Source organism: Gopherus flavomarginatus, chromosome 23 (genome assembly GCF_025201925.1).
Source record: "Gopherus flavomarginatus isolate rGopFla2 chromosome 23, rGopFla2.mat.asm, whole genome shotgun sequence".
Taxonomy (NCBI): Eukaryota; Metazoa; Chordata; order Testudines; family Testudinidae; genus Gopherus; species Gopherus flavomarginatus.
The window spans coordinates 18,568,676-18,708,493 of record NC_066639.1 but is presented as its reverse complement, the minus strand read 5'-3'; the positions used below and the strand labels follow the sequence as shown (position 1 = coordinate 18,708,493).

General features: G+C 48.9%; 3 long non-coding RNA genes and 1 pseudogene across 3 annotated transcripts; 3 read left to right on the top strand and 1 right to left on the bottom strand.

The window, feature by feature from the left end:
• The first annotated feature begins 10,073 nt into the window (after nt 1–10,073).
• Nucleotides 10,074–39,132, top strand: LOC127039630 (uncharacterized). Its single transcript, XR_007771230.1, has 3 exons — nt 10,074–10,146; nt 38,290–38,857; nt 38,997–39,132. It is a non-coding gene; the product is annotated as an uncharacterized LOC127039630 (long non-coding RNA).
• A 6,048-nt stretch (nt 39,133–45,180) lies between these two features.
• On the top strand, nt 45,181–47,499 carry LOC127039624 (uncharacterized). Its single transcript, XR_007771225.1, has 3 exons — nt 45,181–45,599; nt 45,965–46,757; nt 47,056–47,499. It is a non-coding gene; the product is annotated as an uncharacterized LOC127039624 (long non-coding RNA).
• An 18,345-nt stretch (nt 47,500–65,844) lies between these two features.
• Nucleotides 65,845–73,966, bottom strand: LOC127039627 (uncharacterized). Its single transcript, XR_007771228.1, has 3 exons — nt 73,747–73,966; nt 71,078–71,146; nt 65,845–65,940 (listed from the first exon to the last, which is right to left on the bottom strand). It is a non-coding gene; the product is annotated as an uncharacterized LOC127039627 (long non-coding RNA).
• Nucleotides 65,862–102,218, top strand: LOC127039607 (zinc finger protein 420-like; annotated as a pseudogene).
• Nucleotides 102,219–139,818: the final 37,600 nt, after the last annotated feature.

The window sequence follows — 139,818 nt, the reverse complement described above, 5'->3', positions numbered from 1 at the left end:
AAAGCGCCATAAAGGAGAGACCTCCGTTCCCTCAGAAGTGGGTGGTCTCGTTGCCCAGCAAGTGTCGGCGGCCCAAGAGGAGTTAGAAAGGGGAGACCTGCACCCTTCGTACAGGGAGCGGTCAACGGCCCGGGGCATTTTAAAGGCTAGGTCCTAAGGAGCTCAAAGCCACAGAGACCTTGTGATGTTCTGAGTGTAAGGTAATATCTCATTGTAAGGTGACAGGGCCAGAATGAGTTAATTAAGGTCCTTTTACCAGTCACTTCAAGGGGGATTAAGCCTGTGCAGAGAAGTGTCGATCCCGAGCCCTCGATACAGGGGTGCGATGTGTGCAGTGTGTGCAGCCTTCGGCTGTGGCTTTTTCTTCCGTTTTCTGCAGTTTCTTTGGTGCTTGTGTCGTCTTGTCCTTTGAGTTGCTAGAAAGAGAGAGGTGAAGCGGGTTAGGTGTGGCCCAGTAGACAGCACGATTACAAGGCAATCTCCCCTTCTGGAAATTACTCCAATTCGTAGTTTTCAGCACTTGTGTGTTGCAGAAGTTAGGCGAGCTTGCACGAGAACTCAGCACCTTCTTCCTAGTCAGCACAAACTGCTTGCGGTTTCCTGCTTAGTGTCTTTTTCCGGGTAAGCTCAAGCCTGCACACACGTTTGCCACCTCGGGCCATTTTGTTTAGTGAGTGCGAGCTGCTTTACGAGCTTCCCACCCAGTGCTTTTTGTCATATCAGTAGAAGAGTTTGTTCCCCTTTCCTTTCCATGTCTCTTCTCCAGTACCTGCCCAGTGCCTCCTGCCTAGTGCTTGAGGTTGGCTTCTGTGGTTTCTGACCCAGCACCCCCTGCCAAATCAGTGAAACTCACCTCTGGGCTTCCCTCCCAACACCACCTACCCTGTCAGCACCAGCCCTCTCAGTGACTTTCCTGCCCAGCCCCTCCTGCACACTCAGCACCAGCCCCCTCAGTGATTTGCCAGCCCAACACCTCCCACTCAGTCATCAAAACCCACCTATGGGCTTTTCCTCCCAGCACCTCCTACCCAGTCAGTGCCAACTCCCTCACTGATTTTCCTGCCCAATACCTTGTACCCAGTCAGCGTGAGCTGCCTCAGGGATTTTCCTGTCCAGCACCTCCTGCCCAATCAGCAAATCTACCTCTGGGCTTTCCCTTCCAAAACGTCCTGCCAAGTCAGAGCCAGCCCCCCCAGTGATTTTCCCAGCCAGCCCCTCCTGCACACTCAGCACCAGCCCCTCAGTGATTTTCCTGCCTAATACCTCCCACCCATTCAGCAAGAGCTACCTCTGGGCTTTTCTTCACAACACCTCTTACCCAGTCAGCGTGAGCTACCTCTGGGCTTTCCCTCCCAAAACGTCCTGCCAAGTCAGCGCCAGCCCCCTCAGTGATTTTCCCAACCAGCCCCTCCTGCACACTCAGCACCAGCCCCCTCAGTGATTTTCCCAACCAGCCCCTCCTGCACACTCAGCACCAGCCCCCTCAGTGATTTTCCCAACCAGCCCCTCCTGCACACTCAGCACCAGCCCCCTCAGTGATTTTCCCAACCAGCCCCTCCTGCACACTCAGCACCAGCCCCCTCAGTGATTTTCCTGCCCAACACGTCCCGCCCAGTCAGCAAAACCCACCTCTGGGCTTTTCTTCGCAACACCTCTTACCCAGTCAGCGTGAGCTACCTCTGGGCTTTCCCTCCCAAAACATCCTGCCAAGTCAGCGCCAGCCCCCTCAGTGATTTTCCCAGCCAGCCCCTCCTGCACACTCAGCACCAGCCCCCTCAGTGATTTTTTCCTGCCCAACACCTCCCACCCAGTCAGCAAGAGCTACCTCTGGGCTTTCCCTCCCAAAACGTCCTGCCAAGTCAGCGCCAGCCCCCTCAGTGATTTTCCCAGCCAGCCCCTCCTGCACACTCAGCACCAGCCGCCTCAGTGATTTTTTCCTCCCAACACCTCCCATCCAGTCAGTGCGACCCATCTTTGGTCTTTCTCTGCCAACACCTCCTACCCAGTCAGTGCCAGCCCCCTCAGTGATTTTTCCCTCCCAGCATCTCCTGTCCAGTCAGCAAAACCCATGTCAGGGCTTTCCCACACAGCACCTCCTGCCTATTCAGCGCCAGCCCCCTCAGTGATTTTGCCATCCAGAGCCTCCTGCCCTGTCAGCTGGACCCTCCTCCAGGCTTGTCCCACCTAGCACCTCCTGCCCTGTCAGCTGGACCCACGTCTGGGCTTTCCTGCCCAACACCTCCCACCCTGTCAGGGAAAGCCCTGAGGTAGGCTACACTCCCAACATGTCGTACCCAGTCAGCGCCAGCCCTCTCAGTGACTTTCCTGCCCAGTGCCTCCTACCCAGTCAATGCAAGGTGCCTCAGTGATTTTCCCGCCCAGCACCTCCTGCCCAATCAGCAAAACCTACCTTTGGGCTTTCCCTCCTAAAATGTCCTGCCAAGTCAGCACCAACCCCCTCAGTGATTTACCCAGCCAGCCCCTCCTGCACACTCAGCACCAGCCCCCTCAGTGATTTACCCAGCCAGCCCCTCCTGCGCACTCAGCACCAGCCCCCTCTGTGATTTTCTGCCCAGTCAGCACCAGCCCCCTCAATGATTTCTCCCTCCCAACATCTCCTGTCCATTCAGCAAAACCCATGTCAGGGCTTTCCCACACAGCACCTCCTGCCCTGTCAGCTTGACTCACCTCTGGGCTTTCCCGCCCAACACCTCCTATACGGTCAGCATCAGCCCCCTCAGTGATTTTCCTGCCCAACACCTCCCACCCAGTCAGCAAGAGCTACCTCTGGGCTTTTCTTCACAACACCTCTTACCCAGTCAGCGTGAGCTACCTCTGGGCTTTCCCTCCCAAAACGTCCTGCCAAGTCAGTGCCAGCCCCCTCAGTGATTTTCCCAACCAGCCCCTCCTGCACACTCAGCACCAGCCCCCTCCATGACTTTTCCTGCCCAACACCACCTGCACACTCAGCACCAGCCACCTCAGTGATTTTCCCAACCAGCCCCTCCTGCACACTCAGCACCAGCCCCTCAGTGATTTTCCTGCCCAACACGTCCCGCCCAGTCAGCAAAACCCACCTCTGGGCTTTTCTTCGCAACACCTCTTACCCAGTCAGCGTGAGCTACCTCTGGGCTTTCCCTCCCAAAACGTCCTGCCAAGTCAGCGCCAGCCCCCTCAGTGATTTTCCCAGCCAGCCCCTCCTGCACACTCAGCACCAGCCCCCTCAATGACTTTTCCTGCCCAACACCACCTGCACACTCAGCACCAGCCACCTCAGTGATTTTTTCCTCCCAACACCTCCCATCCAGTCAGTGCGACCCATCTTTGGTCTTTCTCTGCCAACACCTCCTACCCAGTCAGTGCCAGCCCCCTCAGTGATTTTTCCCTCCCAGCATCTCCTGTCCAGTCAGCAAAACCCATGTCAGGGCTTTCCCACACAGCACCTCCTGCCTATTCAGCACCAGCCCCCTCAGTGATTTTGCCACCCAGAGCCTCCTGCCCTGTCAGCTGGACCCTCCTCCAGGCTTGTCCCACCTAGCACCTCCTGCCCTGTCAGCTGGACCCACGTCTGGGCTTTCCTGCCCAACACCTCCCACCCTGTCAGGGAAAGCCCTGAGGTAGGCTACACTCCCAACATGTCGTACCCAGTCAGTGCCAGCCCCCTCAGTGATTTTTCCCTCCCAACCTCTCCTGTCCAATCAGCAAAACCCATGTCAGGGCTTTCCCACACAGCACCTCCTGCCCTGTCAGCTTGACTCACCTCTGGGCTTTCCCTGCCAACACCTCCTATACGGTCAGCATCAGCCCCCTCAGTGATTTTCCCGCCCAACACTTGCACCCTGCCAGCTGGCCCCACCTCCAGCTCTCTCCTGGCCAGCAGAGATGAAGCGGAGACAGGCTGGATCACTGCCCCCTAGCCGCTTGCTTGCTCAGGTGCCCAGCCCAGCACTCATGAACCTTGTAAAGAATTTCCACACAGCCTGCAGGCACTTCACCCTGTGACTGATCCTTTTATTGCCAGATAACTAGCCTCATGTTTGTGTAGTTCGCCTTTTGGAAAGGGATTGCATTGTTGGGGATATTGCTCAGCTACATTCACCTCTTGGACCAGATCATTTGCCACAGCTTAGGACTAGGGCTGTCAATTAATCTCAGTTAACACAAGCGATTAACGCAAAACAAATGAACTAGATTAATTTCAGTCCCCTCAGTCCTACTTCTTGTTCAGTGAAACGCTAGACAAACAAATTTGTTTACATCGATGAGAGATAATGCTGCCTGCTTCATATTTACAATGTCACTTGAAAGTGAGAGCTGGCGTTCATATGGCGCTCGTTGCAAGGTATTTACATGCCAGATACGCTAAACATTTGCATGCCCTTCCATGCTCTGACTTGTAGGCTCTAAAATTTTACATTGTTTTGTGCAGTTATGTAAAAAAAAAAAATCTACATTTGTAAGTTGCACTTCCACAATAAAGACATTGCACTACAGTACTTGTATGAGGTGAATTGAAAAATACTATTTATCTGTTTACAATGCAACTATTTGTAATCAAAAGTAGTATCAAGTGAGCACTGTACACTTCGCATTCTGTGCTGTAACTGAAATCAATATATTGAGAGCTCATCTCTGAATGTTAGGCCCTAGGGGACTGAGGGGCAGGAAGCCAGGCAGGGGAGTTTTCCTACATGAGTGTACATTGAAGTGCTGTTGTAGGACACACTTCTAATCTAAAAACATGGGCAGGAGCAGATTTTGGCTAAGGAATGTTAGCGGAGAAAGGCTGTACTTGATCCTGAGTGTGTGGGGAGGTTGGGGAGAGAGGGTCAATCCACCGGGTCTGATCCTGCTGCCATTGAAACCAATTGAAGCTTTGCTGCTGAGTCCAGCTGGAGCAGGAATCTGCCCAAAGTTAGCTGCTTTGCCCAGGCCTGGCTCTTTTGTGTGCATATGATCCTCACTGCCATGCTGAGAGCCTTAGATGGCTGTGGGGACTGGACCACCTGGTGTGAACCCTCCAGGACTCTTTGGTCAATGACAGCATGGGCCCAGCCCTTCGCTCTCTGATGGCCTTTAAGCTCCCTGCTGTACCTGTTTCCAGTGAGCCTGCTATTGGCGGCAGACAGCTGGAGAAGCTGACCTCCACACCCCCTACAGTATTCTGTGTGGGGCTTCCAGGTGAGTCCTTAGAACAGCAGGACCTGCCAGAGATCTTTTTTTCTGCAAGAGGATGGGATTTGCCTTGGACGTCCTTAGAGAAATATCCCTTCCCTCAGTCTTCACTGTTCTACACTCTGCTGTTCAGCCAGTCAGCTGTCACCCTGACCCCCAGAGGTGGCTGCATTTCAGTGGTGCTCTTTGCACAGGGTTGGAAGGCATTTGGGGATAAAAGGTGCTATAAAAATACAGGAGGAGTTGCAGCTCGGGGCCCAGTGAGGTAGGCCCAGGGACGCTGCGTGACCTTGGCAGTGCAGTTGCCAGCGTTGTATTGATCACAAACCAGACTTTTGTTGCTGTTTTTGCATGGTCCTTTTTGCAGTTGTTACGTCAGTATTTCCAGCCCAGTGGGCAATCGGTTTACTGGCTGATGTGGAGCCAAGTTGCTCCATCCATCTTAGAACACTGCAGGCTGCAATCTGTCAGGGGCTTTTTGGACAGGCATATGTTTTTCTAGTTATTACTCTTGTCAGAGAAAAACTTAGTTCTCACTTTTTGGTTGCATTTAGCAGAGTCAGATACTTTATTCTCTCTTTACAATTGCATAGAGGGAGGGAGTGCCCTAGGACACAGGGTTTCCCCCTCCTAGGCAGGTCTCCGCAGGTAAACAATTACAGCAGCATTTATACTTTTTGTTACCTAAAATAATAAGCAACAGCTGCATTTTGTTTATACAGAGGCCATCTTGATATCTCATTTTTCTCACTTCTATTTAGACGCCAGTCTACATTCCTCATTATCAACACAAAGTCGTAACAACTTCTCACACAGTTCTTTCCCACTCACCTCACACAATCCTTGCTTCTACAAATCTCGCATTAGTAGGGTTACAAATAGCCTGACTCTGGCTGACAAAGACTGTCATGTATTAAGATCCCCTACAAACTTCTTGCCAGTTCTTTCTCTACTTCCGCAAGGCTTAGTACAGACGGCTGCTTCCCTTTAGCTGGGTTTGGTTTCTCATAAAAGTTTTCCTCCTTGTTCTGGGTGTGGGAGGTGAATTTCCCTATTTTGGGAGTAGCTGTGGGATTACAACCAGGGGAACAGACAATAGTCTCCTGCACAGTGACTCTCTTGGATGCAGGTGCAACAGGCTGCTTAACATGCAAACGTAAGGAACGGCAGTACTTGGTGAGAGCAAGGGTCCATCTAGCCCAGTATCCTGTCTGCCCACAGTGGCTAATGCCAGGTGCTTCAGAGGGAAGGAATAGAACAGGGAATCGAGAACTGACCCATCCTGTGTCACCCATTTCCCACTTCTGGCAAACAAGAGGATAAGGGCACCATCCCTGCCCATCCTGACCAATAGCCATTGACGGACCGATCCTCCATGAATTTCCCTAGTTCTTTTTTGAACAATGTTATAGGCTTGGTTTTCACAGCATTCTCTGGCCAGCAATTCCACATGTCGAGTGTGCATTGTGTGCTTTTTAATTGTAGATACAAAGGTGTAATGGGAAATGAGAGAAGAACCTACTCAACATTGCAGATTGTGATGATAACTTTTTGTTTTTCCCTCTTGTGTTGTGCTTAGTACCTAGGGTAAGAGCCCACCCCTGTTGTGAGATGGAAAGCGCACAAGAGCCTTGAGACAGTGCACATTGTTGATGCCAGGCTATGCCAGTGCCGTGAAGCTGGAAGTGGAGCAACCATCACCATCCGTGAGATAAGTGTCTGGTTTGGGGAGGCTGAGACTTTTTGTTAGCTGGGGCTCAGTCTGTAGGAAAAGGTTCCTGACTTGCTGTGGTTATGAGGGAGACAAGGTCCCCATTATCAGGGTCTGGTCATTTCTCTGTCCACAAGCAGTGTGTCCTACACAGCAGAAGGTTGGATCCAGGGGGATGACTCCAGCTGGTGAGTTTCTTGACTCCCACATTTTTCTCTCTCTTCTCTAATGTGTTGGCCAACACACACTCTGTCTCTCTGTCCTTGCCTCTCCTTGTGCTGTCTCTCTTCACAGGACATGGTCGGGGTGCTCGATGTGCATCCCCACAGGTGCAGTGGGTGCTAAACTGGAGTGGTGACTGTGTTTACTCGATCCCTATTCATCGAGATGGGCTGAGGGAGATGGGATGGGAGACGGAGGCAGGGTTGAGGGCAAGATTTCACACACTTATAGAGCTTTGTGTACTGACGGCTCATGCATGGTTTTTGCACCTGCTTTTCCAGAGGAAGTGCCCAGGAGCTCCAGCCAGAGGAGAAGGTGTCAGAAGTGGGCCTGATCAGCCTGAACGTCCTTCTAAGCAGACATGAACAGTCCTCACCTTTGTGCCTCCTGCATAACTACACTTGCTGACTTTAGCAGCATGTCTGAAGCCTAAGATAAATGCATGGTACAGGCTGAGTGCAGATGGCTGCTTCCCTTTAGGTGGGTTTGGTTTCTCATAAAAGTTTTCCTCGTTGTTCTGGGTGTGGGAGGTGAATTTCCGAATTTGAGGAGTAGCTGTGGGATTAAGACCAGGGGAAGGGACAATAGTCTCCTCTGTGCAGTGACTCTCTTGGATGCAGGTGCAACAGGCTGCATAACATACAAAGATAAGAATGGCAGTACTTGGTGAGACCAAGGGTCCAGCTAGCCCAGTATCCTGTCTTCCTACTGGCTAATACCAGGTGCTTCAGAAGGAATGAGTAGAACAGGGAATCGAGAAGTGATCCATCCTGTGTTGCCCATTCCCAGCATCTGGCAAACAGAGGATAATGTCCTGACTAATAGCCATTGATAGACCAATCCTCTGTGAATTTACTTAGTTTTTTTGAACCCTGTTATAGTCCTGGCTTTCACAGCAAGGAATTCCACAGGTTGAGTGTGTGTTGTGTGATTTTTTTAATTGTATATATAAAGGTGTAATGGAACAGGGAGAAGAAGAACCTACACAACATTGCAGATTCTGATGATAACTTTTGTTTTTCCCTCTTGCGTTTTATTTCCACAGACAAAGAAGTCAAGGATAAGAGCCCACCCCCACTGTGAGATGGAAAGTGCACAAGAGCCATGGGACAGTGAGCAGGTTGATGCCAGGCTATGCAGATGCCATTGAGCTGGGAGTGGAGCAGCCGTCACCATCGAGATAAGTGACTAGTTTGGTGAGGACTCTGGTAATGGCCCACCTGCCTCCAGGGCAGGACTGGTGGTTAGCTGGGCTCAGTGTATAGGAAAAGATTCCTGAGTAGTTGTGGTTATAAGAGAGACAAGGTCCCCATTTTCAAGGGCTGCTTAGTTGTCTAGCCAGGAGCAGTGTGTCCTCTGCAGCAAAAGGGTAAATCAAGCAGTTTGACTGTAGGTGGAGAGTTGCTTACCTTCCCCCATGTTTCTTGCTCGCTCGCTCTCTGTTCTCTAGTTCACCAACACGCACCCTCTCTCTATCCTTACCTTTCCTTCTGCCATCTCCCTTCATAGCACATAGGCGGGCGTGGTAGCTGTGCATCCCCACAGGTTAGGTCTTGGGAGCCCTGGAGTAGTAGGATGGGATGAAAATCATCTTGGGCAGTCGGTGTGAGAGTGCGGCGGTGACTGTTGGTGTTAACTCTGTCTCTGTTCATTGAGTGGGGCTGATGTAGATGGGATGGAAGAGGGAGGCAGGAATGAGGGCAAGATTTCAAGCACCAATAGAGATGTGTAGTGATGGCTCATGCTTGCCTTTTGCAGCAGTTCTCGCCGAGGAATTGTCCAGGAGGCGTTGCCGGAGGAGAAACTGGCAGAGGTGGACCTAAACTGCCTGGACATCCTTCTAAGGAGACATGAACAATCCTCATGTTTCTGATTTCTGCATAACTGGCTGTGAGTAAGCAGTCAGTGCTTTGAACTCCTCATCTGTACTTGCTGTAGTATTCACAGTCTGTATGGTTCCTTGTTGGGTACGAGGCTCTGTGGTGTTAAGGCTGGGGAGGGGCCAGTGTCTGCTGTGCAGAGGGACTATGTCGGGTACCATTGCAAGGGCTGCTTCTTGGTTGTAATGCTAAAGGTGTGATGGGAAGAGTGTTGAGGACACAGCCCCGCCGTGTTGGAGAGGCGAAAAGAAGAGCCAATGTGAAGTTGCCCCCTGAGATGGTAACTTGTTTTTTCCCCTTCTGCTGGGTTTAGTACCAAAGGAAAAGAAGTCACGTGTCAGAGTCTATTGCCGTCATGCAATGGAAAGTGAGTGAGAGCAGCGAGCCTGTGAGCACTGTTCATGCCAGGCAAGAGCGTCCATCTGGGAGCTGAGCAGACGCCACCGTCACTGAGCTAGGTGTCTGTTTTGTTGAGGGTTCTGCTCACGGCCCACCTGGCTCCAGGTAGACACACCCCGTTAGGTAGTGCTGCGTTTGTAAGAAAAGGTTCCTGACTAGCTGTGGTTTTGAGGGAGACAAGGTCCCCATTTTCAGGGGCTGATCATTTCTCTGGCCAGGATCGGTGTGTCCTCCGCAGGAGAAGGTTAGATCCATGAGGATGTCTCCAGGTGGTGAGTTGCTTGCCTTCCTCCTCTGTTTCTCTCTCTGTCTTCTCTACTCTACTCTGTTGGCCAACACACACCCTCTCTCTCTCCCTCCTGTCTTTGTCCCTTCATAGGACATGGCAGGAGTGCTACGTGTGCATCCTCACAGGCTAGGTCTTGGGAGCTATGAACAAGTAGGAGGGGATGAAAATCATGCAACGTAGTGGGCGCTAGAGTGGAGCGGTGACTGTGGATGTTGACTGTCTCTCTTCAAGTGGGCCTGATGTAGATAGGATGAGAGAGGGAGGCAGGGATGAGGACAAGATTACCTGCACCAACTGAATTTTGTGTAGTGATGGCTCTTGCTTCGCTCATTTTCTGTGCTTGCAGAGGAATTGTCCAGGAGCAGCAGCTGAAGGAGAAAGTGGCAGACGTGGACCTGAGGAGCCTGGACATCCTTCCAAGCAGACATGAATGGTCCTCAGACTTCTGCCTCCCGCACAACTGGCTGTGAGTAAGCGGTCAGTGCTTGGAATCCCTCATATGTACTGGCTCCGGTTTTGTTCAGAGGCTCTGAATTTCCTCATTGGACACGGTGCTCTGTGGGATTCAGATGAGGTAAAGGCACAAGTCTGTGCAGAGTGAGTATTTTAGATGTAGGTGCAGTGAGCTGCTTTTTAGTTGTAGTGTTAAAGCTGTAATGGGAGGAGGGTTGAGGGCGGTGCCCTGAGGTGTGGTAGATGTGAGAAGAAGAACCTATGCACGTTGCAGACTGAGATGCTAACTGATTTGTTTTTCCCCCTAGTGCTGGGTTTAGTACCAAGTGGAGAGTCAGAGTCCACTCCGCACATGCCATGGAAAGGAAGCGAGCGCTGGGAGATTCTAAGCATTGTTGATGCCAGGGAAGAGCCATCCAGCTGGGAGTGGAGCAAGGGCCACTGTCAGTGAGATAAGTGTCTTGTTAGGTGAAGGCTCTGCTGTGGTTATGAGGGAGACAAGGTCCCTATTTTCAGGGGCTGCTCAGTCCTCTGGCCGGTATCGGTGTGTCCTCTGCAGCGGAGGGTTGGATCCAGGAGGATGACTCCAGGTGACAAGTTGCTTGACTTCCTCCCGGGTTTCTCATTTTCTTGCTCTCTGTCTCTCTAGTGTGTTGGCCAACGCTCTCCCTTAATCTGTCCTTTCCCTTCCTTGTGCCATCTCCCTTCTTAGGACACAGGCAGGCCTGCGAGGTGTGTCTCCCCACTGGTTAGGTCTTGAAAGCCCTGGAGTAGTAGGAGGGGACGAAAACCATGCGGGGTAGTGGGTGTGAGAGTGGAGCAGTGACTGTCAGTGTTGAATTGGTCTCTGTTCAAGTGGGGCTGATGTAGATGGGGTGGAAGAGGGAGGCAGGATTGAGGGCAACATTTCAAGTACCATTAGAGCTGTGTGTAGGGATGGCTCATGCTTGGCTTTTGCAGCTGCATTTCCAGAGGAATTGTCAAGAAGCTCGAGCCGGAGGAGAAACTGGCAGAAGTGGATCTGAGCAGCTTGGACATCCTTCTAACCAGACATGAACAGTCCTCAGCTTTCTGAATTCTGAATAACTGGCTGTGAGTAAGAGGTCAATGCTTTCAATTCCTTATCTGTACTTGCTGTAGTTTACTTCACAGGTCTTGTGCTTCCTTGTTGGGTACAGGACACTGTGGTATTAAGGCTTGGGAAGGGACCAAGTCTCCTGAGCAAAGTGACTATTTTGGGTGCAGTTAAAATGGATCCCTTCTAGTTGCAGATATAAAGTAGTAATAGGAGATGGTTTGATGGCGGAGCCGTGGGATATGGGAGATGTGAAATGAAGATACTACGTGACATTGCAGATGGAGATGCTAATTTGTTTGTTTTTCTCTCCTCTGCTGGGTTTAGTACCAAGGAGAAAAAAGTCACACGTCAGAGTCTACTGCCCTCATGCAATGGAAAGTGAGTGAGAGCAGCGAGCCTGTGAGCATTGTTCATGCCAGGCAAGAGCCGTTCGTTTGGGATCCAAACAGATGCCACTGTCAGTGAGATAAGTGTCTGTTTTGCTGAGGGTTCTGTTAACAGCCCATCTGACTCCAGGTACAGACACCCTGTTAGCTGGGGCTGGTTTGTCAGAAGAGTTTCCTGACTAGCTGGGGATACAAGGGAGACAAGGTCCCCATTTTCAGGGGCTTGTCATTTCTCTGTTCACAAGCAGTGTGTCCTCCGCAGGAGAAGGTTGGATCCAGGGGGATGACTCCAGATGGTGAGTTACTTGCCTTTCTCCTGTGTTTCTCTCTCTGTCTCTGTCCTTGCCTCTCCTTGTGTCGTCTCCCTTCGTAGCACACGGGCAGGAGTGCTAGGTGTGCATCCGCACAGGCTTGGTCTCGGGAGCTATGAACAAGTAGGAGGGGATGAAAATCATGCAGGATAGTGGGCGCTAGTGTGGAGCAGTGTCTGTGGATGTTGACTCAGTCTCTGTTCATCGAGTCGGGCTGATGTAGATGGGATGGGAGAGGGAGGCAGGGTTGAGGACATTCATAGAGCTCTGTGTAGTGATGGTACTTGCTTGGCTTTATTGGTTTGCAGAGGAATCGTCCAGGAGCCCTCGCTGGAGGAGAATATGCAGAAGTGGATCTGAGCAGCCCGGACATCCTTCTAAGGAGACCTGAATAGTCTTCAGGTTTCTACATAACTGGCTGTGAGTAAGAGGTCAGTGCTTTCAATTCCTTATCTGTACTTGCTGTAGTTTTCTTCACAGGCCGTGTGCTTCCTTGTTTGGTATGAGATGCTGGGATTAAGCTTGGGGAGGGGACAAGAGTCTCCTTAATGAAGTGACTATTTTGGGACATAGTTTACTTAGATTTCTAGAAAGCCTTTGATAAGGTCCCTCACCAAAGCTCTTATGTAAATTAAGTTGTCATGGGATAAGAGGGAAGATCCTTTCATGGACTGAGAACTGGTTAAAAGACAGGGAACAAAAGGTAGGAATAAATGGTAAATTTTCAGAATGGAGAGGGGTAACTAGTGGTGTTCCCGAAGAGTCAGTCCTATGACCAATCATATTGAACTTATTCATAAATGATCTGAAGAAAGGTGAGGTGGCAAAGTTTGCAGATGATAATGAACTGCTCAAGATAGTTAAACCCAAAGAAGACTGTGAAGAACTTCAAAAAGATCTCACAAAACTAAGTGACTGGGCAACAAAATGGCAAATGAAATTTAATGTGCATAAATGTAAAGTAATGCATACTGGAAAAAATAGCCCCAACTATACATACAATATGATGGGGGCTAATATAGCTACAATTAATCAGGAAAAAGATCTTGGAGTCATTGTGGATAGTTTACTGAAGACGTCCACGCAATGTGCAGTGGCAGTCAAAAAAGTAAACAGGATGTTAGGAATCATTTAAAAAAGGGATAGAAAATAAGATGGAGAGTATCTTATTGCTCTTATATAAATCCATGGTATGCCCACATCTTGAATATTGCGTACAGATGTGGTCTCTCCATCTCAAAAAAAGATGTACTGGCATTAGGAAAGGTTCAGAGATGGGCAACTAAGCTGATTAGGGGTTTGGAATGGGTCCCATATGAGGAGAGATGAAAGAGGCTAGGACTTTTCAGCTTGGAAAAGAGGAGATTATCATATCCCCCCTTAGAGAGAGAGAAAATCACCTGTGGTATGAAGCAAGTGAATAAGGAAAAATGTATTTACTTTGTTCCCATAATACAAGAACTAGAAGCCACCAAATGAAATTAATGGGCAGCAGGTTTCAAACAAATAAAAGGAAGTTCTTCTTCACACAGCGCACAGTCAGCTGGTGGAACTCCTTGCCTGAGGAGGTTGTAAAGGCTAGGACTATAGCAGGGTTTAAAAGAGAACTGGATAAATTCATGGAGGTTAAGTCCATAAATGGCTATTAGCCAGGATGGGTAAGGAATGGTGTCCCTAGCCTCTGTTTGTCAGAGGGTGGAGAGGGATGGCAGGAGAGAGATCATTTGATCGTTACCTGTTAGGTTCACTCCCTCTGGGGCACCTGGCATTGGCCACTGTCAGACAGGATACTGGGCTGGATGGACCTTTGCTCTGACCCAGTATGGCCGTTCTTACGCTCTCTTCTCCAGGACTGGCTGTGAGTGAACAATTACGGCCTCTGTTCCTCATCCGTACCACTCTAGTTTTCCTCAGAGGTCATGAGCCTCCTCATTGGGCACAGGGCTCTGTGGGTTTCTGACCAGGGAAAGGGGCAACAGTCTCTTCTGCACAGTGACTCTTTTGGATGCAGGTGGAACGGGCTACTTTCTTCAGACAGTGGCTAATGCCAGGTGCCCCAGGGGGAATGAACAGAATAGGAAATAACCAAGTGATCCATCCCTTGTCGCCCATTCCCAGCTCCTTCCAAACCAAGGATAAGGGCACCACCCCTGCCCAACTTGACTAATAGCGTTGATGGACATATCCTCCATGAACTTCTCTAGTTATTTTTTGAACTCCTATTAACTTCACAACATTCTCTGGCGAGGAGTTCCACAGGTTGAGTGTGCATTGTGTGCTTTTCAATTGTATCTGTAAAGGTGTAATGGGAGATGAGAGAAGAAGAACCTACACAACATTGCAGATTCCGATGATAACCTTTGTTTTTCCCTCTTGGTTGTGCTTTGTAGCAACGGAAAAAGTCATGGGTAAGAGTCTGCCCCAGTTGTGAGATGGAAAGTGCAAAAGAGCCATGAGACAGCGAGCACTGTTGATTCCAGGCTATGCAGATGCTGTCAAGCTGAGAGTGGAGCAGCTGTCACCATCAGTGAGACAAGTGTCTGGTTTGGGGAGGACTCTGGTAATGGCCCACCATCCTCCAGGCTGGGAATTAATGTTAGCTGCGTCTTGGTTTGCAGGGAAAGAGTTCTGACTAGCTGTGATTATGAGGGAAACAAAGTCTCCATTTTCAGGAGCTGGTCATTTCTCTGGCCAGGAGTGGTGTGTCCTCTGCAGCAGGAGGTTGAATCCAGGGGGATAACTCCAGCTGATGAGTTTCTTGCTTTCTGCCCATGTTTCTTTGTCTCTCTCTTTCTCCTGTAATGTGTTGGCCAACACACACACAACCTCTCTCTCTCTCTCTCTCTCTCTCTCTCTGTGCCATCTCTCTTCATAGCACACGGAAAGGCATGCTAGGTGTGCATCCTCCCATGTCTAGGGAGCCATGAAGAAGGAGGAGGGAATGAAAATCATGCACGGCAGTGGGTGCAAGTGTGTGGTGGTTACTGTTGGTGTTAACTCGGTCTCTCTTCATTGAGTGGGGCGGATGTAGCTGGGATGGGCGAGGGAGGCAGGGATGAGGGCAAGATTTTACACATGATTAGAGCTTTGTGAAGTGATGGGTCATGGTTGGCCTATTTCCTGCGCTTGCAGAGGAATCATCCAGGAGCATCAGCCGAAGGAGAAGCTGGCAGAAGTGGACCTGAGCAGACTGGGCATCTTTCTAAGCAGACATGAACGGTCCTCATAGCACACAGGCAGGTGTTCTAGGTGTGCATCCCCACAGGTTTGGTCTCGGGAGCCATGAAGAAGTGGGAGGGGTCGAAAATCATGCAGAGTAGTGGGCGTGAGATTGGAGTAGAGGCTGCTGGTGCTGACTGTCTCTGTTTGAGTGGGGCTGAGGTAGATGGAATGTGAGAGGGAGGCAGAGATTAGGGCGAGATTTCACATACATTCACAGCATTGTGTAATGCTGGCTCATGCATGGCTTTTGCAGCTGCGCTGGCAGAGGAATTGTCCAGTAGCCCTACCTGGAGGAGAGACTCTCAGAAGTGGACATGATCAGCCTGAACATCCTTCTTAGGAGACATGAATAGTCCTCGACTTTCTGCCTCCTGCATAACTGGCTGTGAGTAAGCGTCAGTTCTTTGAATTTCTCATTTGTATTCCCTATAGTATTCTTCAACTCTGTTCTTCCTCTTTGGGTATGAGGCTCTGTGAGATAATGTTGGGGAGGGGCCAGAGTCTGATGTGTAGAGTGATTGTTTCTGGTTTTGTTACAAGGGGTGCTTTTCAGTTGTAATGCTTAAGGCCTAATGTGGGGGAGGTTTGGGGGCGGAGCCCTGCTGTGTTGGAGAGGCGAAAAGAATAGCCTACGCAACATTGTCCACTGAGATGGTAACTTGTTTGTTTTTCCTACTTGTGCTGGGTTTAGTACCAAGGGAAAAGAAGTCACACGCCAGAGTCTAGTGTCCTCGTGCGATGGAAAGTGAGCCGTGAGCATTGTTGATGCAAGGCAGGAGCCGTCCAGCTGGCACTGGAGCAGCTGCTGTCATCAGTGAGATAAGTGTCTGGTTTGGTGAGGGCTCTGCTCACGGCCCACCTGGTTCCAGGTAGGGATGCTCCATTAGCTGGTTCCTGACCAGGTGTGCTTACAAGGTCGAGTAGGTCCCCAGTTTCATTGGCTGATCATTTCTCTGTTCACAAGCAGTGTGTCCTCTGCAGGAGAAAGGTGGATCTAGGGGGATAAATCCAGCTGGTGAGTTTTTTGCCTTCGTCCCGTGTTTCGTGCTCTCTCTCTCTCTCTCTCTCTCTCTCTTCTCTAGTATGTTGGCCAACTCTCACTCTCACTCTCACTCTCTCCCTCTCTCTCTGTGTCCTTGCCTCTCCTTGTGCAATTTCCCTTCATAGCACACAGACAGGAGCGCTACGTGTGCATCCCCACAGGCTCGGTCTTGGCAGCTATGAACAAGTAGGAGGGGACGAAAATCATGCGGGGCAATGGGCGCTAGAGTGGAATAGAAGCTGTTGGCATTGACTCGGTTACTGTTCATCGAGTGGGGCTGATGTAGATGGGATGGGAGAGGGAGGCAGGGATGAGGGCAAGAGCTCTGTGCAATGATGGCTCATGCTTGGCTTTTGCAGCTGCTTTTACAGAGAAATTGTTGTTCAGGAGCCCCAGCCAGAGGAGAAACTGGCAGAGGTGGATCTGAGTGGCTTGGACATCCTTCTAAGGAGACATGAACAGTCCTGGGTTTTCTGCCTCCTGCATAACTACACTTCATGACTTTATCAGCATGGGTAAAGCCTAAGATAAATGCATGGCAGAGGCTGAGTTCATGCGGCTGCTTCCCTTTAGGTGGGTTTGGTTTCTCATCAAAATTTTCCTCCTTGTTCTTGTTGCTGGAGGTGAATTTCAGTATTTTGGGAGCAGCTGTGGGATTACGACCTGGGAAAGAGACGATAGTCTCCTTTGCGCAGTGACTCTATTGCAGGGGTCCCCAATGCGGTGCCTGCGGGTGCCATGGCATCTAACAAGCAGCCGCTGAAATGGTACCCAGAACCAGTGTCGTCAAGATTTTCGGCTGCATTTCGGCAGCGATGCCTTTCAATGATGCTTGTTCTCGGCAGCTGCTTGTCTGGCGACCGTGCTCCTCAGTGGCTAGTCGTCCAGTGCCCGCCACACTAAAATGTTGGGGACCCCTGCTCTATTGGGTGCAGGTGCAACAGGCTGCTTAACATACGAATGTAAGAATGGCTATGCTTGGTCAGACCAAGGGTCCATGAAGCCCAGTATCCTGTCTTCCGACAGTGGCTAATGCCAGGTGCTTCAGAGGGAAGGAATAGAACAGGGCATAGAGAAGTGATCCATCCTGTGTCGCCCAATCCCAGCTTCTGGCACACCCCACCCCTGCCCATCCTGACCAATAGCCCTTGATGGGTCGATTCTCCATGAATTTACCTAGTTCTTTTTTGAACCCTGTTATAGTCTTGGCTTTCACAGCGTTCTCTAGCTAGCAATTCCACAGGTTGAGTGTGCATTGTGTGCTTTTTAATTGTTTCTATAAGGGTGTAAGGGGACAGGGAGAAGAAGAACGTAGACAACATTGCAGATTCCAATAATAACTTCTGTTTTTCCCTCTTGTTTTGTTTGTTTCCACAGACAAAGAAGTCAAGGATAAGAGCCCACGCCCCTTGTGAGATGGAAAGCACACAAGAGCCGTGAGACAGCGAGCATTGTTGATGCCACGCTATGCAGATGCCGTCGAGCTGGGAGTGGAGCAGCCATCACCATCAGTGAGATAAGTGTCTGGTCTGGGGAGGACTCTGGTAATGGCCGATGTGACTCCCTCCCACGTTTTTTTCTCTTTCTCCTCTAATGTGTTGGCCAGCACATTCTGTCTGTCTCTCCCCATCTCCTTGCCTCTCTTTGTGCCGTCTCCCTTCATAGGACACGGGCAGGTATGGTAGGTGTGCAACACCACAGGCTAGGTCTTGTGAGCTATGAACAAGTAGGGGATGGAAATCATGCAGTGCAGTGGGTGCTAAAGTGCAGCACTGACTGTGCGTGTTGGCTGAGCCTCTGCTCTAGTGGGGCTGATGTGGATGGGATCGGCGAGGGAGGTAGGGATGCGGGCAAGATTTCACGCACTAATTGAATTTTGTGCAGTGATGACTCTTGCTTGGCTTATTTGCTGTGCTTGCAGAGGAATCATCCGGGAGCAGCAGCCGGAGGAGAAACAGCCAGATGTGGACTTCAGCGGCCTCGACATCCTTGTAAGCAGAGATTAACAGTCCTCAGCTTTCTACCTTCCGCATAACTGGGTGTGAGTAAGCGGTCAGTGCTTGGAATTCCTCCTCTGTTCTCACTCCAGTTTTGTCAGAGGCTGTGAACTTTTTTGGGTACATGGCTCTGTGGGATTCAGATGAGGGAAAGGCACAAGTCTTCTGTACGGAGTGACTATTTTGGGTATAGGTGCAAGAGCTTCTTTCTGGTTGTGGTCCTGAAGGTGTAACGGAAGAAGGGTTATGGCTAGAGGTCTGAGGTGCGGTAGATATGAGAAGAACCTATACGACGTTGCTGACTGAGATGCTAACTTATTTGTTTTCCCGCCTTGTGCTGGGTTCAGTACCAATGGAAAAGATGTGGAGGGTCAAGAGTCCGCTCCCCTCATTTGATGGAAAGCGAGGGAGAGCAGGGAGACCGCAAGCATTATTGATGCCAGGCAGGAGTCACCCAGCTGGGAGCGGAGCAGCCATCATCATCAGTGAGATAAGTGCCTGTTTGTTGAGGGCTCTGCTCACTGCTCACTTGGCTCCAGGTATAGACAACCTGTCAGCTGGGGCTGGGTTTGTAACAAAATGTTTGTGATTAGCTGAGGGAGGGAGACAAGGTTCCCCGTTTTCAGGGTCTGCCCATTTCTCTGTTCACATGTGGTGTATCCTCTGCAGAAAAGGTTGGATCCAGGAAGATGATTCCAGGTGGTGAGTTGCTTGTCTTCCTCTTTTGTGTTTCTCTCTCTCTCTCTCTCTCCTCTCTAGTGTGTTGGTCGGGTGTCATTGTAAGGGGTGCTTTCTATTCGTAGTCCTAAATCTGTAATGGGTAGAGGGTGGAGCCCTGCCATGCAGGAGAGACGAAAAGAAGAGCCTATGAGATATTGCCAACTGAGATGGTAACTTACTTGTTTTATCCCCTGGTTTTAGTGCCAAGGAAAAAGACGTCACGTGTGAGAGTGTACAGCCCTCGTGATGGAAAGCGAGTGAGAGTGATGAGACTGGGAGCGTTGTTGGTGCCAGGCAGGAGCTGTCCATCTGGGAGCAGAACAGCCGCTACTATCACTGAGATAAGTATCTGTTTTGCTGAGGGTTCCGCTTCTCCAACTAGAGACACTCCGTTAGGTGGGGCTGGGTTTGTAAGAAAAGGTTCCTGACTAGCTGTTGTTATGAGGGAAACAAGGTCCCCATTTTCAGGGGCTGGTCATTGCTCTGGCCAGGAGCACTGTCATCTGCAGTAGACGGTTGGATCCAGGAGGATGACTCCAGGTGGTGAGTTGCTTGCCTTCCTCCCATGCTTCTCCTTTTCTCTCTTTTCTCTACGTGTTGGCCAACATACTCGCTCTCTCTCTCCTTGCCTCTCCTTGTGCTGTCCTCCTTCATAGGACATGGGCAGACATGCTAGGTGTGCATCCCCACGGCCTATATATTAGGAGCCATGAAGAACTAGGAGGGGACAAAAATCATGCAGAGCAGTGGGCTCCAGAGCGGAGCGGTGACTGTTGGTGTTAACTCCATCTCTGTTCATCGAGTGGGTCTGATGTAGATGGGATGGAAGAGGGAGGCAGGGATGAGGGCAAGATTTTCAGCACCAGTAGTTTTGTGTACTGATGGTTCATGCTTGGCTTTTGTCTAGGAGCCCCAGCCAAAGGAAGAGGTGGCAGAAGTGGATCTGAGCTTCCTGGACATCTTTTAAGCATCCTTCTAAGATCTGAACAGGTTTCTGCTTTCTGCCTCCTGCTTAATTGGCTGTGAGTAAGCAATCAATACTTTGAATTGCACATCTGTACTCATTGTAGTTTTCTTCACAGGCTAGAAGCCCAACAATCTAGAAGCCAGAAACTGTCTAACAAGCAACTCGCAAACCAATTAAACCGAAAACAAGCCTAATTTCTGCGTTTTCTTTGCAGGTTTGTCATGTCTGACCAAAGTCTGCTGTGCAGAGTGACTATTTCAGGTGTCGTTGCAAGGGGTGCTTTCTAGTTGTAGTCTTAAAGGCGTAATGGCGGTGTGGGGGGGTGGCTGGGGACAGGGCTCTGGGGTGTGTAGATGCAAGAAGAAGAGATTTTGTGACATTGTGGCCTGAGATGCTGACTTCTTGGTTTTTCCTCTTTGTCCAGCGTTTGGTAAAAATGGAAAAGAAGTCAAACATAAGAGTTTACTCCTCTCGTACGATGAAATGCGAGCGAGGGCAGGGAGACCACAAACCTTCTTGAAATCAGGCGGGAGCCGTACATCTGGGAGTGGAGCAGCCACGACTGTCAGCGAGATAAGTGTTTGGTTTGGTGAGGGCTCTGCTCAAGGCCACCTGGTTCCATGTAGGGACGCCCTGTTAGCTGGGGCTGGGTTTGTAAGAAAAGAATCCTGTCTCGCTGTGGTTATGAGGGAGACAGGGCCGTCCGGGGGAGGGGCGCAAGTGGGGCAATTTGCCCCAGGCCCCACAGGGGCCCCCATGAGAATAAAATATTCTATAGTTTTGCAACTTTCTTTTATGGAAAGGGCCCCCAAAATTGCTTTGCCCGAGGCCCCCTGAATCCTCTGGGTGGCCCTGGAGGGAAATGAGGTCTCCAGTTTTCAGGGGCGGCTCATTTCTCTGGCCAGTACTGGTGTGTCCTCTGCAGCAGAAGGTTAGATACACAAAGATGACTCCAGGTGATAAGTTGCTTGCCTTCCTCCGATGTTTCTTTCTCTTTCTGTCTCTTTTCTCTACTATGTTGGCCAACACATACACACTCTCTCTCTCTGTCCTTGCCTTTCCTTGTGCTGTCTCCCTTCATAGCATGGGCACGCGTGGTGGGTGTGCAACCCCACAGGCTGTCTCTCAGGAGCAATGAAGAAGTAGGAGGGGACGAAAATCGTGCGGGATAGTGGGCGTGAGAGTGGAGTGGAGACTGTTGGTGTTTACTTGGTCTCTGTTCATCGAGTGGGGCCGATGTAGATGGAATGGAAGAGGGAGGCCAGGATGAGGACCAGATTTCAAGCATCATTGGAGCTTTGTGTAGTGATGGCTGATACTTGGTTTTGGTAGCTGCTCTTGTAGAGGAATTGTCCAAGACCCCTACCCTGAGAAGAAGGAGGCAGAAGTGGACCTGAGCAGCTTGGACATCCTTCTAAGCAGACATGAACAGTCCTCAGCTTTCTGCCTCTCGCTTAACTGGCTGTGAGTAAGGGATCAGTGCTTTGAATTCCTCATCTGTACTGGCTGTAGTTTTCTTCACAGGCCGTGTGCTTCCTCCTTGGGTGTGGGGCTCTGTGGCTGGGGAGGGGCCAGAATCTGCTCTGTAGAGTGACTATGTTGGGTGCCATTAAGAGGGCCAATGCAGAGAGGAGAAAAGGGAAAGAGACCTGAACCCTGATTACAGGGCGGTCACCCTTTCTTTAGTAAAATACTTCTCCTTTAAACTCGGTGTGTGTGGGGGGGAGTCCCCAGTGTGAAAAGATCTGGAAATAAACAGGTAAGAGTGGGATCCTGCTGAGTGTCTCCTTTCCAATCAATCCTCCATCTCTCAGCGACACCCTTCCCGACTTACTTTCCTACTCCACCACGAAAATAACAACTTTGTGTCCCCTAACCTTTACCAGAAAAGACTCCTTTTTGTGACACAGTCATGTTAGTAGGGTTAGGTGCATCCACTTGCCGGCTGTGAATACCACCGCATCTACCTACAACACATGAATATCAACACATTTCAGAAAGGATAGCCACATCAATCCCTTCTGACATAGCCCTAGGAATCTCCTCTGTCTATCTCCAAAGGGACACACAGCCTGGAATTTTGACACAACTCAGGGAGCTGTCTGGATCTCTACAGTTGAACACTCATCAGTGTGATGGTGTCTTTCTTGTGCACAAGAAAAGAAAGGGTCAAAGTTGTGGTTGGTTGAGCGGTGTAAATTGGGCAGGGCAATAGGACTTGAGGAAGGATGACGTGGAAGTGAGGGTCTGAAAGGAGCCTTCCCCACCTAATTTTTCATTTCCAGACTGTGTGACATTTGCATGGTTGGGCCATTTCTTGGCTTTTTTGAGAAAACTGGCGAATTTTCCACGGCCTCCACCATCGTCTTACAGCTGCCCCTTTGCCACACCATGTTGCATCTGACCGGGATAGGTCGCAAGTAAGATTTCACATCAAATTTCAAAAAAGCCCAGTAGAACTCATTGTGGGGGAATTTCCTGTCACTAGGAGAAACAGAAGCTCAAGCCTTCTCAAGGGGTGGGGTGTCGCTCAGCCATCGGCACAAAAAGGCTCCCCTAGTTTAAGCGTGAGAGGGATAAGACCTTGCACCCTGGTTACAGGGCAGTCATTTTGCTGGGTGTGTCAAAGTGACCTGTGGTTTAATTTGCGTGGCAGAGGAGACCCAAACCCTCCTTACAGGGTGGTCCTTAAGCTGGGGCGTTCGAATGGGGCAGAGCGAAAAGCGCTGTAAAGGAGAGACCTCCGTTCCCTCAGGAGAGCGTGGTCTCATTGCCCAGCAGGTGCCAGCGGCCCAAGACGAGCTAGAAAGGGGAGACCTGCACTCTTCTCACAAGGAGAGGTCTGTGGCAAAGGGCATTTTAAAGGCTAGGTCCTAAGGAGCTCAAAGCCACAGAGACCTTATGATGATATGAGATATTACATTACACTCATTATAAGGTGACAGGGCCAGAAAGAGTTAATTAACTCAAACTGACCTTGACCCATGGCCGAACTTTAAAGACTGGTTAGGAAGATACGTAAAGGAATAGAGGTTTGAAATGCAGCCGGCATTGTTAGGGATAGAAGGGTAAATGTTAGCTCAGGTCTTGTCTATTGCTATAGCTGTGATTCAGAGATCAAAAAAGAAATATTAACATTTAGGAAGACACTGGAGTGAAATAGTATTATTGTATATATCAGGTCGGCAACCTTTCACAAGTGGTGTGCCGAGTCTTCATTTATTCACTCTAAAATGTATTACTGGCACGCGAAACCTTAAATTAATGTTTTTCAGAAGGTCTCTGTAGTTATATAATATATAGACATAGAAACTAGTGTTGTAAAATAAACAAGGTTTTCAAAATGTTTAAGAAGCTTCATTTAAAATTAAATTAAAATGTTGATCTTATGCCGCCGGCCTGCTCAACCCGCTGCTGGTCTGGGGTTCTGTTCCACTAGGCCGGCAGCGGGCTGTGCGGGGCTGGCGGCCAGGACCCCAGCCCAGCAGTGGGCTGAGCTGCTCAGCACACTGCTGCTGAGGGGTTCCATCCACCAGCTCTTGCCAGCCGGGATCCCGGCTGCCGAACCCGCTCACCCCGCTGCTGGTCTGGGGTCCCAGCCCTGGCCACATACAGCAGGTACCTACCTTCTCCCTGGTTCTGCCCCGTTCTCTTCCTCTCTCTGCACTGAGCTGAAGGTGGGAGTGGACCGAGCACAGGGCTGGGGTGAAGGGTCTGGCCAGGAGCTAGAATGAGGGAGGGGGCTCAGGGTTGGGGCAGGAGGTCTAGGTGTGGGTGCACTTACCTGGGCAGCTCCCATTTGGTGCAGGAGCTCCTGTTTGGTGCTCAGGGTCGGGGTGGGGATGTGCGGGGTGCATGGGATGTGGGGGGGGTACAAGAGTCAGGGCAGAGGACTGGGGGAATGTGAGGGGGGTGTAGGTGTCAAGGCGGGGGGGCTGGGTATGTGTGGGGGTGACAGAGTCAGGGCTGGAGTCGTGGGGGGATGAAGGAGTAAACAGAGGGCTGGGTGTGTATGAAGGAGGTACAGGGTCCAGGGCAGGGGCCTGGGGTATGTATGAGGGAGGTACAGGGCTCAGGGCAGAGGGCTGGGTGACTGCCCCCCTCAAATCCCCAACGGCCCCCGCTCCTTGTCCCCTGACTAACCCCTCTTGGGACCCCTTCCCCTAACTGCCCCCCCCAGGACCCTATCTAAGCATCCCTGTTCTTGTCCCCTGACTGCCTCCCTAGGAGCCTACCCCCTACCTGTCCCCTGACTGCCCCAACCCTTATCCACACCCCCAACCCCTGACAGGACCCCCCTGAACTCATGACCCATACAACCTGCTCCCTGCCTGCCACAATCCCTCTCCACAGCCCTGCCTCCTGACTCATCCAACCCCCCGAGCTCCTTGGCCCCTGAGTGCCCGCCTAGGAGACTACCCCTACATGTTCCCTGACTGCCCCAACCCTTATCCACACCCATACCCCGAGACAGACTCCTGGACTTCCACGCCCCATCCAACCACTCATCACCCGCTGACAGGACCCCCAGAACTCCCAACCCATACAACCGTCCACACCCCTTCCTCCTGACAGCCCCCTCCAAAACTCCTGACTTATCCACCCCCCCAGCTCCTTGTCCCTTGACCACTCCCTCCAGACACTCCCCTCCACCCTAGCTGCCCCCCCGGACCCTCCTTGCTCCCTGTCCCCTGACCCCTGTCCAGCTCCCACCCCCTGACAGACCCCGGAATTCCCATGCCCCATCCACCCCCCTGCTCCCTGTCTGCTGCCGCCAGAGACCTCCCGCCCCTAGCCACCCCCCCTGGATCCCACCCCCTATCCAACCAACCCTGCTCCCTGTCCCGACTGCCTCCAACCCCCCCAGCCCCAGACCGCTTACTATGAGCCTCCAAGCAGAGCCAGCCTATGCTGCCCCGCGGGAGCGCACAGCCCCGCCCCTCAGAATGCTGCACGCATGGCGGCCGGGCTCCGAACGAGTGGGGAGCGTCTTTCCCTCCCCGCAGAACCAAATGCTGCCCCATGGGAGCACGCAGCCCCAGCCCCAGAGCTCTCTCGGAGAGGGGGGAAGGCGAGGTCTCTTTTTGGAGCATTCAGCATCCTCTGCCCCTCCGTGCGCTTCCCACAGCGAGTCGCCCCAGCGGGGTCCGGGGGGGGGGGCACAGGGTCCTGCACCCCCACTGCGCAGTCAGACGTGACTCTCAGCCAGCCAGTAACACAGAGGTTTATTCGATGACAGGAACAGGGTCTAAAACAGAGCTTGTAGGTACCGTGAACCGGACCCCTTGGCCGGGTCCATTCTGGGGGGCAGTGAGCCAGACCCCCACGTCTGCCCTCAGCCAGCTCCAGACTAACAACCCCCTCCAGCCCCTCCTCTCTGCTCAGCCTCTTCCCCGGGCCAGGAGGTCACCTGATCCCTTTCTCTCCAACACCTTCAGCTGGCACCTTTGCGGGGGGGGGGGCCCAGGCCATCAGTTGCTAGGAGACAGAGTGTCAGGCGTTTAGGTGCACTGGCCCTTTGCTCTGCCAGATACTTAAGAACTGCCATGGGGACACTGAGGCACCAACACAGTATTCAGAGCAAACATTAAGAACGTTCCCAGGCTGCCGGAGGTGGCCGACCTCTGACCTAGTGTCTCTTGCTCCATGAGGGAAATAACTACTGACACCCTGTGGCCACGCAGGGTAATGCACCGAGCATTTCCCGCATGGAGCAACAGTGACACTGTGTGGCCACGCTGAGTAATGCACAGAGCATTTCCTGCACGGAGCAACAGTGACACGGGGTGGGCACACAGGGTAATGCACAGAGCATTTCCCTCATGGAGCAACAGTGACACTGTGCATTACCCTGTGTGGCCACATGGTGTCACGGTTGCTCCGTGCAGGAAATGCTCTGTGCATTACTCGGCGTGGCCACACGGAGCATTTCCTGCATGGAGCAACAGTGATACCGTGTGGCCACGCCGAGTAATGCACAGAGCATTTCCCTCAAGGATGGTCACCCAGGGAAATGCAGTTGCTCCATGAAGGAAATGCTTTGTGCAGTAGTCAGAGTGCCCACCCAGTGTCTCCCTTGCTCCAGGAGATAAGTCCTCTGTGCATTCTCCCAAGAGGCCACCCACTGATTCTGCTGCTCCATGAATGAAATAGTTTGTGCATTAACCCCTAGTGGCCCCTCGTTTTCACTGTCCCTTGATGAGGGGAAATGATTTGTGCATTACCTGTATTGGCCACCCAGTTTTAATCTTGCTCCGAGTGGGAAATACTTAGTGACACCAGGTGGCCACTCAAGGTAATGCACCTAGCATCTTCTTCAGTGCATTTCAGCCTGCCCCCCACCGGGACCCATTCAACATCCTTCAACCTGCTCTGGCGTCCCCAGACTTGCCAGCACTCCACTCACCCCACCCCAATCTGCTGCCTGCACGTGGCCCTCCAATTCATCCCATCTGCCATCTGTTCCCCATCTCAGGGCACCCCAACATCCTCCATGATACCCCTTCCTTACACCCCAACCCCAATTGGCTCCAACCTATTTCTCCATTGCTGGGCCTCACTTCCCCACGCCACCCACAGCCAGCCACGTTTCCCTCTCTAATTCCTGTTCCTCTTCCCAGCCACACTGGGGCCTTTCAACCCCCCTCCAACCTGCCCTTACTTGCCAAGGCTTCTGAATCCCACATTCCTGCAGTACAGCTTGGGAACCCTACACCCTTCTACCTCGCAGTGCAGTCCCCACCCCCAGATATCATATGACTAAGCCACTGATTCACGGACCCCAAATTGCTTACTGAACATGTCCATTGATCAGCCCCATGGAGTGCTGTCTCCCTTCCTAAGACATGGGCAGGCGTGCTAGGTGTGCATCCCCACAGGTTAGGTCTCAGGAGCCATGAAGAATTAGGAGGGGACAAAAATTCTGCAGGGTAGTGGATAGTGGAGTGGAGCCGTGACTGTCAGTGTTGACTCAGCCTCTGTTCATTGAGTCTGGCGGATGTAGATGAGACTGGAGAGGGAGACAGGGATGAGGGCAAGATTAAACACAGCAATAGAGCTCTGTGTAGTGATAGCTCTTGCTTGGCTTTATTAACTTGCACAGGAATCATCCAGGAGCCCTCACCGGGGGAAAATATGGCAGAAGTGGACCTGAGCAGCGTGGACATCCTTCTAAGGAGACATGAATAGTCCTCAGCTTTCTGACCGCTGCATAACTGGCAGTAAGTGGTCAGTGCTTTCAATTCCTCTTCTGTACTCACTGTAATTTTCTTCACAGACCACGTGGTTCCTCGTTGGGTATGGGGCTCTGTGGGATTAAGGCTGGGGAGGGGCCAGAGTCTGCTGTGCAGAGTGACTCTGTCAGGTGTCATTGCAAGGGCTGCTTTCTACTTGTAGTGCTAAATCTGTAATAGGAAGATGGTTGAGGGCGGAGCCCAGCTGTGTGGGACAGGTGAAAAGAAGAGCCTAGGAGACATTGCCCACTGAGATGGTAACTTGTTTTATCCCCTGGTTTTAGTGCCAAGGAAAAAGATGCCATGTGTGAGAGTCTACAGCCTTCGTGATGGAAAGCGAGTGAGACTGCGAGCGTGGTTGGTGCCAGGCAGGAGTCGTCCATCTGGGAGCAGAACAGCCGCTACTGTCACTGAGATAAGTGTTTCTTTTGCTGAGGGTTCTGCTCCTCCAGATAGGGACACCTCGTTAGCTGGGGCTGGGTTTGTAAGAAGAGGCTCCTGAGTAGCTGTCATTATGAGGGAGACAAGGCCCCCATTTTCAGGGGCTGGTCAGTTCTCTGGCCAGTAGTGGTGTCATCTGCAGCGGAAGGTTAGATCCCTGCAGATGACTGCAGGTGGTGTGTTTCTTACCTTTCTCCTGTGTTTCTCTCTTCGTTCTCTATGGTGTTGGCCAACACTCACGTTCTTCCTCTCTTTGCCTCTCCTTGTGCTGTCTTCCTTCATAGGACACAGGCAGGCATGCTCAGAGTGTATCCCCACGGCCCATGTATCAGGAGCCATGAAGAAGTAGAAGGGGACAAGAATAATGCAGAGCAGTGGGCACGAGAGTTGAGTGGTGACTGTCAGTGTTAACCTGGTCTCTGTTCATCGAGTGGGGCTGATGTTGATGGGACTGGAGAGGGAGGCAGGGATGAGGGCAAGATTTCACACGCCATTAGAGCTTTGTGTAGTGCTGGCTCTCACTTGGCTTTTTGCAGCTGCTCTTGCACAGGGATTGTCCAGGAGTCCCAGCAGGAGGAGAAACTGGCAGAGGTGGATCTGAGCAGCCTGGACGTTCTTCTAAGCAGATGTGAACAGTCCTCAGCTTTCTCCATTCTGAACACCTGTCTCTGAGTAAGAGATCAGTGCTTTCAATTCCTTATCTGTACTCACTGTAGTATTCTTAACAGGCTGTGTTCTTCCTCATTGGGTATGGGGCTGTGAGAGAGTGCCTCTGGGGAGGGGCCAGAGTCTGGTGTGCAGCGTGATTATTTCTTTGCCTTTACAAGGGGTGCATTTTAGTGGTCATGCTAAATGTGTAATGGGGGAGAGATTTGATGGCGGAGCCCTGCCGTGTGGGAGAGGGGACAAGAATAGCCTATGTGACGTTGCCCACTGAGATCGTAATTTGTTTGTTTTTTCTACTTGTGCTGTGTTTAGTACCAAGGCAGAAAGAATCACGCGTCAGTCTACTGCCCTCATGCGATGGAAAGCGAGCGAGAGCGACTAGACCGTAAGCATTGTTGATGCAAGGCAGGAGCCGTCCAGCTGGCACTGGAGCAGTCTCTGTTGTCAGTGAGATAAGTGTCTGGTTTGATGAGGGCTCTGCTCACGGCCCACCTGGCTCCAGATCGGAACACCCCGTTAGCTGGTTCCTGACCAGGTGTGCTTACAAGGTCGAGAAGGTCCCCAATTTGAGGGGCTGATCATTTCTCTGTTCACAAGCAGTGTGTCCTCTGCAGGAGAAGATTGGATCCAAGGGGATGAATCCAGCTGGTGAGTTTCTTGCCTTCATCCCGTGTTTCTTTTTCTGTCTGTCTCTTTCCTAGTGTGTTGGCCAACGCTCTTTCTCTCTCTCTCTGTCTCTGTCCTTGCCTCTCCTTGTGCTGTCTCCCTTCGTAGGACACGGACAGGAGTGCTAGGTGTGCATCCCCGCAGGCTAGGTCTCGGCAGCTATGAATAAGTAGGAGGGGATGAAAATCATGTGGGGCAGTGGGCGCTAGAGTGGAATGGAGACTGTTGGTGTTGACTCGGTTACTGTTCATCAAGTGGGGCTGATGTAGATTGGATGGGAGAGGGAGGCAGGGATGAGGGCAAGATTACCTGCACCAACTGAATTTTGTGTACGAATGGCTCTTGCTTGGTTTATTTCCTGCGCTTGCAGAGGAATCGTCCAGGAGCAGCAGCTGAAGGAGAAGGTGGCAGACGTGGTGCTGAGGAGCCTGGACATCCTTCTAAGGAGAGATTAACAGTCCTCAGCTTTCTTCCTCCTACATAACTGGCTGTGAGTAAGCTGTCAGTGCTTGGAGTTCTTCATCTGCTCTCACTTCAGTTTTGTTCAGAGGCTGTTAATTTACTCGTTGAACACAGTGCTCTGCGGGATTCAGGCGAGGGAAGGGAAAGGCACAAGTCTCCTGTGCAGAGTGAGTATTTTGGATGTAGGTTCAATGGGCTGCTTTTTAGTTGCAGTGCTAAAGCTATAATGGAAGGAGGGTTGAAGGCGGAGAGCTGAGCTGCGGTAGATGCGAGATAGTAACTGATTTGTTTTCTAATCTTTACTCACTAATTTTCTTCACATTCCGTTTGCTTCCTCGTTGGGTACTGGGCCTATGGGATTAAGGCAGGAGAGGGGACCAGAGTCACAGTTGCCAACTTTCATGGGGTAAATAGTCACTCTGCACAGCAGACTTATGCAAGTCGGGGTGCTTATTTCAGGTGTCATTGCAAGGGATGCTTTCTACTTGTACTCCTAAAGGTGTGATGGGAGGAGCGTTCAGGGCAGAGACCCACCGTGTTTGAGAGGTGAAAAGAAGAGCCTCCCCAACATTGCCCACTGAGATGGTGACATGCTTGTTTTTTCCTCTTCTGCTGGATTTAGTACCAGGGGAAGAGAAATCTTGCATCAGAGACTCCTGCCCTTGTGCAATGGAAAGTGAGTGAGAGCGATGACGACCAAAAGAATTACTGTTGCCAAGGAAAAGCTGTCCTACTGGGAGTGAAACAGTGGCCACTCTCAATGAGATAAGTGTCTGTTTTGGTGATTGCTCTGCTCTCAGCCCACCTTGCTCCTAGTAGGGACGCTCCGTTTGCTGGGGCTGTGTTTGTAAGAAAGTGTTTCTGAGTAGCTGTGGTTATGAGGCAGACAAGGACCCCATTTTCAAGGGTTGCTCCGTTCTCTGGCCAGTCGCGCTGTGTCCTCTGCAGCAGAAGGTTAGATCCAGTGGGATGACTCCAGGTGACGAGTTGCTTGCCTTCCTCCCATGTTTCTCATTTTTTCTCTCTCTCTCTCTACTGTGTTGGCCAACACTCTTTCTTAGTCTGTCCTTTCCTTGTGCCGTCTCTATTCTTAGGACACAGGCAGGCCTGCAAGGTGTGCATCCCCACAGGTTAGGTCTTGGGAGCCCTGGAGTAGTAGGAGGGGACCAAAACCATGTGAGGAAGTGGAGCAGTGACTGTCAGTGTTAACTCAGTCGTATTTTGCGTGGGGCCGATGTAGATGAGATGGAAGAGGGAGGCAGGGATGAGGGCAAGATGTCAAACACCAATAGAGCTTTGTGTAGTGACAATTTCTACTTGGGTGTTGCAGCTTCTGTTGCAGAGGAATCATTCGGGAGCCCTGGCCAAAGGAGAAACTGCTGGATGTGGATCTGAGCAGCCAGGACATCCTTCTAAAGAGACGTGAACAGTCCTTAGCTTTCTGCCTCCCACATAACTGGCTGTGAGTAAGAGGTCAGTGCTTTGAATTCCTCATCTGCACTCACTGTAATTTTCTTCACAGGCCGTGTGCTTCCTCATTGAAAACGATGCTTTGTGGGATTCAGATGAGGGAAAGGCACAAGTCTCCTGTGCAGAGTGAGTATTTTGGATGTAGGTGCAACAGGTTGCTTTTTAGTTGTAGTGCTAAAGCTGTAATGGGAGAAGGGTTGAGGGCGGAGCCCTGAGGTGCGGTAGATGCAAGAAGAACCTATGCACACTGCAGACATGCTAACCAGTTTGGTTTTCCTCCTGTTGCTGGTTTTAGTACCAAAGGAAAAGAAGTGGAGGGTCAGAATCAGCTCCTGTCCTGCGATAGAAAGCAAGTGAAAGCTGGGAGACTGGCATAAACAATGCTTGCAATCAAGAGCCATCCAGCTGGGAGTGGAGCAACTGTCACCATCAGTGAGATAAGTGTCTCGTTAAGTGAGGGCTCTGCTCACTGCCCACTTGGCTCCAGGTACAAATGCCCCATTAGCTGGGGCTGGGTTTGTAACAAAGTGTTCGTGACTAGCTGTGCTTATGAGGGAGACAAGGTCCCCATTTTCAGAGTCTGCTAATTTCTCTGTCTACAAGCTCTGTGTCCTCTGCAGAAAAGGTTGGATCCAGGAGAATGATTCCAGGTGGCGAGTTGCTTGCCTTCCTCTCATGTTTCCCCCTCTCTCTCCTCTGGTGTGTTGGCCAACACTCTCTCTGTCAATCTGTCCTTGCCTCTTGTTGTGCTGTCTCTGTTCATGGCACACGGGCAGGTGTGACTAGGTGTGCACCCCACAGGCTCTGTCTTGGGAGCCATGAAGAAGTAGGAGGGGATGAAACTCGCATGTGTGGCAGTGGGCACAAGACTGGATCGGTGACAGTCGGTGTTGACTCCGTCTCTGTTCATTGAGTGGGGCCCATGTAGATGAGATGGGAAGGGAGGCAGAGATTAGTGGCAAGATTTGACGCACCTTCAGAGCTTTGTGTAATGCTGGGTCATGCATGGCTTTTGCAGCTGCACTGGCAGAGGAATTGTCCTGGAGCCCTACCTGGAGGAGAGACTCTCAGAAGTGGACCTGATCAGCCTGAACATCCTTCTTAGCAGACATGAACAGTCCTTAGTTTTCTCCCTCCCGCATACTTGACTGTGAGTAAGAGGTCAGTGCTTTCAATTCATCATCTATCCTCGCTGTATTATTCTTCACATGCTGTCTCCTTACTCGTTGGGTATGGGTCTTTGTGGGATTAAGGCTGGGGAAGGGACCAGAGTCACAGTAGCCAACTTCCCCTGGGTAAATGAGGACCCCGACTTTCACAATAAGCCAAAAATCAAGCTAATCCCATTTCAAAACAAGCCAATACCTAAGAACGCAACACTCAGTGACTAGATCTCCCCTGGCGTGCAGTCGGGGACTGCAGTGGGCCCACTGTGCACTCCTCTCTTGCCATTTTTGCACCTCTGTGCTCCCGATTGCCGGGAGCCAATCAAAAACAAATCAAGAAGCTACAATGAGCAAGAACTTACAAGCCAACAAGCAACTCACAAGTCAATTAAGCCAACCCCCCGCCCCAATTTCTGTATTTCATTTCCAGCCTTTGTGACATTTGCATGGTTGGGCCATTTCTTGGCTTTTTTAAGAAAAGGGGCGAATTTTCCACGGCCTTCGCCACCCCCTTACAGCCGCCCCTTCGCCACACCATGTTCCATCTGACCGGGATAGGTCGCAAGTAAGGGTTCACTTCAAATCTCAAAAAATCCAAGTAGAAATCATTGTGGGGGAATTTCCTGTGACTAAGAGAAACGGAAGCTCAATCCTTAAACGGGGGTCGCTCAGCCACACGCACAGAAAGGCTCCCCTAGCTTAAGCGTGCGAGGGATAAGACCTTACACCTTGGTTACAGGGCTGTCATTTTGCTGGGTGTGTCTGTCACAGAGTGTAGGGGAGTGCGGCCCTGCACCCGTCTTCCTGGGGTGACTCAGTGACTCTCAGCCAGCCAGTAAAACGGAAAGTTTATTGGACAACAGGAATGCAGGTTACAGCAGAGCTTGTAGGCACCGCCAGGACCCCTCAATCAAGTCCTTCTGGGGCTCAGGAAGCTTAGTCCCCTGAATTCCAACCACCCAGCCCCAAACCGAAACTAAACTCAACTCCCTCCAGCCGGCCCCTTCCTTTGTCCAGATTCCCCGGCAAAGGTGCTGACACACCTCCCTGCTCCCTGGCTCAGGTTACAGGCTTAGGTCTTGGTCCCTCACCTAAAGTAATCCCCAGCTCTTCCATCCCCACACAGACAGTCCCTACTCCATCACAGTGTCAAAGTGGCTTGTGGCTTAATTTGCTTGGCAAAGGAGACCCAAACCCTCCTTACAGGGAGGTCCTGAAGCCAGGGGTTTCCCAATGGGGCACAGCGAAAAGCGCTGTAAAGGAGAGACCTCCGTTCCCTCAGAAGTGGGTGGTCTTGTTGCCCAGCAAGTGCCAACGGCCCAAGAGGAGTTAGAAAGGGGAGACCTGCACCTTTGTCACAGGGAGAGGTCAACGGCCCGGGGCATTTTAAAGGCTAGGTCCTAAGGAGCTCAAAGCCACATAAACCTTGGGATGTTCTGAGTGTAATGTAATACCTCATTGTAAGGTGACAGGGCCAGAATGAGTTAATTAACTCACAAACTGACCTGACCCATGGCCGAACTTTAAAAACTGGTTAGGAAGATCTGTAAATGAATGGAGGTTTGAAATGCAGCCTGCATTGTTAGAGATCAAAGGGTAAATGTTACCTCAGGTCTTGTCATGTAACCAGACAAGTCTTGTCTATTGCTATAGCTTTGGTTCGAAGATGAAAAAAGGAATATTAACATTTAGGAAGACACTGGAGTGAAATAGTGTTGTTGTCTATATCGGGGATTAGCAACTTTGCACAAGCGGTGTGCCAAGTCTTCATTTATTCGCTCTAATTTAAGGTTTCGCGTGCTGGTAATGCATTTTAATGTTTTTTAGAAGGTCTCTCTCTTTCTATATATTATATAACTAATCTAGTGTTGTGTTGTATTGTATTGTAAAATAAACAAGGTTTTCAAAATGTTTAAGAAGCTTCATTTAAAATGAAATTAAAATGTTGATCTTACGGCGCCAGCCCGCTCAGCCTGCTGCTGGTCTGCGGTTCTGTTCACTTAGGCTGGCGGCAGGCTGTAAGGGGCCACTGGCCGGGACCCCAGATGAGCAGTGGTCTGTGTCAGGCCGGCTGCTGGGACCCTAGACTCGCAGTGGGCTGAGGGGGGCTGGTGGCCAGGACCCCAGACCAGCGGCTCAGCCCATTGTTGCTCAGGGGTTCCATCCACCGGCTCCTGCCAGCTGGGATCCTGGTTGCCGGACCCACTAAGCCTGCTGCCGGTCTGGGGTCCCAGCCCTGCGCACATAAAGTGGAAACCTACCTTCTCCCTGGTTCTGGCCCATTCTCTTCCTCTGTCTGCACTGAGCTGAGGGCTGGGAGTGAATGGTCTGGCCAGGAGCTAGAATGAGGGACGGGGCTCAGGGTTGGGGCAGGAGGTTTTGGGTGTGTGGGGTACTTACTTGGGCAGCTCCCATATGATGCGAGGGGTGCAGGTGGGAATGTGGGGGGGGGGCAGGAGCTCCCATTTGGTGCTCAGGGTGGGGGTTGGGAGGTGCCAGAGTCAGGGCTGGGGTCGTGGTTGGGTGCAGTAGTCAACAGAGGGCTGGGTGTGTGTGAGGTAGGTACAGAACCCAGGGCAGGGGCCTGGGGGTGTGTAGGGGGGCAGGGCTCAGGGCAGAGAGGGCTGGGTGATTGCCCCCCTCAGAATCCCCAACCCCCCACTCCTTGTCCCCTGACTACCCCCTCCTGGGACACCTGCCCCTAACTGCTCCCTATCCCCTATCTAAGCGTCCCTGCTTCTTGTCCCCTGACTGCCCCCCTAGGAGTCTACCCCCTACCTGTCCCCTGACTGACCCAACCCCTATCCACACCCCCACCCCGAGACTGACCCCCAGACTCCCACACCCCATCCAACCACTCCCCAGCCCCTGACAGGACCCACAGAACTCCCAACCCAGACATCCCTCCCCCTGCCTGCCGCAACCCCCTCCACACTCCTGCCTCCTGACAGCTCCCCCCAAAAAACGCCTGACTCATCCAACCCGCCGAGCTCCTTGTCCCCTGACCACCCCCTCCAGAGACCCCTCCACCCTAACTGCCCCCCCCCAGGACCCTCCTTGCTCCCTGTCCGCTGACTTCCCTGACCCCTATCCAGCCCCCACCCCCTGACAGACCCCGGAACTCCCATGCCCCATCCACCCCCCTGCTCCCTGTATGTCGCCTGCAGAGACCCCTGCCCCTAGCCAGCCCCCCCGGGATACCACCCCCTATCCAACCAACCCTGTCCCCTGACTGCCCCCACCCCTTATCCAACCTGCCCGGCCCCAGACCCTTTACCATGAGTCTCCAAGCAGAGCCAGCCTATGCTGCCTCGTGGGAGCGCACAGCCCTGCCCCTCAGAATGCTGCACGCGTGGCGGCCGGGCTCCGGACAGCGGGGAGCGTCTTTCCCTCCCCACAGAGCCAAACGCTGCCCCGCGGGAGCACGCAGCCCCAGCCCCAGAGCTATGCATGTGGCGGCAGGGATCCAGGCAGGGATCCAGGGATCCAGGAGGGGCTGGCGGCTTGCTGCGCTCGGCCCGGTGCTGCAGCCCGGGAGTGCGGACCCTGCGCTTGCTGTGCTGGCAGGTTTTTTAATGCCACCCTGGAGTCCTGGCAGGCAGCCGCGTGCCATTAAAGATCAGCTGGCGTGACGTCTTTGGCACGTGGCTGCGGGAGGTGGCCGACCCCTGACCTAGTGTCTCTGTTGCTCCATGAGGGAAATAACTAGTGACACCCTGTGGCCACGCGGGGTAATGCACCGAGCATTTCCTGCATGGAGCAACAGTGACACCGTGTGGCCACGCGGGGTAATGCACCGAGCATTTCCTGCATGGAGCAACAGTGACACCCTGTGGCCATGCGGGGTAATGCCCAGAGCATTTCCTGCATGGAACAACAGTGACACCCTGTGGCCACACAGGGTAATGCACCGAGCTTTTCCTGCATGGAGCAACAGTGACACCGTGTGGCCACGCGGGGTAATGCCCAGAGCATTTCCCGCACGGAGCAACAGTGACACCCTGTGGCCACGCGGGGTAGTGCACCGAGCATTTCTTGCACGGAGCAAGAGTGACAATGGGTGACCGTGTGGGGTAATGCACAGAGCATTTTGTGCATGGAACAACAGTGACACCATGTGGCCATGCAGGGTAATGCACAGTTGCGCCACGAAGGAAATGCTTTGTGCAGTAGCCAGAATGCCCACCCAGTGTGCGTCTTGCTCCATGAGGGAAATGCTCTGTGCATTTCCCCCAAGAGGCCACGCACTGACACTGCTGCTCCATGAGGGAAATGCTCTGTGCATTAACCCCAGTGGCCCCTCATTGTCACTGTCCCTTGATGAGGGAAATGGTTTGTGCATTATCTGGATTGGCCACCTGGTTTCACTCTTGCTCCTGGAGGAAAATACTTAGTGACACCAGGTGGCCATTCAAGGTATGCGCACACAGCATCTTCTTCAGTGCATTCCAGCCTCCCCCCACCAGGACCCATTTAACCTCCTCCAACCTGCTCCTGCATCCCCAGACTTGCCAGCACTCCGATTGCCCCACCCCAATCTGCCCCTGCACGTGGCCCTCCAATCTTCCCCATCTCAGGGCACCCCACCATCCCCCATGACACCCAATCCCTACACCCCAACCGGCTCCAATCTATTTCTCCATTGCTGGACCCCACTTCCCCAGCACCGCATTTCCCCATGCCACCCACAGCCAGCCAGGTTTCCCTCTCTAATTCCTGTTACCCTTCCCAGCCACACTGGGGCCTTTACACCCCCCTCCACCCTGCCCTTACTCTCCAAGGCCCATGAATCCCACATTCCCTCAGTACAGCTTGGGAACCCTACACCCCTCTACCATACAGTGCAGCCCTCACCCCCAGATATCATACAGCTAAGCCACTGATGCACGAACCCCAAATTGCCTACTGAATGTATCCACTGATCATCCCTATGGACTGACTCTCTTTTCCTTTCCTTGTCCTGTCTCCCTTCCTAGGACATGGGCAGGTGTGCTAGGTGTGCAGCCCCAAGAGCTGTGTATCAGGAGCCATGAAGAAGTAGGAGGGGACAAAAATCCTGCAGGGTAGTGGATAGTGGAGTAGAGCATGTGATGGGGCAAGGCCAGATGGCTACAGTAAAGTACTGAGAAACAGGTATGTTAGCCCCAGGCTAAACAAATCCCTAGGACCCTGGTAACCAAATGACAGTTGCTCTAGGTTAATCAAGGCACCTGGGGCCAATTAAGCTCTTTCTAGAAGGCAGTAGAGAGAGCTACTTTAATAAGAACACCTGCAGCCAATCAAGGCAGGCTAATCAGGGCACCTGGGTTTAAAAAGGAGCTCACTCCAGTCAGGCAGGGAGGAGCCAGAGGAGAAGGAGCATGTGTGAGGAGCTGGGAGCAAGAAGGCAAGGAGCTGAGAGTGAGAGAGTGTACAGCTGGAGGATTGAGGAGGACAAGCGTTATCAGACACCAGGAGGAAAGTCCTGTGGTGAGGATATAGAAGGTGTTTGGAGGAGGCCATGGGGAAGTAGCCCAGGGAGTTGTAGCTGTCATGCACCTGGTACAGGAGGACTATAGACGGCTGCGATCCACAGCGCCCTGGGCTGGAACCTGGAGTAGAGGGTGGGCCCGAGTTCCCCCCAAACCTCCCCAACTCCTGATCAGACACAGGAAGAGCTGACCCAGGCTGTGGGTTCCACAAGAGGGGAAGATCAGTGAGGTGAACAATCCGCCAATAAGCACAGGACCCACTAAGGTAGAGGAGGAACTTTGTCACAAGCAGTTACTGTCGGTGTTGACTCAGTCTCTGTTCATCGAGTGGGGCAGATGTACACGGGACTGCAGAGGGAGGCAGGGATGAGGGCAAGATTAAACACAGCAATAGAGCTCTGTGTAGTGATAGTTCTTGCTTGGCTTTATTAGTTTGCAGAGGAATCATCCAGGAGCCCTCACCGGGCGAGAATATGGCAGAAGTGGACCTGAGAAGCCTGGACATTCTTTTAAGGAGATATGAATAGTTCTCAGCTTTCTGCCTCCCGCTTAAATGGCTCTGAGTAAGCGGTCAGTGCCTTCAATTCCTTATCTGTACTTGCTGTAGTTTTCTTCACAGACCATGTGGTTCCTTGTTGGGCACGGGGCTCTGTGGGATTAAGGCTGGGGAGGGGCCAGAGTGTGCTATGCAGAGCGACTATGTCGAGTGTAGTTGCAAGGTGTGCTTTCTACTTTTAGTCCTAAAGGTGTAATGGGAAGAGGGTTGAGGTCAGAGCCCTGCTGTGCAGGAGAGGTGAAAAGAAGAGCCTACGAGACATTGCCGACTGAGCTGATAACTTACTTGTTTTATCCCCTGGTTTTAGTGCCAAGGAAAGAGATGTCACGTGTGAGAGTCTACAGCCCTCGTGATGGAAAACGAGTGAGAGTGACGAGACTGCAAGCGTTGTTGGTGCCAGGCAGCAGCTGTCCATCTGGGAGCAGAACAGCCGCTACTGTCACTGAGATAAGTGTTTCTTTTGCTGAGGGTTCTGCTCCTCCAGGTAGGGACACCTCGTTAGCTGGGGCTGGGTTTGTAAGAAAAGGTTCCTGACTAGCTGTTGTTATGAGGGAGACAAGGTCCCCATTTTCAGGGGCTGGTGAGTTCTCTGACCAGTAGCAGTGTGTCCTCTGCAGTGGAAGGTTAGATCTGGGAGGATGACTGCAGGTGGAAAGTCGCTTGCCATCTTCCCATGTTTCTCTCTTTCTTCTCTACTGTGTTGGCCAACATTCTCTCTCTCTCTCTCTCTGTCCCTGCCTCTCCTTGTGCTGTCTTCCTTTGTAGGACACAGGCAGGCGTGCTCGGAGTGCATCCCCATGGCCTACGTATCAGGAGCCATGAAGAAGTAGGAGAGGATGAAAATAATGCAGAGCAATGGGCACGAGAGCGGAGCGGTGACTGTTGGTGTTAACTCGGTCTCTGTTCATCAAGTGGGGCTGATGTAGATGGAATGGAAGAGGGAGGCAGGCTGAGGGCAAGATTGCAAGCACCAGTAGAGCTGTGTGTACTGATGGCTCTTGCTTTCTTTTGCAGCTGCGCTTGCAGAGGAATTGTCCAGGAGCCCTCGCTGGAGGAGAAACTGGCAGAGGTGGATCTGAGCAGCTTGGACATCCTTCTAAGGAGACGTGAACAGTCCTGAGCTTTCTGCCTTCTGCATAACTGGCTGTGAGTAAGAAGTCAGTGCTTGGAGTTCCTCATCTGTTCTCACTGTAGTTTTCTTCCCAGGCCATGTGCTTCCTCGTTGGGTATGGGGCACAGTGGTATTAAGGCTGGGGAAGGGACAGGTGTCTCCTGAGCAAAGTAACTATTTTGGGTGCCATTACAATGGGTCCTTTCTAATTGCAGGTGTAAAGTAGTAATGGGAGATGGGTTGAGGGCGGAGCTGTGGGATACGGGAGCTGTGAAATGGAGACTTCACGACAGAGCAGATGGAGATGCTAATTTTATTTGTTTTTCTTCCTTCTGCTGGGTTTAGTACCAAGGAAAAAGAAGTCACGCATCAGAGTCTATTGCCGTCACGTGGTGAACAGTGAGTGAGAAGAGCAAGTCTTTGAGCATTGTTCATGCCAGGCAAGAGCCCTCCATCTGGGAGCTGAGCAGACACCACTGTCACTGAGAAGTGTCTGTTTTGCTGAGGGTTCTGTTCACGGCCCATCTGACTCCAGGTGGAGACACCTCATCAGCGGGGGCTGGGTTGGTAAGAAAAGGTTCGTGACTAGCTGTGGATACGAGGGAGACAAGGTCTCCATTTTCAGGGTCTGGTCACTTTTCCATCCACAAGCAGTGTGTCCTCCACAAGAGAAGGTTGGATCCAGGGGGATGCCTTGAGCTGGCAAGTTCCTTGCCCTCCTCCTGCATTTCTCTCTCCCCCCCTTTTTCTGTACTGTGTTGGCCAACACACACTGTCTTTCTTTGTCTCTATCCTTGTCTCTCCTTGTACTTTCTCCCTTTATAGGACACAGGCCAGTGTGCTCTGTGTGGATCCCCGCAGGCTAGGTCTCAGGAGCCAGGAAGAAGTCGGAGGGGATGAAAATCATGTGGGGTAGTGGGTGTGAGAGTGGAGCCAGGTATTGGAAAATATTGAGAACGTATAGTGGTTTTGACAGTGATGGCTCTTCCATAGATTGTTTGCTGTTTTTGCGGAGACCCACTCCAGGCGAGTGGAGCAGCCCCAGACAGAGGACGACCATTTGGAGGAACCGGACCTGCACAATCTGCACATTTCACTTGGCAGTTGAGCTGAGGAGTGCTCTCGTGATATTTGAGGAGCAGATGTGTGTGTTTGTGAAATCCCTCTCTATCCAGTATCTGCTGTGATAGACCCAGACCAGCTGGGAACAGCAGAATAGTATAAGGGAGATATACTGGCCACTGGATAAGCAGTTTTCTGTTCCCTGAGTGAGCAGAGCAGGGGCTGCTCCAGGCTAATGAGAACACCTGACTCTAATTAAGCTGCTAAGAATCAGGTGAGGCTCTTAAACACCTGACTCTAATTAAGGCCCCTCTGATGCTATAGAAGGTCTCACTCCAGTCAGGCCAGAGGAGAGGGAGTGTATGCAAGTAACTGGGAGCAAGAGGTGTGCAAGGAGCTGAGAGTGAGTACATGTACGGCTGGAGGACTGAGAAGTACAAGCGTTATCAGACATCGGGAGAAAGGGCCGGTGGTGAGGACAAAGAAGGTGATGGGAGGAGGCCATGGGGAAGTAGCCCAGGGAGTTGTAGCTGTCGTGCATCCATGCTAGGAGGCACTCTAGACAGCTGCAGTCCACAGGGCCCTGGGCTGGAACTCGGAATAGGGGGCGGGCCCGGGTTCCCCGCAAACCTCCCAACTCCTGATTAAACACAGGAGGAATTGACCTGGGCTGTATCTTCTGCCGGCGGGGAAGGTCTCTGGGCTGTTTCCCGACCCACAGGGTGAATCTGTGAGGTGAGCAAATCCACCAATAAGCACAGGACCCACCAAGGTAGAGGAGGAACTTTGCCACACTGTGTAGTGAGTTGCCTCCTTGAGAGCAGAGAGATGCTTCTTATTTCCATGGGCAGGGACTTGGGGAAGGTCCAGCTCTGGCTGTGGCTGGTAATTGCCTGGGATTGTCCCTTTCCTGGTGGGCTGTAGTTCCTTAGGAGTGATGAGCATTTTAGGCCCTGGATAGGCTGGAGAGGAATAAAAAAGGAGGCTCCAGTGAGCAGCAGCCAATGATCTGTGTGTGTGTCCATTTTTCTTCCATGCCCCAGTGCTGGCCTAGCCTACAAGCACTTAGGGAGGGCTGCAAAGACTCTCTTGTTGATGGAGAGAATTCCTTAGTATGGGGAGGGCCTCTGAGGAAAGGCCTTTACAGCTAACTGGGGACAAAAAACTTGGGGGAATCCTTTGTACCGTCTCAAGGAGTTGTCAGGTGCTATGGAGTTTTCCTGAAGTATGGTAACTCTTTGTGGAGAGCCAGGAAGGTGATGACATGTCTTTCTGTAGTTTCTCTCTCTCTAATCTCATATGTAGGCCAACATGCATCCCCTCTCTCTCCTTGTACTGTCTCCTGGCATAGAACATGAGCAATGGTGCATGCTCAAAGGCTTGATATGGAGAGTCTGCATCCCACTGGGGAATTGGGAGGAGGAAGAGAAGCATGATGGGTACTAGATGCTCGATTGGTAGTGGACTCCCTTGGATGCAGGTGCAACGGGCTACTTTCTTTAGACAGTGGCTAATGCCAGGTGCCCCAGAGGGAATGAACAGAACAGGGAATAACCAAGTGATCAATTCCCTGTCTCCCATTCCCAGCTTCTGACAAACAGAGGATAATGACCCCATCCCTGCCCACTTTGACTAATAGCCATTGATGGACCTCTCCTCAGTGAATTTACATACTTCCTTTTTGAACCCCATTGTAGTCTTGGCCTTCACAACGTTCTTTTCGGAAGGAGTTCCACAGGTTGAGTGTGTGTTGTGTGCTTTTTAATTGTAGCTATAAAGGTGTAATGGGAGATGAGAAGAATAACCTACACAACATTGCAGGTTGTGATGATAACTTTTGTGTTTCCCTCTTGTGTTGTGCTTAGTACCAAGGGGAAAGAAGTCAAGGGTAAGAGCCCACCCCCATTGTGAGATGGAAAGGACTCAAGCTGTGAAACAAACAGTGAGTGGTGTTGATGCCAGGCTATGCAGATGCCATTGAGCTGGGAGTGGAGCAGCCATCACCATCAGTGAGATAAGTGTCTGGTTTGGTGAGGACTCTGGTAGCGGCCCAGCTGCCTCCAGGCCGGGACTGGTCGTTAGCTGTGGCTCAGTTTGTAGGAAAAGATTCCTGATTAGCTATGGTTATGTGGGAGACACGGTCCCCACTTTCAGGGGCTGATCATATCTCCGTCCACATGATGTGTCCTCTGCAGCAGAAGGTTGGATCCAGGGTGATGACTGCAGCTGGTAAGTTTCTTGACTCCCTTCCACGTTTTTCTCTCTCTCCTCTAATGCGTTGGCCAACACAAACTCTGTCTGTGTCTCTGTCTTTCTCTCCTTGTGCTGTTTCCCTTCATAGGACACAGGCAGCTGTGCTAGGTGTGCATCCCCACAGGCTAGGTCTCGGGAGCTAGGAACAAGTAGGAGGGGACTGAAATCGTGCAGGGTAGTGAGCACTAGAGTGCAGCAGTGACTGTGGGTGTTGACTCGGGCTGATGTGGATGGGATGAGAGAGGGAGGTAGGAATGAGGGCAAGATTTCACGCACCAATTGAATTTTGTGTAGTGATGGCTTTTGCTCCGGTTACTTGTTGCATTTGCAGAGGAATCATTCAGGAGCAGCATCTGGAGGAGAAATTGGCAGAAGTGGGCCTGAGCCACCTGGACATCCTCCTAAGCAGAGATTAACAGTCCCCAGCTTTCTGCCTTCCGCATAACTGGGTGTGAGTAAGCGATCAGTGCTTGGAATTCCTCATCTGTTCTCACTTCAGTTTTGGTCAGAGGCTGTGAACTTCATTGGGTATGTGGCTCTGTGGGATTCATATGAGGGAAAGGCACAAGTCTTCTGTACAGAGTGATTATTTTGGCAGTAGGTGCAAGAGGCTTCTTTGTAGTTGTGCTCCTGAAGGTGTAACAGAAGAAGCATGAAGGGCAGAGGTCTGGGGTGCAGTAGATGGGAGAACAACCTATGCGACATTGCTGACTGAGATGCTAACTTGTTTGTTTTCCCCTTTTGTGCTGGGTTCATTACCAAAGGAAAAGAAGTGGAAGGTCAGAGTCCCCTCCCTCAAGCGATGGAAAGGGAGGGAGAGCAGGGATATTCCGAGCATGCTAGGCAAGAGCCATCCAGCTGGGAGCAGAGCAACTGTCACCATCAGTGAGGTAAGTGTCACGTTAGGTGAGGGCTCTGCTCACTGCCCATGCTGAGCAATAGCCATTTATGGGCCTGTCCTCCATGAATTTACCTCGTTCTTTTTTTAATCCTGTTATAGTCTTGGCTTTCACAGCATTCTCTGGGCAGGAATTCCACAGGTTGAGTGTGCATTGTGTGCTTTTTAATTGTATCTAAAATGGTGTAATGGGAGATGAGAGACGAAGATGAAAGAAAACATTGAGAATCCGATGATGACTTTGGTTTTCCCTCTTGTGTTGTGCTTTGGGAAAGGGGAAAGAAGTCAAGGGTAAGAGCCCACCCCTGTTGTGAGATGGAAAGCGTCCAAAAGCCATGAGAAAATGAGCATTATTGATGCCAGGCTATGCAGATCCTGTCGAGCTGGGAATGGAGCAGCCATCACCATCAGTCAGATAAGTGTCTGGTTTGGTGAGGACTCTGGTAACAGCCCACCTGCCTACAGGCTGGGACTACTGGTTAGGTGAGGCTTGCTTTGTAGGAAAAGATTCCTGACTAGATGTGGTTATGAGGTAGACAAGGTCCCCATTTTCAGGGGCTGGTCATTTCTCTGTCCACAAGCAGTATGTCTTCTGCAGCAGATAGTTGGATCCAGGGGATTACTCCAGCTGGTGAATTTCTTGTCTCTCTTTCTCTTTCTCTCCCTCTCCCTCGCTTCTTTAGTGTGTTTGGCCAACACTCTTTCTCTCCCTGTCTCTGTCCTTGCCTCTCTTTGTGCTGTCTCCCTTCATGGTGCACGGGCAGGAGTGCTAGGTCCCACAGACTAGGTCTTGGCAGATATGTGCAAGTAGGAGGGGACGAAAATCGTTCCGGGCAGTGGGAGCTAGCGTAGAGTGGAGACGGTCAATGTTTATTCAGTCACTGTTCATCAAGTGGGGCGGATGTAGATGGGATGGGAGAGAGAGACAAGGATGAGGCCAAGATTCCAAGCACCAATAGGGCTGTGTGTAGTCACAGCTCATGCTTGGCTTTTGCAGCTGCTCGTGCAGAGGAATTGTCCAGGAGCCCTCGCTGGAGGAGGAAGAGGCTGATGTGGACCTGAGCAACTTGGACATCCTTCTAAGGAGACATAAACTGTCCTCAGCTTCCTGCCCCCACTTAACTGGCTGTGAGTAAGAGGTCAGTGCTTTGAAATCCTCATCTGTACTTGCTGTAGTATTGTTCACAGGCCATGTGCTTTGTCTTCGGGTACGGGACTCTGGTATTAAGGCTGAGGAGGGGTCAGTGTCTGCTGTGCAGAGTGACTATGTTGGGTGCCGTTGCAAGGGGTGATTTTGGTTGTAATACCAAAGGTGTAACGAGAAGAGGGTTGAGGGCCGAGCCCTGCCATGCGCGAGAGGTGAAGGGAAGAGCCTAGAAGACATCATTGAGTAAGGTGGTAACTGATGTGTTTTCCTCCCTTGTGCTGGGTTTAGTACCAAGGGAAAATAAGTCACGCGCCAGAATCTGCTGCCCTCATGCGATGGAAAACAATGAGACCGTGAGTATTATCAATGCCACGCAAAAGCCGTCCAACTGGGAGCGGAACAGCTGCCACTCTCAATGAGATAAGTGTCTGTTTTGGTGATTGCTCTGCTCCCAGCCCTCCCTGCTCCTGGTAGGGACGCCACATTAGCTGGGGCTGGGTTTGTAAGAAAATGTTTTTGTGTCCTTCATAACTACAACTAGTCAAAGTCCCCATTTTCAGGGGCTGCTCAGTTCTCTGGCCACGAGTGGCGAGTTCTCTGCAGCAGAAGGTGGGATCCAGGAGGATGACTGCAGGTGGGGAGTTGCTTGCCTTCCACCCGTGTTTTTCACACTCTCTCTCTCTCTCTCTCTGTTCTCTAGTGTGTTGGCCAACATAGACCCTCTGTCTGTCTGTCTCTCTCACCTTTCCTTGTGCCATCAGCCTTCTGAGGACATGGGTGGGGTGCTCAGTGTGCATCCCCACAGGCTAGGTCTTGGGAGCCATGGAGAAGGAAGAGCAGAGAAAACTCATGAGGGGCAGTGGGTGCTGAAGTGGAGCAGTGACTGTTTACTCATCTCTGTTCATTGAGTTAGCCTCAGGTAGATGACAAGGGACAGGAAGGAAGGGATGAGGGCAAGATTTCATGCACGAATAGAACTTGTACTGATGGCTTATGCATGGGTTTTGCAGGTGCACTTGCAGAGGAAGTGTCCAGGAGCCCCAGGCCAGGAAGAAGCTGGCAGAAGTGGACTTGATCAGCCTGAGCATCCTTCTAAGCAGACATGAACAGTCCTCTCCTTTTTGAATCCTGCTTAACTTGCTGTGGGTAAGCGATCAATGCTTTGAATTCCACATCTGTGCTTGCTGTGGTTTTCTTCACAGGCTAGAAGCCCAACAATCTGCAAGCCAAAAACTGTCCAACAGGAAACTCAGAAAGCAATTAAGCCAAAAACAAGCCCAATTTCTGCAGTTTCTTTGCAGGTTTGTCATGTCTGACCAAAGTCTGCTGTGCAGAGTGACTATTTCAGGTGTTGTTGCAAGAGGTGCTTTCTACTTGTAGTCCTAAAGGTGTGATGGGAGGGTGTTTCAGGGCAGAGCACCACTGTGTGGGAGAGGCAGAAAGAAGAGCCTCCCCAGCATTGCCCACTGAGATGGTAACTTGTTTGTTTTTTCCCCTTCGGCTGGATTTAGTACCAGAGGAAAAGAAATCCTGAACGAGAGTCCACTGCCGTCATGCAATGGAAATTGAGCGAGAGTGATGGGACCGCAGGAAATTATTGCTACCATGAAAAAGCCATTCAACTGGGAGTGAAACAACCGCCACTCTCAATGAGATAAGTGTCTGCTTTGGTGATTGCTCTGTTTTTGAGTAGCTGTAGTTATGAGGGAGACAAGGTCCCCATTTTCAGGGACTGCTCAGTTCTCTGGCCAGTAGCAGTGTGTCCTCTGCAGCAGATGGTTGGATCCAGGAGGATGACTGCAGGTGGTGAGTTGCTTGCCTTCCACCTGTGTTTTTCACTCTGTCTCTCTCTGTTCTCTAGTAAGTTGGCCAACACACATCCTCTCTCTATCCTTACCTTTCCTTCTGCCATCTCCCTTCTTAGGACACAGGCAGGGGTGCTAGGTGTGCATCCCCACAGGTTAGGTCTTGGGAGCCCTGGAGGAGTAGGAGGGGAAGGGGCAGTGGGTGCTGAAGTGGAGCAGTGACTGTTGGTGTTAACTCGTTCTCTGTTCGAGTGGCGCCAATGTAGATGGGATGGAAGAGGGAGGCAGGATTGAGGGCAAGATTGCACACACCAATAGGGCTTTGTGTCATGATGGCTCATGCTTGGCTTTTGCAGGTGTTCCTGCAGAGGAATTGTCCAGGATCCCCAGCCGGAGGAGAGACTGCCAGAAATGGATCTGAGCAGCCTGGACTTCCTTCTAAGTATACATGAACAGTCCTCAGCTTTCTGAATTCTGAATAACTGGCTGAGAGTCAGAGGTCAGTGCTTTCAATTCTTTATCTATTCTCGCTGTAGTTCTCTTTACAGGCCCTGTGCTTCCTCGCTGGGTACTGGGCAATGTGATATTAAGGCTGGGGAAGCGGCAAGAGTCTCCTGAGCAAATTGACTATTTTGGGTGCAGTTACAATGGGTCCCTTCTAGTTGCAGGTGTAAAGTGCCAATGGGAGATGGGTTGAGGGCAGAACTGTGGGATATGGGAGCTGTGAAATGAAAAGACTATGTGACCTTGCAGAAGGAGATGGTAACTTGTTTTTTCCCCCCTTCTGCTGGGTTTAGTACCAAGAAAAAAGAAGACACATGTCAGTCTAGTGCCCTCATGTGATGGACAGTGATGAAGAGGGATGGGACCTTGAGAATTATTCGATGGCACAAAAAAGCCGTCCATCTGGGAGTGGAACAGACACCACTGTCTCTGAGATAAGTGTTCGTTTTGCTGAGGGTTCTTCTCAAGGCGCACCTGGCTCCAGATAGAGACGCCCTGTTAGCTGGGCCTGGGTTTGTATTAAAAAAAAAAAAAATTCCTGAACAGCTGTGGTTACAAGGGAGACAAGGTCCCCCTTTTCGGGGCTGGTCATTTCTCTGTTCAAAAGCAGCGTGTCCTCTGCAGCAGAAGGTTGGATCCAGGGAGATGGCTCCAGCTGGTGAGTTTCTTGCCTTGCTCCCATGTTTCTCTTGCTGTCTGTCTCTTCTCTAGTGTGTTGGCCAACACTCTTTCTCTCTCTCTCTCTCTCTCTCTCTCTCTCTCTCTCTCTCTCTCTCTCTGTTCTTGCCTCTCCTTGTGCCTTCTCCCTTCATAGGACACGGGCAGCTGTGCTAGGTGTGCATCCCCACAGGCTAGGTCTCGAGAGCTATGAACAAGTAGGAGGGGACGAAAATCATGCAGGATAGTAGGTGCGAGAGTGGAGGCAGGTACTGGATGATGTCGTGTACCTAGACTGTTTTTGGCAGTGATGGCTCTTCCATAGGTGGTTAGCTGTTCTTGCGGGTGGCTGCTCCACAGGCCAGTGGAGCAGCCCCAGACAGAGTAGGAGCATCTGGAGGAAGCAGACATACCCAATCTAGTTGTTTTGCTTTGCAGTGGAGCCAAGGAGTCATCTTGTAATGTTGGAGGAGCAGGTGTGTGTTTTTGTGAAATGATATTTCTCTATCCAGTATCTGCAGAGAGAGGTGCCTCGTGGAGGGCAGAGAGATGCTTCTCCTATCCCTGGGATGGGTCCTGGGGAAGGTCCAGCTCTGCCTGTGGCTGGTAGTGGTCTGGGATTGTCCCTTTCCTGGAGGGCTGTAGCTTCTTAGGAGTGATGAGCATTTTAGGCCCTGGTTGGGCTGGAGAGGAATAGAGAAGGGGGCCCCAATGAGCGGCAGCCAGTGATGTGTGTGTGTCCATTTTTCTTCCATGCCCCAGTGCTGGGCTAGCTTACAAGTGTTCTCTCTTTATCTTTTCAGTTCCTACTGAGATTGGTCTCTGCCACAGGTTGGCCAGTCTCTCATTAGACCAAAGAAGTAGTGGCCACCCAGAGCCCATCGCTAGGGATGGAAGCCGGACAGTAAACTGCAGAGTAAGAGCAAATGGAAATTTTCTGAAGTTCAGTACTGAGGGAGGGCTGCAAACACTCTTCTCAGTAGAGAGAATTTGTGAGTATGGGGAAGGCCCCTGAGGAAAGGCCTCTGCCTCTCACGGGGACACAATAAGCTCAGGGGAATCCTTTGTGCCCTGTCAAGGGGTTGTCAGGTGCTATGGAGTCTTCCTGAAATGCAGTAACCCTTTGTGGAGAGCCAGGAAGGTGACTACAGGTGCTGAGTTTGCCTCCTTCCTGTGTGTGTATCTTTGCTCTCATATGTTGGCCAACATGCTCTGTGTGTGTCTGCCTCTCCTTGTGCTGTCTCCTTGCATAGAACATGGGCAATGGTTCATGCTCGCTGGCTTGGTCTGGAGAGTCTGTATCCCACTGGCGCATTGGGAGGAGGAAGAGAAACATGATGTGTTTTAGATCCTCCATTGGTAGTGGTGTGGGGTGACTGTGGGAGTTGACTCTGACTCTGTTCATCAAGTGGGGCATACAGTGGATGGGAGAGGGAGGGTGGCATCTCAGACACCAATAGAACTTGGGGCAGTGATGGCTCCTGCTTGGGTTACATGTTGTTGTCTTGGCAGAGGGATCGTCTTGGCAGCGGGATCGTCCAGGAGCCGCAGCTAGAGGAGAAACTGGAAGAAATGAACCTGAGCTGCCTGGACATCCTTGTAAGCAGAGATGAACAGTCCTCAGCTTTCTGCCTTCCACATAACTGGCTGTGAGTAAGTGGTCAGTGCTTGGAATTCCTCATCTGTTCTCGCTCCAGTTTTGTGCAGAGGCTCTGAACATCCTCGTTGAAATTGGTGCTTTGTGGGATTAAAGCTGGGGAATGGATCAGAGTCTCAGTTGCCAACTTTCACTAGGTAAATAAGCATCCCGACTTTCATAATAAGCCAAAAATCAAGCTAATCCCATTTCAAAACAATTCCAAAGCAAGCCAATCCCTTGGAACCCCAACACTCTGTGCGACTAAATCTCCCATTGCAAGTCATCAGAGACTGTGGTGGGCCCCCTGTACACCCCTCACTCTCTCCCCTCTTTCCCCTGCGTGCCCCCAATTGCTGGGAGCCGACCAAAAAAAAAAAGCAGTCAGAAACTAGAGCGAACAACCTACAAGCCAAAAACTAGCCAACAAGCAACTTGCAAGCCAATTAGGCCAAAAACATGACCAATTTCTGCATATTTTTCTGCAGGTTTGGCATTTCTGACCAGAGCCTGCTATGCAGAGTGAGTATTTCAGGTGTCATTGCCAGGGTCATTTTCTACTTTTAGTCCTAAAGATGTAATGGAAATATGGTTGAGGGCGGAGGCCTACCGTGTCGGGGAGGTGAAAAGAAGAGCATACAAGACATTGCCTCCTGAGAGGGTAGGGTATTTTTTTCCCCTTGTGGTGGGTTTAGTTGCAAAGGAAAAAGTCACGCGTCAGTCCACCGTCCTCATGTGATGGAAGGGGAGCAAGAGCGCTGAGACCGCGAGGATTGTTGATGCCGCGCAAAAACAGTCCATCTGGGAGTGGAACAGCCGTCACTGTCAGTGAGATAAGTGTCTGGTTTGGTGGTTCCTCTGCTCACTGCCCACCTCGCTCCTGGTAGAGGTGCCCTGTTAGCTAGGGCTGAGTTTGTAAGAAAAGGTTCCTGACTAGTGGTTATGAGGGAGACAAGGTCCCCATTTTCAGAAGCTGCTCAGTTCTCTAGCCAGGGGCGGCGTGTCCTCTGCAGGAGAAGTTTGGATCCAGGAGGATGACTCCAAGTTGCTTGCTTCCTCCCACGTTTTTCTGTCTCTCTGCTCTAATGTGTTGGCCAACACAAACTCTGTGTCTCTCTCTCTCTCCTTGCCTCACCTGGTGCGGTCTCCCTTCGTAGCACACAGGCAGGTGTGGTAGGTATGCATCCCCACAGGCTAGGTCTTGGGAGCTATGAACAAGTAAGGGACCGAAATGACGCAGGGCAGTGGGTGCTAGAGTGCAGTGGTGGCTGTGGGTGTTGACTGAGTCTCTGCTCTAATGGGGCTGATGTGGATGAGATGGGAGAGGGAGGCAAGTGTAGAACCAATGTGAATGAAATTGTTTTTAGTTAGTCACTGTACCATTGTAACTTCTGTTCACCATTTCATTACACTTGCCATTTTGTCAACATTGTAACTTCTGTGCAATATTGTAACTCAAAACCCATTTTAAAATGCTGACTCCATTTTGTAGAAGGCTTGTGCTGCAGCCTCCATTTTTGCAAGCCATACTGTAATTTTATTAGTCTAGTTGAGAAGTGTGAATGAGGTATGCATGGGTGATAGAATCAACCTCCAGCACCAGCCCGTCCTGATGAGATAAAGTTCAAATACCAACGACTGAAGAACTAGACAACAGCCCTAACTCAAGCAAGAAGCATCCACCCTAAAAAGAAACAACAGAAGGAAGATCAAAGCCAGGTCCTAGGCTGACAGTCACACCTGCAATTGACGGGTGATCAAGCAAACCCAGAGGTGGCGTGACACAGCGAGACCTAGGAATTTTGAATCCAAACTAAACTCCTATAAAAAGGGAAGGGTGAGATGAGAGACTTTGGGTAACGTTCTGCTACCAACGTCAAGGAGCATCGGTGCGTGCCCGACAGAGACCTGGCTCCTCCTCGTGCTCAGCTTTCCTGGCCAGTTAGCTGCCACGAGCTCCGATCTCAAGCTGCGAACTCAAACTGCAATCGGGACTGGTAACTATCCAGCAGCTGCAGAACATTTTGGTGTGTGTGTGTGTGTGAGTGTATGTGTATAAGCATTAGGGTATTTGCTAATAGTTACGGATTAATAATAAATGTGGCATCTTTGTCTTAACCCCTAAAACGATCCTGTGTAAGTTTGTGGGACAACACAAGGATGAGGGAAAGATTTCACACACCAATTGAATTTTGTGTAGTGATGGCTCTTGTTTGGCTTATTTGCTGCTCTTGCAGCAGAATCGTCCAGGAGCAGCAGCTGGGGGAGAAATTGGCAGATGTGGACATGAGCAGCCTGAACATCCTTCTAAGCAGACATGAACTGTCCTCAGCTTTCTGCCTCCTGCTTAACTGGCTGTGAGTAAGCCGTCAGTGCTTGGAATTCCTCATCTGTACTTGCTGTAGTTCTCTTGACAGGCTGTGTGCTTCCTCATTGGGTACGGGACTCTGTGAGATTAGGGCTGAAACTCCTCACCAGAGAATGTTGCGAAGGCCAAGACTAAAATTGGGCGAGCAGGGATAGTCTCTCTAGCCCCTTCAGCTTTTCAGGCTGCTTAGTGTCACGGAGTGTGGGGGAGTCCAGCCCTGCACCCCTCTTCCTGGGACCCACAGTGACTCTCGGCCAGCCAGTAAAACAGAAGGTTTATTGGACAACAGGAACACAAGTTACAGCAGGGCTTGCAGGCACAGTCAGGACTCCTCCACCGAGTCCTTCTGGGCTTTCAGGGTGCTTGGATCCTAGCTAGGATACCCTGAATTCCGCCCATCCAGCCCCAAGCCCAAACTCAAACTGTTTCCCTCTTGCCACTCCCTTCATTTGTCCCCTTCCCGGGCAAAGGTGTTGACCTTTCCTCTCCCTTACCTAGCTCAGGTTACAGGCCCTGGCATCGTCCATCCCCTAACGTCCTCCCCTGCTCTCCCACTCCCCACACACAGTCCCTACTGCATCACACTTAGCCTCTCCCCTGACACATAGGACTGAGGGAAACAGTACCCAAGGGGGAGTCTCTCTGCTCTGGTTGGGCAGGGTTTCCTTCCTCTGGTCCTTTACAGAACAGTAAAACTTCTCCAAACTCTACTTGGCTCTACTTCCCTCACCCCTGCTTCAGTCAGAAAGGGAATTTTATTGGTCTTTGGGGCCTTAATTGGGTCTAGGTTCTCCAATTACCCTGTAGTACCCTTTCCCTAGTCCACAGGGAATAAAGCCTCGATCATACTAGGGCTTTCATATCTCCCATCTACAACCCTCCTTCTGCTCTCTGGCCGTGCTGTATCACAGCACCCAGTGTCACTCTTGCTCCATGAGTGAAATGTTTTGTGATTACCCCACGTGGCCACACGGTGTCACTGTTGCTCAATGCAGGGAATGCTCTGTGCATTACGCTGTCTGGCCACACATTGTCACTGTTGCTCTGTGAGGCCATGTCTACACTACAGCATAAAATTTGAAATTATTAAAACCGGTTTTATAAAACTGTTTTTATAAAATCGATTTTACGCGTCCACACTAGGGCACATTAATTCGGTGGTGTGCGTCCATGGTCCTAGGCTACCATCGATTTCCGGAGCGGTGCACGCTGGGTAGCTCAGTAGAAGAATGAGACCAATAACTTCGATTTCCGTCCACACTAACCCTAAAATCGATATAGTAATATCGATTTTAGGGTTACTCCTCTCGTTGGGGAGGAGTACAGAAATCGATTTTAAGAGCCCTTAAAATCGATTTAAAGTGCCTTGTAATGTGGAGGGGTACAGCGTTAAATCGATTTAACGCTGTCTAAATCGATTTAATGCTGTAGTGTGGAGCAGGCCTGAGATGCTCTGTGTATTACCCTGTGTGGCCACACGGTGTCACTGTTGCTCCATTAGGGAAATGGTTTCTGCATTTTAGCAACTGGCTGCTAAGTCTCGCTGCTGTTTCTTAAGAGATTGCACTGAGGTTACTGCCAGTGGCAACAGAGCGTTGGGTATGTCTACATTAGGGGATTATTCTGATTTTACAGAAATCGGTTTTTGGAAACAGATTGTAGAGAGCCGAGTGCACGCATCCTCACTAGGAATATTAATTCGGCGGTGTCGGTCCATGTACCGAGGCTAGCGTCGTCTTCAGGAGCGTTGCACTGTGGGTAGCTGTCCCATAGCTATCCTATAGTTCCCCCAGTCTCCCCCACCCATTGGAATTTTGGGTTGAGATCTCAGTGCCTGATGGAGCCCAAATTTGTCGTGGGTGGTTATGGGTAAATGCTGTCAGTCAATCCTCCCTCTGTGAAAAAAACAGCAGACAATCATTTCATGCCCTTTTCCTTGGATTGCCTGGGCAGATGCCATAGCTTGGCAACCATGGAGCCCATTGTGACAATGCGTTTCTGGCAGGACCCAAGTGAGTATGTCAATTCAGGACAAATTGCTTAAAACAAGGCTGTTACAGCCCAAGGCTGGGATTTTTCCATCTCTACGGCAAACCAAACCAGCCAGACAAAGAGGACTTTGGTCTCACCCCACTGGCTAAGAACAAGTCACACAAGCAGTTCCTTTAGACACGCCGGTTTCCCAGTATCACCACCACTGCCACTTGTCCTGGGGATGAATGGTTATGAAAACTGATACCCTAATAAAAGAAAAAGGGTTCTCTCAGTCCCAAAGAATCCAGCCCCAGACCCAGGTCAATATGCAAATCAGATCTTACCCACAAATCACGCTGTTGCCAATCCTTTAGAATCTAAAAGTTTATTCATAAAAGGAAAAGGATATAGATGAGAGTTAGAATTGCTTAAATGGAATCAAATACATACAGTAATGGAAAAGTTCTTAGTTCAGGCTTGTAACAGTGATGGAGTAAACTGCAGGCTCAAAGCAGTCTCTGGAGTACATCCCCCACTGGGATGGATTGTTCAGAGCTTCAGTTTGTAGCCAAGTGCCTCCAAAGGTAAGAAGCAGGATTGAAGACAAAATGGAGATGAGGCAGCAGCCTTTTATAGTCTTTTCCAGGTGTAAGAATGCTTCTTTGTTCTTACTGTGGAAAATTATTGCAAAATGGAGTCTGGAGTCACATGGGCAAGTTTCTGCATACTTTGCTGAGTTACAAGGCATATCTGCCTTCTCTCAAGGGGTCAGTTGTGTAGCTGATGGTCCTTAATGGGCCATCAAGTAGGCTAGGCAGAGGTAACTCCAACTTGTCTGGGATGTTACCCAGAAGCACAGCACAGATTTGAAATACAGATAGTATAGAGCCAATACTCATAATTCAACTACCAAATAATGCATACGTCTGGACAGCATAATCATAACCAACAACCCATAACCTGGTCTTAGACACCTTATATGACTCCTTTCACATAAGATTTGGTGCCACTACAGGACTTTGGTTGCAACTGTGTTCTATATGGTCCCAGCTTATATTGATAATGTCACACTTGTTCTGTCATGGGTAAGAGCCCACCCCTGCTGTAGATGGGAAGTGCACAAGACCTGTGAGACAGCGAACATTGTTGATTCCAGGCTATGCAGATGCCTTCAAGCTAGGAGTGGAGCCGACGTCACCATCAGTGAGATAAGTGTCTGGTTTGGGGAGCACTCTGGTAACGGCCCACCTGCCTCCAGGCTGCACTTGTCATTAGCTGGGGCTCGGTTTGTAGGAAAAGATTCCTGAGTAGCTGTGGTTGTGAGGGAGACAAGGTCCCCATTTTCAGGGGCTGGTCATTTCGCTGTCCACAAGCAGTGTGTCCTTTGCAGCAGAACGATGGATCCAGGGGGATGACTCCAGCTGGTAAGTTTTTTGACTTCATCTCATGTTTCTCTCTCTCTCCTCTAATGTGTTGGCCAATACACACTCTGTTTGTGTCGCGCGCGCACGCTCTCTCTCTCTCTCTCTCTCTCTCTCTCTCTCTCTCTCTCTCTCTCTCCTTGTGCTGTCTCCCATTGTAGGACATGGGCAGATGTGGTAGGTGTGCATCCCCACAGGCTAGGTCTTGTGAACTAGGCACAAGTAGGGGACCAAAATCATGAAGGGTAGTGGGTGCAAGAGTGGAGTGGATACTATTGATGTTGACTGTCTCTGTTTGAGTGAGGCTCATATAGATGCAATGTGAAAGGGAGGCAGAGATTAGGTCCAGATTTCATGCACCTTCAGAGCTACCTGTAATGCAGGCTCATTCGTGGCTTTTGCAGCTGCACTGGCAGAGGAATTGTCCAGGAGGCCCCCTGGATGAGACACTCTCAGAAGTAGACCGATCAGCCTGAACATCCTTCTAAGCAGACATGAATAGTCCTCAGCTTTCCGCCTCCCACATAACTGGCTTTGACTAAGCTGTCAGTTCTTTGAATTCCTCACTTGTATTCCCTGTAGTATTCTTCACAGGCCGTATGTTTCCTCGTTGTGGCTTTGTTGATGCTGGCTTTGGGCAGGACAATTCTGTGTGTGCCAATTCAGGACAAATTGATTAAATCAGGCCAGTTACAGCCCAATGCTGGGGTTCCTATGTACTCCAAGGCAAACCAGACCATTCAACCAGAGAAGACTTCGGTTTTACCCCGCTGGCTAACCGTAAGGCACACCAGCAATTCCCTTAGACACTCCAGTTTCCCAGTATCACCACGAGTGCATCGCATTCTGGGGACGAATGGTTATGAAAACCAACACCCCAGTAAAAGAAAAAAGGTTGTCCCGATCCCAAAAGACCAAGCCCTAGACACAGGTCAATATACAAATCAGATCTTAACCACAAATCACACAGTTGCCAATCCTTCAGAATCTAAAGGTTTACTCATAAAAGGAACGAGAGCTAAAATTTGGTTAAATGGAATCAATTACATACACTGATGACAAAGTTGTTGGTTCAGGCTTGTAGCACCGATGCAATAAATCAAGTCTCTGGAGTACATCCACAGCTGGGATGGGTCGTTCAGTCATTTGTTCAGAGTTTCAGTTAGTAGCAAAGTCATTCCAGAGGTAAGAAGCAGGATTGAAGACCAGATGGAGAGGCTGCAGAAATGTTTTATAGTCTCTTGTCGTGTGTCCTTTCTTTCTTTGTTCCAAAGACAAGCATTCCAGCACATGACATGAAAACACCTCAGAGTTCTGTCCATAGGCAGGTCCCTGCCTTGCTGAGTCACGGGGTGTATCTGCCTCTTCTCAATGATCAGTTGTGTAGCTGAGGCTCTATACTGTTAGTATTTCAGTGTTTAAATACAAAAATGATGCACACATACAGCTGCTGTAGTCGTACCCAGCAAATCACAACCTTTCTATAGACACCTCACGCGATACAGTAAGGAGCCAGACTCTGTGGTGAAGAGTGACTACGTAGGGTGCCGTTACAAGGGGTGCTTTCTGGTTATATGGCTAAAGGTGTCATGGGAAGAGGGTTGAGGGCAGAGCACCGCTGTGTGGAAGAAGCAAAGAGAGAGACCTATGAGATGTTTCTGACTGACATGGGCACCGGGTGTGAGAGTAGAGCAGTGACTGTCAGTGTTAACTCGGTCTCTGTTTATCGAGTGGGACCGATGTAGATTGGATGGAAGAAGGAGGCAGGATGAGGAGAAGACTTCAAGCACCAATAGAGCTTTGTGTAAGGATGGGTCATTTTTTGGCTTTTGAAGCTGCTCTTGCAGAGGAATTGGCCATGAGCCCCAGCCCGAGGAGAAGCTGGCAGAGGTGGGCCTGAGCAGCTTAACTGGGTGTGTGTAAAGAGTCAGTGTTCGGAACTGCTCATCTGTACTTGCTGTAGTTTTTGTCACAGGCTGTTTGCTTCCTCGTTGGGTATGGGGGTCTGTGAGATTAAGGCTGGGGAAGGGACCAGAGTTACATTTGCAATCTTTCACTGGATAAATAAGCTCTCTGACTTTCACAATAAGCCAAAACCAAGCTAATCCCATTTCAAAACATGGCTAAAATAAACTAATCCATAAGAACCCCAGCACTCTGTATGACTAATCCCTCCCTGGTGTGCAGTCTGGGACTGTGGTGGGCCTGCTGTATACCCCTGACTCTCTTTCTGTCTTTGCCCCTGCTTGCCTTGTGCCTTTAGCTGCTGGTGAGCAGGGGTTGGGTGCAGCGGGAAAGTAATTTTTAAAAAGAAGCAGCAAACTGCAAGGTAAACAAGCAAGAAGCCAGCAGCTAAAGACTAGCCAACAGGCAATTCTCAGCCAATTAAGCCAACACCAAGCCCAGTTTCTCTGTTTTTCCCATGGGTTTGGTGTGTCTGATGCTTTGTGCATTACTCTGACAGGTCACCATGCATGCCACAGTTGCCCTGAGGAAAATGCTTTGTTATCACCGTCCCTTCATAAGATAAATGGTGTGTGCACAGTGTTACTGTCCCTTCATAAGGGAAAAGGCCTTGTTTATTACTTGGAGTGCCCACCTAGTGTCACTGTTGCTCTATGAGGAAAATGCCTTCTGCATTCCCCCATCCAGTATCACTGTTGCTCCATTAAGGAAATGCTTAGCTGTTGTGCCCACTCTTTTCCCCGTGCGGTCCCTGGGGGGAACCCCCTTCAGTGAGACAGCCTTTCTCATGGGTCCACTCTCTCTTGGGAGTTCAGCCCCTCCATCTCCTGGAACTGCACCACTCTTAGCCTTAGCACACCTTACTCTTGCTATGGGCCCCCTCAGGGCGTCCACTTGCTCTGGACCCCCGGGGCCTCTACTCCCAAATGGAATAATGCAACCCTGTTCTGTAGACCGGAGTGACACTCAGCCAGCATAAAACAGGAGAGTTTGTTGAGCTTTTGAACCCAGCATAGGAAACTCTCTGGTCTCAGGCCTGGCCTCCCTCAGCACAGCACATCCAAGTCTCCCCTGCATCCAGGTGGGCTCTGTCTGCTCTCTCTCTCTCTCCAGTCCTGAACCCCCCTGCTTTCCAGCTGGGCATCTGATATCATGGGCCCCAAGCCCTGCCTCTATCCATTGTCTTCTCTCCTCTCCTCCAGCCCGGTCTAACTGGAACTGGCTGTTAGGTCACCGGGGTCCTCTCTCCACAGCCCATTGTCCTCCCACTGGCTACAACTGGTTGGGACTCCTGAGCTGGGCCTCTGGGTTGCCAGTCACTGGGGTATCGATTCTTCAGGTCATCAGTTGGGGCCCCAAGTTCCCTCACTGGTCCTCTGTAACAATAAACTCCCTCTCACCTCACCTCGTTAATCCAGTAACACCCAGGGAAACTGAGTCCTATGCCCTCTGCATGCAAACCATTGGAAAAAACAAGGAACCAAACAAGAAAATCCCCCACTTTGTCACACACTTATTGCTCAATGGAGCCATCTGCTGTGGCAACGGAGACAAGTGCTGCAGGAAGTGGGGCTATTCCAATGAGATTCTGTCCCACATGCTGTGTTGATGTCAGCACCACGCCAGAGCCTGCCGGTAATGCCACAGCACCATCCAGAACTGGGTGGTGAAAGCTATCCTGCTGTCCTTGGGGAAGCTCACCATCGACCCTGCCATCCTCGGAACGGACAGCCAAGTGCAACCCAACATTGTGACGGATACGGAAAAGAAGATCCTCATGGGGGAGGTCACGGTGCCATTCGACACTGTCAGTACCAGGTCAAGTAATTGAGAACACCGGTCAGGGAAATAACCCACTTCCTTCTTTCCTTGACAAACCAAGGGACTCACCCCACCCATGTGCTCAGTATTGGTATAGTGCAAGGGTCAGCAACCTATGGCATGTGAGCAGATTTTTAATGGCACACTGCTGCTTGCCGGAGTCCCAAGGACGTGCAGCCAGTAAGGGGCAGAGCCTGCGCCCTCCAAGAGAGGAGCCACCTCAGCGGCCTTGCTGTGGGTTCCTGTGTCCCCTCACCCCGCGAGGAGCCCTGCCCCGGGCGCGTGGAGGGGCCTGCTCACCTGGGCCACCTTGGTGTAGTTGGCCATGGAGGATTGGCAGCGTTCCAGGAGAGCAGGTTTGCTGCTGGACCCGGACCTGACTCCCCGTGGCAGGAAGCGGCAGCATGGATGGTGGAGGCAGAAGAGGCTGGCAGCAGCAGCAGTGCCAGCTGCTGAGGGTCCCTGGGAGGAGGCGCCAAGCTGCAGCCATGGCTCGGCACCTTGTGTTGTGAGCTGGGAGGAGCAGAGAGCTCAGTGGCCTGATGACGCTGAACACGTAGCAGCTGTGGGCGAGTGGGCATTGGTGGTGGCCAGAGAGCCCTGGGTGAGGAGCTCGCATACTGCGGGGTCATGCACTGCGAGGGGCAACTCCTCCAGACATAGTGAGAAGGGACTCTGTCACCAGAGGCACTAGTTGTGCTTGTGCAGTGTGCTATGCGACCTCGACTGGGTGAGCTGGCTGGCAGCCACAGGAGTGGGGGAGTCTTTCCCTATGCCCCCCCCGCACGCCCACCCAGCCCTCTGCCCAGAGCCCTGACAGCCCCCCACGTATACAACCCTCTGCCCTGAGCCTTGCACACACACCAGGCCTGTGCCCGGAGTCCTGTGCCCTGCATACATCCCCAGGCTCTGTCCTGAGCCCCCCTCAGACACACACAGTCCTCTGCTTGACTTTCACCCCCACCCATGACCCCAGCCCTGACTCTGGCACCCCCCACATCTCCCGCCCCTCCCACACCCACTGCACCCTCCACATCCTCACTCACACCCTCAGCACCAACTAGGAGCTTCTGCACACACCCCTACACACATTCCCACCTGTTCCCCTCACACCACAGGGAAGCTGCGCTGGTAAATGCCCTACACCCACGGTCAGTGGGGTCAGACAGCTGGCAGGTGGCGGAGGGGGAGCAACCCACCCCCTTCTTTTAACCACTAGAAACTAGACACCTTTAGGATACATGCATGCCTAAAGTTAGAAATGTAGGGGAGTTAAAAACAAACGAACAGAACCCGGGAGCGAAAACAAGGAGGCTGGGAAACTAGGGCTCTATCAGTTCTTCGAAGGAACTGCCCTAACACAGCCCATCTGGTACTATGCCAGGAATGCAGCTTCTCTCTTATCTCACTTTTTTGCAGTGCTTGTGAGACATGCTGCTGCTTCTCAGTGTTTTCCAATTAGGAATTACCCACCAACCTCTCTTAGCCTGACTTTGGTCAGGTTGGCATACTTGGTTTTGTCGGCAATATGTTTATTCAGGCCTAACATATCTATCTTAGGAACCTTGTAATGGATACTTATAATCCCTGATAACCTACACCTGCACCCCGCTATACAGTGCCTTCCTTCTTAATGTTTAAAATTATACCTTACAGAAGTTAACTTTAATTGAAGTACTTTCTACACTCTCATTGGTTATTTAACATTTTTATGGAAGTAGCCAAAATGTAGATATGGTAAAAGCCAGCCCCCACTTAGGGTTGCTATTGTAAGTGACTGCGAAAAGGGTTGCAGTAGCACTGCTGTCATCTGCCACCTCTCCCCAGACGTGCTCTGGGTGCTAGCTCAGTGACTTAGTGGGAAGAACAAGAGAAAGGATTGTACTTCACAAGGGGTCTAAACTGTTTCAAAGTTGAAAAGCTAGGGGAGGAGGTGGCTGCTCCTAGGGATGATTGTGATGGGGCCTATTAAGGTACTAATGGGGGGGAGCAGATGAGCCTGAGCATTAGTGGCCAGGCATGATAAGGGTAACTAATCATCCCCTGAGGCCCCCCCAGCCCAAGACTGGTAACCCCCTAAACAGCAGCTATTGAAAAGGTCAATAGCTTTTCTATCGTTGCCCCATCCGGGGCACGGTTGCTAGCCAGACATCGGGGCAACACCAAGCCATGCTCAGCTTCTCTTCCCCAAGCGGGGCAGCTGATGGGAGTGGCAGGGTTGGGCTCTGCAGCGGTGCTGGGAGCAGACCCTGGCCTGTGTGTATCTCTCCCCTCTCCAATTGATGCACTGATGGCTGAGGGCTCACCCCTCCCGAAGGACAATGACCAGTGGTAGCTGTAGGTGCCAGTGCCCTGTGTGTGTCTCTCCCCTCTCCAATTGATGCACTGACTGCTGGGGCCCTACCCCCCCCCAAGGACAATGACCAGTGGTAGCTGCAGGTGCCAGTGCCCTGTGTGTATCTCTCCCCTCTCCAATTGATGCACTGACGGCTGGGGCCCTACCCCCCCCCAAGGACAATGACCAGTGGTAGCTGTAGGTGCCACTGCCCTGTGTGTATCTCTCCCCTCTCCAATTGATGCACTGATGGCTGGGGCCCTACCCCCCCCCAGGACAATGACCAGTGGTAGCTGTAGGTGCCAGTGCCCTGTGTGTGTCTCTCCCCTCTCCAATTGATGCACTGACTGCTGGGGCCCTACCCCCCCCCAAGGACAATGACCAGTGGTAGCTGCAGGTGCCAGTGCCCTGTGTGTATCTCTCCCCTCTCCAATTGATGCACTGATGGCTGGGGCCCTACCCCCCCCCAGGACAATGACCAGTGGTAGCTGTAGGTGCCACTGCCCTGTGTGTGTCTCTCCCCTCTCCAATTGATGCACTGATGGCTGGGGCCCTACCCCCCCCCAGGACAATGACCAGTGGTAGCTGTAGGTGCCAGTGCCCTGTGTGTGTCTCTCCCCTCTCCAATTGATGCACTGACTGCTGGGGCCCTACCCCCCCCCAGGACAATGACCAGTGGTAGCTGCAGGTGCCAGTGCCCTGTGTGTATCTCTCCCCTCTCCAATTGATGCACTGACGGCTGGGGCCCTACCCCCCCCAAGGACAATGACCAGTGGTAGCTGTAGGTGCCAGTGCCCTGTGTGTGTCTCTCCCCTCTCCAATTGATGCACTGATGGCTGGGGCCCTACCCCCCCCCCCAAGGACAATGACCAGTGGTAGCTGTAGGTGCCAGTGCCCTGTGTGTGTCTCTCCCCTCTCCAATTGATGCACTGATGGCTGGGGCCCTACCCCCCCCCCAAGGACAATGACCAGTGGTAGCTGTAGGTGCCAGTGCCCTGTGTGTGTCTCTCCCCTCTCCAATTGATGCACTGATGGCTGGGGCCCTACCCCCCCCCCCAAGGACAATGACCAGTGGTAGCTGCAGGTGCCAGTGCCCTGTGTGTGTCTCTCCCCTCTCCAATTGATGCACTGATGGCTGGGGCCCTACCCCCCCCCCCAAGGACAATGACCAGTGGTAGCTGTAGGTGCCAGTGCCCTGTGTGTGTGTCTCCCCTCTCCAATTGATGCACTGACGGCTGGGGCCCTGCCCCCCCCCAGGACAATGACCAGTGGTAGCTGTAGGTGCCAGTGCCCTGTGTGTGTCTCTCCCCTCTCCAATTGATGCACTGATGGCTGGGGCCCTACCCCCCCCCCAAGGACAATGACCAGTGGTAGCTGTAGGTGCCAGTGCCCTGTGTGTATCTCTCCCCTCTCCAATTGATGCACTGATGGCTGGGGCCCTACCCCCCCCCAGGACAATGACCAGTGGTAGCTGTAGGTGCCAGTGCCCTGTGTGTGTCTCTCCCCTCTCCAATTGATGCACTGACTGCTGGGGCCCTACCCCCCCCCAGGACAATGACCAGTGGTAGCTGTAGGTGCCCGTGCCCTGTGTGTGTGTCTCCCCTCTCCAATTGATGCACTGATGGCTGAGGGCTCACCCCTCCCGAAGGACAATGACCAGTGGTAGCCGCAGGTGCCAGTGCCCTGTGTGTGTCTCTCCCCTCTCCAATTGATGCACTGACGGCTGGGGCCCTGCCCCCCCCCAGGACAATGACCAGTGGTAGGTGCAGGTGCCAGTGCCCTGTGTGTAGCCCCAGCCGCACACACGGGGGGGGGGGGGTGGGGGGGGTCGTCTCCTTTGTCTCGCCCCGCCATGGCCGCAGTGACCCCGCTCGGCAGTGGGGGGGGGGGGGTGTCTCTCTCTCTCACCCCCCCCCCCGGGGAGTTGCAGGCCCAGGGGCAGCAGCTTCAGCCAGTGCTACTGCGCATGCGCCCTTCGTGGTCCGCGCGCCTGCGCAGTCCCAGCCCAGGCAGCCGCCGCCGAAACTCGTTTCGTGGGTCTGAGCCGGTGAGGCCGCGTCCGCGGGGCGGGGGGCGGGGCTGGGGGTCAGGCTGGGCCCGAGCGGGCGGGCTCTGATCCTGGCCCACCTCGGGCCGGAAGTGACGTGTCCCAGCGCCGGGAGGAGGGGTCACCTCCCCGCTCGCTGATTGGTGGAGAGACCCCCGGGGCAGCCGCGCGCGCGGGGCCAGAGCTCGGGGTGGGGGAGGGGCAGAGGGTGTGAAATGGGGGGTCAGGTGGGGGGCTGGGGGAGGGGGCAGAGCGTGTGAAATGGGGGGTCAGGTGGGGGGCTGGACAATCGGCTGGGGGAGGGGCAGAGGGTGTGAAATGGGGGGTCAGGTGGGGGGCTGGACAATCGGCTGGGGGAGGGGGCAGAGCGTGTGAAATGGGGGGTCAGGTGGGGGGCTGGATAATCGGCTGGGGGAGGGGCAGAGGGTGTGAAGGGGAGGTCAGGTGGGGGGCTGGGGAAGGGGCAGAGGGTGTGAAATGGGGGGGTCAGGCGGGGGGCTGGAAAATCAGCCGGGGCTGGGGGAGGGGCAGACTGGTTCAGCGCCAGTTTCGTACCTGGGTAGATTTTGGTATGTGTCTGGAATGGGCACCATGGACCCACATTCATGTTCCTCACCACGTGGTGTCTGTCTAGGTTTTGGCTCGGGTTTGTTGAGTCTGTGCTGCAGGCAACCTAAAATAAGGACATTAATGCCAGTTGCAATTCCTTAGCTAATCACTCACTCCTTTAATCCAAAAGTTTCCCCCGGGGGTTGTTTCAGGCTCATTCCCTTCATTCATTAATTGGGTAGTAACTTGTTGGGCTTTGTCCATATCATTAGTAATTTGTATAAAGTGGGTCTCCTTATGCGCCAGTAACGATTTTAGCTGTAACTGTAGTGAGGGAATGTAGGCAAGAAAGGTGGGTCACAGGGGGTTACTCCCCTGACCCCCCCAGTGTCTCCCCCCCCAAAAATTTCCCCACCTGTTGCTGTCCCGGTCTATCAGGGTAAGCAGCTGGTGCACCCGGACACTTTGTTTACTTAGCTTTATCTCTGTGATGGCCCAGGAGCCAAAGTTCGCTGACCCTTGAATTATAGGGTTGGCTTATGAATGGGTCATAAAAATGTTCCATTTGTACTTACCCAACTTGCGGTGGGTTGGCTTATAAACAAACTGGCTTATGATCGAGTATATATAGTAAATCAGGAACTCTTCCCAATCTTAAGGATTGTAGTGCATTGGTGATTGTACTCACGACATATTCCCCATATGCAGAGCATATAATCTCTTTTCCTAAATGTTGATCTCTGTGCTGATCATTGTTTAAAGCGATTAACTGTTTCATTTTCTGTTGAGTGTTATTAAACAGTTCGGTTATGTCATGCATATTATAAACAGCAAATCACTCTTCCTGTTTTGCTTTGAAAGGTAGCTATAATGAGTACCTCATATCATCCTTCAGCCTCATATTCAAGTTTGTATACGGTTAAACTTCCACCCATTATCAAATTATTACAACTGGCTTTGTCTCTCCAAGTTCCATAAGGTGTCCCGTGTTTCAGGGAAGTTGAATTAGTTATTGAGGAGGTAAAGGTTTTACGACTGAAGGACATAAATCCACACCATGTGGAGGTGAAGCATAGGAGTTTATTTCACACAGCGCTGGCAGAGTGTCACCTTGCTTATTAGGCTCCGAGACACTGTCAATCAATTGATTACAATAGAATATATGGATTTTCCATGGGCGGGAGAAAGTGACAGGGTAGGCAGTTCCACACCCCGGGATAGGTCTGGCCGCAAGACAAGATAGCACAGTAGCCAATGGTTAACAGGTTACATAATGTCTCCACCCATGGTCTTAAGTTAGCAAGTTAACATGTAATTAATACTTGTATATTTTATCTTAACATTTTATCAATGTTGATTTCTGATTTGGGGTACATAGGAATGGAGTAGCTCCTCTGATTGTCCAGCAGATACATTCCTAGGAGTTAAAACAAAGAAACAGTGAAAGTATATGGCAATAGAGATTGTCTCCTGTGTGTCTAAAGGCAGGCATTGGTCCCTGGGAAAGGGAGGTGGGAGGATGCCATATCTTATAATGACATGCGCCAAGCTTTCATAAACTCACGGTTGGATCTGTGGGAAGAACGTCTTCCTATAGAAGAAACTAACAACTGAAACAGGGCTTCTTTGTTCAATCTGCAACTTTGAGTAAGACACAATTATTTAGTTCTCGGCTCTAACACCTGGCAATTTGCTGACAAGGCTTATTTTGGCAAAGCAAGGTTATCTTTTGTTTATTCTGCTTCTCTTAGCTGATCACTATTTGCTAGGCCTCTGATCCCTTGACCATACTCTGAAGTTTGGGTCTGGAAAAGAGCTGACACAATCCACATACCAGGTTTTTATATAAAATGCACATGGATTTTAACCCTTCAGTCCCTCCCCTGGATCCTAGGGTTCCCTAACCCGCCAGGTCACATATACCAATTTTAATGTACACAGCCTACTGTGGAGTCACCGGTAAAGCACCAGTACCATCAGGAATATCAGGATAGACTCCCCACATTACTTGACAAAATAGCACCCAGATCCATCCCCAGGGGACTTTATCACCTGAGATGGCATCGCCCATAATCATCGTTTTAATCTCCACTGCCTGGTTCTTTCCTTTCGAGTGCTTCACATGGGCCTGGTCCACGGTTTTCCCTATCTGAATGTACCTCAGATGGCCTTCCCCAGTATGCCTCTGGGCCTCGGACACCAACTCCTCGATCTTCGCCTGCAGGGCCTGTAGCCCCTCCTCGAGATACTTACTGCTGTAGTGCCATTCCGGATCCCATGTTAGGTTACCCCTCATTGATGCAGTACGGTGGAGCTGCATCCCATCAACAGTCACGGTTGACCGTCGGGGGACCGTCATGCACATGGATGTGTAAGCAGAGTCAGGATAAGCTCTACCCTGACATCTGGTGGAAAGAATTTCAGAGAGTGTATTTGCATAGGCACGCCTACCCTATCCCAGACTGCTGAGCTGTGGGACTGCTTGGTGACAAATGACTCACCCTCTTGGGTGGTACTTGCTAGACAAGGGACATTGGTTCCAAAACCCAGTGAATTGAGAGAGGCTGGGGACAGGTATCTGTGCCTGGTGGTGCAGTCTCCTTGTGGAGCCAGGAGCATCAGTTCCACCCCCTCCTCTCTCCACTGTGGAATGTCAGAGTTGATTTTTTTTATTCCTTGAAGAATCTAAATACAAGTTACTGAGCTGAACTCACTTTGGGCTAATGGTGCGCTAGCACTGGGGCTCCCCTACTAGGAGCTGAGATCACTAAGAGTTGAAATCACTAAAGAGCTGAAATTACTGAGCTGAGAGCACTGAGTACTGTGCTAACTAGTGGGGGAGCCTGAAGATATACTCATGGAACAGAGCAGCTGGCGGAGTGGAGCAGTTGTGGGGACGGCTGGAGCGGATCACGGGACAGTTGGTGGCAGCAGAGTGGCTGGCAGAGCGGCGTGGCTGTGGGACGGGCGGAGTGGCCTGCAGAGCCGAGCAGTTTGCAGGGAGAAGTGGAGCAGCTCATGGAGCAGAGCAGCTGGTGGAGCGGAGCAGTTTCTGAGGATGGCTGGAGGAGCAGAGTGGAGCGGCTGGTAAAGCGGAGCAGTTCGTGGAGAAGGCGGAAGCAGAACCCACGGAGAGGCAGGGCAGTTGGCCCTGGACCACGTAAGGTGCCCCTTTCTACTCAGGCTGGGGTGAGGGTCCTCTACAGATAGACTCTCGAACTCTGGGGTGGCATTGACCAGAGACTTTTGGGTTGTTGGACTTTGGGGTGATTGGACTTAAAACCCTAAGGGGAAAAAGGACAGTGCCAAACGTACTTGGAGGTGGGTTTTTGTTTATGGTTTGTGTTATAATCCTGTTTGTGGTGTTTCTCCAATGGGATGCCACATTGATTCCTTCCTTTATTAAAAAGATTTTGCTACACTCAGACTCCGTGCTTGCGAGAGGGGAAGTATTGCCTCCTAGAGGCGCCCAGGGGGTGTGGTATGTGAGTGTCCCAGGTCACTGGGTGGGGGCTTGAGCCAGTTATGCATTGTGTTACTGAAACGGAACCCCTGGATACGGAACCCGGCCCTTGTTGCTGCCAACTCAGAGGGGCAGAAGGGTTACAGATGGATGTCTCGAGGGGCAGGGCTTTCCATTTAGCTTGATGGAGTGGTTCTGGGCAGTAGCTGGGGACGGGATGTAGGGTCCCACCACTTCCATAAGGGCTGGGTGGACCCGGCCATTGAGGAGATCGGTTACAAATCCCCGTGTGGTGAGAGCCAAAGTTTGTCCTGCTCTCCAACAACTCTCCTGTAGTGCCTTTATTTTTGTCCCATTTATTAGCAGACTGGTGACTTCTTGGCCCAGGTATTTTGTTATATCTGATGAGGTGGGTAAAGAGTTTGAGAGATCCTTTAAGCTGTCTAGGATAAATCAACTGGCCTTAATAGTATCCAGTCCTCCCTGGACATTAGAGATTATAGAATCTGCCACCCTTGATTCCAGCTGGTCCTTCCTTTCAGCTTGGTGTGCTATGCTATAGGTGTTGCAAACAGAATTACCTGCACCAAACCATCCTGCAAGGGTATCTAGTAATCCCTTCCTCTATCTAGTTAAGCACTCACCAATTTGGTTTGTTAGGCTAGTAATGTTTCTACTCATTTGAGGCCTGACCTTTGCATATTGTCTGTTCACTACCTCTAAAGGAATACGCACCTTGACCCTGTATGTGTGTAATACCACCGAGGTGAGGACCGGTAGTGCTGGTCCTGTCATTATAATCCTGGTTCTGGAACGGATTTGTTCAGGGCATGACACACAATTGGGTGGTTCCACTCTGTCTCTGATAACCCGGTTAATTGTTACCAGTTGTGGACATTCTAATTTGGGCCATCTTTTAACAAATGTCTGTCTAGGAAGGAGTATGGCAGAAAGAGATCTAGGGGTCATAGTAGACCACAAGCTTAATATGAGTCAACAGTGTGATACTGTTGCAAAAAAAGCAAACGTGATTCTGGGATGCATTAACAGGTGTGTTGTAAACAAGACACGAGAAGTCATTCTTCCGCTTTACTCTGCGCTGGTTAGGCCTCAACTGGAGTATTGTGTCCAGTTCTGGGCACCGCATTTCAAGAAAGCTGTGGAGAAATTGGAGAGGGTCCAGAGAAGAGCAACAAGAATGATTAAAGGTCTTGAGAACATGACCTATGAAGGAAGGCTGAAAGAATTGGGTTTGTTTAGTTTGGAAAAGAGAAGACTGAGAGGGGACATGATAGCAGTTTTCAGGTATCTAAAAGGGTGTCATCAGGAGGAGGGAGAAAACTTGTTCACCTTAGCCTCCAATGATAGAACAAGAAGCAATGGGCTTAAACTGCAGCAAGGGAGATTTAGGTTGGACGTTAGGAAAAAGTTCCTAACTGTCAGGGTAGTTAAACACTGGAATAGATAGCCTAGGGAAGGTGTGGAATCTCCATCTCTGGAGATATTTAAGAGTAGGTTAGATAAGTGTCTATTAGGGATGGTCTAGACAGTATTTGGTCCTGCCATGAGGGCAGGGGACTGGACTTGATGACCTCTCAAGGTCCCTTCCAGTCCTAGCGTCTGTGAGTCTATGAGTCTATAAATATGTGCCATGCCTTTGGGGTTATGTGCATCCGTGCTTTACATGGTAAGCTCCATCCTGAATCAGCAAGCCTAACCTCCACAGGTACCATGTCGGTATAATTGGCGCATGATCTTTCCTGAGTGTTTGGTTTCTTTTTCCCAAAATTCCACACAAATTCTAGTATCGAGGTCTGTGCGTTCCCTCCCAAGCCATCGTGGCAATATGCCATGTAGTTGTGCTCAAATGAGGGATAGCCCAAGACCTTGTAGTACCCTTCTGTCATAAACAGATAGGTAAGAGTTAATAGAACAGAAGTACTTCATCTCTCTTTTGCCTGTAAAGGGTTAAGTTCAGTGAGCCTGGCTGTCACCTGACCAGAGGACCAATCAGGGGACAGGATACTTTCAAATCTTGAGGGAGGGAAGTTTTTGTGTGTGCTGTTAGTTTTTGGTGGTGGTTCACTCTGGGGGCTCAGAGGGACCAGACGTGCAACCAGATTTCTCTCCAATCTCTCCATTACAGGCTCTTATAAGTTCAGAATAGTGAGTACTAGGTAGATAAGGCGAGTTAGGCTTATGATTGTTTTCTTTATTTGCAAATGTGTATTTGGCTGGAAGGATTTTAATTTGTACTTGTATACTTAGGCTGGGAGGGTATTCCCGGTGTCTATAGCTGAAAGACCCTGTAACATATTCCATCTTAAATTTACAAAGATAATTTTTACTGTTTTTCTTTCTTTAATTGAAAGCTTTTTTTAATTTAAGAACCTGATTGTTTTTTTATTCTGGTGAGATCCCAGGGGACTGGGTCTGGAATCACCAGGGAATTGGTGGGGAGAAAGGAGGGAAGGGGAGAGAAAGGTTAATTTCTCTCTGTGTTAGGATTACTCTCTCTCTCAGGGAGAATCTGGGAGGGGAAGAGAGAAGGAGGGGGAAAGGTGAATTTTCCTCTCTGTTTTAAGATTCAAGGAGTTTGAATCACAGTGATCTTCCAGGGTAACCCACGGAGGGAAGCCTGGGAGAGGCAACGGTGAGGGAAAGGGTTTACTTTCCATGTGTTAAGATCCAGAGGGTCTGGGTCTTGGGGGTCCCCGGGCAAGGTTTTGGGGGGACCAGAGTGTACCAGGCACTGGAATTCCTGGTTGGTGGCAGCGCTACAAGTACTAAGGTGGTAATTGAGCTTAGAGGAATTCATGCTGGTACCCCATCTCTTTGGATGCTAAGGTTCAGAGTGGGGAATTATACCATGACACCTTCACTAGTAGTACGCAGCTGTTCCCCCTTTAAAGGTAATTCGGACACTGGCTGCATTAAGTATAGACACTGTTGGTCTCGGGGCCACAGCATCATCAAGGAGCCTCGCCCTGTTCCAAGGGGTAGCTCATACACTTCCATGATTCCTTCCAAAAACTCGGTAATCTCTGGTACCTGACACCAGCGGATAACAGGGCAGTCAGTTGTTATCAAAATTGTAATGTTACTAGCCTCCTTGTTGTTGCGAGCATCAGTGTGTGATTTTATTTGGACCGTCTTGGACCTACTGTGTGCTCATGTCCTAACCACAGTGCCACCTTTACTTCCGATCGGATTTGTTTGTTGGCCACTGCATGTGTTTTGGACAAGCTAAAGTGTTTCCTTAGTGCGGCAATTAAAGCAAAGCAAACCTGGAGGAGGGGGGTTAGTGACCCATTCCCAGTCCCCCTTTTCACATGGCACATGACTTGCATCCTTCCTCATGCACCATAGGGACAGCAGGAGCCACAGCAGAAGCCTCCCCGTGGTCGCTCTGGTTATCCTGGTCACCCTTCAGTCCTTCCTCCTTCTCCTCTTCTTGTTCACCCGTGGAAGCATTGTTAGTATTGACAGATGCTGATTTAAACAATTTTAACTGATTTTGGTGACGTCAAAATATTTTAAATTTTCCTTTAATCTTTGCACATGTATTAGTAGTTAGAAGGACCTTTATAGGGCCTTGCCATCTTGACCTTAGAAATTCCTTTAACCCCTGGATAAATGCGACACATTACTAAATTCCCAACTTTAAATGCAGGTTTGTCTAGACTGCTATTATTATTCAGCTTGGTTTGTTTTTTTTCCCTACTGGGTTGTATAAATTCTTTAACTGTATGTCCAATGGCTTAATGTAGTTTTGCAGCCTGTCTGCAAAAAGCCCAGATCCCCCTGCAGGGAGGGTCACAGTGCTAGGCATTCTCCTTGCTCTTCCTGTCATTAGCTCAAAGGGTGTCAGCTGGGTCAGCCTATTTGGGCTTTCCTTGATTTGATACGACATAGCAGGAAGCATAGGAGCCAATCCTTCTCCTGTATCCAGTACTGCTTTTGTTAAGGCTGTTTTTATCGTTTTATCGTTTTTTATTATTTTTGAGCTTTCAGGGTGGTATGGTATATGGAATTTTTGCTTTATTCCCTAGTGCTTACATGCCTCTTTTATTACTCACCTGTAAAGTGAGTTCCTTGGTCAGAGTCTGTTGACAGTGGCAAACCTCATGCGGGTATTAGCTCGAATCCTAGCAAAAGAAATATTGTTGTGGCAGTACAGTTCTTGCTTGGCAATGCCTCTACCCATTGGGTAAAGGTGTCAATAATTACCAAAATGTAAGTGTACCCTCTGCTTTGTGGCAAGGGTCCAGTAAAATCAGTTTGCAAATTTTGTCAGGGTCCCTCTGGTCGTGGTTGGTGATTCAGAGGCACTTTTTTTTAACTCACATTTACTAGTGCCTATGTTACACATATTTTGAGAAATTGTAAAGCATTTTTTTTTATGGCTGGCCACCACCAGTATTTCAGGGCTGCCTTCATTTGTCTCTACCTCAGAGGGGCTGGAGAGTGGATGTAGTTTTGCAGCCATGGCGCAGTAGAGTCTGTATGCACTCCGGGGCTACCAGCTCCTCCCCCCAGCCCATACCAGAGGTGATTTTTATACACACAGCCTTGTTTTTTTAACTTTCTTTTCTGGGCTTATGGTTGCATATAGCTTTTTTAAATTTACTTCCTTTTTTTTGGCACTCTAGCTGCACAAAGCTTAATAGGACTTGCTTGTGCAATTTTTTTGGAATGTTTATTTCCCCAGTAATTTTTTTGTTTGTTTTTTACTTGAGATTTAATTGTGTGCTTTTATTTTTACTACTGCTAGTTCTGATGTTAGTTTGGCAGCTTCTGTTAGGCCTTGAATTGCTTTCATATTATTAATTTGCTTGTCAGTTGTTATAAAACACCTGCGTGACCATGCGTCCATGTAGTCACGCACTACTCCAAATGCATATCTGCTGTCTGTGTATACAGTGAGCTTCTTGCTTTCCCCCACTCTCAAACGTTCAGTGAGGGCTGTTAGCGTTGCTTCTTGAGATGACTTTGATCCTTCCATCTGACCTGAAGCTATCACTTTCCCATCACTGAGTACCACTGGCCATCCTGTATGTGGCACTCCAATTTTATACTCTCTTGATTTATTTACATACAAAACTATATTTGGATTTTTCATAGCTTTTTTAAAATTCTTCCCAACCTTTCCTCTTCTCTATAAGATATGCGTGTACCTCTCCCTGTATGTTCAGACATTTGGCTACATTTATTTTTTTGTTTTTTGCTATGGAGAAGTTAGGGTTTTGCAAGCACAATGTTGATTCCCACTAACTCCTCTGCTCTGGGCATCTGTTAAGGAGATCAATAAGTGTATGGGGTGTATGGAGCACTAATTTCCCTGTGACAGTGTATGATTCATAAGCTTTCACAGCTCAGGGAGCTGCTATGAACTCCAGTAATCGCTGGGATACAGGGGGTCTTAAGGTAGGTAGGTAGGTATGCTCCCTGAAGCTGGGTTAGCACAGCTGAGTACTGGGTCCGGCTGTGGCTGCAGTAAAGGTGGAACGGCTTTCCCATATTGGTTCAGCCCAGGCTGGGGGCGGAGGCTAAAGCCTGTTTTATTTTTATAAATGCCTCCGCGTGTTGTGTGCCTTATATTACTAAGTCATTTGCAGGCTTTTCCCCTCTAGTGAGGTTTTGAAATGGTTCCATCATCTCTTGAGTGCTCCGGTATATAGGTTCTACAGAAATTAAGGAGTCCCAGGACCTTCCAGACCTCTTTAACTGTCCGTGGTTTCTTTAACCCTAAAATTGTCTGCTTTCTGTCTACTGTGAGTGCCTTTTCTCCCTTGGAGATGTTATGCCCTAGGTATAAAACCTTCTGCAATTGCAATTGAGCTTTCTTCAGGCTTAATTTAAGTCCTGCCATGCAAATATACATAAACAGTCTGTTTAAGGTTTTTAAAGGGTCCTTTTTATTTGAACTGGCAATTAGCAAATTATTTACATACTATAAAGTATCAGAAGGGTAGCCGTGTTAGTCTGGATCTGCAAGACAAACCCAAGAAAGAAACCAACAGGACTCCACTGGCCATCACATACAGTCCTCAGCTAAAACCCCTCCAACGCATCATCAGGGATCTACAACCCATCCTGGACAATGATCCCACACTTTCACAGGCCTTGGGTGGCAGGCCAGTCCTCACCCACAGACAACCTGAAGCATATTCTCACCAGTAACTGCACACCGCACCATAGTAACTCTAGCTCGGGAACCAGTGCAACAAACCTCGATGCCAACTGTGCCCACATATCTACACTGGCGACACCATCACGGGACCTAACCAGATCAGCCACACCATCACCGGTTCATTCACCTGCACGTCCACCAATGTAATATACGCCATCATATGCCAGCAATGCCCCTCTGCTATATACATCGGCCAAACTGGACAGTCTCTACGGAAAAGGATAAATGGACACAAATCAGATACTAGGAATGGCAATATACAATAACCTGTAGGAGAACACTTCAACCTCCCTGGCCACACTATAGCAGACCTTAAGGTGGCCATCCTGCAGCAAAAAAACTTCAGGACCAGACTTCAAAGAGAAACTGCTGAGCTTCAGTTCATCTGCAAATTTGACACCATCAGCTCAGGATTAAACAAAGACTGCAAATGGCTTGCCAACTACAAAACCAGTTTCTCCTCCCTTGGTTTTCACACCTCAACTGCTAGAACAGGGCCTCATCCTCCCTGATTGAACTAACCTCGTTATCTCTAGCTTGCTTGCATATATATACCTGCCTCTGGAAATTTCCACTGCATCGGACGAAGTGGGTATTCACCCACGAAAGCTCATGCTCCAAAACGTCTGTTAGTCTATAAGGTGTGTCGTGGAAAATGACCACCACCGTGTTGAGTTGATCAGACAGCCTGAGGCTCCTTTATTGATTAATCAGAGAATACATGCATATGCATGGAGAGACGACCAGTCCCCTAGCAAGGGGCAAGTCGCTCTACCTTACAGCAGTGATACCTGGGTTTATAAAGCTGAAAACCGCAAATTATCATATGAACTCATACATCCGATGATACCTTATTTGGTTAATACAATGACATTTTTTAACCATCTGCTAAAAACAATTGCTATTAATATATCGGAAAATGAGCTAATTTGCAAGCCTGCTCTTTTTACTTCCCCATACACAGGTTTTGTAATTATCAGGTCATCGACACCTGGTTTTTCCCCTACTTGCGGTTTAAGCTGTTGCACGTTGCCTGAGCCTTTGAGGAACTTGTGTCCAAAAATACATGTTGTTTGTACCTTTGGTCAAGTTGTCATGCGATATACTTTAAGCACAAGTGGAAAATGAACTATAGTAACCTAAAAGCTGTTATACATTCTGGCAGTAATAGACTGGTTGCTTCCTCTTTTAGCAGCATTTATAGTTGGTATATAATAAATCAAAGAATTAGCCTCAGGGGTGTTAGTAATTGATCACTTTTTTATTTGCTATATGTTAGTATTGATTGAGGCCTATGGCCTTGATTTAATTCTTAGCAGCATCAAGACCTGGCTCTGGGGCCTGGGGTTATTTTTCTTTATCAGGTGCCACAGGATTCTTTGCTGCTTTTACATACTGTAGTATCACAGTATCCCCTTCCAAAGGCACTCGTGCTATTACTTTTGCCATTGCCCTGTGGAAGATGGAGGGAGAATTATGGAACCCCTGAGGTGCTCGGGTCCAAGTGTACTGCTGGTCTCCTACTGTAAATGCAAATTTCTCCTAACTCTCCTTCGCAAGGGGCATACTCCAAAATCCATTAGCTACCTCCAGGACTGAGAATATTGAGTGTCCTGGGGTTAGCAAATTAAGAATAGTGGCAGGGCTTGCCACAATAGGATGTGCCTTTGGAGTCACCCAGTTAAGGTGGGTGTAGTCTATAGTTAACCTCCAGGTCCCGTCTGGCTTCCTGATGGGCCAAGTTGGGGAGTTAGTTGTGGAAATGGTTTTTTTAATCACCCCTCTAGATTCTAAATTTGTGACTATATATTTAACTGCCTCTAAGGCTTTGGATTTAATAGGATCCTGCCTGCTAGCTTTGTGAGTTGGTCCTTCTACAGATATAGGCTTCATGTTTACTAGCCCACACTCTTGTTTATCTGTTGGCCACACTTCAGGGTGAAGGGAACACGGGGTTTCTACTGGACTCCCTCCCCCTCCCGGTATTATTACCCTATTACTGGCAATCATGGCTATATTTTGAGATGATTTTTCCTGTTTGGACCCTTTGGCCCATTCAATGCAGCTAGCTCTGGGGTTGGTTACTCCCGCGAGCTCCTTAAGGAGATCTATGCTGCACACTGTGTCTCCCTGCTTGGGGCAAACCCAGATTTGACTGACTGTGACCATATCTTCAAATTCTATTTCTACTGCCTGGCTAAGGTTGCTTTTAATTTTCCCCCTTCCACCCCTTCAATCCATATGGTTCCACAGGTCAGGGGAAGATCTTGGCTGATTATTGATACCAAGGCTCTCATGTCTATTAACATGTTGCACTGTCGGCCTCCCACTTGTGCGTTTAGAAACAGCCTGGGGTCGCCTTCAGTTCCAGCCACAGAGGCCGCTGATACCTCTTTGCTAGCCAGGAGTTTGAGCAACTCCTGGATTTGTTTATCCTTTCCTTGTTCTTGGGCACTAGTTGTATCACTTTTATCTTGCTCGTTTGGCCACTGCCCTTCTTTACTCCCTCCGGGGTGGAAGCAGACTTCCTGTCAGTGGCTGCTCCTTCTACAATTACTGCATGTTTTTATTTTTTACAGTCATGTGCCAGATGTCCAGGCTTACTGCAAGCAAAGCAGGTAGTGGTTCTGACTGCATGAATTGCTACAATTTCCTCGGAGGGGGTGGTTGCTGCTACCTTCCTCTTTTTTTCTGTTTTCTATTTCTGTGGCCCATCTCATTACTGCTGAGTACGTCTCTCCTACCAAGATGCCAAATGCCAGGACTGCTTGGTGATCTGCTGACAGCCCTTCCTTTAGGATTTGAAGGAATACATCATGGTCTCAGGATGCTATATTCTCCAGACCTGGATAAGCTCAGAATGCATTCCATTTCTTTTCAGCATAGGACATGGCGGACTCCCCCGTCTGCTGAACCACAGACTGCAGAGCCCCCCAGTTAGTGGTCTGGGCTCCTAGAACAACACATAGTGCATTCCTGAATTCTGTTACAGTGCCTGTGTCTGGGTTTGGGATTCCTGCCAGTTCTTTGGCCTGCTCCCCTCCCGCTGAGTTGGGATTATGATCTTCAGCCCAGCATCCCATCTTCCATTTATTATCTATGTTCTTCCATGCATCCCTGGGACACTTGCACTTGACTAGGATGCGAATGTCCTTCCTGTGGAGGCCACGTATTTCAGTCAGGCCATCCAGCTTGTCCCAGAACTCAAGTATTCTTGTTATCACGCTTGAGTTTGGGTAAATCAGACAGTAGAGCCTCTTTTTCCTGGGGGGTGAAGGGGTGGTTAATTTTAGTTGTCTCTGTCTTGAGTCCCCTTACTGGTTCACCTGCCAGATTAACATTTATGAACCTCCGTAGCTGTGTTTTGATTGGAGCTGTAAGGGAAAATCTACGGAAAGAGCTTTGGTCAAGCTAGTAGGCCTAAAATATTAGCTAAGCTTCCTTCTCTGTGTAAAGGGCATAGAAAGGCAAAGTAGAGTGGAAAGTCCCCAGATACACTGATTTGCAATAACCAAGCTTGTGAAACATAACCACAGTGGAAGCGTTAGAAAAGTCAAACCACAAACTAGACTAGGAATAACAAGAACAGGAAAGGCCAAATATGGAAAATTGATTGTTCAGTTTGCTTTTGACCTGTATCATATTTTGCAATATATTCTAAATAAGGTAATTTACGTGCAACGTATGTGTAATTGTTTGTGGTTTTAACTTTAAACGGCTTGTGTGAGTTTTAGCTTGGGGGGACAGTATTCCAATAGCTGTCGCCCCCTGCGTGCTTGTAACCAATATAGGAGCCTCAGGCTGAGCTGATTCAAAATCAGTCGTGTGGTCGTTTTCTACAACAGAGCCATACGCTGTACTTGTTCCTCTGGGGCAATTAATCCTTTTGGTGCTCCTTTATGATCTTTGTGGGTGCTCAAATTTGGCCTGTCATGTGAAGAAATGTATGGAGAAGTTCTGATTCCTCCCCTTTGCTTTGTGCTGCTGAGTTTTCCCACAGGTAGTTAATCGGTGAAGCAATTGGCTGACAAATGCCAGGAGTGTGCGCTTCCCCTCCCAATCTGGAGGTGTGTCCTAGACATGGTGAATGTGATTCTTTTGCTTGGGGATTTTTTCCAATTTCTTGACAATTACATATTTTAGAGCACAGGCTCTTATGTTCAGAGCCTGATTTTTAAATCTTGTAATTACATTTCTTTTATTAAAGATTCTTAACATTAAAAAAAAAAACCTATTAGTACTTTGTTGGTTTTGTCACTTTTCTGATTATTCCACCAAGTAACCAGATCTGCCTCTGGTCCAGCTGCAGAGTAGTCTTTTAGCTGCTGCCTGCTGAGTTTTGACATGTTTATATTCCAAGCGCTCTCGAGGACTGATTATCACCTCTCATTTTGACGCCATGGGTTTTTAGTCACTCCAGCTGCTGACTTTGAGGAGAATTTACGTCTTCCCCCTCCAAATGCCGTAGTCTCAGTCTCCACAGCCTGTCAGCCTTGATGAGGAGTTATTTTCCCCCCTATATTATGTTATGGTCTCAATCACAATAGCACTGACAGTTTTATGAGGACGTCACCCCCCTTTTTAAATACTGTGTGGTCTTAAGTTACACACACTTGCCGGCCTTATTTATTGGAGACTTTGTGCTATTCGAAAGCATGTATGTCACATGCCTGGGGGGGCAGTCGCCTAGGACTTGCAGTGTTACGTGCAATGAGGAAATGGACCACCAGTTTGCATTGCATACTCAGCCAATCTTGGGCTTAACTCACGGCCAATCACTTGCTGGTGGCTTATCTAAGTGCCCCGTAACACACCCTTTAGTTGTTAAAACAGTACATGACCCTCTTGCACAAGTCTTCCCTCCCAAATGGTACCCTTATTTAACTCCTCTGCTTGGACTATGCTTGTCTAGGTTCCTTCACAGAAATTAAAAAAAAACGGAAACAAGATGTATCTGAAAGGAGATGAGAGACTTCTATCCCTGGCTTAATGAGGTGGTAAAGTAAACATATTCACCTGTTTTGGATTTCAGTCTCAGATCCTCAATCAGCTCACAAACTTGAATCTCAGACGAGCTCCCAAACTGGAGGACATAAATCCACATTGTGTAGAGATTAAGCATAGGAGTTTATTACACAAAGTGCTGGTGGAGTGTCACCTGGCTTATTAGGCTCAGAAACACTGTCAATCAGTTGATTACAATAGAATATACAGATTTTCCATGGATGGGGAAAGTGATGGGGTAGGCAGGTCCGCACCTTGGGATAGGTTTTGCAGCAAGACAAGATAGCACATTATGTAACCTGTTAACCATTGACTAATGTCTCCACCCATGGTCTTAAGTTAGCAAGTTAACATTTAGTTAATACTTAAAATGTTATTAGGATAAAATATATATCAATGTTGAATTCTGATTTGGGGTACATAGGAATGGAGTAGCTCCTCTGATTGTCCAGCAGATACATTCCTAGGGGTTGAAACAGTGAAAGTATATGGCAATAAAGATTATCTCCCTTGTGTTTTAAGGCAGGCATTGGTCCCTGGGAAAGGGAGGTGGGAGGAGGCCATATCTTATACTGACATGTTCCAACCTTTCCTAAACTCAAGGTTGGATGTGGGGGAAGAACTCCCTACAAAAGAAACTAACACAATAGGAACAAATATCAGAGCGGTAGCCGTGTTAGTCTGTATCTGTAAAAGCAACAAAGAGTCCTGTGGCACCTTATAGACTAACAGACATATTGGAGCATGAGCTTTCGTGAATGAATACCCACTTTGTCGGATGCATCCATCCGACAAAGTGGGTATTCACCCACGAAAGCTCATGCTCCAATATGTCTGTTAGTCTATAAGGTGCCACAGGATTCTTTGCTACAATAGGAACAGGGATTCTTTGAATAATTATGTTTCATTCACTGCTTCAAATTAAACAGTTATTGCTTCAACATCTTGCATTTCTACCAATTAAGCATATCTTAGCAAAGGCAAGGTTATCTTGTTTATTCTGCTTTTTCTTAGCTAATCACTATTTGCTAGGCCTCTGACCTCTTGACCAAACTCTGGACTTTGGGCCTGTACACAATCCATATGCCACTTGCATTTTAACCCTTCCTACATCATATCCCACCAAAGGTGAGCTGGAACTGCCCACACAGGGAAAGGACCTTCTGTATACATGAGAACTCTATCTACTACCTGTAAATGCTGCTCATGTCTTCTGTACAAAGGCAGAAGTCACTGCTGTTAGTGACCCATCTTTTTCTGTCTTGGAAAGCTGTAGGATTACTCTCACTATATCCCTATCCAGTTTCTGCATATCTTTTAAATCTGGCATATGTCAGCCTGTACAAATTTAGTTGTGGCTATAGGGCATTTGGGACTAGGGGTAGTAACAGAATATTTCTGATATTTTCCTTTCCAGAATTCCCCTAATTGGGCTCCTTCTTGGGCTAATTTATCAGCCTTCTCATTTTCTATAGCACTTTAGTCCTGCGTCCTTTAGGATCTGCAGGAGCTCATCAAGTCTTTCTAAATGCTCCCTTTTCGTCTGTGTAGCTAAACACAGGCCATCTACGTATTGAAATAGAGCATTTGGTTTAGGAAATTGTGATAATACCTACCTCATTTGCACATGGATAAAGCTGGAGAATTTTTATACCCCTGAGGTAAACGTGTCCAGGAATATTGGACTCCCTGGAAACTAAATGCAAAGCGGTACTGTGAAATGTGGGCCAATGGCAATGTCCAAAAGCTGTTACTGATGTCTAGGACAGTAAACCACACAGCCTCTGGATAAAAGGACTTGAATAGATTTGGCATTTTGGCCACTGTAGGGGCACAAGTGCGTGTGATCTGATTCAGGCGTCTGTAATTTATTGTGAGATGCCAAGAACCATCTGGTTTCTTCCAGGCCAAATAGCGGATACTGTCTCTGGGCTGAAATCTCTCCTCCTTCCACAACAATAGTGACTGCCATGCATCCACAATCATGTTTGTGTTTAGCAAAGGCATCCGCATGCTTGCAAAGTAATGCCTGTAACTCAGGTCGCTCTGCATGCTTAGCCACTATTTTGTTCAAATCATACCCCTCAGGTTCAGAGTCCTTCACTGGAGATACCATGCCACACACAGGTATGACTACTGGTGAGTCATCCTTTATCTGTTCTAGGGTAAGACACAACAATTGGTTACCCAGATCACGAACACATGCCTGTTTGTATAGGAAATCATTTCTTAACAGACAGTTCTTTGAGTCTGCTAATTTCATCAGTGCAAAGGTATGAACCTTTCCTAGGTGACTTATCTGTATTTCAAGGGGTATAGAAAGTGTGGTAACAACCTGATTACTTGCAAAAGTTTCAAGTGTCTTTGTACACCCTGATGACAGAGAAGAGGATCTAGGATCCTTGACATGGATAATGGTAATTGCTGCCTCAGTATCTATAATAAAGTTCCTGTGGATGCCCCCTACCACTGCAGACACTGTGGGTCTGCCGCTTGCGTCCCTGCCTAACGGGGTTATGACTATGCTCGGGATTGATTGACATCATGCAGCATATGCAGACAAATAATATGTGAGTTCTTCCCCTATGTCTTTGGAGGCAGCCAACTCTGGAGGAGGAGAGGCTGTCTACCTGAGAGAAGGAAATGGGTCAACAGAGGCCACTGGATGGTTCAAGGGTGCTGGGCCTGGCCTTCCTCATCCGCTCATTGACCCGAGCTCAGAGTTCCCGGATATCCCGCCACTGAGCTTGAAGGGTCTGCTGCGCTGTCTTAAACATCCTTACAACTGAGTCTTCAGTTTTGTGGGGAGGCAGTGAGTTGGGTCTCTGCAGACATGAATTGTTCTGTGCGGTTGTCATAAACAGATTTTTAAGGGTTAATGTCTCTTGTACCTGTAAAGGGTTACAAGCAGGGAACGGGACACCTGACCAGAAGACCAATCAGAAGAGAAGATACTTTTAAATTTGGGTGGAGGGAAGCTTTTGTGTGTGTTCTTTGTCCGTTGCGTGTTCTTCTCTCAGAGGGTCTGAGAGAGACCAGACATTACTACAGGCTCTCTAAGTTTCTTTCCAAATAGTAAGTAAAAACAGGCGGTTTAGGCTTTTTGATTGTTTTACTCTGTTTGCAATTGTGGATCTGGCTGGTTAACTTTTATATGTGTAGTTGCTGGGAATATTTTGATTTGTATTGGTACTGGGGGGAAAGTCTCTTTCTCATGTCTGTAAGCTATAGGACCCTGTAATATTTACATTTTGAAGTTACAGAGATAATTCTTTACTTTTTCCTTTCTTTTATTAAAAGATTTCTTTTTAGAGAACCTGATTGATTTTTTTTTCTTGTTTCCCTTGCTTAATTCCAGGGGATTGAGATAACTCACCAGGACGGGTGGGGGAGACAGGAGGGGGGAGAGACAGAATCTCTGTCTGTTTTCCTTGAATCTGTTGGCCTCTTTGTGGAAGGGAAGGGAGATGCTTCTCTATATGGTGATTTAAGAGGTTGGATCAGTATCTCTCAGGATAGCCCAGGGAGGGAAATTCTGGGAGGGGGAAAGGTGGAGGAATGGTTTATTTCTCCTTGTTTTAAGAACCCAAGGGATCTGGGTTCTTGGGGTCCCCAGGGAAGGTTGGGGAGGTTAGAGTGCCCCAAAACACTATATTTTTGGGTGGTGGCAGTGCTATCAGATCTAAGCTGGCAATTAAGCTTAGAGGATTCAGGTGCTAGTATCTCATTTTCTGAACTCTAAGGTTCAGATCTGAGAGGGAATGCTATGACAGCGGTAATCTGAAAAGAAACGAACATGGTCCCCGGCCCCTACATAGGATCAAAATGCATAACCCTGTCGAGGGGCCTGCCCACTCGAAGATCCAGGGTTATTATATGGGTTAGGGTCATTTTGCCAACACTGGTACCTAGGGAATTTAGGAACCCCTTGACCTAACCCTAATTGAAATTGAGGTCTCTCAATTCTCACAGTGGGATTAGTTCGTGATTCCTGAAGTATTGTAACAGGAGCTCCACACCAACCTATTTTAGAGCCTCCCTGCGCATATGCCTTGGCTGGTAAAGCTAATGCTGTCTTAAAAGAAGTATCATCAATTATATGCATGTCAACCATTTCCCGTAAATGGGGAAGAGTTATTAGCCAGCAAACTAATGTATGGTGGCTCATGTGTTTCCTCTTTCATATGACTGTGTCATGCTGCACTTAACTGCAGGCAAAACTGATGTGGAGACTCATTAGATCTTTGCTTTAAGTTAGACAGAATTGCTACTCCAGTTTGCCCTGGATGCCGATTATGTTCTAATAGGGCTCTTGTTTCATTAAAAGTTTTTTCTCCTACCCTGTACTCAGGTGGCAAAGTACTCCACAATGCTCGATTCACTATGAGTTGTAAGATTTTAACCCAATCTTGCCTTGGTAAATCAAATGCTTTTGCTGTTTTTTGCACATGTTGTGCATGCATTGCAGCTGATGAATCGTCCATCATTCCTATTTGCTTAGTTACCAGATCTAGGGTCTTAATATCTATAACAACTGCCACAGGACAATCAGAATTAGAATCTGAGGATCCTCCTTCTGGATCAGGTTCTGGACTTCTATCTGAGCTTGAATCTATAATTTCTGTGTTTTGACTTCTGCCCGAAGTCACATTTTCGTCATCTGAGCTATCAGAACTTTCCACTGGAGATAATTCTGGATATGCAGAACAATTTTCCATAAAACCTCTATGTCTTACACTCAGGGCAACTCTGTGCTGATGCAGGACATCTCTTAGTCTGCTAAGGTCTGGTGTAGTAGGGTATTCTACCGGTACACCAGGTGATACCAACATATACCAAGGGAGTGTAGAGGTTCCACCAGGTCAGCGGCGGCTCGAGGAACCAGCTCAGCAGGCGTGTGCCTGGAGCGGCAAGCCGCGGGGGGTGGCCTGCTGGTTGCTGTGAGGGTGGCAGGCCGGTGGCTTTCGGCGGCATGCCTGCGGGAGGTCCACCGGTCCTGCTGTTTTGGCGGCAATTTGACGGTGGGGACACTGAAGGCGTGGCACTGGCAGACTTCCGCAAGCATGCCACCGAATCGGTGTGACCAGTGGACCGCCCCCAGGCATGCCACCGAAAGCCTCCTGACTGCCAAGCTTGGGGCGGCGAAAGGCATAGAGCGGCCCCTGCATGGGGTCTAGGCAATGTTGATTACCCAAATGCCAATAAATGTCCACCCAAAAGGGGCTGGATATGCCACTCTATATGGTGCTAATTTAATATTGGGTGGAGGAGCAGGAATCCTATTCCTTGGTGGTTGTAACTGAACCTTCTAGTCCCTGAACAATGGCAGTCTCTAAAGGCACTGCCTCTTCACTAACAGAAGAGAGGATATTTCCTCCCCTTTTGCTTTGCTCAACTTCTCCTTTACATCACTAGCTGCCTTTTCTATGGCACTCAGCTCCACCTCCTGTGGTGCTACCCTGGGACTTCCTTTTCCTATATGCAGACTGCCAGTATCTCCTGCACTGCTAAATTCCTCTTCTGATTCCCCGTGGCTCTTTGGACTCAGTCTCCAACTCCGCTCCTAAAGGTACTGTATCAGCCTGAGCTAACTCTCTTACCCTCCTTGGCCCGGCAGGTTTTTCTACCTCTGTCAGTTCCACCTGCCAATAGGGATGGGAATCGATTCTTTATCCTCCTCTGACACATCTTCTCTCTTCTCTAATTCTTTCCAACAGCTGACCACGTTCTGATCTATAGCCCTCTAGCGATTTTAAGCTGGCATCCAAAGTTTGCTGGGCTTCCCTGAGTAACCCTTCTTTTGTATTCAATTTCTTTCCCAGCGAATTACAAGCCACGAGCAGGCACTCAACAGCTATTCCCTTTACCGGTTTAGCTCTGTTTCTACATCAAATAAGTCACTTACAAAACCCTGTGGGTTACCATGCTCAGGAATCATCTTGCTATTTCTCAGCTGTTCTAAACCTCCTCCATGTTCCTGAATACATTTTCTGGCAAAGTTTTCTAAAGCCAGACTGCAGGCAACTCCAACGGACTCTGCTCTTTCCCTTACTCCACTTTTAACACAAAATATAGAACTCATTTCAATTCTGTAACTTCACTAGCTTATTCAATAAACTAGAATGAATACTCTGTTGATTTACTCTGAAACTGAAGCCGTCCCTTCACAGACACAACAGGAAATAATATCCCTAACCATTTTTTACACTTGGTTAAATAAGTCCCAAGTAAATAATAGAGGGATGGGGGTACATTCCTTCTCTTTCCTCAATGGCCCGTAGCTAATCAAGAGGTCTTTTCCCTTTGTCGGGACCTGCCAAATACTAGGAAATACTGAGGCAGATGGATCAAAGGTGCAGCCTGGGAAAGTTAAGGGGACTGAGATAAGGTATCTTGAACTGTTCAAGTTCTGAACTATTGCGGCCTTTTGGCAGCAATTAATTCCTCGATTTGTCAATTCCTCTGCCACCACTAGTGTGGGTCATCTGATCCAATGCTACTGCTCATATCTTACCGGTACCTTTTGTTATAACTTCAACCTTTACAAAACCCCTTAGATACATGTATAACTTTAAATAATATTACTTTAACAATAACATTATTACTTTATAATATTATTTTTGACTTAGAAGTTTAATTTTAAGGTTTTTAAATATAATACTGCAAGATAAAAACCACAACACAAAACTGAAAATACTGGGACTGCTGCCAGGCTGCAGTCACAGGAAATTAGGTTTCTGTTTTCCTAAGAAAGAGTGGGTGAGACACACAATTTGTAAGTCTCTGTAATTTTAACTGTTTACTTATGCCTCGGATGAGATTTCTAGGGGTCTAAGGATGCCTGGAATTCCTGAAAATTCCTGTCATATGCTCATCTAGTCTCCTGGTTAATTGAAGATGAAGAGATCTAGAATAGAGGATGAATGAAGCTATTTTATATGACACCAGTGCTGGAAATCCTTCCTCTTGTTCCCAAATTTCATTCCTTCCCCACAGAAATATTAGGGTACACTTACCCCATATACTAGTATGTATGTGCGTATTGATGATGGGTATGTATGGACTCGTGGTGTACTTATTAGATCTGTGGGTCCAACTTTGAAAAATCCCCTTTGCCATCCTTCACTGTCTATTGGTTTAGGTAAAAGGTCTCTAGACATCTAGATTGGTCATCTTTTCCTAGGAATGTAAAGGGTCACAATATACATATGTTGACTTTGCCTTAGCTTAACAGACAGAGTTTTAGCCTGTAGGTCTCTTGCATTACAGCCAAACTTATTTTTAATATAAATCTATAAACCTATTACAATACATCAAATACTTATAAGAAAAGATATAAGTTTAACTATGCAAACAAGCAGATTAATCCTTAGGGCTGCACGCTGAGACGCGTGTTAATCCAGAGTCACTGCAAGACAGAACAGGGAGTGACTCAAAATTAACATGGGAGGTAGATAAGATCAGGGTGTGTCCTTGTCGGGAGGGGGTTTCAGTTGTTGCTAAAGAAGGGAAAGTTACTCAATTTCTCTCCGTCTCTGCCTCAGGATTTTGGGGTTGAGCTTTCTGGTTCAGACACTGCTGCCCCGATTGTGGTCTGGGAACCCAGGCTGAGCAGCTGCTGCTCCCCCAGCAGGATCACAGCTGGGGAGTGACCGTGAGTAAAGCTTCCTTTGTGCCCAGCCAAGGTGAGGATTTCCTCCAGCTGTAATTAGCCCCATAGGACAACCCAAGGCTTTGTCCACAGCAATGTCTGAATCAAAGACTCCAGGCGATTGATAGAGAACTCAGGGAACTGGGGATGGGCATGAGAGTAACTCTGCACAAACAGCCCCTCCTCACCCCACATCTCTCCCCCGTTAGCAATTGCAGGAGCCGATCCAGCCATAGGAGAGCGAACCCCCACGATTCTGTCAGCCAGAGGGGGAGAGACGGGAAGGGGAGACGTAAGGAGAAAAAGGAGACAGAGAGACTGAAAAGGGCAGTGGGAGAAATAATCAGGGAGAGAGATTCCCAGATCTCTGACCAGCCCCCCCGCACTTATTGCAGCATCTTTCTGTTGGTATCCAGGAAGTCGGTGGGCAGATCCCGCCCACTGCTAAAGGACCTCCCCTGAGCCTAAGGGGAGGATCCACAGGACCATGATATCAAATAACTGGGCAGATTCACTTTCCTGTGAGCAAGCTGAGTGCAGGAAGAGGAAAAGCCAGTTCCTGACTCTCCCTGTTCCCCCTGCTGTGGGAGTGCGCTGCCCTGGGGACAGTGTCAGGGGGAATCTCCCAGGGTCACTCCTTTTTGTTCTGCGCTTCTCTCCCATCCGGTTCCCAGACCTTGTTACTGGGAGGGTTTCAAAATGTCTCGGTGGTTTAGTGCTCATGGAAGGGGCCGGTCAGTGCTGTAATAAAGTGGCCAAACATTTCCCCCGCATAGAGTCGTAGAACTGTGGGGCTGAAATGAACCGTGAGAGGGCAGCTAGTCCGGCCCCCGGCACTCAGGTGTTTGTCTTACCTGTCCTTAAAAACCTCCAGTGATGGGGATTCCACCGCCTCTCTTGCTAATGTAGTCCGGTGCTTCATCCGGTTTTTCACAATTGACTCAGATTCAGTTTGTGATCCACTGTAGCCCCCAATCATTTTCAGTAGTACTGCCCCCTGGCCAGCTAGTCCCCACTTTGTAGTGGTGCATTTGGTTTTCCTTTCCTAAGTCTAGTACTTTGCACTTGTCTTTATTGAATTTCATCTTGTTCATTCAGCCCATTTCTCCTGTGTGTAAATGTTACCTTGATTTCTAATCTTGTCCTCCAGTGTGCTTGCAGCCCCTCGCAGCTGCTGTTATCTGCATATTTAGACAGCATGCTCTCCAGTCCGTTATCCAAGTAATGAGTGAAAATATTGACTATATCAGATCCAGGACTGGCCCCTGGGCACCCCATTGTATACATCCTCTCATTGGACAGTGAACCGCTAACGATTACTGTCTGAGTACAGCCTTCAACAACATTTTCACCCATTTTACAGCACTTTCATGTGCGCCACATTTCCCTAGTTCACTGTGAGAATGTCATGGGGGCCTGTGTCAAAAGCTGGACTAAAATCAAGATATGTCCTTTCTACAGTGTCCCCTGGATCCGTAAGTCCAATAGCCCTGTGAAAGCAGGAAATTAGACTGATTTGGCATGATTTGTTTTTGGAAATCCAGACTGGCTCTAATTTATCACCTTCCTGTCCTCTAGGTGCTTACAAATTGATTGTATAATAATTTGTTCATTCCAGGTATCTAAATAAAACTTTACTTTATTCCTCAGTCCTCTTTATTCCCCCTTTAAAAGATGGGTACGTTTGCCCTTCTCCAGTCTTCACCATTCTCCAGGCATTCTCAAAGATAATTGCTAATGGTTTCCAGATTGCTTCAGCTAATTCTTTGAGCACCTTAAAATGAATTTCATGGCTGACAATAATGTATCTACCTATTTTTAACCTGTTCTTTCCCTATTGTGGTTTCTGTTTCTTCCTCCTCTTACTTAATAATAATTAAGACCCTACCTGAACTGCGGGATGATCTTCAAATAATTGCAGTTGATTTGCAAAGAAGGCTTGGAAAATCACAGAAAATTAATAATGGGCCTTTACTAATTGCTGTAATTTGGAAAAGCCACAGCAGACCTATTTGTTTAAGAAAAATCTGCTGGAATAATACAAACACTCAACTATTACATGACGCCTGTGATTTGTTTTGCTAACCAGACAATTTGGTTCAGCTACAGGGCCATAACACGGGTGGGGTGACTGAGGCAGCCACCAAGGGCACAAAGTAGGGCTGGGGAGTAGAAAAATGGGGCAGAAAAATGAGGGTGGAAATTTGCATCACAGACCATGAAATTGGGTCTTCGGCTGCCCGACTCTGAAGGCGGAGTGACGAGCGGCAGCTGCCGGCTGGGTGTCTCGCTCTAAAGGCAGCACCACCACAGAACAGAAGTTAAGATGGCAATACTAAACCACTCCTACTTCTCTCCTTCAGAGCTGGGCACCAGCCAGCATTCACCGCTCTCCTGCCACCCAGCTCCAGGCAGCACTGCTGCCAGCATCACCTCAGGAGTAAAGGTGGCAATACAGCGACCTCGCGGTAGGCTTGTATCCCCCTTTTGGTCTGGGCCCCCAGTGTGAGAAACGCTGTGGAGAATTCACACTTTTTTATGAGTTACTCACTACATCAATAGCAAATTTTGCAGGTGTATAACTCATCTGTGAAGTTCACTATTTATGCCATGACCAACCCTTGAAAATGGTATGATTCCCCCTCCTCCCTGTGATTTAAGCAGTACCCTACTTATTGCCTTCTGTGTCCCTTGCTAGTGGTAACTTCTTTTGTGAGTTAATCTTTCTGATTTTGTCCCCACATTCTGACGGTACTCAATGGGGGGAGGGTGACAATACCAGAAAATGTGGAAATGGCAGAAGTGCTAAATGCCTTTTGTTTTGGTTTTCACCAAAAAGTTTAGTAGCAATTGGACATCTAACTTAATGAATGCCAATGAAAATGAGGTAGGGTCAGAGGCTAGAATAGAGAAAGAACAAGTTAAAAATTACTTAGGTTAGATGTCGTCAAGTCACCAGGGCCTGATGAAATGCAGCCTTGAATGCTGAAGGAGCTGACTGAGGAGATCTCTGAGCCATTAGCGATTATCTTCAAAAAGTCAAGGAAGATAGGAGAGATTCCAGAGGACTGGAAAAGGGCAAATATAGTGCCCATCTGTACAAAGGGGAGTAAGGATGACTTGGGAAATTACAGACTAATCAGTTTATTTTAATTCCCTGGAAAAATAATGGAACAAATAATTATCATCTTCTAAGTGTTGCTAATTGATTGCTTAAAGTGATAAGTAACAGTCAGCATGGATTTGTCAAGAAAGAATCGTTTCAAACCACCCTAATGTTTTTTTTCCTGTCAGGATAACAAGCTTGTGGATAGAGGGGAAGCAGTAGACATGGGGTATCGTGACTTCAGTAAGGCTTTTAATACTGTCTTGCATGACCTTCTCAGAGAAATACACTTGAGATGGAACTGCCAGTAGGTGGGTGCATAACTGGTTGGAAAACTGTTCCCAGAGAGTAGTTCCGAGTGTTTCACAGGCAAGCTGGAAGGGCATATTGTGTTGGGTCCCACTGGAATCAGTTCTGGGTCTGGTTCTGTTCAATATCTTCATCAATAATTTAAATAATGGCATAAAGAGTACACTTAAAAAGTTCGTGGACGATACCAAGTTGGGAGGAGTTGCAAGTGCTTTGGAAGTAATTCTGCTATCCTCTGTGCTGATTAGGCCTCAGCTGGAGTATTATGTCCCGTTCTGGATGCCACATTTCAGAAAAGATTTGGAGAAAGTTCGGAGAAGAGCAACAAAAATGATGAAAAGTCTAGCAAACATGACCTGTGGGGGAAGATTGAAAAACCTGGGTTTGTTTAGTCTGGAGAAGAGAAGACTGAGAGGGAACATGACACCAGTTTTCAAGTACATAAAAGGTTGTTACAATGAGGAGAGAGAAAAATCGTTCATATTAATCTCTGAGGCTAGGACAAGAGGCAATGGGCTTAAATTGCAGCAATAGTGGTTTGGGTTGGACATCAGGAAAAACTTCCTAACTGTCGGGGTGGTTAAGCACTGGAATAAATTGTCTGGGGACGTTGTGAAATATCTATCATTGGAGATTTTAAAGAGCAGATTGGATAAGACACCTGCCAGGGATGGTCTAGATAATATTTAGTCCTGCCATGAGTGCAGGGGACTGGACTAGATGACTTTGTGAGGTCCCTTCCAGTCTTATGATTCGACATTTGTGCTGTTCTTTTGTACTCATCCATAGCAATTTGTCCATGATTCAAATTTTTGTAGGATTCCTTTTTATTGCCTGGTCATTAAAGAGCGCCTGTTGGCAGCTTCCTATTCTTTCTGTCTTTCCTTCGCATTGTGATAATTTGCTGTTGCTCCTTTAGTAGTGGTCTGAGAAACTGCCAGCTCTCCTGAGCTGTATTCTCCTTAGAATTTTATTCCCATGGGGCTCTGTGACGGGTTTGGACCCTTTGGGGTGTCGCCTGATGTGCCGAGGTGCCACTGAGGCAGCCTGTTCTGCTAGTCTGGGTCCCCTCTTTCTGGCTGGGCTAGGCTTGCAAGCCTCTTTCAGCCAAGCACATGGGCAGGGCCACGCCCAGCTGCACAGAGAGACAAATCCACTCTGGAAAGATTCAGCCTTAGGGGCTTGCCCCAACACTCTGGTGCCCGCTCCCTTTAAGGGGGACAGACCCAAAGATTTTATGAAAATCATCCCCTCCCTCATTGTGGAGGGAGATATGCACAACTTCTGCCCCCAGTTAGAAATTACATAATAAATGTATTCCTTGTTTATAATATAACTCAGTTTAACTACAAAAGGTGAATTTTAAGTGAATATAAGAGATAACAGACAGAACAAAGCAGATTACTAACCAAATAAAGCAAAATACATAAGCTAAGCTCAATCTACTTAAAAAACAGGTTACATAATAAAAAAATAAATTTGTTAGTCTGTAACATGCCACAAGTACTCCTTGTTCTTTTTGCTGATACAGACTAACATGGCTACCACTCTGAAACAGGTTACATAATGTAATTCCTTACCCTGAATGTTATTTTAGGCAGGTTGCAAAATTTCCGTGGTTCAGAGTTGCAGTTATATTTCTTTTCAGACTGGACCACTGTCTCAGTCTAGACTCCTCGCCTCCCTTACCTTCAGATGGCTTTAGCAGTCTTTCTTCTTGGGCAGACACGTTTGCCTTCCTCCCCACCCTTAAATAAGATTTACATAAAGCGGGAATCTTCTGTTTCCCATACTTGACACACACACACCCTTTCCTTCCAGTGGAAAGTTACGAAAAGTCCCAGGTGTCAGGGACTCACAGGTCGTGCCAATTCTTGGCCCCATGCAGTCCTTGGGGGAACCCTCTCCAGTGATACAGCCCTTCTCGCGGTTTCACTCTCTCGGGAGTTAAGCCTCTTCACCTCCTGGAACTGCACTTCTCTGAGCCTTAGCACACCCATCTCTCGCCATCGGCCCCCTCAGGGAGTCCACTTGCTCTGGACCCCTGGGCATCTAATCCCAGAGGGAATGATGCAACCTGTTCTCTAGACCAGAGTGACTCTCAGCCAGTGTAAAACACGCGGGTTTATTGAGCATCTGAACACAGCATAGGAAAGTCTCAGGGCCCTCAGGCCTGGCCTCCCTCAGCACAGCATCTCCCAGTCTTCCCTGCATCCAGGTGGGCTCTGCCTGCTCTCTCTCTCTCCAGCCCAGAGCCCTCCTGCCTCCCAGCTTGGCATCTGATATCACCAGCCTTTCTGAAGTCTATTGTCCTCCTTTTCCTGCTCTACCACCTTCCCTTCTCTTAGAATCACAAAATCATCATTTCATGAACACTTTCGCCCATATTGCTTTCCACCTTCTGCGTGCTAACTAACTCCCGCCTGTTAGTCAGAATAAACCCTATGATGTGGAAAAATGATCCACGCATTGTGTTTGGAATCAGATTAGCCTGAGGCACCGTTATTGATTATGAGCATGCAAGGGGCCTAACCTTTTGCAATTTGACTTTTCTAATGCTTCTATTGTGGTTATATATGTCGTAAGCTTGGCTATTGCAAATTGTTCTGTTTGGGGACTTTCCACTTCACCTTCTCCTGCCCCCTGTACACAGAATGCCATTGTTTGGTTTTGGGGACTTTTCATTTGGTTCTTCATATACAAAACAAGCTTGGCCAATGCTTCGGGCCTACTAGCTTGACCAACGTTGAGGCCTACCAGATTTTCCTTCACACCTAAAATGTCTGGTGCCTGGTTAAAATCCCCCTGGTTATTACTTCCATCTTCTGAAGCAAACAGGTGTCCCCAACACATTCCAAGAACTCATTGGACACTTGTGTCTGTTTGAATTCCTTTTCTAACAGGTGTCTCGGTAGTTAAAGTCACATGTCCCCCCTCCACCCCATTACTAATTGTGTTTTGAGTATTTCTGTTGTTTGCATGACAGAGTTGAGAACATCCATCTGCGAGGAAAGAGCCGGGGGGAATTGTGATGTGATGGGATTGTCCTGTTCTGACACTTCCCCTTCTTGCCCTGACAGGCTGCAGTGTCACGTCCCACCCTTCCAGGGAGCAGGGAAGGGAAATGGCTGCCGTGGAGCCAGCTCAGGTAGGTATTATTGGGGAGTTGCTGGTGGGCTCCTGTTGGCGGGAGAAGGGCAGTAAATACATAGGAGGTGGGTGCTTCTGCGATTGGTGGGGAGGGGGCTGGAAATACCCAGGGTGGAGAAAGGAGGGATACAGAATGTGACAAGCCTGGTGGGATTAGTTTACGGTGGGGCCTAGATTCTAGCAACAGACCCATGGGGTTTGTGGGTGGAAATTCCCTGGTTTGTCAGCCCCCCTGGACTGGGCTGGGGAAACGTACCAGCCTCCAATACTGGAGTCTGAATCTACTAGCCAGAGGGGAACCGCCAGTGAGGCCCGGGGAAGACACCCCATCCCATCCAAGTGCTGGCACTGGGGATTGTGTTGGGATTGCTGCCAGGGGGCTGTCCCTGGACCCTGCTGGGGGCTCCATCTCCTGTATCAACTTCTGGCTGATAGGTGAGTGTTGAATGTGAAGACTCCTGCCATCGCTGTCTGCTAGAAGGGGCGAGGGACTCTCTCTCTTTCTCCCCCCCCCCCCCACGATGCCTCCTGGCTGCTCTGATGGGGAGGGGGTGGGATCCTGCCTGCCTCTCAGAGCTTCCATGTGATTGGCCCTCTCCCCTGTGAACAGTGGGGTTGTCACTGGGGAACAGATGCAGACTGGGGGGCTCTTGCTCTTTCAGGGGCCGGTGACTTTTGAGGAGGTGGCTGTGTATTTCACCAGTGAAGAGTGGGCTCTGCTGGACCCTGCTCAGAGAGCCCTCTACAGAGACGTCATGCAGGAGAACTGTGAGAATGTGACTTCACTGGGTAAGGATTCCTGTCCTCTCGGTTCTTAGAAGGGGAAACGAAGAGTTAAGGTTCACAGTGCACCCTCAACTTTGCCCTGTTTCAGCGACACCCCAACAGGCTAGTGACACACAGACCAGTGCTCTGCCCTCCCCGCTACAGAACACTTTGGGAGCGGAGCACAGGTGCAGTAGCACGAACGCTAACACTGTCTCTTTGCTAAGGCAAAACTTGGGGTTAGGGTTAGGCTGAGGCTGACAAACCTTGTGGCAAGAACACACCCTTGTTTACCTTTATTGACCCTTCCTACACCACTCCACACTGAAATGAGGAATACCTCTTGTGATGGGTTGGATCACAGACACCCCATGAGAGCTGCCAACTGATTTGCCAAAGCTACTTTTGCCCCTGCTTTCCCTGCCAGCTTAGGACTCCAGCACCCTTTCTTGCTGAGCCAGACATGCCAGTCTGCTCCAACACAGACCTGGGGCCTGATCCATGTGCCCCCAAAGTTGCAGGTTTAATTGAAAGCAAGTTACAGAAGTGTTCCTGTCTTTAATACTGAGAAGCCCAACTCCCAGCGGGTTTCAAACCCTAAATAAATCCATTTTACCCTGTGTAAAGCTTAAACTCATAGATTGGTCACCCTCTGCAACACGGATAGAGAGAGGTGTACAGCTGTTTGCCCCCTCAAGTATTAATACATACTTTGGGTTAAGTAATGAGTAAAAGGTGGTTTTATTAAATGCAGTAAGTAGGATTTAAGTGCTTCCGGGTAGTAACCGACAGAACAAAGTGAATTACCAAGCAAAATAAAATAACACACGCAAATCTATGTCTAAGAAATTGAATACAGATAAAAACATCACCCTGTAAGCTTCCTGTTACAGCTGTTTGGTGCTGCAAGCCTGGGAGGGAGAGGGAGAGAAGCAGAGTAGGGTGTCGTGCTCAGGGGAGGAGGCGGAGCAGAAGTGAGCTGGGGCAGGGAGCGGTTCCCCTGCGTCCCGTGCCCCCCCCTTGCTACAGGCGGCCCTCCCCGCACTTTCCTGCCCCAGCTCCCTCCACCTGAATGCCAGTGACGACCGAGGCAGCCAAAGATCCGGCCACCGCAGTTGCCGCTGTAGGACCCGAAATGCCACCGCCGAAATGCTAGCGGCCTAGGCAACTGCCTAGGTCACCTAATGGGTTGCCCTGGCCCTGAGTACAGGAGTGGCGCGAGGGTTTCTGGCGCCCTAGGTGCAGGGCCGGCTCTATCCATTTCGCTGCCCCTCCCGTGGCTCCGGTGGACCTCCCGCAGGCCTCCCTGGGGAGGGTCCGCTGCTCCCGCACGTCTGGTGGACCTGCCGCAGGCGTGCCTGCGGAGGCTCCACCGGAGCTGCCTGCCGCCCTCCTGGCAAAATATTGCCCCTGAAATCCTGGTGCCCTAGGTCGCCTAAATGAAAGCGCCGGCCATGCCTGAGTTTACAGCCAATATTCATAACTTTGAATAAAAAAATGATATGTGCATACAAATAGGATTAATCGATTCAGTAGATCATAACCTTTACATAGATATGATACATGGTATATGTAGCATAAAACATATTCCGGTTATGTCATATATACATTCATATATGGTGAGGGGCAGTCAGGGGTGGAGGGTCCTGGGTGGTCAGGGGACAGGGAGCAGGGGGTGGTGGATGGGGCATGAGTCCTGGAGGGTGCCATCAGGGAACGGGGGTGTTGGATGTGGTAAGAATCCCGGTGTGTGTGTGTGTGTGTGTGGGGAGGGGGGCGAGAAGCAGGAAGGATCAGGAGCCTGGCCCTCCATACAATTTTGGAAACCCGATGTGGTCCTCAGACCAAATACTTTGCCCGCCCCTGCCTTATCCTCTCCTGCTTAGGGTTAGGGTAGGGAGAAGTAGTAACTGGCTTGTTGTGCAGCATGGGATGTTCAGGTTGGATCTTAGGAAAATCTTTCCAACTGTGCATATAGATAAGTACAGGAATACGTTACCAAGAGAGGTTGTGGAATCCTGGTCACTGGAGGTTTTTTAAGAAGAGGTTAGACAGATGGTCTGTGTATACTTGGTCCTGCCTCAGGGCTGGAGGATGGACTAGCTGACATCTTGAGGTCCTTTTACCCTATATGTTTCTGTGATTTTATGATTCATGATCCTAGTCCTTCACTTTGACGTTGTCTCCCTCTGGAGAATGGGGGCTTTATTTAGTAGTTTTTTAAATAAAAAATATGTATGGGTCAGCTTCCCTCTCAGTTTGCTTTGTTAGTCACTGGGTGTGAAGGAGTGAAACACGATCAACAACTGTCCACTTATGAATGTGTAATGACTGGGTCCAAGGGAAGCAGAATGTGAGAACACAATTGTATTGCACTTTGGGATGTCTGTGCTGCCTCTGGGAGAGACCCTCCCCGCATGGGTCCCCAGACTGGCCTTGGTGAGCTGTATATAACTGCGTATATGTTGCAGATTGGGCTGGAGCTCAGTCTGTTAAGCCTGAGCTGCAGTGTCTACACCATTAGTATGTGTACCCCTGGGGTATGCAGAGGTCTTCCAGAGTTAGGGTTACCAAACGAGAAGAAGAAAATATTGGGACATATGTAGGGGGGGCCACTGGCAGAGGGGGAAAAAAGTAGTACTGTGAAATATTGGGACAAATTGTGTCCCGACCAAACATTGGTCAGGATGCGGGACAAACACCACAATATCGGGATAGTCCCAATTTTATCAGGAATTCTGGTCACCCTATCCAGAGTTGCTACCAAAAAATCACTAGCCAAGTCAGTAGAGAATAAAATTTCATACAATGACTTGTTTATACTGATCTATATAATATACACTAAAATGTAAGTACAATATTTATATTCCAATTATTTATTTTATAATGATATGGTTAAAAATGAGTAAGTCAGCAATTCATGGTGTGTGGTGACACTTTTGTATTTTTATGTCTGATTTTATAAGCAAGTAATTTTCAAATGAGGTGTAACTCGGAGGTACGCAAGACAAATCAGGCTCCTGAAAGGGGTACAGTAGTGTGGAAAGCCACTGACCTACACAGCTGTTTTTAACATGCTAGCACCTACAGTGGAGTACCCAGTACGGAGACATATCTCAAAGAATTATTGTTGATGCACAAATTGAGTAAGTTCTTCTTTTGCGTGTTACCTGATCTCACTGGTCGTGTTTCCCCTGAGCAGGGTTTCCAGTTTCCAAACTCGATGTCATCTCCCAGCTGGAACAAGGGGAAGAGCTGTGGGCCCCAGATCTCCAGGGCTCAGAGGAAAGAGAGATCCTGAGAGGCAGCTGCATGGGTGAGGGATCATTAAACCTACTCAGCTGTTGAAGGAAACAGCTGGGGTTCCCAGCAAAGACCTTGTGAGGTGTCTCAGTTCAGGGTGGTCCTCAGCAGGTGTCTTATCCTCAGAGCAGATACTGTTCATGGCTTCCTACCCATCCTAACTCCTGGCATTAGCTCCGTCCCCAAACTCCCTTCTCCCTGAGTGTTTGGGTGGGAACTGGATGCAGAAATGATTCTCTCCTCTCTCCCCTTTGGGGAAGAGTTCGGGGAAATTCAATCTCTGGTTTTTCTCCATCTCCAGCTATTCTCTTGGTTTGTTCCCCCCTTTTCCCTTCTGGTTTCTGAGGTTTTTATTTCTCTGTCCCAGCAGGTGAGGGGATGGTGAGAGAGACTGTGGAGCAGATGCCTCAGCAGGAAGAGGAGCAAGTGGAAGCACGTGGGGTGTTGTTGCAAAGATGCAAAGGGAGTGTGTCCAGGAGTTGTGAGCAGGGAAAAGGCTCTCAGGGGCAGCACAGGCCAGAAAAGCGGCAGGGATACCAGCCAGTGCGGAAAGTTGGAATATCTGTAAATTATCGGGAAACTCACAAAGGCCTCAAGGAAGCCACGGCCCACCAGAGAATCCTGACGGGAGAGAGAAATAACACGGGCTTTGAGTGTGGGAAAAAGTTCAAGAGGCGCTTACACCATCAGAGAATCTACGCTGGAGTGAGACCCCATGAGTGCTGCGAGTGTGGGAAAACCTTTGCTCAGAGCTCAACCCTTATTACACATCAGAGGAGCCACACAGGAGAGAGACCCTACGAATGCCATGAGTGCAAGAAAACCTTCGCTCAGAGGTCACATCTTATTCGCCATCAGAGGAGCCACACAGGGGAGAAACCCTATAAATGCCGTGAGTGTGGGAGAAGCTTTGCTCGGAGCACAACCCTTACTACACATCAGAGGACCCACACAGGAGAGAAACCCTATAAATGCCATGAGTGCGGGAAAACCTTTGCTCAGCTCTCAGTCCTTATTACACATGAGAGAATCCACACAGGGGAGAAACCCTATAAATGCCATGAGTGCGGGAAAACCTTTGCTCAGCTCTCAGTCCTTATTACACATGAGAGAATCCACACAGGGGAGAAACCCTATAAATGTCATGAGTGCGGGAAAACCTATGCTCACTCCTCACACCTTGTTACACATCAGAGAATCCACACAGGGGAGAAACCCTACGAATGCTGTGAGTGTGGGAAAACCTTCGCTCGGACCTCACACCTTACTGCACATCAGAGGAGCCATAGAGGAGAGAAGCCCTATAAATGCCCTGAGTGCGGGAAAACCTTTGCTCAGCGGTCAGGCCTTATTATTCATCAGAGGAATCACACAGGAGAGAAACCCTATGAATGCCGTGAGTGCGGGAAAACCTTCCCTTATAGCTCACATCTTACTGTACATCAGAGGAGCCACACTGGAGAGAAACCCTATAAATGCCCTGAGTGCGGGAAAACCTTTGCTCGGCTCTCAGGCCTTATTACTCATCAGAGGAATCACACAGGAGAGAAACCCTATGAATGCCGTGAGTGCGGGAAAACCTTCCCTTGGAGCTCACATCTTACTGTACATCAGAGGAGCCACACTGGAGAGAAACCCTATAAATGCCGTGAGTGTGGGAAAACCTTTGCTCAGCTCTCAGGCCTTATTACTCATCAGAGGAATCACACAGGAGAGAAACCCTATGAATGCCTTGAGTGCGGGAAAACCTTCTTTTGGAGCTCACATCTTACTATACATCAGAGGAGCCACAATGGAGAGAAACCCTATAAATGCCCTGAGTGCGGGAAAACCTTTGCTTGGCTCTCAGGCCTTATTACTCATCAGAGGAATCACACAGGAGAGAAACCCTATGAATGCCGTGAGTGCGGGAAAACCTTCCCTTGGAGCTCACATCTTACTATACATCAGAGGAGCCACACTGGAGAGAAACCCTATAAATGCCGTGAGTGTGGGAAAACCTTTGCTCGGGGCTCAACCCTTATTACACATGAGAGAATCCACACAGGGGAGAAACCCTATAAATGTCATGAGTGTGGGAGAAGCTTTGCTCGAAGCACAACCCTTACTATACATCAGAGGACCCACACAGGAGAGAAACCCTATAAATGCCATGAGTGCGGGAAAACCTTTGCTCAGCTCTCAGGCCTTATTAAACATGAGAGAATCCACACAGGGGAGAAACCCTATAAATGCCATGAGTGCGGGAAAACCTTTGCTCAGCTCTCAGTCCTTATTACACATGAGAGAATCCACACAGGGGAGAAACCCTATAAATGCCATGAGTGCGGGAAAACCTTTGCTCACCTCTCAGGCCTTATTACACATGAGAGAATCCACACGGGGGAGAAACCCTATAAATGCCATGAGTGCGGGAAAACCTTTGCTCAGCTCTCAGTCCTTATTACACATGAGAGAATCCACACAGGGGAGAAACCCTATAAATGTCATGAGTGCGGGAAAACCTATGCTTACTCCTCACACCTTGTTACACATCAGAGAATCCACACAGGGGAGAAACCCTACGAATGCTGTGAGTGTGGGAAAACCTTCGCTCGGACCTCACACCTTACTGCACATCAGAGGAGCCATAGAGGAGAGAAGCCCTATAAATGCCCTGAGTGCGGGAAAACCTTTGCTCAGCGGTCAGGCCTTATTATTCATCAGAGGAATCACACAGGAGAGAAACCCTATGAATGCCGTGAGTGCGGGAAAACCTTCCCTTATAGCTCACATCTTACTGTACATCAGAGGAGCCACACTGGAGAGAAACCCTATAAATGCCCTGAGTGCGGGAAAACCTTTGCTCGGCTCTCAGGCCTTATTACTCATCAGAGGAATCACACAGGAGAGAAACCCTATGAATGCCGTGAGTGCGGGAAAACCTTCACTTGGAGCTCACACCTTACTAGACATCAGAGGAGCCACACTGGAGAGAAACCCTATAAATGCCGTGAGTGTGGAAAAACCTTTGCTCAGAGCTCATACCTTACTATACATCAGAGGAGCCACACTGGAGAGAAACCTTATGAATGCCGTGAGTGTGGAAAAACCTTTGCTCGGGGCTCAACCCTTATTAGACATCAGAGGAACCACACTGGAGAGAAAACCCTATAAATGCTGTGTGTGGGGGAAATTCTTCCATCACAACTCTTCTCTTATTTATCACCAGAGAAACTGCAAGGGAGAGAAACACCATGAAAATCTTGTCTGGGTCTCAAAAGATTTTTTTTCCTTTTGCAAATTCCCAAGTAGTGAACTTTAAGGCAGCATTTATGGTGTCTCTGCTCCTTCACGTGAGTTGCCGGCTTTTCCCTTTTGCAGCTCATCCGTCCTTGGAGTGAAGCCCACAGTGTTTTTCATCAACTCCTTTGTTCTGCGTCATGGAAGTGTGCGTCCCTCCAGGAATGTCCGTCAGCCCCAGGTGGGGGAACCAGGAGTGACCTTTACTAGGTACATGGAGGTTAAATCTACCTGGGCCTTGACCTCACTAGAGTTTTCCATGGAGTTAGCTAGATTGAATTAGGGATCCTGATATAAAAACACAACTGTTATTTTTCAGTGAAGAAAATAGCCTATATAGCGGCCAGGGTAACGTAGCAAATTTCCTCACCACTGGACACAGCCTCCATCACTTTTCCTAGTCTAACCAAATTTGGAGCATCACGTTTATACTTTTCCTCCCACTGCAAAGTGATTGTTAGTCACCAGTACACATTGCCTCATTCCCAGTTCTTCCCACGGTGCACTGGGTTCTGCTGAAAAGCAGTTGGGTTTTGTACCATTTTTCTCAATGTACATATAACAGAGGAGAAGCAGGGATAGAGGGTGTGACAAAGTGAGGATTTTCCCTTGTTATGTTGTATATGAGTCTTACTGTTGAGCCTATGTGAGTTTTACTTGTTTTGCATGAATACAATGTGTGCCTCAGTTTCCCTGTGTGCTGCCTTTATGTGGTGGTAATAGGGGTATGTGACTTTGGCTGAGACCTCTGGGGCAGATGAGGCTGCTCCAGCTGCCTGCACCTGTGGTATGACCGGTTTGTGACGTTGCACTCCATATGCTTTATGGAAATATGCTTTTGAATATGACATAACTGGAATATGCTTGACGTTAAATACCCCTTGTATGGTGTCATTAGAAAGCTTGTAATCTACTGAGTGTGTTCATCCTATGTGTTTGCATGTATTATCTCTATGTCTGGAGCTAGGAGAATAAGGTATAAACTTGTATCACTGATGTAAACGTATTAAGTGGAGGCCTTTAAGGGTGCTCCAGAAAGAATCAGTCGTAAATGGCCTTAGTTACTTGAACGCCTTTCTGTGTAGGTGTGGGCCAGCCCATGGAGAATGGCGATGAGGGGTCTTACAGTGATATGTGACCATGCCACCTGGTACTGAAATCCATCTTAAACCTGGTGCTTTTCCATTTAGCAGGAGGGGTGGGGACTCAGAGAGACAAAAGATTCCCGCCTCGTGCCAATGCTATAGAAGAGGGTGGAGAAGCACAAAGGGGGCCAGTCATGAGAAATCCCCTGTTTACCACTGAGATGTCTGCTGGAGCTAACACACCTGGGAAAGCATCAGGGCCAGACTAGAAAGGAGTCTAATCTGTGACAGAAGCTTATTGGAACATTCCTGAGGGTGAGCTATTACTTGTCATCAGTTTCTTGCGTGTTTTGCTTTATTTTCCTGGGTGACTTACTTTGTTCCATCTGTTCTTACTTGAAACCAGTTAAACAAAAATGATGTTAAGTAGGAAAAGTGGGATTTATTAATGAACCCAAAGTAAGTGATTAATACCTGGGGAAGCAAACAGCTATGCATCTCTCTCTATCAGTGTTACAGAGGATGGTCAATTTATGAATTTACTCCATATAAGCTTTATACAGAGTGAAATGGATTTATTTGGGGGTTTGGATCCCATTGGGAACTGGGTGTCTGGGTGCTGGAGACAAGGAAGCTGCTGAGCTGTTTTCACTTAAAGCCTGCAGCTTTGGGGCGTGTGGTTCAGAGCCCGGGTCTGTGTTGCAGCAGGCTAGCTCAACAAGACAGGATTCTGGAAGTCCCAAACTGGCAGGGAAAATGGGCTCAGAGGTCATTTCAGTACATCAGGTGACAGTCCCAAGGCGGTGTCTGTGACTGAACCCATCATATGGTGCCTTTGTAACTTGAGACCCAGGAATGGGATGCAACCGGGTGACTCTTTGCCCTGCAAGAGAGACAAAGACAAGGAGGAGGAGCAATGGGGTTGTCTGAGTTTGGGTCCCTGGAAGCTGGCAGCCTGCTTGGGTGGACTGGAAGAGGGGGAGTCCAGGGCATCTGGCCCACAACTCCCCAAGATGGACTTGGCTGAAAGTCACTGTTTTCTGTGCTGACGAGTTCTGTTCTACTCTGCGTTCCTGTTGAATAATAAAACTTCTGTTCTCCTGGCTGGCTGAGAGTCACTGCTGACTGTGGAGCTGGGGTGCAGGGCCCTCTGGCTTCCCCAGGATTCTGCCTGGGCAGACTCGCTGTGGTAAGCGCACGGTGGGGCAGGGGATGCTGAACGCTTTGAGGTCAGACCCAGGAAAGTTGAAGCTGTGTAAGCTTCTTGCCCTGGTGACAGTCTGCTCAGAGAGAGGAGGCTCCCCCAGAGTCCTGACTGGTTTCATATGGAGTAGTTCCAAAGCATCGTCTGCTGACTATGACTGAGGGGGGGGGAAGAAGTTTTTTTGTTTTCAATCTCTGTGACACCTGAAGAAGTGCTGTGTCAGAGGAATTCCCACCTTCCGAGTTACGCCAGCAGTGTTTCCTCTTTTAGAGCTGTGTGGAATTGATCTTCTCTACTTTCTACAGTTCCACCACTGAGTGTGTCCTATGATTCAGGGTTCTCAGCCCTCTGTTTGCGGATCACAATTTGTTTCCTTTGCTCCTAAAACAGTAATTTAGGGCGTGAGATGAAAGTATCACAGACCTGGATAGGGAATTTGAATGGATCTCAAAAACAGTGAGATCATTTGGCGTTTACATCCCAGTTTCCAACTGTTGGCAAAGCCTGTTGCAGGACTTTTCCTACTGAGATGGAATTGTTTGCAGATGAGGAGGTTGTCTGGTTTGTTTTTTGTTTTTTTCCATTATGATGATGCTAGAACTTTTGTAAATAATATGACTCAAAACTAATGAGCGAAGGAGGTCTGAACGGCTCACAGGAGAATGCAATGGCAGAAACTCTTGTCCTGATTCTGAGTCATGTAGCCTATAGGAGTAACCAGCTTGCTTGCATAGATATATTTTTTCATATAAGTTTAATATGAATCTATAAACCTATTACACTAAACCAAATACTTCAGGTCTCTTGCGTTACGGCCAAGATTACTTTAAGGCCATATCCTTCCTGTATGTTAAACTAAGGAAAGTTAACACATTTATATTATGACCATTTACCCAGAAGAGTAAAGTTAACCTATATCTTGTTACCTAAGTAAATAAGTATCCACGACTATGTCTCTAACCTTCTACCTAGACCAATAGATAATGAAGAATGGCATAGGGGGGTTTTCAGTGCGGTACCCACAGACTTAACAGGGACACCACAAGGAAACTTATGGTGTATACATGTCATCAATACGCACAAACCTATTAGGCTACACTTACTCCGTAGGCTAACGTTTGTGGGTGAGGAATAAAATGTGGGTCTAGGAGGAAGGATTTCCTGCACTTGTACCCTATAAAAGAGGTCACCCACATTGCTAGAGCACTTCACTGCATCATTTTCACTTACTCTATCTTACTCTCACTCACTCACTCTATCTGTTCTGTCTACGATGGCTGGCTACTATTATTATTAGTAGGCTGTACTTGTTGTTCTTAAAGTTTGTTTCAAGGGAACTAGGCTAAGCTTGGTTTCCCTAAGCTATTCTTCTTAGGTTTTAAGTTTGAGTTAGTCAATAAACCCTAATAAAACTAAGTTAGCTCTTAGCATTAGTTTTTCTAAGGTCTGCATCAAAAATTGAGAAACTTGAAACTGCAAGGCTGGCCTGTGTCTCTTACCCCCAGGTTTTCAAGAAAGGGTGTAAGTATGTTAACCAAAGCTTTGTTGCATATAATACTATATTATCATATGTATCTTTTGAATAGCATTAATGCAATTGTATCTTTGTAACTCCGGGTATTTTACCATTGACTTACTATTTCATTGATTTTAATAAAAAGTCTTTAAGGATATATCTGTCTCAGTGTGAGCTTCCTGTCGTACCCCCGAGGGTCCTTTGTAAATTCTGTGAAGCCTAATTCGAAACAAAAACTTGTATTAATTAAAATATTAATAGTATTGGTTTTAGGCTTGCAAATTTGTTTGATTAGAAGATAAAATATATACATTAAATTAATGTTATTAGCACACCCTAAGTCAGGCTACAGTCATCATATTTAACCTGCTCTGGAATTTCTAGTTATTTGAAGCTGGATGTATCTTGTGTGATATCGGTTTTTCCTCTTGAGGGACATTTGGTCACATAATCAGATATTAATTTTATTTGCCAGACAGTAGCTCAGGTTTACTGGGGACTTTACTATTTGGAGAAAATTACTATTTACTATTACTAATTTCTTATTTTATTTTATGCCTTTTCTCTGCTTCCTCCATGATGACATAGAGAAACTTCAAGTGCAGTTTGGTCAACAGGAGAGACTACTCCAAGCTATTGGACATGCTACCAGCTGTTTTTAAATCGCCAGTCTGAAATGGTGAACTAGACCACACCCAAAGTAGTGCAACTAACTGAGATGACGGCACACAATCGCACTGCTGCTCAGTTGTTTTAGGTCAATATTGTCTCTGATGATCTGGGGAGAGAATTTGAAGAATTGGGCAAAAGGTCCATGGATTTGTTTCCCAAGGCAGTTGTGAAAGGGGCTTTTGTGACAGACTAACACCCATGTTCACACCTTGCGCCAGGGGTTCTCAACCTTTTTTTTTCTGAGGCCCCACCCCCTGCTATAAAAACTCCAAGGCCCAGCTGGGGTAGGGGGGCAGCTGCTGGGTCGTGGAGGCGCATTGAGGCTCTGGGCTTCTGCCCTCCGGGAGGCGCAGGGCCCTGCAAACCCCCTGAAACCCGCTCACAGACCCCCGGGGATCATGCTGCCCTACAAGGTATGACGCTGGCAGTGCAGGTTATATCAGAGTGTATTCAGGCCAATTGATGTGTTTATTAGTATTGATCGAAGTGACTGTTAACTGTACAAGTGTATTGGGTGTTTAAACCTCCTGAAAAATAGTGGAATGTTGTTTGCATTGTTGTCACTTATCTGTAGCCTGTTACAGTGTAATAGCAAACAGTTACATTGTTTATACCCCTGCCACTAAATAACCCATCCAATGCAATGGAGGTTTGTGGAATGAAAATGAAGAAAATGTTAATTTCAAAACAAGGGGTTGTAAGAAGCTGGATTCCTGGGGTGGGTTTGCAGGGGAACTGGGCGGTGGCTTAAAGTGGTGTCAGGCTCAGAGGTTAGAGTCAGAGTGAGGATTGGGCTATGGTTTTGGTTAAGGGGTTTAGGGTTGAGGAACAGGTTTTAGGGTAAGGCTTGCAGTTGGGTTCTGGGTAGGGGGTGGGGTTGGGGCTTAGATTTTGAGGGGAGGGTTTGGCCAGCAGCAGCATAGAAGTGTGGGTGGCAATGGGGTGCCAACCAATAGTGATTGATAAGTAGGGGGTTTTAGGTCACTTTAGTGTCAATAGCACCCTAGGGAGGGAGTAGGGTCATATTTGTTACAGGGAGCTAAAGTGCTCGGGAAGGAGGTGGCAAGTTGACCCATCAGTGTTAAGCGAAGATTTTTGTTATGTTTATTTTTAATAAAAGTCAGTGACAGGTCATGGGCATTAAAAAAAAAATTGATGGAAGCCCTGACCCGTCCCTGACCATTACTGAAAATAACTAACAAAATGGGGAAGCAGGGAGCATCTACCAACTGCTCCTGCGGTTCCTGGGTCACCCCCCCCCCCATCACCCGGGGCTGCAGCTCCAGATTCCTCTGTGGCTGCTGGGAGCTGCAGAGTCTGTCCATGATGGCTGGGAGGTGTGGGATCCCTCTGCTGCCCATGGTGGCTGGTAGCTTCTGAGTTCCTAAAAACATCAGAAAGGCCCTGCTGGGTCAGAACAAAGGTCCATCTAGTCCAGTATCCTGTCTTCTAGCAGTGGCCAGTGCCAGGTGCCCCAGAGGGAATGAACAGAACAGGGAATCATCAAATGATCCATTCTCTGTTGCTTGTTCCCAACCTGTGACAAACAGAGGCCAGGGACACCATCCCTGCCCATTCAAGATAATAGCCATTGATGTATCTATCCTTCATGAACATTAGTTCTTTTTTTAACTCTGATCTAGTCTTGGCCTTCACAACATTCATCCACCACATGTGGCAGCTGGGAGCTCTGGTGTCTGCCCATGGCAGCTGGGAGCTACAGAGTCCATCTGCCGTGGCATGAGGCTGTGGCTTCTCCAGCTGCCCATGGTGATTGGGAACTCCAGGGTTTGCCTGCAGTGTCTGGGAGCTCCCTCTGGTCCCTGCAGCATCTGAGGGCTGCCTGTGGCAGCTGGGAGCTCTGGGGTCCCCTGCCACTTGTGGTGCCTGGAAGCTTTGGGGTCCACCCATGGTGACAGGGAGCTCTGGGGACTGCTTGCAGCAGCTGGGAGCTGCGGGGTTCATCCAGGGTGGGCAGATGTGGCAGTGCCCTATTTGTATCCCCTCACTATTGTTTCAGTGACCCCTGATGGCCAGCTAAGAGCATCCAATCTTCCCACCCTCCAATTTAACCCTGACTCCACCTGCAAACCCAACAGAGCCTGGGGATCCCGGGGGGGGGGAGTGCCACATCGACCAGGGTCCACCACCCAGCGCAGGTGGAGGGGCTAAGGCTCAGCACAGCATCCCAGACTGACATGCTCTGGCCTGGGCTCCTGGGTCCTGCTGCCCAAGGGCTGTGCTGGACCCCACACCAGGGAGGCTCTTATGGGCTGTGAGTGGTCAAAGGGCAGTAGGGAGCTGAGGAGGTACCACAGCCCCGGGGTCCCAAGCAGCAGGAGGACAAGCGGAGGAAGCTCTGCGGCTGCCTGCACTGTGACATCAGCTAGTGCAGCAGACGCTTTACCCTGCCCGACCCTGGCTTCTGGCCTCTGACATGGCCATGGGCCAGGGCCTTGGAGGGGAGGTGGCGGGGCTGGCACTTCACTGACGAGGAGCAGCGGGTGGAGCCACAGGAAGGGCAGAGTCTCATGGCAAGGGGGGTTGCAGCTGCCACAATTTTCTGTCTTATCCCCCACCGCCAGAAAGGGCTCCCACTGCTGGCCATGGGGCATTGCTGTGTTTTTCTGAGGAACCCTCTGTGCATTACCTTGACTGGCCACTGGGTATCATTGCTGCTCCATGGAAGAGACAGTCCATGTATTAATTACCCCGACTAGGCAGTGGTGTCGCGGCTGCTCCTTAGTAAACAGTCTGTGCATTACTCTGAATGTCCACTAGGTGTCCCTGCTACTCCAGGGCAGATGCAGTCTCTGATTTACCCTGAGTGGCCACCCGGTTTCACTGCTGCTCTGGGAACACCACCCGTGCATTACTCTGATTGGCCTCTAGATAAATGTGTGGTAAAGGCTGAGTACAGACTCCTGCTCCCTCTAGCTGGAGCTTGGTTTCTAATAAAAGGTTTTCTGCTCATTCTGGGTGCAGGGGGAGAATTTCCCCATCTTGGGAGTTTCTGATCTCCCAGGGCAGGGAGAAGCACGTCCTCCTGAGCAGAGGCCTGGAATCAGGAAGGTGACTACAGGTGTTAAGTTTGTTCTTCCTTTGTGACTTCTCTCTAAAGTGTTGGTCATCATGCTCTCTCATTGCCTGGTGGGCTACAGTAGGGGTTCTCAAACTGGGGGTCACCAGGTTATTACTTGGGGGGTTGTGAGCTGTCAGCCTGCACTTCAAATGCCTCTTTGCCTCCAGCGTTTATAATGGAGTTAAATATATTTCAAAAGTGTTTTTAATTTATTAAGGGTGGGGGTTACACTCAGAGCTTTGCTATGTGCAAGGGGTCACCAGGACAAAAGTTTGAGAACTGCTGGTCTACAGCCTCCCTTCATAGACATATTCACCTGCATGTGTCCAGTGGTGATTGAGACATAGATGTCTATAGCTCTCTGTGCAGATCTATTGTGTGTGTGTTGGGAGCAGGGGGGACTAGGACTTAAAGCTGTTGTTACTTCTCATGTCTGCTTCTAGTTCCATGTGCCTTGGTGCAGCAGGAAAATTGTAGTCTTTTACTTTTGTTTGCAGAATGTGATGCCCTATGTGCTACTTGGTGCAGCTGGAGGTGTGACTTGTCACTGATGTATTTATGTATTTTTAAAGACCCACTGGGGTGTTGAAAATGTATTACCCAGAATGCCTCCCTTCCACTATCCCACCCTTACTGTGGTACATTAGTCACCAGTAGGGAAAATTACCCTAATAAATATTTGAGTTACACTTAATTCTGTCTACAAGTTAACTAGTGGAAGTGGCTGCAAACATTCACAAATATGGGTAACAGTACATGCATGTCCTTTGTGTTTTCAGGATCAGGGCCAACCTCTTTATGGATTCAGTTGCAGAAAGGACACAGGTTTGTTCCAGAGCCAGACTTTATATATTGGAGCTTTTTGAAAGTTCCTTGAGTACATATCTGTAGCCTTGAGAGTGTGTGCAGTGACATGCACTACCCAGGGGGCATCATTATGTTAGCAGAATGAGGGCACGTTAGCTGTTCTGAAGGGCTTTTCAGGATGAGATTTAAAGGGAGGAGGATGTAATCCTTAGCCTTCTACAGATGGGGAAACAAGCATGGTTGAGGCTGAACAGTCACACCACCGAACAATACAGAAAATTTTAACTACATATAAGGCTGAGTTCTTTAGTATCTACGTCATGCATATCACATGGGCAACCTACTCTAAGGAGTAAGGATGTATTCTGTTAGAGTTGCTAGAATGCACAGTCCACCACTGCACATTTTTATAAAAAAAAAACACAACTACCAACCTAACTCCAATGCACCTTTGTGTAACAGTGCCCCTTAGTCTCTGTAATAATGTATAGAAAGATGCATTTCTCCATTTGTTCTGGTCACAGCAGGTTTTTTTTACATCACAAACTACTAAACGTGTGAGAGGAGGGGGCAGGCTACTCCCCTTTCCCTTCACTCTGAACCACATGTGCCATGCTGGAGGGGAGATATCCCAGGATCTTTGCAGGTGCCCTTTTGCCCCAGGTCTGTATTGAGATGTCACAGCAGAGGCCAGGCACTAAGCAGGTGCTTGGATTGAGGAGAAAAAGGTGTATAGGGGTGCCCTGTGAGAGAGGTAGGGTGTCTTTGCCTACAACTCTTATTCACCTTTGGAGGTGGTGAGGGAGAGGGAGGGTCTTGTGCTTTCTCCCACCGTGGAGGGAGTAGCCAGAACCTTGGAGCTGCCAGTGCAGGGTGAGAAGCACAAGCTGGGACCTGCCCTCAGTGTGTGCAGCAGCGAGTTACAGAGGGAGCATCAGTGAGCGGTGCTGCCAGGGGAGCAGCCAAACTTGCAGTGAGGGGGAGGGGTGACCCCTGCCAGGATTGGGTACAGTAGGTTATGGGGGCACCCTCAGCCATTCCCCCCCCTCAACTTTGCTTCCCCTCCCTGGTTTATGTGCCTTAGTTTCCTCGTCTGAAACCTCTTCAGCTCTTGGTCCCCCATCCCCAAGCCCTCACCCCCCCACTCACCTAGATCAAGCCCCCAACCCTTCTCATTCATGCAACCTCCCCAGCCCATTCCCCTCATGGACCCCTCAGCCCCCTTTCTCCTCCCTCCCCCATGGGACCTTCAGCCCCCTTTCTCCTCCCGCCAACCCCCCCAGCCCAGTCCCCCCATGGGCCCCTCAGCCCCCCTTTCTCCTCCCTCCGCCATGGGACCTTCAGCCCCCTTTCTCCTCCCGCCAACCTCCCCCCAGCCCATTCCCCCCATGGACCCCTCAGCCCCCCTTTTTCCTCCCTCCGCCATGGGACCTTCAGCCCCCTTTCTCCTCCCTCCAACCCCCTCATGGGCCCTCAGCCCCCCTTCCACAACCCTCCAACCCCCCCAAGTCCAGTCCATTTCCCCCATGGGTCCCTTAGCCCCTCTTTCTCCTCCAACCCCCCAGCAAAGCCTCCCAATGGACCCCTCAGCTCCCCTTTCCCACCCCATTCCCTGCATGGGCCCCTCAGCCTGCCCCACCCTTCCCCTATCAGTGCCCGTCCCCCCCAGCCTGTCCCCCATCCATGGGGCCTCTGACTCCTCCTTTTTTCTCCCTCCAACACCCCCTAAGCCGCCTCAACCTGCACCACTATACCTACCCTTCCCCCATCCATGCCTCCTCTTGTAGGACTCCTCAGTCCCCTTCCTCCCCAATGTCCCCAGCCCACCTCAACCTTCCCCAACCCTTACCCCCACCTCCCTCAGTTCATCCCTCCACTTGTGGGACCCCTCAGCCCCTATCTCTCTCCAACACCTTCCCAACCCATCCTGACCTGCACCTCTATCCCTACCCTCCCTTCACCCATGCCTCCACCCATAGGCATTGCTCAGCTCCCTCTTCCTCCCACTTTTGGGCCCCTCAGCCCTTTTTGCTCCTCCTTCCCAACAGCCCGAGCCCAACCTGCACCCCAGTCCAGCCCTCCATCTGTGGGCCCCCCGGTGCCCCTTTGTCTTCCCTCCAACAGTCCCCAATACGAACCCCCATCCCTACCCTTCCTCCCAGTCCCTCCCTCCACCCATGGGGCCCCTCAGCTTGTCTCTCTCCTTTCTCCCCAATATGTGTCCCCAGTTCACTATAACCATCTCCCTCAACGCTGGGACACCTATCATCTCCTTCAGTGCATTCCAGCCTGCTCTCCACTTTCGCTTGGCCCTCCCCATCCATCCCATCTACGTCTCCATCTCAGGGTACCTCAACATCCTCCAGGAGGCTTCATCCCTACACCCCAACCCCAATTGGCTCCAACCTATTTCTCCATTCCTAGGCCCCACTTTCCCAGCACCGCACTCCCCCATGCCACCCACAGCCTGCCAGGTTTACCTTTCCAATTCCTGTTTCTTTTCCGAGCCACACTTTGGCCCTCCAACCCCCCTCCACCCTGTCCTTAGTCTCTGAGGCTTCTGAATCCCACATTCCCTCAGTACAGCTTGGGAACCCTACACCCCTGTATCCTGCAGTGCTGCCTTCACCCACATATATCCCAGACAGTCATTCATTTGACTAAGCCATGGATGCATGGACCTCAAACTGCCTACTGAGCTTGTCCATCGATCAGCCCCATGGACTGACTCTCTCCCCTTTCCTCTCCTTGTGTTGTCGCCCTTCATAGGACACGGGCAGGCGAACTAGGTGTGCATCCCCAGAGGCTTGGTCTCATGAGCCATGGAGAAGTAGGAGGGGATGAAAATCCTGCAGGGTAGTGGATAGTAGAGTGGAGCGGTTGACTCAGTCTCTGTTCATCGAGTGGGGCTGATGTAGATAGAATGGGACAGGGAGTCAGGGATGAGGGTACAGTTAAATGTGCCAATAGAGCTCTGTGTAGTGATAGTTCTTGCTTGGCTTTATTAGTTTGCAGAGGAATCATCCAGGAGCCCTAGCTGGAGGAGAAGGTGGTAGAAGTAGATCTGAGCAGCCTGGACATCCTTCTAAAGAGACATGAATAGTCATCATGTTGCTGTCTTCTGCGTATCTGGCTGTGAATAAGAGGTCAGTGCTTTGAATTCCTCATCTGGATTTGCTGTAGTATTCTTCAGATTGTGTTCTTCCTCGTTGGTTATGGGACTCCCTGGTATTAAGGCTGGGGAGGGGCCAGAGTCTTCCATAGGTTATTTACTGTTCTTGTGGAGGCCTGCAGCAGGCCAGTGGAGCAGCTGCAGACAGAGGAGGAGCATCTGGAGTTAAGGGAGCTGCACAATCTAGACCTTTCCCTTGGCAGTGGAGCTTATGAGCCTTCTCGTGATGTTGGAGGAGCAGTTGTGTGTGTTTGTTAAATAGTTCTCTAACCAGTATCTGCATAGTGAGGTGCCTCCTTGAGAGCAGAGAGTTGCGTCTCACATCCTTGGGAATGGTCCTGGGGAAGGTAGGACTCTGCCTGTGGTTGGCAATGGTCTGGGATTGTCCCTTTCCTGGAGGGCTGTAGCTCCTTAGGAATGACAAGCATTTTAGGCCCTCGGAGGGCTGGAGAGGAATAAAGAAGGGGGCTCCAGTGAGCAGCAGGCAGTGACACCTGTGTGTGTGCGTCTGTCTTCCATGCACCTGATGGCCTAGTTGACAAGTGTTCTCTCTTTCTCTTTTCAGTTCCTACTGAGATCGATCAGATGAGAGATTGGCCAACCTGTGGCAGAGACCAAAGAAGGAGCAGCAACCCTGAGCCCATCCCTAGGGATGGAAGCCAGACAGTGATCTGCAGGGTCGTTACCTGGAATGGACATTTCCTGGTGTAAAGTATTGAGGGAGAGCTGCAAAGAGTCAGGGTAGAGAATATGTTAGTATTGGGTGGGCCCCTGAGGAAAGGCCTCAACACATAACTGTGGCATGATAAGCTTGGGGGAATCCTTTGTGCCCTCTCAAGGAGTTGTCGGGTGCTATGGAGTGTTCCTGAAGTGCTGGAACTCTTTGTGGAGAGCCAGGAAGGTGACTACAGGTGCTAAGTTTGTTTTTCTTCCTGTGTGTGTGTAGCTCTTCTCTCATATGTTGGCCAACATGCACACGCTCTCTCTCTCTCCCCTTGTACTGTCTCCTTACATAGAACATGGGCAATGGTGCATGCTCACAGGCTTGGTCTGGAGAGCCTGCATCCCTCTGGGGTACTGGGAGGGGGAGCCTGGACATCCTCGTAAGCAGAGATGAACAGTCCTCAGCTTTCTGCCTCCTCCATGATTGCCTGTGAGTGACACTTCAGTACTGGGCAAACTGATTGAAACTATCATAAAGAACAAAATTGTCAGAGACATAGATGAACATAATTTGTTGGTTAAAAGTCAACATTGCTTTTGTAAAGGGAAATAATGTGTCACCAGTTGACTAGAATTCTTTGAGGGAGTCAACAAGCATGTGGACAAAGGGGATCCAGTGTATGTAGTGTGCTTAGATTTTCCGATATCTTTGACAAGTTCCCTCACCAAAGGCTCTTAAGCAAAGTCAGCTGTCATGGGATAAGAGGGCAGGTCCTCTCATGGACCGGAAACAAAGGGTAGGAATAAATGGTCACTTTTCAGAATGTAGAGAGGTAAATAGTGGTGTCTCCTAGGGGTCTGTACTGGGACCAGTCCTATTCAACATATTCATAAATGATCTGGAAAAAGGGGTAAACAGTGAGGTGGCAAAATGTGCAGATGATATCAAACTACTTAAGATAGTTAAGTCCCAAGCAGACAGTGAGGAGCTACAAGAAGATCTCACAAAATCAGGTGACTGGGCAACAAAATGAAAGATGAAATTAAATGTTGATAAATACAAAGTAAGGTACATTGGAAAACATAAGCCCAACTATACCTATACAAAAGTGCGATCTAAATTAGCTGTTACCACTCAAGAAAGATCTTGGATTCATTGTGGATAGTTCTCTGAAAATATCCACTCAATGCACAGTGCCAGTTAAAAAAGCAAACAGTCTGTTGGGGATAATAAAGAAAGGGACAGATAGTAAGACAGAAAGTATCATATTGCCTCTCTATAAATCCATGGTACTGTCACATCTTGAATACTACCTGCAGATGTGATTGCCCCATCTCAAAAAAAAGATACATTGGAATTGGAAAAGGTTCAGTAAAGGACAACTGAAATGATTTTGGGTATGGAACAGCTTCCATACGAGGAGAGATTAATAAGACTGGGGCTTCCCAGCTTGGAAAAGAGAGGATATTATTGAGCTCTATAAAATCATGACTGCTGTGGTGAAAGTAAATAAGGAAGTGTTATTTACTCCTTTTCATAACACACAAACTAGGAGTCATCAAAATAAATTAATAGGCAGCAGGTTTAAAACACATAAAAGGAAATATGTTTTTCACCCAATGTACGGTCAACCTGTGGAACTCCTTGCCAGAGGATGTTGTGAAAGTCAAGACTATAACAGGGTTCAAAAAAGAACTAGATAAGGTCATGGAGGATAGGTCCATCAATGGCTATTAGCCAGGATGGGCAGGGATGGTGTCTCTAGCCTCTTTTTGCCAGAAGCTGGGAATGAGCAACAGAGAATGGATCATATGACGATACCCTGTTCCACCAAAGCCTCTGACACAGTGTGAGCAATTTGTCTATTGAGGAAAGGAATGGGTTAATTTGAAAATCAGCTTGGCCCAGAGATAAAGAGCAAGTTGTTTTTCATTCAAGGTCAAGAATCAGTGCAGACCATTCCAAGTACAAAGAAAAACTACTTTTGGCCCCAGCTGGCTGTGAAAAAATATAAACAGAGGCAAGCCAAACACAATACAAGTTACAGAACTGAGATTACATTTGCAAAGCTTAACTGTCCAGTGAGATCCAAAAGTGTGCCTTTGCGACCCTGGAGCCGGTGTGTGTTGGTGATGCTGAAGAAGCCACAGGCAGCCAACTTGGACTGGAATCTCTGAAAGAGATGCCGCAGGAGATTCCAGGGTGTAAAAGAATGGCTTCCCAAGAGCGGAAGCATGTTGGAAATTCTGGACAAGCTGTATACAGGATAATCTCCCTTCCACCTCTCCCCCTTCTTTGAACATTATACACAGATGCGGCCAGTCTGAATGTATGTGTGTGAGTATGAAAGTGGCTTAGGGCTTGGGTCATTAATGTTTTTCCTGAGTGATGTGGGAAAGTTCCCAATAGTCTCTGTTGTTGTTTTATTATTTTATTAATGAAGCTTTAAAATTCAGTTATATGGTATGTTTTCTTTATCTTCCCTCAACGATCCTGTAGTGTCAGCCTGATCACCTGACACGAGGGATAGATTGGTAACAGAAATTTGTCATAGTTTAGTGGGCAATTGAGAAGGGGGGAGCCGTGCAGAATTTACACCATCTATTTGTTTTGCCCTCATTATTTTTATGTTTGCTTTGCTTGGTACTGTTGTTGTTAGATGTTGAGGATTGTATGATTAAAGGCATGCCTACAGTCAGCTGCAGTAAGTCTGAGAACTGGAGAGGGGTTTAGCATTCCTCTCTCCAAACCCGTTGACCGGGAAGGGTGGCAGGTGGATCTACCCCTACCTTTAGCAGGACTGGGCAGTAGAGAAGTTGGGGAAAAGGGAAGAGATATGTATTTGATAACTAGATTTAAGCAATTAAGAGCATAGATCATGAACCAGGCAGCAACTCAAACCTATGCCCAGGGCAAGTTGCAAGCCCTGAGACAGGATTTCCAGGCAGAAAAGGAAGCACTGCCTAAGCAAGTACCGGTCCTTCAGGGACTTGTCAAAACCAATTGTGCTCAGCATACGCTGTAACAGCAGTGTGTTTGCCACAAGAGGAAACTGAATTGTTAAATGCCAATGGGCCATGTGTTTTTGCACAGGTGGCAAACCTCATGGGGGAGGACTCGGGTAGCCTTGTGAGTAAGAATATTTAAGAGGAGAGACCAGAAAGGGTGGGGCCTAGTTGAGAAGCCTACCCTTCTAGGTAAATTGGTAGTGAAACAAAGCTGGTGCCCATGGAAGGGACAGTTCAACGAGAAAAGCTGGATTGGGCCTAGGTGGGCAGATGACAGATAGATTGGAAAGTGGGCTGGAAAATTTTGAGGACATAGTGGAAGGAAGGAGTAAGTAAGTATAAGCGTGGGGATTTTAAATACCCAGGACAATACTTGAAATGGTGATTTGAGTTGATAAAAGTGTTAGGAGACAAGCAAGTGATTTAAGGAAAGAGTGAGAAGTTAACTCCGGGTGTGGCTACACTTGAAACTTCAAAGCGCTGCTGTGGCAGCGCTTTGAAGTGTGAGTGTGGTCGCAGCGCCAGTGCTGGGAGAGAGCTCTCCCAGCGCTGCATGTACTCCACATCCTCATGGGGTTTAGCTTGCAGCACTGTTTACACTGGCTCTTTACAGCACTGTATCTTGCAGCGCTCAGGGGGGTGTTTTTTTCACACCCCTGAGTGAGAAAGTTGCAGCGCTGTAAAGCACTAGTGTAGCCAAGGCCTCAGTAGTTGCTACTGGGAACAGCAGTTGAACTTTGTAAAAATGCTAGAGACGAAAGTTTTTGGTGTCTTTGCAATGTTTGTAAATAAATCCAGGCAAAGAAATTATTTGATTGCTATTATTTGGCTATGAACAATTTAGTCAAATTAGCTAAAGAAATGTATACAGTGCTATGTAATTAAAAATCTATTAGGTTCTAAGGGGCACTATAAGAAGTGTTTTTTCTTTTGGATCACTGTGTGTTTGAAAGCAGGAGTTAGAAGTAAAAAGCCATCAAAATTTTGATAAAGTTTATTATGTCCCTTTTAAAGTAAGAAGCTTTAAGCTGGGGATAGCTTTGGATCCAGGAGCGAGCCAGAAAGCATCCGTATTAATGCAAATTATCTAACTGATAAGGTAGGAGCCACTGAAACCTGGGATGCCTATGAAACAAATACAAGAAAATATGGGGTAATTGCTCTGTTTTGTCTGAAATCAACAAGGGTATTTGTATATTTTAAGCAATGACTGACTACTGTAGAACTGATAAATGAAACTGTTTTTAATTGTTCACTTTATTAATGTAACTTCTGTTCACCATTCACTATACTTGCCTACACTGTAACTTCTGTTCCATATTGTAATTCAAACTCCATTTTAAAACACTCACTCCATTTTTCCTCCAACCTTCATTTCTGCAAACCCTGCTGTAATGTTATTAGTTTAGTTTACATGTGTGAATGAGGTATGCATGGGTGATAGAATCAACCTCCAGCCCCAGCCTGTCCTAATGAGATAAAGTTCAAATACCAACGGCTGAAGACCTAGACAACAGCCCTAAACAAAGTAAAAAGCATCCACCCTAAAAAGAAAAGAACAACAGAACAACAGAGGGAAGATCAAAGCCAGGTCCCAGGCTGACAGTCACGCCTGCAATTGACGGGTGATCAAGCAAACCCAGAGGCGGCGTGACACAGCAAGACCTAGGAACTTTGAATCCAAACTAAACTCCTATAAAAAAAGAAAGGGTAAAATGAGAGACTTTGGGTAAAGTTCTGCTATCAACATCAAGGAGCATCGGTGCGCGCCCGACAGAGACCCGGCTCCTCCTCGTGCTCAGCTTTCCTGGCCAGTTAGCTGCCACGAGCTCTGATCCCAAGCTGCAAACTCAAACTGCAATCAGGACTGGTAACTATCCAGCAGCTGCAGAACATTTTGGTGTGTGTGTGTGTGTGTGAGTGTATGTGTGTAAGCATTAAGGTATTTGCTAATAGTTACGGATTAATAATGAATGTGGCATCTTCGTCTTGACCCCTAAAACAATCCTGTGTAAGTTTGTGGGACAACACTACCCAGAAGGAGTAGACTTCTGTTCTTTTGCTTTTCAGATAATCAGAGAAAACTGATGCCAGCTGAACAGCATTCAACATACCATGCATTTACTAACACAATAGAAATTATGTTTTGTGTTCTATGTCCTGTCTTGTGGTGTTTGTCTCGTGGCCAGAACTGTTGTGTTTAATATTTTCATTGAATAGTCTAGTTTAAAATCAAACAGAAGGGTTAAATTAAAATGCAAATACTTGTTTTATTCAACTTGAAATACAAAGTGTTTGGATAAATCAGGAAAATATGATCTACTAAAATCTAATACATTTGCTTAAGTAAGAAAAAGAAACTTCATTGGCAGATCTTTTAATTGAAAAAAATGTTGTTTAATTTATAAACCAACAGTCTTTGGAAGCAAGGATATGAAAAGTTAATCCACTCCCCATATTGCACATGGGATCCTTCCGGCTACCTCAGATTTCTAGCCAGAGGGCTGGGGAGGGTGGGAAGCTATTGGACTAGAGGTTAAATTGAATGAACTCCTCAAAAGTGGGTGTGCTTATCCTGTCTTGTTGCTCCAAAGCTCTGTAATAAGGTTATTTTACTGGCAGGGTATATGTGGCATACATTGAATAATAAGACTAATATACTGTATAATAGCAATGTGTATGTGTTCATGGTTGGGAAAAAGGTGTATGAGTGAAGAGTGGAAGTTTCCTTTGTAGGCTAAATGATGCCAAGAAGGGAAGAAGGAAAAAGAACAGAACGAATTAACTGGAAAATAAAATAGCTAGCATGCTTAGTCCAAATGTAAGACACTGGCCCCACTCAAGGACACTGCTCACAGCTAAGGCTTGGCTGACAACCAAGAAAAGGGGGGGCTTGAATGAGCCCAAGCAGCTATGAGATCTGCAAAATACTGCTGGGCATTAATGAAATGTGTTAAGTTTCTTTTATAACAGGTAAAGAAGTGCTATCCAAAGACTCTAGCAGCCCTGCCACTACTTGGAACCGGGAGACTGGATCTATGTAAAGGTCCACCAATGAAAGACTCCCCTGGCTCCACGCTGGAATGGCCCTTTCCAAGTCCTGTTAATCACCAATACTGCCCTGAAGTGCCAAGGACTGACTGCCTGGACCCACGCTTCTCACTGCAAAAAGACCCCTCCACCTTGGGAGGATTCTCTTACTGATGAGTAGCCTATTTGTCCTTCTAGCTCTGCTGTGCCTTCTGGACAGCAAGGAAAAAGGACAACCTCTCCTTTGTCCAGTGACAGATCTACTGTGCCTTTGGATTTTTCTAGAAGAAGCAAAACCATTACAGGCTGATGTGCTAGTAACCTCTGTCCTGTAGGATGCTGAGCCACGCTTGCTTCAGGAAAGGAGGAGGAACACTCGCTCCACTGAAATTGCCAACGTCCAGGAATTCCTTACTAGAAAGGACATTAAGAACTGACCCTGGTCAAGAAACAAAGAATTATACACTGGCAGGAAGAAATTTGTGGGACCCATGCTTGGGAATGTGGTATTGATTGGATGTTGGGGTTTATTCTACAGGCTGCACCCTGTGTTTGGATAAGTCCTTTAGCATGTGTTGCTCTCCCTAATTGGATTTTAAATGACAAGTAGCAAAGGCACCTTGTTGCCACTGCCTTTGCCATCTCCTCCATCACACTATTACCCCTGTAATACATCCAAATACAGACTGTGCTATATATCTGATAAATCCAATGGCCAAGGCCTTCACACTTAAGTGATTTATTTAAAGATCGTTTATATGGGATATCCTGGAATTGAAAAAAAAATTTTTTTCAAACAAACAATTGAGTGGAAAAAGAATGGGTCAGTGGAAATAGAAATATATGATATCACTACAAATGAACCTCAAGAATCTGTAATTGAAATTGATGGGTTCATAGTGAAGTAGATATGATGGCTGTTCCTGGAGTTTGCAATGTGTTAGCAATAAGATCCTCTTTTATGTATTTGGTCACCCAATTGGTGAATAATCAAACAAATACCCAAAGAGTTTGTTCTGCTACAGGAAATTTCAGCTGTATAGAAATTATTTCATTCCTGATAATGTAACCTGTACCTTATCGCAATACACTCCCTCCTATGCTATTAATGTTAGTGCCTCTTAAAAGTACCTGAGATTAGTTAAATAACAGATATGGTATAGTACTACACCAAAGAGAAATTTATTAGGATATTGATGGACTGTGATTAATACAACACTAGGGACTGTTAAGTTTACATTGCCCTTATCTAGTTTCCAGATCACCTGTACATACTGAAATTGCTCACAAATGCCTGCCATTAGATTAGCACAACAGAGGGCCTGGGTTATTTCCTCTGGAAGAAGAGGGACTTGACTGTTTCCCTATGGGATGGAGCCAATAGTGCAGCAGCAGTTTGGAATATTTTTAAGAACCAAGAACATGATGATAAATTGGGCCAGCTAGAGAAGCCACTGCCCTTATTATTGAGGCTCAGCTAACCCAAGTACAGGCTGGATGGAGTTGGGTATGTCTACACTGTGGGATTATTCTGATTTTACAGAAACTGGTTTTTTAAAACAGATTGTATAAAGTCGAGTGGTCGTGGCCACACTAAGCACATTAATTTGGTGGCCTGTGTCCATGTACCAAGGATAGCTTCGATTTCCGGAGTGTTGCACTGTGGGTAGCTATCTCATAGTTCCCGCAGTCTCCCCTGCCCATTGGAATTCTGGGTTGAGATCCCAATGCAGAAACAGTGTCGCAGGTGATTTTGGGTAAATGTTGTCACTCAATCCTTCCTCTATGAAAGCAACAGCAGAAAATCATTTTGTGCCCTTTTTCCCGGATTGTCCTGGCAGATGCCATAGCATGGCAACCGTGGAGCCTGTTTAGCCTTTTGTCAGTGTCACTGTATGTGTACTGGATGCCGCTGACAGACGCGGTACTGCAGTGGTACACAGCAGCATTCATTTGCCTTTGCAAGGGAGCAGAGATAGTTTCCAGCTGTAGCACCATCTGCAATTTGAAATTGGCGATGAGATGATGGTTATCAGTCATTTTGTACCATCTGCTTCTGTCATGGTGTAGTAAGAGGAGGCCCTAAGATATAAACCTTGGTATCAGAGGCCCGGTATGAGGCCTGAGGCCTGAACTAAAGTAATGGTCAAGACTTTGCTAACATAAAGCAAAGTTAAGCTGTGAGCCAGAGGCAGGCCCTGCTCACTGCAGCTGGCAAGAAAAGGGTTGATATTGCATTAACATATATCCACATAGTGTATTGAAGTATAAACATGGTACCAGGACACTCGAATGCTGTACATTCCACACAGATAACGAGGAACAGATTGACCCATCCCAATGACAGGGGCAAAAGCGTAATATGATGGATAGAGCTGTTTTGTTCGAACCAACATGTACAAGGTGAGAGGTGGCACCTTACTGCATAGAGGGGTTGTACCTGGCTATGTGGAGGGGTTGCACCTCAGTACATCAGGAGTGATGTGTAACTTGTTTGTACCTGTATATAAGAATGCATCCCTGGGGTGGTGTCTTTGTCCAGCTGAGGGGGCAGTGGAAAGTCCCGCCATTGACTGAGCTGAGTCCATTGCCAGGGGGCACATATTTGTAGTATGCCCTGAGTTAGACTAAGAAATCTACAGGGAACTATCATTGTGCTTTGTTTGACAATAAATCTGGCTGACGTGCCTTTGTACCTTACTTGACTCTGTGGTCATTGGGTGTTCTCTTTGGGTCTGCTGTGTAAGCTATCTTCAAAGAGCTGGGACAGCACACAGAGGGAACACACACACGCAGCTGAGTGATATCAACGTGGAACAGAGCAGAGCACCACACGGGTAGCATCTGAAAACACATGGGTGCTCTTGGCTGGCCTCGCTGAGGTCGGCCAGGGATACATGGACAAAAATTGGAATGATTCCCCAGGTCATTCCCTTCTTTATGTTTTGTCTAAAAGTAGAGTCAGTACTGCCTAGAATATGGGGCAAGTGTACTAGAGAACCAGAGAGCATAGCTGCTCCGGGTCAGAGCCCCAGAGATCCTGCAGAAATGATGAGCTGCATGCCATTCTAGGGGGTGCTCCTGCAACAACCCCACCGATTGCTTCCCTTGTCCCCCAGCCCTCCTGGGCTATGGTGGCAGTGTCCCCCCATTTGTGTGATGCAGTAATAAAGAATGCAGGAATAAGAAACACTGACCTTTTTAGTGAGAGAAAATGAGGGGGAGGCAGCCTCCAGCTGCTGTGATAGTCCAGGCAGGACATTAAAGGGTGAGGGGGGGAAGAGGTGCGCAGAGAGGAGCACTAACCCTAATCCAACATGGCAATACTGATTTCAGCACTAATCCCCTCATCGGGGTGGAGTACAGAAATTGGTTTTAAGAGCCCTCTATATCGATATAAAGGGCTTCGTTGTGTGGATGGGTGCAGGGTTAATTTGGTTTAAAGCTGCTAAATTTGGTATAAACGTGTGGTGTAGACCAGGCCTAAAGGCATTTCTGCCCTTAGTTCTATGACCCAGAAGTTACTGACAGAGATGGAATTGAATATCACTGAGGCTGGGAAGGCATTGCAGTGGAGTCTAGCATGTTCAGAAAATCAAGATTCCCCGAATGACTAGCTGATGGCATTTAGAGTGATCTTGAGCATCAAGCTTGGCCCACTGCCCTTACAGACACATCAGGAGTACCATCTGATCTGTGGCCATGGAAACATACTCAGAGATTTCTGGGTGGAAATATGGACATTCACAGTGCTCCTTCCAAGCATATAGACCGGTTAGGGGTGTGTGGGCTTCCACATACTGAATCCTGCTGGGTCCAGAGGGAGGATGCATCTGGGATTGGGTGAGTCACTGAGATATCTGGGAAGTTAGACCACCTGCTATGCCTAATCAATTTTTAGTTAGTGCCCCTAGAATAACACCTGATATTTGAATAGGAATAGGTAGTCAATGGACATTTTGGCTGTTAGAACATCTACAGTTTCAGTGTATACATAAACTGAAGCCAGGGGAAGTTGTCACTCTTCATGGTAATGTTTTGCTGGGAGAGTAGAGGACAAGGAACTACCCTGACAGGACACCTACTTTTTCAAGCTAATGATAGCTGTGTGTATGTTAAAGCCACGACATTGCAAGATATACATGTTAATCTCACCACTGTTGCAGGCAATCATATTATTTACTGGCCTGCAGATAGAATGTTGCAGGTAGCTCTTAGGTTTCAGGTATTTTTAAATTGGACTAGAGTAGTGCCCAATTGGTTTCAAAATCTACTTTCATTGTTACCAGAGGTTCAAAGAATCTCAGAATTACAAGACCAAATTTATATCAAGCTGAAAATGATGCCTTTCATACAGCTTGCAGAGTGTCTACTTTATGTACTAAGTATGATGTATTGTGCTTTGTGACTAAAACTGTACAACTCCATCATATTATTCTTATGGGAATGTTATTGCTTGTATTGTTATTAGTTACTTTAGGATTATGTTGTTGTTGTTGTAAAAGACGTGATAATAATAATACCTTTCATGTTCACGCATTGTCATTACTTCCAATTAAAACACGTAAGGTTGAAGCATCTGACCTATAATCTGAAATCCATGGCTTAATGCCAATAGAGGTTGGAAAATATTTGTTGTACTAGAAGTACAAACGGGGTGTGGAAGTAGAGAAAGAACTGACAGGGATTTGTAGGGGATCTTAATGCAAGACAGTCTCTGTTAGCAAGAGTCAGGCTAGCTGTAACCCTAATAATGTGAGATTTGTAGAATCGAGGATTGCGTGAGGCGAGTGGGAAAGAACTGTGTGAGAAATTGTTGTGACCTTGTGTTGATATAAGGAATATAGACTGGTGTCTAAATAGAAGTGAGAAAAATAAGATATCAGGATGGCCTATGTATAAACAAAATGCAACTGTTGCTTATTATTGTATGTAACAAGAAGTATAAATGCTGCTGTAATTGTTTACCTGTAGAGACACCTGCCTAGGACGGGGAAACCCTGTCTCCTAGGGCACTCCCTCCCTCTTTGCACTTGCTTGAGAAAAGATAAAGTATTTGATTTTGCTGCATCCAAGCGAAAAGTGAGAACTGAGTTTTTCTGTGGCACACAGATCAAGCATCTAACACAGATTTCTTTTAACAACTATATGCTATTCTTCTTTTATATTACTCTACTCTAACTAGATTCAACAGAAGTACTTCCAGGCATTGCTAAGCAAAAGCTGGCCTGTGAGCCAGTGGCAGGTCCCACTCACAGAAGTTGGCAAGAAGAGGGCTGCTAGAAGCAGGTGCATCCACACTTAAGTGGTAATAAGAGGAACTTGTGCCAAGATAGCATCAGAACACTCCAGAGAGATAAGAAGAAACAGACAGGTGCATCTTAAAGACTGGGTCAAAAGAATATCATGATGGATAGATCTGTTTGAAACAACATGTTCTTCTTCGAGTGATTGCTCATATCCATTCCAGTTAGGTGTGTGCGCCGCGCGTGCACATTCGTCGGAAAACTTTTACCCTAGCAACTCAGTGGGCCTGCAGGTCGCCCCCTAGAGCGGCGCCATCATGGCGCTTGATATATACCCCTGCCGGCCCGCCCGCTCCTCAGTTCCTTCTTACCGCCCGTGTCGGTCGTTGGAACAGTGGAGCGCGGCTTAGCTGACCTCCACTTCCCTAGCTACTCGTAGTTCTCGTATATAGTTATGCAGTTATAATCCTTTTATATATATATTTGTATAGTTATACGTTTTTTCTTTGCTAACATAGTTAGTTTAGTAATTGTTAGCGGGGTTCAGGAAGTAGCCCCTTCCATGAACCCGGTGCCGGAGCCCACGCACGGCTCACCGGGTTTTAAAATGGGCTCGGCCTGCCAGAAGCCGATGCCGAAGGGAGATCCACACGACTCCTGTTTGAAGTGCCTCAGGGAATCACACTTGACAGCTAAGTGCCCCATTTGCAAGGCTTTTAAGCCGAGAACAAAAAGGAGCGGGACTTTCACTTACCCCTCCACCTTTGGCGCCGAGCGATGATCAAGCGGCTGGCAGAAGCGCCTCCTCGGCACCGGACCCCGCCGGTACTGCCAAGGCCTTTCGGCACCGGCCGTCGCCGGCACCGAAGTCGACTCGGCACCGCTCCCTTCCTCCGAGGTCGAGAGAGCCTACAATTCCTGCTGGTGCCTGACGGGTCCCCGGCACGCGCCGTGGTTGAGCCCCCTGGTCCTGCTGCTTCCGTGCCACCTGCATCGCAGCCAGAGAGCTTGTCTAAGTCGGATTGCCCGGCACCGACACCTGCAGAGGCACCGATGACATCGGCACCGTCGATTCCAGTCCCCCAGGGCCATTGAATCCGGTGCCTGACAGCTCCCCGGCACGCGCCGTGGTAGAGCTTACTGCTCCTGCTGCTTCTGTGCCAACTGCACCGCAGCCCGAGAGCTCGTCTAAGTCGGATCGCCCGGCACCGACACGTGCTGCGGCACCGACGACGTCGGCACCGTCGATCCCGGTCCCACAAGGGCTGTAGAATCCGGTGCCTGACGGCTCCCCGGCACGCGCCGTGGTTGAGCTACTGCTCCTGCTGCTTCCGTGCCAACGGCACCGCAGCCAGAGAGCTCGTCTAAGTCGGATTGCCCAGCACCGACACCTCTGAGGCACTGACAACGTCGGCACCGTCGATTCCAGTCCCACAAGGGCCGTAGAATCTGGTGCCTGACGGCTCCCTGGCGCGTGCTGTGGTTGAGCTTATTGCTCCTGCTGCTTCCGTGCCGACGGCACCGCAGCCAGACAGCTCATCTAACTCGGATCACTCGGTACCGTCGATCCCGGTCCCACGAGGGCCGTCGAATCCGGTGCCTGACAGCTCCCCAGTATGCACTGTGGTTGAGCCTGCTGTTCCCTCCACGCTGGAGACATTACCAACGGCGAGGGATCTCATTGCCACGACAGAGTCGATGCTGCCTGACCCCGGCACCGCCGGTGCGGGTAATACAGTCTCTTCATGTGACCGTCCTCTGTCAGCACAGCAGAGCGGCACCGTTCATGATCACGGTCCCGCAGACACTCCAGATCCTGTCGGCACGCCCGACACCACTTGCAGTCCCGGTGCTGTTTTCCTCATCGGTACTGGTCGCACTCGCTGCACCGGTCGGCATCCTGTTCGCCGACCCGCTATCGGCACCATTCCGACTCCCAGCAACGCGACAGGTACCTTGACTCCTGTAGCCTCTCCCTGAGCCTCGAGATCTCGGTCGACCTCCAGGCACCATTCTGGTTGCGGGTCTGGATCTCGTTCCAGGTACCGGTATGCCTCCCGGTGCCGGTTCCCGGTGCCGAGTTGGGCAAGGTCCGATAGAGTCAGAAACTCTGCCTGTGCCTTCTTTTAGTACCTCCATGGCCATCCGGACACGCATCCGTGTCATCCCACATGTGCAGATCTTATGCTCAGGACCACGATTCTGATACGATGGCCAGCGGGCGCCAGCCCCGAAACCGAAAGAGGCTTGGCGAATGAACCTGTTTGGCCGCCAGGTGTACTCTGCAGAGGCCCTGCAGCTCTGGGTAGCAAAGCAACAAGCCTTGCTTAGCTGCGATAATTATAGCACCTGGGTGAAGGTAGTTTAGTCTATGGAGTTTCTCCCTCAAAACTCCTGCCAAGAGTTCGCTGCCGTCTTGGAGGACGGGGGAAAAAAGGTACCCAGAGCGTCCCTCCATGCCTCGTTGGACGCAGCAGACTCTGCAGCCAGGACTCTGGCCTTTGGTGTCGCCATGAGGTGCATCTCATGGCTTCAGGTTTCAAACCTCCGGCCGGAGCTGCAGTATGCCATTCAAGATTTACCCTTTGTTGGTAAAGGCCTTTCGCGGCAAAGACAGCCCCAGGCTGCCAAGCCTGATGGACAATAGGGTCCTAATGCGCTCTCTCAGCATGCATATGCCAGCGACCAAACGCAGGCCTTTCTGTCCCCAGCCGCCATACTCTGTGCCTAGCCAGAGACAGGACTTTGGCAAACGGCGAGGCCAAGGCGGTCGCAGACGAACGTCAGGACCCCTAAAGAGCCAAGGTCAAGGTCCCTCACAATTACCACTGGGACCAAAGATGAACCTTCCAAGGTGCGCCTGAGGGCGGTGTAGCAGTCACAGGCCGGGATCCCAATCCCGCTTTCTCCTGGCGTGGCCCCAGTTAATTTCAGATCGCTGGATCCTGCGCACGGTGGAGCATAGGTACCACCTCTAATTTGTTCCAGCCCTGTCCCCCCTTCAGGGAGCAGTAAGCTCTATCACGGTGCGTGCCGGGGAGCTCTCACGAGCAATTCCTCGTATAAGAGGTGCAGACGCCGATGGACGAAAGGGGCAAGGGGTTTTACTCCTGTTATGCCCTAGTCCCCCACTCGAACGCAGGTCTCAGACCTTCCTAGTCCTGCACGGACTCAACCGGTTTAGGATAAGGTTGAAGTTCCGCACGGTATCCCTGGGAACCATTATTCCATCCTTGCCTCTTGGGGGCTACTATGCTGCCCTGGATATGAAGGATGCGTACTTTCGCAACGCCATCTTCCCTCCGCACAGGAGATACCTCCGCTTTCTAGCCAACTGTCAGTAATTCTGGTTTACGGCCATAGTCGCCGCCTACCTTCGCTGATGTCGGATATGCGTTTTTCCGTATCTGGACGATTCGCTTATCCGAGGAGACTCTGAGACACAAACCACTCAGCGCGTGGGCATCATCACGGTCTTATTCACAGGTCAAGGCCTGATGATTACTATAGAGCAATCCACTCTGGTTCCCACGCAGAGGTTGGACTTCCTAGGAGCTATCCTGGTCTCCTACCTAGCCGGAGCCTGCTTATCACAACTGCGGTTTTAGGCGATGGCAACAATCATCTGAGGTCTGCAGGCTTTCCCAACGACCTCGGCTCATACTTGTCTCAGTCTCCTGGGTCCATGGTTGCCCGCAAGTTTGTAACCAAACACGCCAAGCTCCGCCTCCGTCCTCTCCAAGTCTGGGTCACCTTGGCGTACCACCCGGACAGGGAGCCAATGGTCATGGTAGTCACTGTTCCCTCGAGCACCTTAGGCTCCCTAGAGTGGTGGCTAACTCCCTCCCTGGTGTGGGCAGGGATGCGGTTTCATCTGCCCCAGCCCTCACTGCCCCTGATGACGGACGCGTCATCTGTCTGCTCAAGTGCTCATGGTCACCTCTGAGCTTAAGGCCTTTGGTCTTCTCGGGAGCTGGCATTCCACATCAATGCCCCAAAAAGGAGAGTAGTCCGCCTGGCGTGCCAGGGGTTCCAGCGGCAGCTGCGAGGCCGTTGTATCTCGGTGTTTACAGCCAACACAGCGGCCATGTGCTTCATAAATATCCAGGGAGGGACATGGTCCTCCCCCCTTTTGTCAGGAGGCCATCCATTTCCGGGACTTTTGCATGGCCCACTCGATGGAGCTGGTGATGTCCTTTCTCCCAGGCGTTCGGAACGTCTTGGCGCTTTGACTCAGCAGGTCTTTCCTGTCTTACGAGTGATCACTCTGCCCCATGTGAGGCGTTCTGCTTTCCAGAAGCGGAGATGTTTCCTCACATAGACCTGTTTGCTCACTGAGAGAGCAGAAAATGCCAGATGTTCTGCTCCTTCCAAGGTCTCTCCTTGGGATTGATCTTGGACGCATTCCTGATGCCGTGGAAAGGCCAACTCCATTATGCCTTCCCACTGTTCCCACTGGTTCATTAGGTCCTGCTCAAACTCCGCAGGGGCAGAGCGTGCATCATCATGATCACTTCAGAGTGGTCCAGGCAGCACTGATATACCACGTTGCTCGGCCTGTCAATAACAGACCCAATTACCCTGCCACCCCACCCAGACCTCATCACTCAGGGCAACGACAGGCTTCGTCACTCGGACCTGCAGCCTCTTCGCCTCACGGTGTGGCTGCTGCGTAACTGAGCCGGGGTGACAGGAAGCCTTCCACCTGGTCAATGTACCGGGCCAGGTGGAAGCGTTTCTTCTACAGCTGCAATACGCTCGATCTTGCTCCTGCTGAGGTCTCGATCCCCTCTATTTGGCCTGCCTCTGGCCTTCAGTGGCAGGACCTGGCGGTATCATCGCTGAGGATACACTCAGCAGCCATCTCTACCTTCCAGCCAGGCTAAGGTGGACGTTCCATGTTCTCACGCTCTATGGGTTCGAGATCCCTCAAGGGCTTGGAGAGCTTGCACCCTCGGGTGCGCCGCCCAGCCCCAACCTGGGACCTCAACCTAGTTTTAACCAGACTTATGTCTCCCCCAGTTGAGCCGTTCACGACTGGCCCTCTGATATACGTGTCTTGGACGACAACTTTCCTCGTAGCTGTTACATCGGCCAGACGGGTCTCTGAGCTCAGAGCTCTTACGAGGGTTCCGCCGTAGACTAGGTTTCACAAAGACAAGGTGCAGTTATGACCGCACCCGGCTTTCCTCCCTAAGGTGGTTTCGGCCTTTCATGTTACCCACAGCTCAACGCAATGGGCACAACTATTGCACTCCTTGGACATCTGTGGAGTGCTCGCATTTATATTGTGCTGCCAGAACCATTTCGTAAGGTGCCCCAGCTGTGTCACGGTAGCGGGCCAAAGGGAGGGCTTGCTTGTTTTCCTCTCAGAGGATCTCATCTTGGGTGATGGCGGACTTCCGCACTTGTTATGATTTGGCTCATATTTCCCCAAGCCACATCATCGTACAGTCTACCAGGGCTCAGGCTTCATCTGCCGCCTTGCTGGCTCGTGTTCCTACCCACGAGATCTGTCGCGCAGCTCCATTGGTCCTCGGTCCATACCTTTGCTTCGCAGTATGCCCTGGTTCAACAGTCAAGAGATGCTGTAGCCTCTGGCTCAGCAGTTTTCATTCTGCCACATTTCACTCCGACCCCACCGCCTACGTAAGGCTTGGGATTCACCTAACTGGAATGGATATGAGCAATCACTCGAAGAAGAAAAGACGGTTACTCACCTTTGTAACTGTTGTTCTTCGAGATGTGTTGCTCACATCCATTCCACACCCGCCCTCCTTCCCCACTGTCGGAGTAGCTGGCAAGAAGGAACTGAGGAGCGGGTGGGCTGGCAGGGGTATATATCAAGCGCCATGACGGCGCCACTCTAGGGGGCAACCTGCCGGCCGACTGAGTTGCTAGGGTAAAAGTTTTCCGACGAATGTGCACGCGCGGCGCACACATCTAACTAGAATGGATATGAGCAACACATCTTGAAGAACAACAGTTACAAAGGTGAGTAACCGTCTTATCAAAGGAGGAGACAGCTCCCTAATGAGTCAAGGGGCTGTACTTCAATACATTAGTAGGGATGAGCACTCTTTCCTGTAACTGTATAAAAGTAGGTCCCGGAGTGGGCAGTGGAAAGTCCCACCACTGACTGAGCCGGTCCATTGCCAGGGGGCACAAATTTGTAGTACGTCTTGTAGAGTCTACAGGAAACTATTAGTGTGCTTCATTTGATGACAAACCTGGCTTGGGTTCCTTTGTACCTTACTAGAGTCTGTGGTCTTTGGGTGTTCTCTTGGGGGTGGGGGTGCTGTGTCAACTATCTGCGCAGAGCTGGGGCAGCACACAGTGGGAACACGCACGCAGGCGACTGTTATCATCATTGAACAAGAGCAGAGCACCACACCGGTAGCTACTGACCACAACAGGTTAATGTTGATGGACTGTAGGGCATTTAAAGGCTGGGGATAAATGTGGTTATGGGAGGAGGGCTACTTCCTGTTTATATAGAAGAGAAACAATTTTCATTGGGGGTGGGGGGTAGGGAACACTAGTATTGGAATGAGGAACATTCTCTAGTCTAAGGAGACAGTTTTTGGGGATCTGAGTTTTTGTCACAAGCTCATGCTGGGGAGGAGGGGGGATTTCTGTAACTGTTCCTTCAAAGGCTTTGGGGGGTGGGGAAAGAGGACAGCTCAGTGTTGTCCATTTTACTGCCCATTTGGAATGAGTTTGGGTTAGGGAAAGCGAGACAGCTACTACTACAGTAGATCTGAGCGGTTGCTCCATTCCAGGAGGGGTATGTGTGGGAGGCAGTCATTTACAGAGCGCAGTTTGTATGTGTGTGAGGGCTGCAGCTATTAGAAACTTTGTGCATTGGGGTGCAGCACCACCCATCTTGTTTCTGAAGTAAATGTTAATAGCAACACTCAAATGGTATCCTGCTGTCCTCCAATAATGATCTGTGATGAGTCCATAACATTTTATGTTTAATAAAAAATATGGTGTGTTTTGTTAGTCTTTGGAAACAGGAAGTAGTTTAATTCCCTGCAGATGGTGTGATTTATTTTTCACCAATATAATTCTTCGTGCAACAAGATGTGTTCAGTGTCGTCTTGATCACATTCCCTCAGTGAAAACATGTCCCATGCAGGGTTGACACCATGCTTGGGGACCTCAGCGATATGTTGTCAATAGCATTCTAAATGGAAAAAAGGGGGTGAGTCAGGAATACTGTCCCCTCCAGCAACAAGGGGTGTGTCATCAATAGTACTTTTCTTGGAAATGAAGTCTGACATGATGACTGTCACCTCTGGGAACAGCCAGGGCCGGCGCTACCATTTAGGCGACCTAGGCAATGGCCTAGGGTGCCAGAATTTTTTGGGGGCGCTATTTTGGGCGGGGGGCGAGGGGGGGTGGCACGTGGGTCCGGCGGACCTACCGTAGTCATGCTGGCGGCAGGTCCACTGGAGCCTTTAGACCAGTGGACCGCCCACTGGCATCACTGCTGCAGCTCCACCGGAGCCTTTCCAGTAGTGGACTGTCTGCTGGCATGACTGCGGTAGGTCCACTGGACCTGCGGGGGGCAGTGAAATGGCTGTCTGCCTAGGGTGTCCGAAACCCTGGCGCCGCTCCTAGGAACAATGGGTGGCCCCCAGAAACAAATACTGTGGCCCCCAGAAAGATGTGTGTCACAAATAGTGTCCCATTCAGAAACAAGGGGTGTTAGGAATAGTACTCCTCCTGGAAGTGAGGTGTGATAATTGAATACTAACCTCTCTGGAACCAAGAGGTGTGACATGAATACTGGCCCTGCCTCTCTCCTGAAAAAAGGGGGGGGTGTCATGCATACTGACCCTGCAGAAACAAGAAACCCAAATACTTTCCCCCCTGGAATCTAGTGGTGTGTTCTGAATAATGTCCCCTCCAGAGAGAAGAGGTGTGTTCTGAATACAGTCCGCTTGGGGAACAAGAGGTGTGTCTCAACTAGTGTTTCTTCTGGAAAGAAGGGGTGTGTCATCAACAGTACTCCTCCTGAGAGCAAGAGGTGTGTCCTGAAAACTGTTCTTTCTAGGAACAAGAGATGTGTTATGAGTACTCTGCCCTCTGCCTGTAAGGGCTAGAGTCTGCTATGGAAACAACATGTGACCGCTGGATACTGTCCCCTCCAGAATCAATGGGTGAGTCATGAATTGTCCTTTTATAAACAAAGGGTGTGTTGGGAATTGTAGTCTCCAGGGAAACAAGAGGTGTATTCTGAATACTGTCCCCTCCAGAAACAAAGGGTGTGTCTTGAAATGCAGTCTCCCCAGAAACAAGGTGTACCCTGAATACTGTCCCGTCCAGAAAGAAAGGGTGTGTCGTGAATTGCAGTCCCCCAGAAACAAGAGGTGTATCCTGAATACTGTCCCGTCCAGAAAGAAAGGGTGTGTCGTGAATTGCAGTCCCCCAGAAACAAGAGGTGTATCCTGAATACCATCCTCTCGGGAAACAAAGAGTGTGTTTTGAATTGCAGTCCCCCAGAAACAAGAGGTGTATCCTGAATACTGTCCCGTCCAGAAACAAAGGGTGTGCTGTGAATTGCAGTTCCCCAGAAACAAAAGGTGTATTCTGAATACTGTCCCGTCCAGAAAGAAAGGGTGTGTCGTGAATTGCAGTCCCCCAGAAACAAGAGGTGTACCCTGAATACTGTCCCGTCCAGAAAGAAAGGGTGTGTCGTGAATTGCAGTCCCCCAGAAACAAGAGGTGTATCCTGAATACCGTCCTCTCGGGAAACAAAGAGTGTGTTTTGAATTGCAGTCCCCCAGAAACAAGAGGTGTATCCTGAATACTGTCCTGTCCAGAAACAAAGGATGTCTCTTGAATTCCAGTCCCCCAGAAACGAGAGGTGTATCCTGAATACTGTCCCGTCCAGAAACAAAGGGTGTGCTGTGAATTGCAGTTCCCCAGAAACAAAAGGCGTATTCTGAATACTGTCCCGTCCAGAAACAAAGGGTGTGTCGTGATTTGCAGTCCGCCAGAAACAGAGGGTGTGCTGTGAATTGCAGTCCCCCAGAAACAAGAGGTGTATTCTGAATACTGTCCCCTCCAGAAACAAAGGGTGTGTCTTGAAATGCAGTCTCCCCAGAAACAAGGTGTACCCTGAATACTGTCCCGTCCAGAAAGAAAGGGAGTGTCGTGAATTGCAGTCCCCCCGAAACAAGAGGTGTATCCTGAATACCATCCTCTCGGGAAACAAAGAGTGTGTTTTGAATTGCAGTCCCCCAGAAACAAGAGGTGTATCCTGAATACTGTCCCGTCCAGAAACAAAGGATGGCTCTTGAATTGCAGTCCCCCAGAAACGAGAGGTGTATCCTGAATACTGCCACCCCCAGAAACAAGGGGGTGTCATCATAATAGTCCTCCTGGAAACAAGAGCTGTGTTCAGAATACTGTCCCCTACAGAAAGAAGGGGTGTGTCACAAATTCTGTCCCTGTAAAAAAACAAGGGGTGTTTTATCAATCATACTTCTCCTGGAAACAAGTGGTGTGTCATGAATATTGTCCTCACCGGGATCAGAGGTATGTTCTGAATATTGTTCCCTTTGGGGAGGAGAAGTGTGTCTTAAATAGTATGCCCTCCAGAAAGAAGGTGTGACCCATTAATAGTAGTCCTCCTGAGAAGAAGAAGTGTGTCCTGCACACTGCTCTTTCTGGGAACAGGAGATGTCTTATGAGTACCCTACCCTTTAGAAACAAGGGGTTCCCCCTGAATATGGTGCCCTGCAGAAACAAGGGGTGTGACATCGATAGTTCTCTTCCTAGGAACCAGAAGTGAGTCCTGAATGCTGTCCCTTCTGGGAACATGAGATGTGTTATGAGTACCCTGTCCTCTGGAAACAAAAGGTGTCCCTGAATACTGTCCATTGCAGCAATAAGGGCTGTCTCAAGAATTGTAGTCCTCCTGGAAACCAAGGGTATGTCATGAATGGTGGATCCCCCCCTGAAACAAGAGGTGTGTTTTGAATACTGTACCCCTCGAAAGCAAGAGCTGTCTCATTAATAGTACTTCTTCTGGGAACAAGAAGTGAGTCCTGAATGCTGTCCCCTGTGGAAACAAGAGATGTGTCACATATTCTGTCCGCACTGGAAACAAGAGGTGTGACATGAATAATGTCATTGCAGAAACAAGATGTCTGTCATCAATATCACTTGTACCAGGAACAAGAGGTGTGTCCTCAATAGTGTCCCCTCTGAAAACAACAGTTGTGTCCTGAATACTAACCCTACATACACGAGAAGTGTGTCATCAATAGTATGCCTCCTGGGAACATGAGCTGTGTCCTGAATCCTATTCTGTTGAGAATCAGGGGTGTTTCTTGCCCTTATGGCTTGTAGAAAGTGATATTAAAAGCAATGGGGCAGGGCTCCCTGGTGCCCTCTATATCAGTGCCCCTGTGCTTGGAGCAGCCCCATGCCAAGCTGGTCCTGGCAACCTCTTGTCTGCTGTGCAGAGGGCAGGGGCTGATGTTGGGGTGTGTGTGCGACAGGCATCTGTGATGTTGCGTCTGAGTTATGAGTGGGAGATGCTGAGTGCTGCTGATGGACTCAAGAAGCCTTCTGATTAGTGAAGTCTCTGCTTAAAGTGAGAGTGTGCTGTTGCGCTCATTCCCGAACACACACAGTCTCTCTCTCTCTCTCTCATACATGCTTGGACTGTTGTTATTACTTCTGTTGAAAGAATAAAATTGTAGAGACTATATGTGTATGGTGCATTTCAAGGATTACAGTACTCTTAGTGTATTTGTTTCTGTGGTCTGTGCATTTCATAATTTTATTAGTCAAAGAATTAAAGTTAAGGTAAAAGTGAGTTCTAAAATGCCTAACCTGGCCATGGCTGGCATAATTGTCATTCATTATTTAAAACACCAATGATAGAACACAATATGATGATAAAAGTCAGGCAATCAAATAATAGTATTGTGCTAGAACAGTATACAGTATCCTGCTAGAATAGTATCCCTCTACTCACAACTTTAGACACTGAAACTGAAGGTTGCTTATTTTCAATTTGTATTTTTAGTCATATCTGCAAAAGACCTTAAGAATTGTATGAAAAAAAATGTAGTTCCATGTATGATACTAATAGCCATGATGGAATCAAATGTTAGTGAGTCATGTATGTGAATTTGTGTGGTAAGCATAAATGCAAAAATATTTAGAGAAATTCATTTCCTTTCTTAATAAAAGAGAAAACAACACATTAATAATGTTTTTTTTAGTGAATCGTTTTTCACTGTGCCAAAGAGTATTTCCTTAATTTTGACTAGATAATGGCAGTAATGCAGAGTGTGTGTTAAGTGGATTTTAAGCAGAGTTTATTTATTTTCTCAATTTGTATATATCTGTACTAAAGCTAGTGTACAAAATATCAAACTTGTGTTTCTGATATCTGTGTTAAAGCTCCAGAACTGACACTCTGAGGCTTGGGAGTGGGAATGTTTTGTTGTATTATCTCCTGATTGGTGTAAACTTACATAGATACAAACTCCAATTAAAGCCACATTTTCAGTTTGTTTATTTTTTTCAAATAAAGAATAAAGATTTAGCTGGCAGGAGTACTGTATTTAAGTTATTATGTGGAAGAAACCTGGTTCAGGTGCTCAACTGGCCCCTGGAATCATTATTAAAATTGTTTCCATGCCCCAGTATGAAATGTTGCCTCTGGTGAGCCAAGAGTGGCCAGAGGGCTGTGGGCTCTGGCAAGTTCCAGCCCCCTGTTTGACAGCATGAAGTTGGCCTTGAGCTGCATGATGAGCGCCAGGCAGCACAAGCTGCAGCAGCAGTGGAGGCGTAAGGGTGGCAATATGCTATGCCACCCTTATGTTTGTGATGCTGCTGAGGGTGGTGGCATTGCCTTAAGACAGAGATGGACAAAATATGGCCTGCAGCCCACATTTGGCCTGTGGACCCCTCCTGTCCAGCCGCTGAGCTCCTGGCCTGGGAGACTGGCCCCTGGCCCCTCCCCTGCTGTCCGTCTTCCTCTGCAGCCTCAGCTCGCCCTGCTGGTGGTGCAGTGCTGTGGGTGGTGAGCAGGGCCAGCTTTAGGAAGCGTGGGGCCCGATTTGAATACCTGGTGGTGGTCTGGGTGTTTGGTGGCACTTTGGCGGCGGGCCCTTCACTTGCTCCTGGTCATCTGTGGCACTGAAGGATCCATCACCGAAATGCTGCCGAAGACCGATAGTGAGTGCAGGAGCTGCCACTGAAATGCCGCCAAAGACCCGACCCACTGTTGGGTGAGTAAAAAAATTAAAAAGGTACCTAAGTTAGGTGCTCTTCCTTAGGGCATGGGGCCCTCTTAGGTGTGGGTCTCGATTTGGGGGAATTGAGATACCTCTTGCAACAACTGCCAAGTGCACCTACCATGGAGTCCCATCCTCCCTTCAGGTAGCATTTTCTTTTTAGGAACCTGAAATATGGTAATTATAGTGTTACGTGTTGGTAGAGTTTGAGTTTTCTATAGGTTTGCATTGTAAGAAGGAAGGTTGATTAATGCATCAAGAGGAACAGTGCTTGCTGCTGTCAAGCTAGAAATGAAGTAAAGAGTTTGTATGTTACCTGAGTCTATATTTATAGCTGCCTTTGGCTTCTAAGGCATGCTGGGAAATGGAGGGGTGGAGCTTAGGTACTATATAAGCTGGGGTCTTGTCACATGAAGTCATTCACCTTTGTGTGGATCCAAAGAGATGTGTATAGGTGCTTGTATGGGTGTTTATAGTCATGGTGAGTATTGATATAGGGAAATGATGACATATATTTGTGGTTAATATACTGTTTTCTTGGCCTTATTTCTGTGTAATGTGTTTTTCTTTCATTTCAGGTTGTTCATAGCGTGTTTGATTTATGTGTTATCATTTGTATTTTCATTGGGAGGGAAGACATTGTAGGTTGTTTCTGATAGAGCATCTGTTAAACACCTGTATGTAGTACCAGTAGCACATCTGTGGTGTTGGACTGCTGTAGAAGCATTGCAGTGTTCTGTTTGGGTTAGGTGGGGACTAGTCTGAGGAAACCGTAACATTTAGTAAGAGTTTTGTCTCTTAATCTTCTGTATTTTCTCATAAGCTTTCTTTATATTTGCAGCTGTGTCCAGATCTGGTACCAAATTGCATTGTGACATGAAAGGTTGTGAATATTTTTATTTTAGCCTGTCTTCTTGGTGCTGTATGTTTGTGAGTGATTTCAATATATGGGAATGAAAGCCTGTCTACTGAGGCAAAGGGGATGTTGAGAGGGGCAGCTCCTGTTCAATTTCCAAAGATCAGAATATGCCAAAGGGTTTCATGGTCAGAAGCATTTGTGATGTTGAGGCTCTTTCGTTACTTATGGGAGTTCTCTGAAGTGTGTGCATTCTTAATGGACTTGTGAATGGTGGGTGGGTGCTTGTTGTATGGAGACTGATTGCTGGCAGTGTGACCTGTCTGTAACTAGAAATGCTCCATTCTCAATTCCTCTTTTTTACATAGCAGTGGGTTTGCATGACAGGTCACCGCTTCATCATTGTGTTCTCCTCTACATGGGTGTGGTTTTCTGAGGAGGATGTGAGCATCCTAGTTAGTGATGGGCCCCTGTACTGTATGGAAAGGGGGAGGGCCATGAGAGTGTAGAAGTGTAGCTATTTTCTATGTGGATGACTGTTTGTGGAGGGGTTCTCTGAGGGGTGGGGTGTAAAGTGTAGTAGGTGTTCCTTCTCAAGGAAACAGTATGCAGGTGAGGTCATCACCTTTTGTATTGTGCTGTTAGGAGCTTTCTGAGTAGAGTTTATAACTGAGGTTTGCAGTCAAACTTTGTTTTTATTTGCAGATGTGTCAAGAGTACTTGGTACCGGATCCGATTCCATGGAGGGTGGTGACTACATCTCTTTGACAGTCATGACTTTGCTGTATGGCTGTTGATGTATGGGAGCGAAGGCCTGTGGAGAAAGCAAAAGACTTTCTTGAAAGTAGGAGCGGTTGTCAAAGCTAAGTATATGCTTAAGGGTTTGATGGTCAGAAGCGTTTGTGCTGTTGAGGATCTTTGTTTAGGGATGGGAGTCCTCTACACTCTGCCTATTTTTAATGGGTGCATGAGGGAGTTCAGTGTATGGAAGGAGGGTGCATGTTCCCTGGAGGAAAGTTGATTGCTGGGAGAGTGACCTGTCTGTAACTAGAGATGCTCCGTTCTCAGTTCTTCTTTCTCACACAGCATTGGGTTTGCATGACAGGTCACCACTTCATCTTTTGTCCATCTTCTACATGGTTGTGGTTTTCTGAGGAGGATGTGAGCATCCTAGTTAGCGACGGTCCCCTGTCATGGTGGGATGTGGGGAGGGCCAGCAATATGTGGATGAGACTATCTAGGGTGGGTAGGTGCTTCCCTGAGTGGGGTGTAATAGTAGATATTCCTTCTCTTCAGGAAGCAGTATGGAGGTGAGGTCATCTTTCATACTGTGTAGTAGAGTGCTTTGTCAGTTGGTTTTTCAGTTAAGCTTTGTTTGTATTTGCACATGCATGCAGATCTGATACCCGTGTCATGTCATTCTGTGGAAGGTTATGACTACGTCCCTTTGGCTGTCACTGCATTGCTGTACAGATGTTGACATATGGGAGCGAAGGCCTGTGTAGAATGGAAAAGAAGATCTTGAGAGTGGGAGCGGCTGTCGAAGTTAAGTATTTGCCGAAGGGGTTGATGGTCAGAAGTGTTTGAGCTGTTGAGGCTTCTTGTTTATGGATGGGAGTCCTCTAAACTGTGTGTGTTCTTAATGGGCAGGTAAGGGGTGAGCAGGAGCTTGTTGTATGGAGGGAGTGTGCTTTTTCCATGGAGGAAAGTTGATTGCTGGGAGAGTGACCCGTCTGTAACTAGAGATGCTCTGTTCTCAGTTCTTCTTTCTCACATGGCACTGGGTTTGCATGGCAGGTCACCCCTTCATTCTTTATATGTCTTCTAAATGGTTGTGGTTTTCTGAGGAGGATATGAGCATCCTAGTTAGCGATGGGCCCCTGTTGTGGTGGGACGTAGGGAGGGCCAGTAATGCGTGGAGTGGTGTGTCTGGGGTGGGTGGGTGTTTCTCTGTGTGTGTGAGGTGTAATGTGTAGTGATGTAGGTTTGCAGTTGAGCTTTGTTTGTATTTGCAGATGCATGCAGATCTGGTACTGTGTCGTGTCATTCTGTGGAAGGTTATGACTACGTCCCTTTGGCTGTCACTGCATTGCTGTACAGATGTTGACGTATGGGAGCGAAGGCCTGTGTAGAACGGAAAAGAAGATCTTGAGAGTGGGAGCGGCTGTCCAAGTTAAGTATTTGCCGAAGGGGTTGATGGTCAGAAGTGTTTGAGCTGTTGAGGCTTCTTGTTTATGGATGAGAGTCCTCTAAACTGTGTGTGTTCTTAATGGGCAGGTAAGGGGTGAGCGGGAGCTTGTTGTATGGAGGGAGTGTTCTTTTTCCATGGAGGAAAGTTGATTGCTGGGAGAGTGACCCGTCTGTAACTAGAGATGCTCTGTTCTCAGTTCTTCTTTCTCACATGGCACTGGGTTTGCATGGCAGGTCACCACTTCATCCTTTTATATGTCTTCTAAATGGTTGTGGTTTTCTGAGGAGGATGTGAGCATCCTAGTTAGCGATGGGCCCCTGTTGTGGTGGGACGTGGGGAGGGCCAGTAATGCGTGGAGTGGTGTGTCTGGGGTGGGTGGGTGCTTCTCTGTGTGTGTGAGGTGTAATGTGTAATGATGTTCCTTCTCTTCAGGAAGCAGTATGCAGTTGAGGTCCTCTTTTGTATTGTGTAGCTGGGCATTTTGTGAGTAGATTTGCAGTTGAGCTTTGTTTGTATTTGCAGATGCATGCAGATCTGCTACTGTGTTGTGTCATTCTGTGGAAGGTTATGACTACGTCCCTTTGGCTGTCACTGCATTGCTGTACAGATGATGTATGGGAGTGAAGGCCTGTGTAGAACGGAAAAGAAGATCTTGAGAGTGGGAGTGGCTGTCGAAGTTAAGTATTTGCTGAAGGGGTTGATGGTCAGAAGTGTTTGAGCTGTTGAGGCTTCTTGTTTATGGATGGGAGTCTTCTACACTCTGCCTATTTTTTATGGGCATGTGAGGGGTGGGTGGGAGCTTGTTGTATGGAGGGAGTATGTGTTTTCTGTTAGGGGAGGTTGATTGCTGGCAGATGCTCTGTTTTCAGTTGTCCTCTGTTACATGGCACTGGGTTTGCCTGACAGGTCACCACTTCATCCTCTAACTATATTCTACATGGTTGTGGTTTATGGAGAGGATGTGAGCATCCTAGCTAGTGATGCTGCTGTGTGGTGGAGGGAAAGTATGAGTGCCACCAGTATTTTAGAAGAGTAGCCATTTTCCTTGTGGATAGGAGTGTAATGCGTAGTAGGTGTTCCCACTCAAAAAAGCAATATGCAGGTGAGGCCATCTATCATATTGTGTAGTAGGTTTAGGGTTAGGTTTTCAGTCAGTCTTTGTTTGTATTTGCAGATATGTCCTTATCTGGTATGGTGTTGCCTCATTCTGTGGTGGGTTGTGCGTAGTTGTTTCTTCATCTGTCATGGCATATCT